General features: G+C 48.1%; 2 protein-coding genes across 2 annotated transcripts; one reads left to right on the forward strand and one right to left on the reverse strand.

Annotated features, from left to right (window-relative positions):
- Positions 1–10,368: 10,368 nt before the first annotated feature.
- Positions 10,369–26,732, forward strand: pcare (photoreceptor cilium actin regulator). The gene is made up of 4 exons (XM_033020477.1): positions 10,369–13,075; positions 13,136–13,784; positions 14,457–15,644; positions 26,609–26,732. Exons 1-4 carry the CDS (start codon positions 10,369–10,371, stop codon positions 26,730–26,732), a joined length of 4,668 nt encoding a protein of 1,555 aa, XP_032876368.1.
- Positions 26,733–36,204: 9,472 nt separating this feature from the next.
- On the reverse strand, positions 36,205–118,087 carry togaram2 (TOG array regulator of axonemal microtubules 2). Its single transcript, XM_033020478.1, has 22 exons — positions 117,958–118,087; positions 106,360–106,483; positions 103,956–104,090; positions 100,237–100,545; positions 95,308–95,549; positions 90,984–91,147; positions 89,497–89,570; positions 86,457–86,657; positions 85,561–85,703; positions 83,040–83,165; positions 73,865–74,039; positions 71,055–71,210; positions 67,725–67,866; positions 59,000–59,105; positions 54,966–55,201; positions 52,369–52,527; positions 51,509–51,626; positions 50,955–51,055; positions 47,945–48,143; positions 43,795–44,011; positions 39,097–39,183; positions 36,205–36,651 (listed from the first exon to the last, which is right to left on the reverse strand). The coding sequence occupies exons 1-22, from the start codon at positions 117,982–117,984 to the stop codon at positions 36,398–36,400; spliced, it is 3,495 nt and encodes a 1,164-aa protein (XP_032876369.1). The 5' UTR covers positions 117,985–118,087; the 3' UTR covers positions 36,205–36,397.
- Between the last annotated feature and the right edge of the window lie 26,092 nt (positions 118,088–144,179).

A 144,179-nucleotide genomic window follows, 5' to 3' on the forward strand; every position in this document is an offset into this window, starting at 1 on the left:
GTGTGTGGGGGTGGGGTGGGGAAACATGTTTTTGGTCTCTTCCTTCGGGGGGATGCAACTTCTCTTGTCGTATCCCCCGTCTCTGTCTCCGTCTCCGCCTGCGCCGAGGCCTAATAGCGGAGCTGGCGGCCTCGGAGCTGGGGCAGCGTTCCAGCGGTCCGAATCCGGAGCTGTGGTGTTCCGACAGCAGCGGCGACCAGACCTCGGAGCTGGGGCAGCGGCGACCTGGCCTCGGAGCTGGGGCAGCGGCAGCGGCGACCTGGCCTCGGAGCTGGGGCAGCGGCGACCTGGCCTCGGAGCTGGGGCAGCGGCAGCGGCGACCTGGCCTCGGAGCTGGAGCTGAGGCAGCGGCGACCTGGCCTCGGAGCTGGGGCAGCGGCGACCTGGCCTCGGAGCTGAGGCAGCGGCGACCTGGCCTCGGAGCTGGAGCTGAGGCAGCGGCGACCTGGCCTCGGAGCTGGGGCAGCGGCGACCTGGCCTCGGAGCTGAGGCAGCGGCGACCTGGCCTCGGAGCTGGGGCAGCGGCGACCTGGCCTCGGAGCTGGGGCAGCGGCGACCTGGCCTCGGAGCTGCGACGACCTGGCCTCGGAGCTGGGGCAGCGGCAGCGGCGACCTGGCCTCGGAGCTGGAGCAGCGGCAGCGGCGACCTGGCCTCGGAGCTGGGGCAGCGGCGACCTGGCCTCGGAGCTGGGGCAGCGGCGACCCGGCCTCGGAGCTGGGGCAGTGTTCCGGCGGCGGCGGCCACTCGACCCGACCGCGGGCCCAGTGGACGACATCGTCGGGAGCTCCTGGGGCACAGGTGACCTGTTTTCCGGAGCTCCCGCGACACCAGCTGCGTCCGCTGGACTAGAGGGCCACAGCTTCGACCACCCTGGGCCGCGGAGTTGAACCGGCCCGTTCGCAGAGCTCAGATTCAGCCGTGGGACTGACATTACTTACCATCGCCCGGCGGGGTCATAACATCTGAAGCCTGGATCGCCTCGGCGCAGAGGGAGAAGGGATGAGACAAAGACTTAAGATTTTTGCCTTCCACCACAGTGAGGAGGTGCCTGGTGAACTCACTGTGGTTGATGTTAATTTGTGTTTATTGTATGTTTTTGTCATTTTTACTATATGTAGGACTGCAAGGCAACAACATTTCGTTCAGGTCTGAATGACAATAAAGGCTACTTGACTTGACTACGTTTGCAGGAAGTGTGTCCAGCTGCAGCTCCTGGCAGACCGCATTGAACGATTGGAGCTGCGGTTGGATTCATACTGGAGCATCTTCACCGCCCGCTGTGATGTTATGCATGACCCGCTCCACAATCTTTGTTCTTGAGCTGGTCCCCTCACTGTTCAGACGGAAAGCGCTGCCAGAGGTGAGCGGGTCGGCAGAAGGCGCTGAGATGGCTGTCGGTTCTGCTGTCCGGTGATGGAGGCCGCTCGTAGGTGAGCTGCTTCCCTCCCCGGCCACAATGCGGTAGCTCTGCGCCAGGAGCACCACGGCTGCGGTGAGTGTTACTGGCATGAACCCGACCCCCTCCTTCTCAACGCTCCTGCCCTCCCCGCAACTTTACCCCTGGCTAGACTCGCTGTGAAAGAAACTCTCCCCCGAATTGTCATATTACTCACGACACGTGACTCATTTATAATTATTTATTTATATTTCTATGAAATATTTTCCCAATTGGGCCCCGCACCTCCTAAGGCTGGCCCTGTTAACATCCTTTCCAACCCAAACCATCCCCTCCCCAGGTACCTTCCCCTGCAACCACAGGAGATGTAACACCTGTCCCTACACCTCCTCCCTCGATGCTGTCTTGGGCCCCAACAGTCCTTTCAGGCTAGGTAGAGGTTCACTTGCACCTCCTCTTGCCGCATTTGCTCTGCCCATTGTTCATCTTTGTACATTGGTGAGACTGGGCGATCATTTCGCTGAACACCTTCGCTCTGTCCGCCTGGACCTACCTGATCTCCCGGTTGCCAAACACTAATTCCCCTCCCATTCCCACACTGACCTTTCTGTCCTAGGCCTCCTTCATTGTCAGTGATGCCAAACGCAAATTGGAGGAACAGCACCTCATATTTCGCTTGGATAGCTCACAACCCAGCAGTATGATGCATGATTTCTCCAACTTCAAGTATCCCTTGCATCCCTTGCCTCTCCATCCCAGTCCCACCCAAGTCACATCAGCTTCAAAGTCGTCTTGTTGATTCTCATTGTCTGCAACCCGTTTTCTCCTCGCACACGTCATTACTTTTTGCATATAACCAGTTTTTTTTCTATATCTTTCTTTCACTGTCTATATCTCTCGTTTCCCTTTCCCCTGTCTGAAGGGTCTCGACCCGAAACCTATTCCTTTTCTCCAGAGATGCTGTCTGACCTACTGTGTTGCTTCAGCATTTTGTGTCTTATCAGTTTAGTTTAAAGATACAGCGTAAATTCAGGGTCTTCAGCCCACTGAGTGCATTGGCTTTTGTAAAGAATTGTAACATTGTCCCATGTGTAGGATATTGCTAGTGTACAGGATGATAGATGACTGGCGTGGAATCTATGGGCCGTGGGGCCTGGTTCCACTTTGTGCCTCCAAAGTCTAAGGCATGGAAACGGGCTCTTTGGCCCAGATTGTCTACGCCGACCAAAGATCACCCGTTCCCACAAATTATTCCACTACCCACTAGGGGCAATTTACATAGGCCAATTAATCTACAAACCCACACATCTTTGGGAGGAAGCCGGAGCACCTGAAGGAAATGCATGTGGTCGCAGGAAGTGCCTGGTGTGACAGCATCTCTATCGCTGCACCACTGTGCCGCCTTATCCAGTTTTAGTAAGGTGAACTGCTCCACAAAGGATCACTAACTTGCTTGCCTCCAGACCAGTCCCTCCACCGACACTCCTCGACTCAACCGCCCGCAGGCCTGGGGCTCCACCGCGGGTCCACACCGCTTGCCCGAACACCACGAGGCCCAGTCCCGCGACGCCATTGCTGCCACGAGGATCGGCACCAACACTCACCACCTTCCTGGCCGATCCCAGACCCGAACCATCGAAGATGCCGCCGTCGTCAACCTTCACGGCCACCCCGGGGCGGCTGACCTTTTCCGCCTCACTGATAACGCCAACCCTCGCTGCCTCCCCGACCATCCCGACAGGGATTACCGATGCTTCGTCCGCTGACCCAGACTCCACTCCTCACGGGCCTCCACCGCCCACCAGCTGGCTGCAGTCGCCGCCTTACCCGAGTCCCAGGCTCAGCACCGGGCCCACAGTCTCCACGATGCAAACATCACGGGGCCTGACTGCACTGGGTCATCGCTCCCCCCCCCCCCCCCCCCCCCCCCCCCCGCAAAGAACCTCAATGAGGGTTCCACCGATTCTTCCCCTCCTCCTTTAGGCCACAATAGTCCTCATGCCCCCCTCCTCTCTGAACACCCACCATCTTCCCCCCCCCCCCCCCTCCCCTCCCACCAGACATCACCTTAGCCTCCATCTACTCACCTGATTCCTCTGACCCCAACCTCCACCCTTGCCGTGTCTTCACCATCACCCTTTCTGATACGGAACGGTCTGTCCTCAAGAGAGGCCTCACCTTTGTTCCCCTCCATCCCACCTCAACGAGTTCCGGGTCCGCCACGACGTAGAGCCCTTCTTCCGTCGCCTCCGGGCCTTTTTCTATGGGAAGGGGTCCTCACCACCCAGTGATGACCCCTTCTCCCATCTCCAACGGACCCCCTCCTCTTGGACTCCCCCAGATGGCCATCTACCTTCTCTAGACCTGTTCAAGTTCCATTTATTGTCACATGCACCAATTGGTACAGTGAGATTTGAGTTGCCATACAGTCATTTCCAACTGTCGGCGGGACATCAACTGCATCAAATTTACCACTCCCCTTACTAACTCTACCCCCCCCCCCCCCCCCCGCTCGCTCTGCAGCAACCCCGACTGGATAATCAAACCTGCCGACAAGGAAGGTGCCGTGGTAGTCTGGTAGACCTCTACCAGACCGGCGACAAGTCTCAAAGACACCTCCTCCTACATATCCTTGAACCATGACCCCACAGACGAGCACCGGACCTTAATCTCAAGCACCATTACTGATTTCATCACTTCTGGCTCTCTGCCCTCTAAAGCCTCCAACCTTATCTACTCCACAAAATCCCCAAACATAACTGTCCTGACAGACCCCGTTTCTGCTTGTTCATGTCCCACCGAATTAATTTCCACATACGTCGACTCCATCCCCTGGTATATCCCTCCCCACCTATGTCCAAGACACCTCACACGCCCTTTGTCTCTTCAATGACTTCCGCTTTCCGAGCCCCCCACTCCCTTATCTTCACTATGGATGTTCAGTCACTCTTCACCTCCATCCCTCACCTGGAGGGTCTTAAATCCCTGCGTTTCTTCCTCGACCAAAGAAGCAGCTGATTTCAGTCTACTAATAATCTTCTCTGCCTAGCAGAGCTGGTCCATACCCTCAACAACCTCCTTTGACTCCTCTCACTTCCTCCAAATCCAAAGCGTAGCTACGGGCACGCGCATGGGCCCCAGCTATGCCTGCCTCTTTGTAGGGCACGTTGAACAATCCCTGTTCAAGATGTACACTGGCCCTATCCCCAAACTTTACCTCCGCTACATTGACGACTGCATTGGTACTACTTCCTGCACCCATGCTAGGACTTTATTCCTTGGGAACTGAGTGCATAAAATCATGTGGAATAGATACGTTGAATATAGTCTTTTTCCCCCAGGATAGGGGAATCCAGAACTAAAGAGCCTGGATGAGAGAATATTTAACAGGAACTGGAATTCATTGCCACAGGCAGCTGTGGAGGTCATGTCAATGGATATTTTTATGGTGGAGATTGACAGAATAGTGATTAGTAAGTGTGGCAGGAGTATGGGAAGTAGGCAGGAGAATGGGGTTGAGTTTAGTTTAGAGATACAGCACGGAAACGGGTCCTTCGGCCCTTCAAGACCGCAACGACCAGCAATCCCCGCACATTAACACATGCCGACACACACGAGGGACAATTTACACTTATACCAAGTGTGCAAACTGAAGCCAATTAACCTACAAACCCGTACGTCTTTAGATTGTGGGAGGAAACCGAAGATTTCGGAGAAAACCTACGCAGTCACGGGGAGAATGTACGAACTCCGTACAGACAGCACCCGTAGTCGGGATCGAACCCGGGTCTCTGGCGCTGCAAGCTCTGTAAGGCAGCAACTCTACTGTTGCGCCCCTGTGCTGCCTGCGAGAGGGAAAGATAGATCAGCTATGATTAAATGGTGGAGTACACTTGATGGGGAAAAGACCTAATTCTGCTCCTAGAACTTATGAACTTAATAGGAACTTTCAAGAAAACCTTTTATGCACAGAGGGTTGAGGTTATAAGGAAAGAGCTGCCAGAAGAGGTAGCTAGTACAATTGCAACATTTAAAAGCCATTTGGACAGATACATGGATAGAAATGGTTTATAGGGATATGGTGATAAGGGCCAATTGGACTAGCTTAGATGGGGCATCTTGGTCAGCATGAACAGGTATAATGCTGTGACTCAATGACCACCTACAATTCTCGCCAAGAATTCTCCTATTCTCCTTGAGCATCCAAAAGCGGAAAATAATGCAGAAAGATGTGACCACTGCCCAGTCCATCATCGGCTCTGACCTTCCCACCATCGAAGGGATCTATCACAGTCGCTGCCTCAAAGGCTGCCAACATCATCCTGCCACACCATTCTGGCCACACTCATCTCTCCGCTGCCATCAGGTAGAAGGTATAGGAGCCTGAAATCTGGTACATACAGGTTCAGGAACAGCTGCTTCCCCACAGCCATCATACTATTAAACTCACCATCAAACAAACTCTGAACTATAACAGCCTATTGAACTTTATCTGTATATACATTTATGTGTATATACATGGTCTTTGCTATATAGACACACTGAACTGTTCTGTATTTATGCTTACAATATTCTGTTGTGCTGCAGCAAAGCAAGAATTTCATTGCCTATCTGGGACACATGACAATAAACTCTCTTGACTTGACTTTGCAATTCTGCAGTTATTATTGTCAACAGTACTTAACACTTGATTAAGAAATCCAAACTAACTACCTGCAACTCGCCAAACATTAGAGATGGGGAATCGTGAACCAGAGGGCATAGGTTTAAGGCGAGGGGAGAGGAAGATTTAACAGGAACCTGAGAGGCAACGTTTTTTTTTACACAAAGGGTGATTGGTGTGTGAAACGAGCTGCTGGAAGAGGTAATTGAAGTAAGTGTTATCACAACGTTTAAGAAATATTTCAACAGGTATTTGTACAGGATAGCTTTAGAGGGATATGGGCCAAAAGTAGGCAGGTGGGACCATAGATGGGGCAAGTTGGGCCTGTTTACATATTGAATAACTATGATTAAGATTTCTATAGCAAGTCTACACAAACCCTGCAATAAGTAGATTAAGAGCTTCTCACGCGAGTGTCCAGCAATGTGTCACATATGATCAGCTCACCAGTTGAAAATCTGACCTACAGCTGGAAAAGTAAAGCATCTTACTCGCTGGGATTAGTAGTGCTGCGCGCAAACATTATATTTCAAGGAAGGGTTTCCCTCTTCATTTCTGGTAGTTCCTCTAAGGAGAAATTTTTTAATCTATGGTTAACCTGTGTATTAACAATAGGGATAGATGAAAGAAAGGTCCAAAACAGATAATTCATGTGGGCATCGCATCTTTTGGTCAACGGAAGAAATGTATTGCTTCGAAGTAGATTACAATCTTCCACAATGATCAATTACAAGTCATTTTGCGTGTAGATTTTTTAACAAATGCTTTACGAGGCACATTTATTAACATTGTCTGGAACAAAAGTGACATCCAACAATCAACGGCAACTTGCGCGCTACATTCCCAGGCGAAGATAGCGATAATTAGCAATCTTCTTCAGTTTTCAAAACATTGCATTGACATAGATGTAGATTTCATGATTGGTGGATGAGACATTAACTTGCATTATTCCGGTCTACAATTTAACCTAGTACTGGTAGTGAGATGTGCCCACCGAAACTGTCTCATCCAAAATCAAGATTTTGTGCATATGTGACTCCCATTAGCGTTACAACCTAGCCTTTACAACTCTTCTTCTAAAATCTCTTTCCACAAAACATCGTAATTGTTTCATTTTCCCCAATTGGCCTGTCTCCACCTTCCAACCTCAGCTGTTTACTCCTTCAACGTTGGTACTCATTTTGCAATCCTCATTTTCTATCTTGGTTACCCTATCTCTTGTGCTGAAAATCACCGCCATCGTGTCCATTTTAGATTTCTTGCTCTCACAACTTCACAAATCATATTCAAGCACAGATTTTTTTTATTTTTCAGTTTTAGAATTTGGGTATCATTGGCATCCACTTTCTATTCATAATTGCCCATGCAAAAGTGATGGGCGAGTTGCCTTCATGAAAACCTGCGGTCCTTCGGGTGAAGGTATTACCAATGTTTTAGAGAAGGGAGACCCAAAATGTAGTTTAGTTTAGAGATATACCGTGGAAACAGGCCCTTCAGCCCGCCGAGTCCGTGCTGACCAACTATCACCTGTACACTAGTTTATCCTTCACTAGGGATAATTTACAGAAGCCAATTAACCTACAAATCTGTACATCTTTGGAATGTGGGAGGAAACCAGAACACCCGGAAAAAACCCACGCGGTCACAGGGAGAACGTATAATCTCAGTACAGTCAGCACCCGTAGTCAGGATCGAACCTAGGACTCTGGCGCTCTAAGGCAGCAACTCTACCGCAGCGCCACTAATTCCAGTGACAATGAAGTACTGGTAATACATTTCCACATCAGACTGATGTGCAACTTGGAAGTGAATCTGCAGGTTACCCGTTTCCTCTTTGCGGCAGAGGTTATGGGTTTAAGGGGTGCCAAAGGAATAGCCTGGGCAGGTACCTGCAGTATGTCTTTATTGGTAGGACACATCACAGTCATTGTATTCCACACGTGGTTGATAGCGCGCTGATCCGTGACCTATTTTACTTTAGATCATTTTGAAATTCTTGAGAGTTGCTGATGTTTCACTCATTTTGGTACATGCTTACGGTTTGCAGATATTGCAAAGAGTTTGAGTTATTCAGCCACAAATTTACACCTACCCAGCTCAGTTTTTAATATCAATCTTCTGGTAGCTAAAATCTTCTAATTCATCCTGGTCAGTGGATCAAACCAGGGGCTTCCGCCATTTATTTGATTCGGTTCCATGCTTAGCTGTGCAGCCAACCTGCCTGGCATCAGGATAATATTTGCAATTTATTTACTTAGATTACAGCCTTCCTAAGATAGTAGTGTTTTCGCCAAGTTAACAGAACAAAAGTTAAAGTTATACTAGACTAAGTAGGACCCGTTGAATGTTTCCCAACGCAATATTCCACCACTCACCCATAGCCCCCAACTGCGCAGGCGCGGCTCATTTCCTCTCATCCCCGAGCACTCCCTCCCCTGCTCTTCATGTGTGGGGGGGGATGGGGGATGTGTGTGGGCTTGGGGTGTAGGAGGGGTGGTGTGGGGGAGGGGGGTGTGGGGGAGGGGGGTGTGGGGGGAGGGGTGTGCGGGCGGCGGAGGGGTGTGTTGGCTAGGGGAGGGGTGTGTGGGCGGGGGCAGGGGTGTGTGGGGTGGGGGAGGGGTGTGTGAGCTGGGAGGGGTGTGGGCTGGGGGAGGGGTGTATGGGCTGGGGGAGGGGTGTGTGGGCTGGGGAGGGGTGTGTGGGCTAGGGGGGGTGTATAGGGGGGGAAGAGAGCTCGGAGAAAAGACGGGGAAGAGCAATGGGGAGAGGGGGGTGCCAAGGGGGAGGGGGAGGGGGAGGGGGGGAGTAGCCAGCGAGGGGGACCAGAGGGTAAGGGGCTGGAGCTGCGGGGCGTTGTGATGGCGCTGCGTTTGGGGCTCACAGCGGGCGCTGGACGCTCTCCTCCGCCGGGATCAGATTCACCGCTTTCCGTTTAGCGATATCGGCGCATCGCTTCCAGTCGCTCTGAAAATTGTGTCAGGTTAGAGACTTCCGCCGGCCATCCACAGCTCCAGTAAAGGCGCCATGGCCGTCCTGCGGAGTGACAGGAGAAGAGACTAATCCGAGCAGCACTGACTGGTCGGAGAGGTGATCGATCTGCGCATGCACATTTTTAAAGATTTTTAAACCTCGCTAACTTTTCCAATTTACCACCGATCGGAACGAAACTTGGTGCACTCGCAGCACAGGAGAATGGTGAATGAGATGGCAAAAATCGTAGCGCTATCTCGTACCGTTTCTGCGCAAATAGAAAAACAGTGCAAACCGGAAGAGCACAAGATCAGAGTGTTAGTTTACTGGGTTTGAGCACATATTCTTTGATACTTCATTGTCATTACTGACAGAATGTTGCCATAATGTCAGAAGAATTATTTTGAACACAGTGATAAACCAAGTCTGTCTGCTATGCTACAAGAGATTCCATGGCACCACCTTAAAATCCGATACATTCTCTCCATAAATGGCTGATCTTCATTTCTCAAACACTGTAAAAATAGATTTCTTTGATTTTTGTGGAACCTATCTCTATGCAAATTGGCCACCATACTGGCTTGCAAAAGAGCAATATTATTTCACGAGTATCCCGTTGTCAGTGAAGTGTTTTGAGATATTTATTTTGAATGCAAAAAGCATTCAATACACACTCGTAAGTTATTTCTAACTGCTGAAACACATTTTCCAATACAGGGCAAATGTAATCACAAGGTTAAGATACTCTAAGGTTGTTGCTGCATCTGTTGTCTTTTCTGCAGCAGTTTAAGTGTACAGGGTTAGATTTGGCAGAAAAAAAGCAAGGCTCTGGAGTTAAATACAATTGAATCAAGGCATCTGCGAATATTTCCCTCTCACTAACCCCTCCTCAACAGTTCCTGACATCTGCTTAATATCACAAGGCATAGACAATTATTCTTTGATTAGCATACTTGGCCAATGTTCAACGCGAGGCAAAGAAGAACTGATTGATGAAACCTGATTAATCTGATAAGCTCAGAATCCTATTCTTAGATGCAGGTCTGATAATGAGCTTAATTTACAGCCTCCAAATCGCGAAAGGTGGAGAGAAAGGCAAAAGGAAAGACCAGCACCTCGATAGGAAACATATATCTGCTCCAAGAATGATCTGCTCCAAGAATGTTTTCATTGCAGTCTGAAGAGGTTTGAAATCCGTCAATCAACAAGGTTTTGCAAAGCAAAGAAACAACCACGATGTGAACAAGTGCACCTGCAGCTGACAGCTGCGCCACAGGGTATGTTAATCCTTCTTTGCGTATATTGATTAGTATTTTTCGCTGCCTAAAGTAAACAGCAATGGGGTGTGCACCATCACAAAGTGAAATAATACAGCACCTTGCAAAAAATACTTTTAAACCTCTAAAGAAAGCCAAGGCCCGGTCATCTGTGGACAGAACGCCTGCTAAAAGCCAACCCACCTCGATCAGTGGAGGTTCGGGAATCTCTGACAGTGAATCGAACCGTTCCGAGGATGTGCCAGAGGATACCAGAGCTTCCAGGAATAAAGTTTCACACCAAGAGGGGAGGGGCCGATGCCAGAAGGTGCCTGCATCGGAGGTGCCCGCAGTCCAGTCTGTAGTTTACAAAGAAACCAATGGAGAAAAACAGGCAACTAGCACCAAGGTGCAAATATTGGAGGTTGTCGGTTCACATGTATGTGCTTCCCAGGACATGCATGTTGAGAAAAACCACAAAGACTGCGATCAGTCCAACGACAGCAACACAGCGCAGCAAACCAAGAGAAACAAGAAAAAGGGTCGTCATGCTGTCAAGCGAACAAAGAGCGGCAAGTTGAGGTCAAGAAGCCAAACTAGAGGCGAAGATGAAAAAGTAAACTTTCCCACATCGATGGTTGAAGCCCATCATGCAGCGTATGCTTATCTCAATCCTACCCTTTCCAAGTACGATGCCATCCTGAGTCTAACTGATCAGGCCACACAAACTCAGCTGACGTTTCAACAGATGATGAGTTTCCTGACCCTGCGCTTTGAGGAAATCAACCAAATGCTAGAAGAAATAGCTGCTGAAGGAGAGAAGCTGGTCAGAGACATTGGCCCTCATCTCACATGGTCTGCTGGGAAAGGAGAACTGAAAGAGCAGCCCGACCTCTTGCAACAGTTGTTGCTTTACACCGTCAACAAGATGCAGACGACCAATGAAATAGTGACCTCCTTGACTACCACGGTCCTGCAGGAAACCAGCGACTACCTGCAAAGTGCTACAAACATTTTTCAAAAGAGGCTGATGGCGAAACAGCATGTGGATGAGAGGCTGCAGCAATTGATTTATCAACTGGGGGCTTGCACGCTGCAAAAGGCCCACACCGAACCCAGAGACACGGCCCTTTATTCTGTGGACAGTGGCATTTGTGTAGATACAGATTCCACAAAGGAATGTTGCACACTGAAGGAACACTGTAAATGTAACAAGAGAACTAGCTGCGATTCCAGCGCTCACCTTTCGTGCAAGGGCTCCATTCCACATTCTTCTTCCACGAACCCAGCACAAACGTCGTCCTGCTCCTCAAATTCTCAACACTGTGCAGTGGATCATCATTGCAAAGGATCATCTTGTTCACCTCCCGAGAAGACAGCTTCCTGCTCCCGTCTCTGTGGATCAACATCCAGTGCTTTATTGAGGCAGAACAGGTCCCTGGAGTCGTTCACCAGCGTTGAATGCGACGCCTTGGCTCACGGGGAATCGCTAGACTTTTGTTCGCTGGGCGAAGATGGGGAAGAAAGCGAATCGGACTCCAGCTCCCCCGGCAGCCCGCAGAGGCCTTGGTCGTCGCCTGCACAAACAACAGTGGCGCGGCCCACCCTGAAAAGGATAGAGAAGCCAGAGAATGAGGAAATGACCATCAAGATCAGAGACGCCATCAGCCACAGAATCCAGTTCGTGCCCACCCCCTCGGCCTCGCAGGTGTGGTCGGACGATGAGGGCAGAGCGTTGCCGGCGAGGCCCAGCAGTGCGGGGTGCCTGAGGAAAGACGGGCCGAGGAAGCGCCGCTCCAGGTCGGCCGAGTCGCTGCGCAGCAAGGCCGAGGATGCCACCCTGCTGGAGCTGCAGAGGACGCAGCAGGTGCTGGGCCGGAGGCTGGACAAGATGCAGCGGCCCGAGGGTGGGCCCGCTCGCCGCGAGGCAGCGGGGAATATAGCTGGCCCCCGCCTTACGGACAGTCCTGACCACACCCAGACCCGCGTTACGGACAGTCCTGACCACACCCAGACCCGCGTTACGGACAGTCCCCGCGTTACGGACAGTCCTGACCACACCCAGACCCGCGTTACGGACAGTCCTGCCCACACCCAGACCCGCGTTACCGGCAGTCCCCGCGTTACGGGCAGTCGGGACCGCGTCAGCCCCCGCCTTACGGACAGTCCTGACCACATCCAGACCTGCGTTACGGACAGTCCCCGCATTACGGACAGTCCTGACCACACCCAGACCCGCGTTACGGGCAGTCCCCGCGTTACGGGCAGTCGGGACCGCGTCAGCCCCCGCCTTACGGACAGTCCTGACCACACCCAGACCCGCGTTACGGGCAGTCCCCGCGTTACGGGCAGTCGGGACCGCGTCAGTCCCCGCGTTACGGACAGTCCTGACCACACCCAGACCCGCGTTACGGGCAGTCCCCGCGTTGCGGGCAGTCGGGACCGCGTCAGTCCCCGCGTTACGGGCAGTCGGGACCGCGTCAGTCCCCGCGTTGCGGACAGTCGGGACCGCGTCAGTCCCCGCGTTACGGGTAGTCCGGCCCCAAGCGTCGCCAACACCAAGCTGAGGGCCTCCCTACACCGGGGCTTCAACGTGCTACCCAGCCCGGAGAGGGGAGCCGGCGGCTCGGTGCAGGGGCTCATCGGCAGCTTCAGCGCCGCCGGATCCCCGCCGCCGCCGCCTCCTCCAACCTCCCGCCGGCCCAGCGCACCCACCTTGCCCTCGGCGCCGCCTGTTGCTCGCAAGAAGCAGCGGGCCAGCAGCGCCCCGGCCGCCGCCGCCGCTGGAGGTAGTGGTGGTGGTGGTGGTGGTGCCAGTGCCGCCGCTGGAGGTAGTGGTGGTGGTGCAGGTGGTGCCAGTGCCGCCGCCCTCCCCGGGGCCGGGCCGTCGCTGCCAACGGCCGCCGACACCTTCCCGCCGCCTCCCACGGCCCTCGAGCTGTCCGGCGCCTTGGCGCCCGCGCCCTGCTGCACATGCGCGGTCACGGCAGCGAGGGTCGGGCGCGCAGGCGCGGTCGCGGACGCCGGCTCCCGCTCCCCGCAGGGCGCATGCGCGTCAACGGACGCCGCCGGCACGTGCGCGGCGACTGACGGCGCAGGCGCGTCGGGCCCCGTTGCCATGGCGACGGTGACGCGCCGACTGATGACGCGCCTGGAGCCGGCGGCCCTGCTGCCCAGCAGACTCGGCCCCAGCCCCAGCCCCGGCCCCCAGTCCCAGGCCCGCTCCCTGTCCCAGACCCAGACCCAGACCCAGACCCGCCCGGCCGGGGCGGCGGAGCCTCAGCACCGCTCCAAGGCCCCGGGCCCGCTCCACCACTGGCAGCCCTACAAAATCATCAACCTGCGCTACGCCGGAGACTGCCCGCCCACTGTGGCCTCCTCCCCTCCTCCTCCTCCTCCTCCTCCTCCCCCAGACCGCAGGGGAGGGGACGCGGGTGGAGCATGGACTGCCTTCACCCCGGCCGGACGCACAGTGCCCTCGCCTCCCCTGAAGAGACCGTGCCAGCGATCACTCAACTCCATCCAACCATCACCCAACTCAACCCAACCATCAACCAACTCCATCCAACCATCACACAACCTAACCCAACCCTCACTCAACTCCACCCAACCATCACCCAACTCAACGCAACCATCACCCAACTCAACGCAACCATCACCCAGCTCAACCCAACCATCAACCAACTCAACCCAATCGTCAGTTGACTCAAGCCAATCGTACCTCAACTCAACCCATTTACCCGTTAACCCCACACATCCACCCGTTAACCCTGCCCATCCACCCTTTAACCCAGCCCATCCACCCGTTAACCCAGCCCATTCACCCGTTAACCCAGCCCATCCACCTCTCAATCCAGCACATCCGCCCGTGAACTCACCCCATTCATCCATCAATCCAGCCCATTTTCCCACCAGACCAACACAACCAGCTGTTAACCCAACACAGCCATCTGTCAACTCATCACAATTAACTGTCAACCCAAGACAACCATTTGTCAAGTCAGCGCAACCAACCGTCAATACACCGGTTAACTCAACACAACCACCCGCTAAATCACCACAGTCACCCGTCAACTCATCCCAGCCTAATGTCAGCCCAACCCACCCACCCATCAATCCGACACGACCGCAATTGTCTGTCAACCCTAGCCAATCTTCTCTCAATTCAAGGCCACTGCCCACCAACTCAACCCAGCCATATGTCCAGTTCACCCATCCATCCATTGGCTTAACCCCACCCTCTGTCAGCTCCGCCCAGCTATCCGACGACTCACCTCATCAATCTGTCGACTCAGCGAGTGCATCCGTGAGCTCAGCCCACCCTGCTGTCAACCCGATCCAAGGATCTGACAACCTCACCCACCAATCTGACAACCTAGCCTGCCAGCCTCTCAACTCGATCCAGCAAGCAGACCGCTCGATTGTCAGCAGCCCTTCGATCGTCAAGGAAATGTCCCCAATAAAGCTTGTATCTCAAGCGCATTCATTGGGTAGGAAGCCCGCCAGTCTGCCTTCTCAACTGAGGTCGTCTTTTCAAGCAATCGGACTCCCGCCTCCCTTACCTACTGGCAGTGAGAAAAGATTTGCAAGCCCACCTTTGCCGCCTAAATCCCTATTCCGACCTATTGGCTATACAACACCATCCCCTTCTGCTGGGAGGAGGTGTCCAGAAGCAGCCCGGGAAGCCAAGCCCTTGCCTCACGTTCACACCAACAGACATCCAAGCCCACCAAGAGTTAGTAAGCAGCAGACTCCGCCGGCCAGCCCGACAAGATCCTGTCCACTCACGGTAAAGAAGCTGCCTAGTCCTCCGGCCCATCGGAAGCTTCCAAGTCCACCGACACAGCAGAAGCAGACCAGCCCGTTCCTGCACCGTAAGCTGCCAACCCCACCAACCAGCTCCAGGCAATCAGGCTCAGCTTCATGTACCAGCAACTCTTCTCCGCCCATCTCACCGGTATTGTTCCGGAAAGGGTCCAATGACCAGTCTGAGGATGACTTAGACTCTCGGAGGTCTGGGAGAAATGGATCCAATGCTTCATCCATATTCTGTCAATTGTCTAACTCAATTTTCGAGGCTAAGCCATCTTCTTTGAACAGTTTCGGCGCAGCAGACACAAGTGGCCAATTGCCAAACGTCCTTCCGGGAGATGGTAGCCCGATGATGTCAAGAGCAGCGTGGAGGAACAATTTTATGCTCAAAAAGCCCGGAGATCGGCAGAGAAGGTTGACCCTGAGTGGTGTCCACCCCCAGCCTTTTGTTAAGAGGAATTATCTATTCGATAGTAAACCTGGGACCCAGAATAGACGGTGTGTATCAACTACTGCTGGAAGTGAACCAGCACTACACAGCATTGGGTAAGTACTGCACTGGCTTCAATCAGTATTCAATGTCTAAAGAAGGGTCTCGACCCGAAACGTCACCCTTTCCTTCTCTCCAGAGATGCTGCCCGTCCCGCTGAGTTACTCCAGCTTTTTGTGTCTATCTTCAGTTTAAACCAGCATCTGCAGTTCTTTCTTACGCAATATTCGAGAAGGAATTTTTTATGCAACTCCTAAGTTTGTAGGCAATCCAGTCACCATTTGGAGGGGTTGACACAACAACCATGTTTAAATATGCAAGGCCATAAAGTGCTGGAATAGCTCAACAGATCAGGCAGCATCTCTGGAAAACATGGATAGATGGCGTTTCAGGTCGGGACCATTTTCTCTATGCCGCATCATGTCTGCTCCATAGCTGATCTATTTTTCCCTCTGTACCCCATTCTCCTGCCTTCTCCCCATACGCTTTGACACCCTTACTAATCAAGAAACCCCTGCAATCATTCTGACTCAAAACGTCACCTATCCACGTTCTCTTGAGATGCTGCCTGATCCGCTCTCTAGAGATGCTGCCTGATCCGCTGAGTTACTCCAGGAGTTGTGTGTCCTCCTTTGTAAACCAGGATCTGCAGTTCCTTGTTTTTTGTTTTTTTTATTTTATTTTTTTATTTGTTTATTTTATTAGAAGTTAATACAGTACAAAACAGTACAGTGGAACCTAATTTTAAGTGCCAACTGTGTCATACCGTAATCCATTCTATGTACAACCTCTAGTTTTATGTTATAAGGAAGTAAGCAAGACAAGAAAAAGAAAACAATAGAAAGGGGAAAAAGTGGCAAAATAGATGGTAGAGAGTAGAAAAACGTGAAGTGTGTATATAAAAAACAAAAAAAAATAAAAAAGAAAAAGTAGAAAGTAGAAATAGAAGAGAAGGCCCCTTAAAAGAGAATTTTTCAAATCTGTATTCGGAGATGTAGATCTATCCACGTCATGAACTGAAATCAGCAATCCTTATGGTACCGCTGCATCACATGATTCCAAAAAGTCGATGAAAGGAGACCAACTCCTTAAGAATTGGTCATATTTATCTATTAGTCGGAGTCTCATTTCTTCAAGGCGTGCTATGTCCATCATATTCCTAATCCACATTTTAACAGTTGGTATGGTTGTATTTTTCCAAAATTTAAGTATCAATTTCTTTCCAATTATTAACCCATAATTAAAAAAAACATTTTGGTCTTTATTTAAATTGGTATCTTCTCCTATTATTCCAAATATAATCCATTCCATTTTGGGTTCTATTCTTGACTTGAAGAGCTTTGTAAATATATCAAATATATCACTCCAAAATTTATTCAACTTTGTACATCCTACAAATGAATGTGTTATATTAGCATTTTGAAACAAACATTTATCGCATCTGGGGGAGACGTTTGGATAAAATTTATTCAACCTCGTTTTTGAATAATATAGTCTATGTAATAATTTGAATTGAATTAAATTATGTCTTGCATTAATAGAACAGTTATGTGTATTCATCAAATACTTTTCCCATCTATCCTTCGAGTTCCTTGTTTTAACAAGATTAACAAGATTAAATAGATTATTTCAATATCTCTGCATTTCCCTAACCATTCAAGAATATAAGAAATTTAAGAAAATCTTTGTCATTAAACTGGCGATGATGAATATAAAAGGATGATGCTGGGACTGGATAAGCCAGGATTTTATTTCTGTGGACTGTAGATGGCTGAGGGGGTGACCTTATAAACTCATGAGGGTGAATAGCCACAGTCTTTTACCCAGAGTAGATGAATATATAAAATTAAAAGCTGGAAAGGGTGTAAAAAGGATTAACAAGGATGTTGCCAGGATATGAGGGCCTGAGCTATTGGGTGAGTTTGAGCAGGTTAGAAAACTTCATTCCTTTGAGCACAAGAGGATGAAGGCTGATCTTATAGTGTACAACATCATGAGAAGAATAGATAGGATAAATGCATAGCCTTTTACCCAGAACAGGGGAATCGAGAACCTGAGGACATAGGTTTAAGATGAGGGAGGAAATATTTAACAGGAACCTGAGGAGAAATTTTTAACACAAAGGTTGCTGGGTATATGGAACAAACTGCCAGAGAAGGTAGTTGAGGCAGTACTATCACAACATTTAAGAAACAGGCCCTTCAGGATATGGCCCAAATGCAGGCAGGTGGGACTAGTATAGATGGGTCATGTTGGTCAGTGAGCAATTTGGGCCGAAGGGCCTGTTTCCACGCTGCATGACTCTAAAGGGCACAGATTTAAGGTGAGAGTGGAAAGATTTAAAAGGGACTCGAGGGACAGCTTTTTTACAAGTGGAACGAGCTGCCAGAGGGTCTGGTAGAGGCGAGTACAATTATAGCATTCAAAGGACCCTTGGGCATTTACACGGTTCGGAAATGTTTGACAGAACGTGGACCCAGCTCAGTTTAGCAACTTGGTCAGCATCAGGGCATCAGGGCGAAAAGCCTGTTTCTGTGCTCCTAGCTCTGACTCTGTGACTCCAGAGCTGTTTGACCTCCACCTCCCACCCTTGGTCATTCCCTGCTGTGTTTAGTTTGATTTAGTGTAGAGATACAGCGTGGAAATAAGACCCTCGGCCCACCGAGACCGTGCTGACCAGTGATCCCCGTACTCCAGTTCCATCCTACACACTTGGGACAGTTTAAAATTTTTACCAATTAACTTGCAAACCTGCATGGCTGCGGTGTGTGGGAGGAAACCGGAGCACCTGGGGGAAACCCACATGGTCACAGAATAGATGTACAGACAGCACCCGTAGTCAGGGTCAGCCCTGGGTTTCTGGCGCTGTAAGGCAGCAACTCTACCGCTGCGCCACCGTGCTGCCCCTGTGGCTGAACCACAACCTCAGTTCCCCTTTTGTTTCTCTATTCCCTATTTTGCCAGCTATAGCTCAGGTGAAAGTAATAATAATAATAATAATAAATTTTATTTATGGGTGCCTTTCAAGAGTCTCAAGGACACCTTACAAAAATTTAGCAAGTAGAGGAAAAACATGTAAGCGGAATGAAATAAATAGTAGAGGACATGACTTCAGAATTAAGGGACAGAAGTTTAGGGGTAACATGAGGGGGAACTTCTTTACTCAGAGAGTGGTAGCGGTGTGGAATGAGCTTCCAGTGGAAGTGGTGGCGGCAGGTTCGTTGGTATCATTTAAAAATAAATTGGATAGGCATATGGATGAGAAGGGAATGGAGGGTTATGGTATGAGTGCAGGCAGGTGGGACTAAGGGAAAAAAGTTGTTCGGCACGGACTTGTAGGGCCGAGATGGCCTGTTTCCGTGCTGTAATTGTTATATGGTTATATGGTTATAGAGACATGACTAGTACACAAATTAAAGACAGAATTAAATGCAAAACACAATATGAGGCAATTCAAGCACAGATGAAAAGGGAGGGGGACGTGGGGCTAAGGATAGGCAGAGGTGAAGAGATGGGTCTTGAGGCGGGACTGGAAGATGGTGAGGGACACGGAATTGCGGATCAGTTGGGGGAGGGAGTTCCAGAGCCTGGGAGCTGCCCTGGAGAAGGCTCTGTCCCCAAAACTGCAGAGGTTGGATTTGTGGATGGATAGGAGACCGGCAGATGTGGATCTGAGGGACCGTGAGGGTTGGTAGGGGGAGAGGAGGTCAGTGAGATATGTGGGGGCCAGATGGTGGTGGGCTTTGTAGGTGAGGACCAGGATTTTGTAGGTGATCCGGTGGGAGATGGGAAGCCAGTGAAGTTGTTTGAGGACTGGAGTGATGTGATGCCAGGATTTGGTGTGGGTGATGAGTCGGGCGGCTGCGTTCTGAACCATTTGGAGTCGGTTGATGTAGGTGGAGCTGATGCCAAGGAGAAGTGAGTTGCAGTAGTCCAGTCGGGAGGAGATGAAGGCATGGATGAGTCTTTCAGCAGCGGGAGGTGTGAGAGAGGGTCTGATTTTGGCGATGTTGCGGAGGTGAAAGAAGGAGGTTTTAATGACATGGCGGATGTGAGGCTCAAGGGAGAGGGTGGAATCAAAGATCACGCCAAGGTTGCCAAGGTAGTCATCACCTGGCCAGGTTCCAGGTTTGGGTGCATTCCAGACCTCAGAGGTCAACATCTTAAGCTGACAAGTCAGTAACATTGGAGGCCCATCCATCAACTGTGGCATCTTCCAGATGAAGCAACTTCCCTCCCAGGCCACACATCTGGGTGACTTGGCAAATACCTGTCTCTGCATTATCATTTTGAAAACAAGTAAATGGAATAGTGTGAGGTGAGGAGACAAAGATACAGTGGAGTCATTTGTATAATGATAAGAAAGTTCACAAGTGATAGGAGAAGAATTAGTCCATTCGGCCCATCGAGTCTACTCCACCATTCAACATAGCTGATCTATCTTTCCCTCTCAACCCCATTCTCCTGCCTTCTCCCCGTAACCCCTGACACCCGTACTACTCAAGAATCTGTCAATCTCCACCTTAAAACTACCGAATGACTAGGCCTCCCCAGCCGTCTGTGTAGACACAAGTATCTGCAGATGCCGGTTTACCAAAAAAGACACAAAATGCTGGAGTAACTCAGAGGGTCAGGCAGCATCTCTGGAGAACATGGATAGGAGGCATGGGGTTCAGTCTGATGGAAGGTCCTGACCTGAAACATTGCTCTCTAGAGATGCTGCCTGGCCTGCAGGGTAGCTCCAGCAATTTGTGTCTTTTTTAGATAGTATTAAGCAGAGAGTGACAGATAATTATATCTTTTGGGTATCCCTTCAGGATCTGGACCATCCATGGTTCTGAGAGGGTTGGCAAAGCCAATGGGGGACCGGCAGATTTACTTTACACTTTTAGACTTTAGAGACGCAGTGCGGAAACAGGCCCTTCACACATCCCTTCCCCCCCCAATAGAGTTTCTGCATTACAGCGAATGCAGCGCCGGAGACCCGGGTTCAATCCCAACTACGGGTGCTGTCTGTACGGAGTCTGTACAGAGTCTGTACGTTCTCCCCGTGACCTGCGTGAGTTTTCTCATAGATCTTCGGTTTCCTCCCACATTCCAAAGACGTACAGGTTTGTAGGTTAATTGGCTTGGTAAATGTAAAAATATTAAAAAATTGTCCTAAGTGGGTGTGGGATAGTGTTAATGTGCGGGTAACACTGGCCGGCGTGGGCTGAAGGGCCTGTTTTCATGCTGTATCTCTAAACTAGACTGGAGGGCATAACTTTCAGGTGAGAGGGACAAAGTTTAAAGGAGATATAATAATAATAATAATAAATTTTATTTATGGGCGCCTTTCAAGAGTCTCAAGGACACCTTACAAAAATTTAGCAAGTAGAGGAAAAACATGTAAGCGGAATGAAATAAATAGTAGAGACATGACTAGTACACAAATTAAAGACAGAATTCAATTCAAAACACAATATGAGGCAATTCAAGCACAGATGAAAAGGGAGGGGGACATGGGGCTAAGGATAGGCAGAGGTGAAGAGATGGGTCTTGAGGCGGGACTGGAAGATGGTGAGGGACACGGAATTGCGGATCAGTTGGGGGAGGGAGTTCCAGAGCCTGGGAGCTGCCCTGGAGAAGGATCTGTCCCCAAAACTGCGGAGGTTGGATTTGTGGATGGAGAGGAGACCGGCTGATGTGGATCTGAGGGACCGTGAGGGTTGGTAGGGGGAGAGGAGGTCAGTGAGATATGGGGGGGGCCAGATTGTGGAGGGCTTTGTAGGTGATATGCAGTAGGGAAGATTTTTTTTACACAGGGGGTGCCTGGAATGTACTGTCAGTGGTGGTAGTGGGGGCAGATACGATAGTGATGTTTAAGAGGCTTTTAGATAGGCACATGCATATGCAGGGAATGGAGGGATATGGATCATGTGCAGGCAGAGAAGATCAACGTCAGCAATGAGTGTAGGAAGGAACTGCAGATGCTGGTTTAAATCGCAGGTAGACAAAAATGCTGGAGTAACTCCGCGGGACAGGCAGCATCTCTAGAGAGAAGGAATGGGTGACGTTTCGGGTCGAGACCCTTCTTCAGACTAGAAACGTCACCCATTCCTTCTCTCCAGAGATGCTGCCTGACCCGCTGAGTTACTCCAGCTTTTTGTGTATATCTTCAGCATTGATATTGTTGACATTGTTATTTGTGCTATAGTTATATAGTTCTCAGCATTGCAGCGCATCAGGTTGGCTTGGACAAGTTGAGCTAAAGAGCCTGTTTCCACGCTGTATAACTCTCTGACTCCATGGTTCTATGCAATAGGTAAAGCAAAGGGGAAGATACAGAGTGCAGAATATAGTTCTCAGCATTGTAGCGCACCAGTTCCACAGACAAAGTCCAATGTCCGCAATGGGGTAGAGGTGAATCGGACAGTACCCTAGCTTATGAAAGGACCGTTCAGAAGCCTGCCCGCCCCTCAGAAACCCTTTAAATCTATCCCCTCCCACTTTAAATCTATGGCCTCCAGTTTTAGACTCCCTGGGGAAAAGGCTGATCTAACTATCTACCCTACCTATGTATATCAGAATTTTTTTCACCTCTATAAGGTCACACCTCAGCCCCCTTGGCACCGAGGGAAAAAGCCCTGGATATTCAATCTCTCCTATTAACTCAAGCCTTCCAGTCCAGTTAACATCCTTGTGATTCATTTCTGCATTCTCTCCAGCTTAATGACATCCACCCGATGGCATGGTGACCAGAACTGCACACAATACCCCAATTCAGCCGAACTAACTTTTTCCCAAATCCCAAATCTTGTACTGAGTGCCACAGCCGACCAATAGGGCATGCCATATGCCATCTTCACCTCTCTGTCTACCTGTGTTGCTGCTATCAGGGAGCTATGTGCACGCACCCCTTGGTCCCTCTGTTGAAACACTCACCAAGGCCCAGCCATTCACTCTGGTTTAACTTCCCAAATATAACACTGCATTTGGCTGAGTTAAACTCCATCTGCTATTCCTTTGCCCGCATTCTCAGTTAGAACAGAGGATAGCCCACAATGTTTGTGCCGAACATGATGCCAACTTAAACTCGTCACATCTGCTTGCACATGATCCATATACCTCTAATTCCTGCGCTTCCATCTGTCTCTGTCTAAGAGCCTCTTCAACACATTTTTCCTAGGAGAGAAGAAGGCTGAGGGGCGACCTTATAGAGGTTTACAAATTTCTGGTGTCTGGAGGCACAGCAGTAGAGTTGCTGCGTTACAGCGCCAGAGACCCGGTTTCCATTCTGACCACGGGTGCTCTTTGTACGGAGCTTGTATGTTCTTCCCGTGACCTCCGTGGGTTTTCTCCGGGAGTTCTGGTTTCCTCCCATGCCAAAGGTTTGTAGGCCAATTGACTTGGTAAAAATTGTACATTGTCCTTAGTGCGTGTAGGATAGTGTCAGTGGACGAGGATCGTTGTTTGGCGTGGACTCAGTGGGAGAAAGGTCTTGTTTCCACACTGTATCTTTAATCTAAACTAAACTAAACCACCCCTGGCAGTGCGCTCCAGGCCCCTACCACTCTGTAAATTAACCTGCCCTGCACGTCTCTATTAAACATTCTCTCTATCGCCTTATAGCTATGCCCTCTAGTGTTGTACGTTTCCACCCTGGGACGAAGGTTCTGACTGTCTACCCTCTCTATGCTTCTCATAATTTTATACACTTCTATCGAGTCTCCCCTCAACCTCCGACATTCTGGAAAAGAATTGATCAACAACCTGTAGTAATCTTAGCCAACCCTATTCAATATAATCAGAAAGGTATGATTCTGTGAGTATTACTAAGTTAGCCTATTCCCTTACTTGTTTGTTGTCCATCTCTCCAGAGTAGGTGTACTTGCAGATGTTTGTAAGAAGGACTTTATACGATTGAAGATAGACACAAAAAGCTGGAATAACTCAGCGGGACAGGCAGCAGCCCTGGAGAGAAGGAATAGGTGACGTTTCGGGTTGAGACCCTTCTTCAGACTGGTTAGGGATAAGGGAAACGAGAGATATAGACGGTGATGTGGAGAGATAAAGAACAACGTATGAAAGATATGCAAAAAAGTAACAATGATAAAGGAAACAGGCCATTGTTAGCTGTTGGGTGAAAACGAGAAGCTGGTGCGACTTGGGTGGCGGAGGGATAGATAGAGAGGGAATGCCGGGGCTACCTGAAGTGAGAGAAATCAATATTCATACCACTGGGCTGTAAGCTGCCCAAGCGAAATAAGAGATGCTGTTCCTCCAATTTGCGTTTAGCCTCACTCTGACAATGGAGGAGACCGAGGACAGAAAGGTCAGTGTGGGAATGGGAAGGAGAATTAAAGTGTTTAGCAACCGGGAGATCAGGTTGGTTCAGGCGGGCTGAGTGAAGGTGTTCCGCGAAACGATCGCCCAGTCTACGTTTGGTCTCGACGATGTATAAGAGTCCACATCTTGAACAATGGATACAGTAGATGAGGTTGGAGGAGGTGCAAGTGAACCTCTGCCTAACCTGAAAGGACTGTCGGAGTCCCTGGACAGAGTTGAGGGAGGAGGTATAGCGACAGGTGTTGCATCTTCTGCGGTAGCAGGGGAAGGTACCTGGGGAGGGGGTGGTTTGGGTGGGAAGGGATGGGTTAACAAGGGAGTTGCGGAGGGAACGGTCTCTGCGGAAGGCAGAAAGAGGTGGCGATGGGAAAATGTGGCTAATGGTGGGATCTCGTTGGAGGTGGCAGAAATTTCGGAGGATTATGTGTTGAATGCGATGGCTGATGTGGTGGAAGGTAAGGACTAGGGGGACTCTGTCTCTGTTGCGACTAGGGGGAGGGGGAGCAAGGGCAGAGCTGCGGGGTACCGAGGAGACACGAGTGAGGGCCTCATCTAGTGAGAACGAGTGAGAACCCCCGTTCCCTAAAGAATGAAGACATCTCGGATGTTGGATTGAATCTTGGATTGACTGGGACTGGTCTGATAATGTATTCAGCTAATCTCTACTAGTCATCTAATCAAGGACCTGGATTGTGTTGGTTGTTTCAAACCAAAACATTCGCCTCTTTAGTTTAATTGAGTTTAGTTTTGAGTTACAGCATGGAAACAGGTCCTTTGGCCCGACAGGTCCGCGCTGACTATCGATCACCTAAACACTAACATTATCCTACACACACTAGGGACAATTTACAATAATTACAGAAGTCAATTAACCTACAAACCTGTTCGTCTTTGGAGTGTGGGAGGGAGATCAGAGCAGCCGAAGATAACCCACGTGGTCACAGGGAGAACGTAGACTCCGTACAGACAGCACCCGCAGTCAGGATGGATCCCGCGTCTCTGACGCTGTGAGGCAGCAACTAACTCTACCTCTGCGCCACCGTGCCACACTAGTGGAGCTATCATTTACCACAGAGAGCTCACCTTCTTTACATTGGAAGCCATATAATACGTTAGACAACTAGAGACGCTTTGCACAGTAACTTAGGAGCGAGGCACCCTCTGAGACAGCGAGCTGTAACCTGGCAGTCTTGACCTGCGGTTAGAGTGAGGAGAGAGATAAGGTTGAGCATGCGGAGAGGGAGTTTTGCTGGATTCCAGTCAATACTCTCCATGAGTTCTATTGTGCAGGGGGCAAAACAGATACAGTCGGTGATCCCAACTTACATAAAATCTGACTTGCGTAAGGGTGTCTGGAGCGTACCTCGTGCGTAAGTCGGGGAGTGTGCCTATATTAGCCAGGAAGCGAGCGGGCAAGATCATCTCTGACCCCTCTCACCATGGCCACAAACTCTTTGAATCACTTCCCTCTGGAAGGCGACTCTGGACTGTCAAAGCCGCCACAGCCAGACATAAAAACAGTTTTTATCCACGAGTAGTTGCTCTACTCAATAGCCAAAAATCTGTAGCCTCCCTTTGATCTGGTATTTTGTTGGTTCACATGCTTGATCAATGGTGTTTTATCATTAATGTCTTATTATTATTAATGTTTAGTGTTTTCTGAGTCATTCGTAACTGTCACTGTATGTCATGTTGTTACTTGTGGGCGGAGCACCAAGGCAAATTCCTTGTATGTGAATACTTGGCCAATAAACGTACTTACTTATTAGCATAAGACAAGCAATTCAGAATGAGGTAGGGAAACATATCTTCATTTCAAGAGTTGTAAATCTTTGGAAGGCTGTGTCTCTATATTAGGTGCTCTGTCATCTACTACATTCTGCACTGATATTGATATTTTTTGAACACTGAGAGAATACGATGATGGGGGTTGAAAGGCAATGTCAGTGGGGCATGGGATCTGGTTTATTTGGGAGGAGGAATAGATGAGGGTGGAACTGCCACGGAGGAATGAAGGGATGAGAGTAATGTTGGGGGAGGAAGAGACGAGAGTAAGGTTTAGTTTAGAGATGCAACGCGGGAAACAGGCCCTTTGGCCCACCAAGTCCACACTGAGCAGCAATCCCCGTACGCTAGCATTATCCTACACACTAGGAACAATGTACAATGTAAATTGCGATTCCCGTTTCAATGACAATCACCATTCCTCCCCACCCCAATGTTTGAGGGTGACTGAGTTGCTGCCTAGCAGCACCAGTGACATGTGTTTGATCGTCTGTATGGAGTTTGTACCTTCTCCCTACAACCAGGGTGGGTTTTCTCCGGGAACTCTGGTTTCATCTCACACTCCAAAGACGTGCAGGTTTGTAGGTTAATTGGCTTCGGTAAACATTGTAAATTGTTCAAGAAGGAACTGCAGATGCCGGAAAATCGAAGGTAGACAAAAATGCTGGAGAAACTCAGCGGGTGAGGCAGCATCTATGGAGCGAAGGAAATAGGCAACGTTTCGGCCCGAGGAATGGTGATTGTCATTGAAATGGGAATCGCAGGGCTGAAGTATAATCTGAACACACTGTTACAACATTTCTTTTACAATACAACTGCCAGCAGTGGTGAATTTGGGCTAATGGGATTGTCATTGTGGTGAGCCTCTTATTCTAATCCCCATGAACTAATTCTCTTCCCCTAACAGTTTAGATGGAAGTCCTGAGAGTGAGGGCGATCCGTGGACGGGATATTACCTTTCCGATCTGAGAAGCCCCAACCGGTCGGTCTCCCACCCAGAACTCTGCGTCGTTGGCCAGAGGCTCCAGTGAGACAAACAGAGTGAAGAATACAGATGCTGCTAAACCGTGTGGGGTTTCCAATGCGCCTCGCCCACAACCAACCCAGGATTATCTGGTCGTCTTGTGGCACAACAAACTAATCCGCTCTGTTCTTCTTCGTTTAATGAGGTTGACCTACTTAAAATCTTGCGCTGAGCTTTTTGGAACAATATTCATTTTATTTATTTTTCTAAGCTGGCGTGATTTCAGGGCATTGTCCTCCACCTCTGGGGAGATTGTATTGGGATAGATGCAAGGCCGAATCTAGTCTAGGGATTGAAATCTCATGAAGCCACTTTTATTAGAATCAAAGCAGACACAAAATGCTGGAGTAACTCAGCGGGTCAGGCAGCAACCATAGTGTAAATAGAGACATAGTGTAATACAGTGTGGAAACAGGCCCTTCGGCCCAACTTGCCAACAATGTCCCAGCTACACTAGTCCCACCTGTCCATATCCCTCCAAACCTGTCCTATCTATGTACCTGTCAAACTGTTTCTTAAATGTTGGGATAGTCCCAGCCTCAACTACCTCCTCTGGCAGCTTGTTCCATACACCCACCACCCTTTGAGTTAAAAACTTACCCTTCAGATTCCTGTTAAATCTTTTCTCCTTCATCTTTAAGCCTCTGTCCTCTGATTCTCGACTCACCTACTTTTGGCAAAAGACTGCATTTACCCGATCTATTCCTCTCATGATTTTATACACCTCTGTTAGATCCCCCCCCCTCATCCTCCCAGCCTCTCCCTATAGCCCACACCCTCTAGTCATGGCAACAACCTCGTAAATCTTCTCTGCACCCTTTCCAGCTTGACAACATCTTTCCTATAACATGATGCCCAGAACTGAACACTATACTCTAAATGCAGCCTCACCATCTTAAACAACTGCAACATGACATCCCAACTTCTATACTCATCTCTGAAACAAAGCAATAGGTGATGTGTCAGGGGTCGAGACCCTTGTTCGAATGAGAGTCACGGGAAAGGGAAACTAGAGATATAGACGGTATCTAGAAATGGAAGATATGGACTCCAATTCTGAAAGATTACGAACATTTGAACTGTTTCAGCTCTGTCACTTGAAGGATAAATAAGCAGATGAAACATTTTAGTAAGTGCAGTAAGTTTAGTCTTCATTTGTGTCAGGGGTTATGGGGCAAAGGCAGGAGAATAGGGTTGAGAGGGAAAGATAGATCAGCCATGATTAAAAGGCAAAGTTGGCTTGATGGGCCGAATGGCCTAATTCTGCTCCTAGAACTTGTGAACCTATTTAAAAGACATTTAAACATTGGTCTCAGATTTAGCCGGACTGGGGTGAGCAAGCTGCAAATGTTCAGCTTGGGGAGGATTAAGCAAATCTTGCTGGAAAGGATGTTGTATAGTCAACTGATGGTAAGGTAGGAGAGGAATACTGATAATGGGATCAGCAGTTCAAATTTATTTTCAGTACATCCAACTCTTTCCATACATTTTGTTTGTTAAGTTAAGTGTTAGTTTGTTAGTTAAGTGTTGAGGGAGATTGACCACAAATAAAAACAGAGAATGCCAGGAATATTCAGCAATCAGGCCACAACAAAGATAACCCTTCAACCAAATTGGAAAAGTAAGAAAACCAGATCGCAGAGTTACCTGGTTGTTTGGAGACTTGGTAGGCTTCAAGTCTCTCTAGTGCAGGAAAGGAAAAGATTCTTCAGTGCTGTCTGATTTCATTTGAAAGGTCAAGGAATTTTTATGTGTGTGTGTGTGTGTGTGAGATAACACTGATTTCCCAGCAACCTCTTTTAATCCAGTCAAAATTACCAGAGTGCATTTGAAATCCCCCTCAGAAAATGTGGCACCAAGTGAGTAGTCTAATTAAACACAAAATGCTGGAGTAACTCAGCGGGACAGGCAGCATCTCTGGATAGAAGGAATGGGTGACGTTTCGGGTCGAGACCCTTCTCATACCGAGTCAGGGGAGAGGGAGACAGAGATATGGAAGGGTCAGATGAGAAAATGAGATATCAAAGGGGACGAAGTTCAAGGAACATGTAGAATAGATCATTGTTAGCTTGGGGAAGGTGACAATAAAGCATACAAAGGTAGAATTTAATCAGGAGGACTGTCAGACTGGTCAGAGCACTAGGATGGGGGAGGGATGGAGAGAGAGGGAAAGCTAGGTTTACTTGAAGTCAATATTCATACCACTGAGGTGTAAGCTGCCCAAGTGAAATATGAGATGCTGTTTCTGCAATTTGACAGTGGAGGAGGCCCAGGACAGAAAGGTTAGTGTGGGAATGGGAGGGGGAGTTAAAGTGTTTAGCAACCAGGAGATCAGGTAGGTTTAGGCGGACTGAGCGGAGGTGTTCAGTGTTCAGCGAAACACAATTAAACTACATTTTACAGACTGAAAGGGGGTGGAATTCAACCAAATGAGAACAAATTTAGTTTAGAGATACAGCCTGGAAACAGCCCCCTCAGCCCACCGAGTCCACGGCGACCATCACACTAGTTCCACGTTATCCCACTCTCACATCCCACACCAGGGGTCATTTACAGAGGGCCAATTAATCTACAAACCCCACATTGGTATGTGTGAGGAAACCGGAGCACCCAGAGGAAACTTAAACAGTCGCATGGAGAACGTGCAAACTCCACACAGACATCACATTAGGTCGGGAGCAAACCTGGGTCTCGGCACTGCGAGGCAGCAGCTCCACCAGCTGCGCCACAGTGCAGCTAAGTATCGCATTGTATTGAATTTGCTCTTAATTGTTAACAAATCATGCAGATATGTGGAGTAGTGGGGTTTAATGTATGAAATGTGCATACGTACTGTTGGGTTAAAAATTGTGGACATGTGTTGTAGGGTTTAAAATGTCAAAATGTATTTTGAGGTTAAACAAATGGAACTGTGGAAATGTAGAAACATAGAAAATAGGTGCAGGAGGAGGCCATTCGGCCCTTTGAGCCAGCACCTCTTAGTGGTTAAAAAAGTGGATATTTGAAAATAAAATCCTGTTTCAATTGATGCTAAAATAACTGGTTAGATATAGAAGTGAAAATGGAACTAGAGTTAAGTATAGAATGTTACACGAACACAAAGAATAAATTATGTTGATTTGCATTTGGTGTATCTTCTATCAATTAAATGCTATTCTGTAATTGTGTGATGGTGTAAAACAGGTGACAATTTTCCAGCTCCCTGAGCCCCTGGAGATGGACTTTAACAACACCCTTCCTCAGTCTCGACCTGAAACGTCGCCCATTCCTTCTATCCAGAGATGCTGCCTGCCCAGCATTTTTGTGGATCTTCGATGTAAACCAGGATCTGCAGTTCCTTCCTACACGACTTTAATTTCCTGTTCCACTCTGTCTCTTGCCCTTTAACAATGAAGCACAACGCATGCTAGAGGAATAATATCTCATCTTTTGTCCCTGGAGGTAGATAAAGGGGATATGTGTGCTTACCAAAAACGCCTATATTACATTTTATTTTTAATAAACAAGGAACTGCAGATGCTGGTTTACTAAAGAGGATAACGACTGCTGGTCCGGTTTTGAAAACCAGCATCTGCACATTTACTTGTGTCTCCATTTCACTGCGAAATCTCCGCAAGATATGCCTACATTGAAGAGGTTCTCCTGCTCTCTCTGATGGAAGTTCTGTGAGACCTTCTCTCACTATGTGATTCCTGCTGCTCTCCTGCCTGTCTGAGATGGGTCACAGAATCATATAGTGTGGAAACAGGCCCTTCGACCCGAGGGAAATAGAACAGACAAACAGCCTGCTCAACCTCTCCCGAAAGCTCAGACCCTTGTATAGGATCCTTGTAAATCTTGGCTGCAGCCTTTCCAATTTAAATCTTCTCTGCACCCTTTCCTAAACTTTCCTAAAGCAGAACTGAAACGTAAGGCCAACCATGTTTAAATAGACAAAAACAGTCACAGTGGCACAGAGGTAGAGTTGTTGCCTTACAGCGCTTGCAGCGCCGGGGACCCGGGTATGATCATGACTACGGTTGCTGTCTGTACAGAGTTTCCACGTTCTCCCCGTGACCTAAGTGGGTTTTCTCCGTGATCTTCGGTTTCCTCCCACACTCCAAAGACCTGCAGGTTTGGAGGTTAATTGGCTTGGTAAATGTAAAAAATCTCCCTATTGGGTGTAGGATAGTGTTAATGTGCGGGGATCACTGCTCGGCGCGGACCCGGTGGGCCGAAGGGCCTGTTTCAGTGCTGTATCTAAACTAAACCTAAACACAAAGTGCTGGAGCAACTCAGCGGGTCAGGCAACATCTGTGCAGGGAAATGTTCTGTTGGCATTTTAGGTATCAATCCAAAACGTTGTCTGTGCCATTTCCCTCTACAGATGCTGCCTGACCCACTGAGTTCCTCCATCACATTGTGCTTTGCATGCTTTGCTTGGGTCTAGAGTCACACATTCAACAGGGCTGGACAAGATAGCTCTATTCAAATGGAGACCAAGCATTGAGGATAGCATGGAGAACCCCAGCTACACGCAACAGGAGCATCAAGCATCTTAGATGGCAGGAGGGAGGCACCACCGCACCAAATATCTACCACAAGGTATCTCCTACTCCAAATGGGGTTGGCACGGTGGCGCAGCGGAAGAGTCGCTGCCTTACAGCACCGGAGACCCAGGTTCGATCCTGACCACGGAGTTTGTACGTTCTCCCCGTGACCGAGTTTCCTCCTACATCCCAAAGATGTGTAGACTTGTAGGCCGATTAGCTTCTGTAAATTTCCCTAGGGTGTAGAATAGAACTAGTGTATGGGGTGATGGATGGTCGGCGTGGACCTGGTGGGCTGAGGGCCTATTTCCACACTGTATATCTGAAACTAAAACTTGGCACAGACATTGGCATAGTGTTTGGCACAGACATTGTGGGCCGACAGACCTGTTCTAGTGCCGTTCTGCTCTACACATAAGTTCCACATCGGTTTCCACTGGCAGCAGAACGGACAAAGCTAGAGTAGATGCAGGTTTATCCTCAATCCTCAAGGCAGATTCAAGGAGGAGTAGACAATAGACAATAGGTGCAGGAGTAGGCCATTTGCCCCATTCAATGTGATCATGGCTAATCATCCACAATCAGTACCCCGTTCCTGCCTTCTCCCCATATCCACTGACTCCGCTATCCTTAAGAGCTCTATCTAACTCTTTCTTGAAAGCATCCAGAGAATTGGCCACTGCCTTCTGAGGCAGAGAATTCCACAGATTCACTACCCTCTTTGTGAAAAAGGTTTTCCTCATCTCCATTCAAAATGGCCTACCCCTTATTCTTACTGTGGCCCCTGGTTCTGGACTACCCCAACATTGGGAGCATGTTTCCTGCCTCTAGCGTGTCCAAACCCTTAATAATCTTACATGTTTCAATAAGATTCCCTCTCATCCTTCTAAATTCCAGAGTATACAAGCCCAGCTGCTCCATTCTATCAATATATGACAGTCCCGACATCCCGTGAACCTAAGCTGCACTCCCTCAATAGCAAGCATGTCCTTCCTCAAATTTGGAGACCAAAACTGCACACAATACTCCAGGTGTGGTCTCACTAGGGCCCTGTACAACTGCAGAAGGACCTCTTTGCTCCTACACTCAACTCCTCTTGTTATGAAGGCCAACATGCCATTCGCTTTCCTCACTGCCTGCTGTACCTGCATGCTTACTTTCATTCACTGATGAACAAGGACCCCCAGATCTCGTTGTACTTCCCCTTTTCCCAACTTGACACCATTCAGATAATACTGGTGTTTGATGGTGGCCCACCTTCTTACCACTGCCACGGTGTACTGACATACCTTGGGCAGCTGAACAGTGCCTATTGTGTCATGAAGCCATCACAGGACACCTGTCCTTAACCTGAATCCAGAAATCAGAGCTTTGTGCCTTTGTCTATTTAAACATGGTATTTCTGATGTTTCAGTTCTGTTATATGAGAGATGTTGTTAAATTGGTAAGGGTGCATAGAAAATGTACAAAGGGACTTGGGAGTGCTGGTGCAGGATTCCAAAATAGTTAATTTGCAAGTCGAATCAGTAGTAAGGAATGTAAACACAATGCTAGCATTTATTTCAAGAGGACCAGAATAAAAAACAGGGATGTAATGCTGAGGCTCTATAAGGCGCTGGTCAGGCCGCATTTAGAGTATTTTGAGCAATTTTGGGCCCCATATCTGAGGAAGGATGTGCTGGCTCTGGAGAGGGTCCAGAGGAGGTTTACAAGAATGATCCCAGGAATGAGTAGGTTAACATATGATGAGCATTTGACGGCACTGGGCCTGTACTCACTGGAGTTTAGAAGAATGAGGGGACACCTCATTGAAACTTATAGAATAATGAAAGGCTTGGATAGAGTGGATGTGGAGAGGATGTTTCCACTAATGGGAAAGTCTAGGACCAGAGGTCATAGCCTGAGAATTAAAGGATGTTCCTTTAGTAAGGAGATGAGGAGGAATTTCTTTAGTCACAGGGTGGTGAATCTGTGGAATTATTTACTACAGAAGGCTCTGGAGGCCAACTCAATGGATATTTTTAAGGCTTACGGCTGAGACAGGTTCTTGATTAGTACGGGTCTCAGAGGTTATGGGGAGAAGGCAGGAGAAAGGGGTTAGAAGGGAGAGATAGATCAGCTATGGTTGAATGGCGGAATACACTTAATGGGCAGAATGGCCTAATTCTGCTCCTATCACTTATGAACTTAACCTTGCGTACCCATGTTACTTCACTGTTGGCGACTTTGTCATCCAAATTAGATCCAATAACACTAATTAAAAAAAGCTTAGTTCATAAGTGATAGGAACAGAATTGGGCCATTCGGCCCATTGAGTCGACTCCACCATTCAATCAGGGCAGATCTATCTCTCCTTCCTAACCCCATTCTCCTGCCTTCTCCCCTTAACCCCTGACACCCGAACTACTCAAGAACATGTCAATCGAATCAATCTTTTAATCACCTTATGTCACGTTGAAAAATTTACGCCTCAAATGTAAAATAACAAACAGTGGTTATTCCAATAAATTATATATTATTCTATAAAGTCTCGCAGACAGAAAAGAGACGTAACATTGGTTAAAAATCGTTCTTTTATATTAACATTAAGTCCCGGATTGACAGTTGGGACATTGGAAAGGAATCCCATTCTGCGGTGAAGATTTCATTTCTGCTGCAGAAACCATACCGACCGCCCAGGGGTCTTAAGAGCCTTGTAAAGGGCCTGTCCCACGAGCATGCGACTCCATACGGCAAGCGCGACCTAACGTGGTCGCTTGAGCCATAAGGCCTCACGGGGCCGGTCCCACTTCGATCGCCGGAGCCGTATGGAGTTGTGCGGAGCAGGTCCCAACATCGCGCGGGGCTCCGAAAAACTGACCGTGTTCAAATATTCCGCGCTGCAACGGCCTGCCGGCCCGCAGCCGCCTCGACGCCGTACGCACCGCCTCGACGGGCATGCGCAGCGTCTCAACACCGTACGCAGCGTCTTGACGCCATGCGTCACGATCGAACTTCCCGCGGACTTCGCTCGAACTTCACGTCACTCACTCGACCTCCGCGCGACCCCCGCTTCCGGTTTGGTCACGCTCGCCGCATGCAGGCGCATGCTGGTGGGACCGGCCCTGTACGGAGACCACTCGACCTCCGCGCAGCCCTCGCTTCCAGTTTGGTCGCGCTCGCCGCATGCAGGCGCATGCTGGTGGGACCGGCCCTGTACGGGGATCACTCCACCTCCGCGCGACCCCCGCTTCCAGTTTGGTCGTGCTCGCTGCATGCAGGCGCATGCTGGTGGGACCAGCCCTTTACTCACGACATGCACAGAGGAAGTTTTCTATTAGCCTGTTTCAGTGGAGTAAATGGGCCGGCATTCCTGCTTTTGTTTTATACAAATTCATAAGACGGCGAAACATCCGAAATGGCCAGAACATCACCGATCCATGTTCTACAGAGATGCTGCCTGACCCGCTGAGTTACTCCAGCACTTTGTGCCCTTTTATGCATTAACTAGCATCTGCAGTTCTCTGTATCTACATTCCATTTGGGTCCTTTTGTTCATAAGATGGATGACCTTGATATAGAAAGTCCTTTTGTTAAGGGCATGTCACTCTAATGTCTTTGTTGAGTCAGAGAGAACATCATAGAGACTTCAGTGTGTAACTTAAACTTACATAAAATGCGACTGATAAAAAAAAAAGAAAATCTTCCTTTTGTTAATTCTTTACTCGATAATCTCTATGTAAGTAACATTTTGTCAGATGCTATTTTAGTTCATCCTGAAATTTTGAAGGCATTCTCCCAATCCTCCGTGAATCCCATGGAGCTATGTCTCGATGGTTGGCTGGCAGGATTACATCACAGTATCACGGCTACAATCCATTGTTCACAATGTTCATAAGACCAGAATGAGGCAATTCAGCCCATCAGGTAAACTCTGCCATTCATCATGGTCGATCTATCTCTCCCTCTCAACCTCATTCACCTGCCTCCTCCCCATAATCCCTGACACCCCATGTTATTTTAGACAAACAAGCAGTCACCTGATTATTAGTCATAGAGTTATACAGCACAGAAAGAGGCCCTTCGGCCCAACTTGCACATGTTGACCAAGAAGACCCATCTACACTAGCCCCATCTGCCTGCATTTGGCCCCTGTCCCTCTAACATTGTCCTATCCATCTAACTGTCCTAATGTCCTTTACATGTTGTTGTAGTTCCTAAACCATTATATGAGATTTTCTTCTCATAAGTGTGTGTGTGTGTATAAGTGTGTGTGTATGTGTAAGTGCAAGTGTGTGTGTAAGTGTCTGTCTGTGTGTGTGTGTGTGTGTGTGTGTGTGTGTGTGTGTGTGTGTGTGTGTGTGTGTGTGTGTGTGTGTGTGTGTGTCTGTGTGTGTGTGTGTGTGTGTGTGTGTGTGTGTGTGTGTGTGTGTGTGTGTGTGTGTGTGTGTGTGTGTGTGTGTGTGTGTGTGATGGGGTAGATATTTAAGAGGTGTATGTGTGTCTGGGTGCGAGTGGGTGAGGTGTGGCGGGGTGCAGAGGGAAGGGGTGCAGTGTGGAGGGGAGGGGTGGGGTGAGGAGGGATGGGACGTGGAGGGGAGGTGGTGTGGGGAGGGGGTGGGATGAGGAGGGGAGGGGAGGTGGTGTGGGGAGGGGGAGGGAGGGGTGCTGTGTGGTGAGATGGGGTGCAGGGGAGGTGGTGGGGGAGGATTGGGATGGGGAGTGGAGTGGAAGAATGGAGGGAGTGTGGTGTGGTGTGGTGGGTGGGTGGGGAGTGGCGGAGAGGTGAGGAGGAGAGGGAAGGTGGTGAGGGGAGGGGAGGGGAAGGGGGGGGAGAGGGGTGGGATGGGATGGGAATTGGAGGGTAGGAGGGGAGGGGAAGGGAGGGATGGGGAGGGGTGTGGTGGGATGGGATTGGATGGGGTGGATGGGAGGTGGTGTGGGGAGGGGGTTAAGGAATGGGTGGGGTGGGGGGAGGGGAGGAGGGGAAGTGGAGAGGGGAAGATGGGAGGGGAGGTGGATAGTGAAGCATTGTTGGGACAGAATATGCTTTTGCAAAAATCAGTGCTCAGGGGAAAGGCAATGTTTCGAATGATGGCTTCACTTTCTCCGACTGCTCCTTGCTGGTGAATCTGTAAACCGGAGACGAGTTGTCCTGTGAGGATTAAAGTTCCTTCTCGGTGAAGTGGCGGAGTGTTTTGGTGACGTGGGCGGGCTGGCTCTGTGCGTACTCCTGGAGTCCCGTGCCCATCTCCTGATGCAGAGCTTTGGCCAGCCTGGCAGTGGCTGCCCGCATGTTGCCGCTGCCGCCTTTGATCACGCCGTTGCCAGTCATGTTGCCCAGCAGGTACCAGAGCACGGGCAGAACGTGCCGCTCCACGGCCTGGGGCTTCCGGCGGTACACAGACAGCACCAGCACTGGGGGCGAGACAGAAGAAAGAGAGCTCAGGGGAGCGCGCAGTAACATGCAAGAACCTACTCAACCCAACAAGATGCCAACGGGCACCATATCCGAGGAAGGATATGCTGGCTCTGGAGAGGGTCCAGAGTCCGTTTACAAGAATGATCCCAGGAATTAGTGGGTTAACCTACGATGAGCGTTTGACGGCACTGGGCCTGTACTCACTGGAGTTTAGAAGGATGAGGGGGTACCTCATTGAAAGGTACAGAATAGTGAAAGGCCTGGATAGAGTGGATGTGGAGAGGATGTTTCCACTAGTGGGAGAGTCTAGGACCAGACAGCACAGCCTCAGAATAAAAGGACGTACATTTAGAAAGATGAGGAGCAATTTCTTTAGGATAGTTCTGAGGCTGTGACCTATAGTCCCTGACTCTCCCACTAGTGGAAACATCCTCTCCACATCCACTCTATCCAAGACTTTCACTATTCTGAATGTTAAATGAGGCCCCCCTCATCCTTCTAAACTCCAGCGAGTACAGGCCCAGTGCCGTCAAACGCTCATCATAGGTTAACCCACTCATTCCTGGGATCATTCATGTAAAACCTTATACCTTATGATCTTATGAATTTTTTTAACAAATGTTTAACTAGATTGGTCAATCTGGCCTGATATTTCTCTGCCTTAATTTACTACTGTTTAGTTTAGTTTAGTTTAGAGATACAGCGCGGAAACAGGCCCTTCGACCCACCGGGTCTGCACCGACCAGCGATCCCCGCACATTAACACTATCCTACACCCACTAGGGACAATTTTTACTTTTACCGAAGCCAATTAACCTACAAACCTGTACGTCTTTGGAGTGTGGGAGGAAAGGGAAGATCTCTGAGAAAACCCACGCAGGTCACGGGGAGAACGTACAAACTCCGTACAGACAGTGCCCATAGTCGGGATGGAAACCGGGTCTCCGGCGCTGCATTCGCTGTAAGGCAGCAACTCTACCGCTGCGCCACCGTGACCCCCGTGACTGATGTCATAGAGTCATAGAGTATGGAAACTGGTGCTTCCCAATTCATCCAGGCCGGCCAAGATGCTCCATCTAAGCTAGGCCCACCTGCCTGTGTTTGGTCCACATCCCTCAAACCGCTCCTAACTATGTACCTACCTGTCCAAGTCTTTTAAATGATGTTATGGTACCTGCCTTAACCACCTCCTCTGGCAGCTCGTTCCATACACCTCCCACCATCATAGTTTCTGTCACCTTTCTTCCTATCTGTGTAGACGCCACCTGATATGACACTAGCCCGCAGCAACATAGAACAGTGTAGCACCCCACCACCCACATGTCATTGAATAGCAAAAGGGAGCTTTACCCAGAGTAAGCCACAAAGTCTACAAATCCTTCTAGGTCTCTCATTAGAGTACTGACCTCCCCGCCATCGAAGGGATCTACAGGAGTCGCTGCCTCAAAAAGGCAGCCAGCATCTTCAGAGACCCACACCACCCTGGCCACACACTCATCTCACCCCTGCCATCGGGAAGAAGGTACAGGAGCCTGAAAACTGTAACGTCCAGGTACAGGAACAGCTGCTTCCCCACAGCCATCAGGCTGTTAAACACTACAACCTCCAAATAAGCTCCAGACTACATAGATCTGGGGCATTGCTGTGTATTTTTGCAGTGTGTGTGTGTGTGCGCGTGCGTGTGTGTGCGTTTAAGTACGTATCTATATATATTTGTGCTTGTGTGTGCGTATATATAAATATATATACGCACTAAACTTCTCGTTCATTATATTGTTTACAGTGTACTATGTTGACCTATTGTGTTGTGCTGCAGCAAGTAAGAATTTCATTGTTCTATCTGGGACACATGACAATAAAACTCTCTTGATTTGGATAACTTCAACTGTTGCACTAATAGTCATGAGTTCAAATCCCACCATTGTAGAATTGAGCCATGGAGCAAGGAGAAAGGCCCTTCGGCCCAACTTGTCCATGCTGATCAAGATGCCCCGTCTAAGCTCGTCCCACTCGCCCATAGCCCAGTAGTTTAGTTTAGTTTATCATTTACACATGTACCAACAAATAATGAAAAGTTTCTCTGCTGCTTGCTATCCAGACGGCATCTGTGAAGGGGAAAGGACAGGCGACGTTTCAGGTCCGGAGGATCCCGGCCCGAAACATCGTCTGTCTTTTCTGACAGTTCACTTATGCTCTTCCCTAACATGGCCCACCAAACCATCCAGGTTTCTGAAAGGTTGCTTGTCCTTAAAGCAGTCCGCCTGTCCATTCCCTCCACAGATGCTGCTGAGTTTGACGAGTTTATTGTCCCGTGTACCGAGGTACAGTGAAAAGCTTTTGTTGCGTGCTATCCAGTCAGCAGAAAGACAATACATGATTACAATCGAGCCGTCCACAGTGTACAGATACATGATAAAGGGAATCCACCCCTCTGCCTTTACCTGCAAGTCGCTCCGTGATGTCCTGCCTCGCCCGGCCACTGATGAACTGCACTCGGCTGGCAAAGGGTTGGAGCAGCAGCAGGTTGTCTTTGCAGAGAGAGAAAAGCAAAGGCAATCAGTGTCACAGGCACGCACACGGCCCATACCACCCATCATCAGCAGGGGGGGGGGAAAGGGGAGGAAACACAGACACAGAGAGGGAGACATGGAGACAATTGGGTGGCAGACAGGAAACAAAGAGTAGGGATTAACGGGTCCCTTTCAGAATGGCAGGGAGTGACTAGTGGGGTACCGCAAGGCTCGGTGCTGGGACCGCAGCTATTTACAATATACATTAATGATTTAGATGAAGGGATAAAAAGTAACATTAGCAAATTTGCTGATGACACAAAGCTGGGTGGCAGTGTGAACTGTGAGGAGATAGTTATATGGACGGGAAAGGGATGGAGGGTTATGGTCTGAGCGCAGGTATATGGGACTAGGGGAGAATACTTGTTCGGCACGGACTAGAAGGGTCGAGATGGCCTGTTTCCGTGCTGTAATTGTTATATGGTTATATGGTTGTATAGGAGGATGCTATGAGGATGCAGGGTTACTTGGACAGGTTGGGTGAGTGGGCGGATGCATGGCAGATGCAGTTTAATGTGGATAAATGTGAAGTTATCTACTTTGGTGGCAAGAACAGGAAGGCAGATTATTATCTGAATGGTGTCAAGTTAGGACAAGGGGCAGTACAACGAGATCTGGGTGTCCTTGTACATCAGTCACTGAAAGTAAACATGCAGGTACAGCAGGCAGTGAAGAAAGCTCATGGCATGTTGGCCTTCATAACAAGAGGAGTTGAGTATAGGAGCAAAGAGGTCCTTCTGCAGTTGTACAAGGCCCTGGTGAGACCACACCTGGAGTATTGTGTGCAGATTTGGTCTTCAAATTAAAGGAAGGACATTCTTACTATTGAGGGAGTGCAGCGTAGGTTCACAAGGTTAATTCCCGGGAAGGCGGGACTGTCATATGTTGATAGAATGGAGCGGCTGGGCTTGTTTACACTAATTTAGAAGGATGAGAGGGAATCTTATTGAAACATATAAGATTATTAATGGATTGGACACGCAAGAGGCAGGAAACATGGTCCCGATATTGGGGGAGTCCAGAACCAAGGGCCACAGTTTAAGAATAAGGGGTAGGCCATTTAGAACGGAGATGAGGAAAAATGTTTCCACCCAGAGAGTTGTGAATCTGTGGAATTCTCTACCTCAGAGGGCGGTGGAGGCCAATTCTGTGGATGCTTTCAAGAGAGAGATAGATAGAGCTCTTAAAGATAGCGGAGTCAGGGGATATGGGGAGAAGGCAGGAATGGGGTACTGATTGTGGATGATCAGCCATGATCCCAGTGAATGGCAGTGCTGGCTCGAAGCACCTATTGTCTATTGTCTATTGAGAGAGGGAGAGAGGGAGAGAGTGAGAGTGAGAGAGCGAAAGTGAGAGTGACAGGCAGTATTTGTGTAGTGAAATATACAGACTGCTTTAGCTAGGAACCCTTCGTTAGTCTGAAGATGGGTTTCGAGCCAAAACACTGTCTGTCAATTTCCCTCCACAGATGCTGCCTGACCCGTTGAACTCGAACACCTATTTGTTCTTTTGCTCAGCATTACAGCATCTGCAGTCTCTTGTCCCTCTGGTATACAGGTGAAGTAATGAGGAGAGCTGACAGCATGTGAGTGTTGAGGAAGGGTCGGCAGATGCTGGTTTACACTGAAGATAGACACAAAAAGCTGGAGTAACTCAGCGGGACAAGCAGCATCTCTGGATAGAAGGAATGGGTGACGTTACCCCAGTCCCACTGAGTTACTCCAGCATTTTGTGTCTATCTAGAATGTTTATTGTTTGTGTAATTGGAAACAAATGTTGAGAGGTTGTGATTCAGCTTTACAGAGGGTTTTATGAGACCCTATCAGGAGTGCAGAGTATTCGGTGTGTTACATTTTATCTTATCATTCAATGGGCAAATATATTCAGTAGGTAAGAAGGCCCCTGGCTATATCATAGAACAGTACAGCACAGGAACAGGCCCTTCAGCCCACAATGTCTGTGCTGTACATGATGCCAAATTAAACTAATCTCCTTTGCCTGTAAATGGAATTAATATCCCTCCATTCCCTGCATATCCATGAAAGACCATAAAAGCCTCTTAAATGCCACCATCATATCTGCCTCCACCACCACCCCTGGCAGCCTGTTCCAGGCACCCACTGTGTAAATAACTTCCCCCATACATCTCCTTTAAACGTTCCCCTTCTGACCTTAAAGCTTCTTGTCTTTGACATTTCCACCCTGGGGAAAAAAAGTTCTGACTTTCTTGCCAATCGATGCCTCAAATAATTTTAGAAACTTCTTTGATTTCCCCTCTGCCTCGGTCTCTCCAGGGATTACAATCCAAGATGGTTCAATTTCAATTTAGTTTATTGTCACATGTACTGAGGTACAGTGAAAATCTTTTTGTTGCGCGCTAACCAGTCAGCAGAAAGACAATACATGATTACAATCGAGCCATTTACAGTGTGTAGATACATGATAAGGGAATAACGTTTAGTGCAAGGTAAAGCCAGCAAAGTCCGATCAAGGATAGTCCGAGAGTCACCAATGAGGTGGATAGTAGTTCAGCGCTGCTCTCTGGTTGTGGTAGGATGATTCAGTTGCCTGATAACAGCTGGGAAGAAACTGTACCTGAATCAGGAGGTGTGCGTTTTCACACTTCTGTACCTTTTGCCCGATGGGAGAGAGGAGAAGAGGGAGTGGCCAGGGTGCGACTCGTCCTTGATTATGCTGCTGGCCTTGCCGAGGCAGCGTGAGGTGTAAATGGAAGGGAGGTCGATGTCAATGGAAGGGAGGTCGGTTTGTGCGATGGTCTGGGCTGCGTCCATAATTCGCTGTAATTTCTTGTGGTCTTGGATGGAGCTGTTCCCAAACCGTGCTGTGATGCATCCTGATTAAATGGTTTATCGGGCCACAGTCTTAGAATAAAGGGGAGGCCATTTAAGACTGAGGTGAGAGAAAACTTTTTCACCCAGAGAGTTGTGAATTTGTGGAATTCCCTGCCACAGAGGGCAGTGGAGGCCAAGTCACTGGATGGATTTAAGAGAGAGTTAGATAGAGCTCTAGGGGCTAGTGGAATCAAGGAATATGGGGAGAAGGCAGGCACGGGTTATTGATTGGGGACGATCAGCCATGATCGCAATGAATGGCAGCTGGCTCGAAGGGCCAAATGGCCTCCTCCTGCACCTATTCTCTATGTTTCTATGTTTTCTGTGGTGCATCTGTAGAAGTTGGTGAGAGTTGTGAGGGACATGCCAAACTTCCTAAGCCTAAGGAATCCCACTTCTCCTTGTAGCTAATACCCTCTATTGCTGGTAAACCTCTTCTGTGCCCACTCCAAATCCTCCACGTTGTTTAAATTATGGATTAAATATTTTTGTTCAATTATAAGGAGATCCCAAGGAAGGCAAGAATAACTTTGATGCTAACTTATGTCAGGAACTTTTATTGTGACTGTGGCAATGGGGAATTTTAATCCCTAAGCATATGATTTTCCATGCTAACCAAATGCCCCATCTACACTAGTCCCACCTGCCCACGTTTGACTCAAACCCTACCTAGCAATGGCATCAACATCAGCGTGAGTCCCGAGTAGGGGTATCAAGAACCCGAGGACATAGGTTTAAGGAGAGGGGGGAAAGGTTTAATAGGAACCTGAGGGGTAACCTTTTCACACAGTGGATGGTGGGTGTATGGAACGAGCTGCCATAGGAGGTGGATGAGGCAGGTAGGGCAGCACAGTTGCTGCCTTACAGCACCAGAGACCAACTACAGATGCTATCTGTACGGAGTTGTGACCTCGAGGGGTTTCTCCGGGTGTTCTGGTTTCCTTCCACATCTAAACGATGTGCAGGTCTGTAGCTGAATTGGCTTCTGTAAATTGTCCCTTGCATGTTGTATATAAAATTAGTATATGGGGTGATCACTGGTCGGTGTGGCACGGTGGGCCGAAGGGCCTGTTTCCAAACTGTGCCTTTGAATCTAAACCAAAAATCGGTATAACGACAGGTAAATGAATAGGACAGGTTTAGAGGGATATTGGTCAAATGCGTGCTGGTGGGATTAGTGTAAATGGGGCATGTCAGTCGGCATGGGCAAGTTGGGCCGAAGGGGCTGTTTCCGTGCTCTAAACAAAACTACAAAATGTACTAATGGCCCTGTCCCACGGTACGAGTTCATTCCAAGAGCTCTCACGAGTTTAAAAAAAATCAAACTCGTGGTAAGCACGGAGAATGAACGTAACGGGTACGTCGGAGCTCGGGGACGTCTCTTAGCGGCTTGTAACGCTAACGGCAGGTACTCGGGAAGACTCGCTAATGGCAGGTACGCTCGGGAAAACTCGTGAAGATTTTTCAACATGTTGAAACAACATGAGTACCGACGAGCGGCCATTACCGTAAATCTCCGAGTTCGAATCAGGGCAAACTCGGGAAAACTCTTGGAATGAACTCGTACAGTGGGACAGGGCTTTAAAAAAGGTACATGGATAGGAAAGACTTAGATGGATGTGGGTTAAACGCAGGCAGGTGGGACTAGTGTAGATAGGGCATGCTGGTCAGTGTGGGCAAGTTGGGCCAAAGGGCCTGTTTCCACGCTGAGCCCTACCTGTACATTCGATCAGGGTATCAAGGACGCGTGTGGCCGTGGTGTAAATGCCCATGTTCTTGGAGTTCAGGTTGTCGGTGACTATAATGACCATCGAGTGCAGCACCCGGTGTAAATCCTCCCTCAGCACCGGGATGATGGCTGCCAAGGACTGCAGGGCAAACTGGTTCACCTTCTTGTTGGAATCCTGGAGTCGCGGCATGAAGGCATCAAAGATCTGAAACATTAAATAGCTGTCATCAGCTCGCACAAGTCTTGTGCCTCAAAACCCAGCCTTTACAAAACCCATCCTTATCTCTAGAGTAGAGATACAGCACGGAAACAGGCCCTTCAGCCCACCTAGTCTGTGCCGACCAGCAATCACACTAGTCCCATGGTACCCCACTTTCTTGTCCACTTCCGATACGTTAGGGGGCAATTTTACAAGAGGGCCAATTAACCTACTAATCTGCCTCCCCCACTACCCTCCCCAACAGCACATTCCAGGCACCCACTACCCTCGGTAAAAAAATTGCCTTGCATATTTCTTTAGAGATACAGTGTGCCCACCAAGTCCATGCCAATCAACGGTCACCCATTCACACTAGTTCGATGTTAGCCCACTTTTGCGTCCACTCCTTACACAGTCTTTTTAGGGCACAGCGGTAGAGTTGCTGCCTTACAGCGAATGCAGCGCCGGAGACCCAGGTTCGATCCCGACTATGGGTGCTGTCTGTACGGAGTTTGTACGTTCTCCCCGTGACCTGCGCGGGTTTTCTCCGAGATCTTCGGTTTCCTCCCACACTCCAAAGACGTGCAGGTTTGTAGGTTAATTGGCTTGGTAAATGTAATAAATGTCTCTAGTGGGTGTAGGGTAGTGTTAGTGTGCGGGGATCGCTGGTCGGTGTGGACCCGGTGGGCTGAAGGGCCTGTTTCAGCGCTGTATCTCTAAACTAAACTAAACTAAACAAGGGTCAATTTACAAAGCCTAATTAACCTACTAACCTGCACGTCTTTGGAGTGTGGGAGGAAACCGAAATCCAGGCGGTCACGGGGAGAACAAGCAAACTCCATACACAACAGCACCATAGATCAAACCGGGTCTCTGGCACTGTGAGGCTGCAACTCTACACCTCTGCGTCACTGTGCCCCCCCCCCCTTCTCTTCATACATCCCCTCACCAAATGTCAGTACCATTAATTATTAATAAAAGACTGTAGCGTCCGGAACGGTTAACTTCCGCACATGCGTGCCAGCATCTTGCGTGTACGACACACTCTGAAAGGCAGCAGCCATCTCTCCCTCCCCTCTCCCCAGACTCTCAGTCTGGAGAAGGGTCTCGACCCGAAACGTCACCCATTCCTTCTCTCAATAGACAATAGGTGCAGGAGTAGGCCATTTGGCCCTTCGAGCCAGCACCGCCATTCAATGTGATCATGGCTGATCATCCACAACCAGTACCCCGTTCCTGCCTTCTCCCCATATCACCTGACTCTGCTATTTTTAAGAGCCCTATCGAGCTCTCTCTTGAAAGCATCCAGAGAACCTGCCTCCACCGCCCTTTGAGGCAGAGAATTCCACAGACTCACCACTCTCTGTGAGAGAAAGTGTTTCCTCATCTCCGTTCTAAATGGCTTACTCCTTATTCTTAAACTGTGGCCCCTGGTTCTGGACTCCCCCAACATCGGGACCATGTTTCCAGCCTCCAGCGTGTCCAAGCCCTTAACAATCTTATATGTTTCAATGAGATACCCTCTCATCCTTCTAAACTCCAGAGTGTACAAGCCCAGCTGCTCCATTCTCTCAGCATACGACAGTCCCGCCATCCCGGGAATTAACCTTGTAAACCTACGCTGCATTCCCTCAATAGCAAGAATGTCCTTCCTCAAATTAGGGGACCAAAACTGCACACAATACTCCAGGTGTGATCTCACTAGGGCTCTGTACGACTGCAGAAGGACCTCTTTGCTCCTATATTCGATTCCTCTTGTTATAAAGGCCAACATGCCATTCGCTTTCTTCACTGCCTGCTGTACCTGCATGCTTACTTTCATAGACTGATGTACAAGGACCCCCAGATCCCATAGTACTTCCCCTTTTCCCAACTTGACGCCATTTAGATGCTGCCTGTCCGGCTGAGTTACTCCAGCATTTTGTGTCTATCTGCCATTTTATGAGGATATTTCAAGAGCAAAGTTAATTTGTGAACTACTGTTAAATTACTTGCTCCATTGTGATTATTGTTCCAATGCTGAGCGAGTGTCCAGTGAGGCAGGATCTAAGGCAGCTATACTTCCCCACACACCCTTTACAGTGGCTGCACGGAGCTTCCCACTCCATCCGTGGGGACTAGTAAAGAAAACCAATGCCTGGGCCCCTAGCAGGTTCACCGCAGGCAAAACTGCCCACGGGAAGGAAAACAATTGCCACCGATAAACCCAGGCCATAAGTGATAGGAGCAGAATTAGGCCATTTGGCCCATCAAGTCTACTCCGCCATTCAATCATGGCTGATCTATCTCTCCCTCCTCTCCCCATAACCCCTGGCACCTGTACTGATCAAGAATCTATCTATTTCTGCCTTACCAATATTCATTGACTTGGCCTCCACAGCCTTCCATGGCACAGATTCACCACCGTCTGACTAAAGAAAATCCTCCGCATCTCCTCCCTAAAGGAAGGTCCTTCAATTCTGAGGCGATGACCTCTGGTCCTAGACTCTCCCACTAGTGGAAACATCCTCTCCACATCCACTCTATCCAGGCCTTTCACTATTCGGTAAGTTTCAATGTCCCCCCCCTCTAATCTGAAACTCCAGTCAGTACAGGCCCAGTGCTCACTCTGCTCCAGTCTCTCTATCTCTGCTGGACAGCTTATTCTTCTTGGAGTACAGTGTGTAGATCGTTCCTCCACAGTTCGACGTGCTTTCTGCTATCTGACCGCAAACATTTGGACAGCTGGAGGTTGTCAGTGGCATATTAAAGTGAGAAGAGGAAAAACATTTTCGCCCAGAGAATTGTGAATCTGTGGAATTCTCTGCCTCATCCAGCCAATTCACTGGATGCTTTCAAGAGAGAGTTAGATTTAGCTCTTAGGGCTAACAGAATCAATGGATATGGGGAAAAAGCAGAAACGGGGTACTGGTTGTGGATGATCAGCCATGATCATATTCAATGACGGTGCTGGCTCAAAGGGCCGAATGGCCTACTCCTGCACCTATTTTTTATGTTTCTTTGTAAACAACTTGTGTTTTAGTTTTAGAGATACAGCGTGGAAACAGGCCCTTCAGCCCACCGGGCCCGCTCCGACCAGCGATACCCGCATATTAACACTATACTAGGGACAATTTTAACATTTACCAAGCCAATTAACCTACAAACCTGCACGTCTTTGGAGTGTGGGAGGAAACCGAAGATCTCGGAGAAAACCCACGCAGGTCACGGTTCAGGTGCAGTTGTACAGGGTCTTGGTGAGACCACACCTGGAGTATTGCGTACAGTTTTGGTCTCCAAATCTGAGGAAGGACATTATTGCCATAGAGGGAGTGCAGAGAAGGTTCACCAGACTGATTCCTGGGATGTCCGGACTGTCTTATGAAGAAAGACTGGATAGACTTGGTTTATACTCTCTAGAATTTAGGAGATTGAGAGGGGATCTTATAGAAATGTACAAAATTCTTAAGGGGTTGGACAGGCTAGATGCAGGAAGATTGCTCCCGATGTTGGGGAAGTCCAGGACAAGGGGTCACAGCTTAAGGATAAGGGGGAAATCTTTTAAAACCGAGATGAGAAGAACTTTTTTCACACAGAGTGGTGAATCTCTGGAACTCTCTGCCACAGAGGGTAGTCGAGGCCAGTTCATTGGCTATATTTAAGAGGGAGTTAGATGTGGCCCTTGTGGCTAAGGGGATCAGAGGGTATGGAGAGAAGGCAGGTACGGGATACTGAGTTGGATGATCAGCCATGATCATATTGAATGGCGGTGCAGGCTCGAAGGGCCGAATGGCCTACTCCTGCACCTAATTTTTATGTTTCTATGTTTCTATGACAGCACCCGTAGTCGGGATGGAACCCGGGTCTCCGGTGCTGCAGTGGCTGTAAGGCAGCAACTATACCACTGCACCACCATGACTGCCCTCCAATGACATGGAACTAGACAGTGTGCAGACTTACGTCCACTATATTGGAGGTGAGCAACCTTGGGTTGCCGTCACACAGCTGCAACAGCACGGTAATGCCACGCATCCTCTCCTGGAACTCCTTGGCTGTCAGCATCTTGTTCAGCTGCTTCACCTGCTCCATCGCCTCTGCGCTCCGTACACTGGGCTGCTGGGGCACCAGCCTCGGCTGCCGTGGGGTGCCCTGCTCTACCCTGCAGACAGAAGCATAACATCACATGTTACAGCTGCAGGATTCTTCTAAACTCCAGCGAGTACAGGCCCAGTGCCGTCAAACGCTCATCATAGGTTAACCCACTCATTCCTGGGATCATTCTTCTAAACCTCCTCTGGACCCTCTCCAGAGCCAGCACATCCTTCCTCCAACATGGGGCCCAAAACTGCTGACAATACTCCAAAACCTGTGGGTTTGTAGGTTAATTGGCCTCCGTAAATTGCCCCTAGTGTGTAAGGAATGGATGCGAAAGTGGGATAATGAAAATAGACCAATGAACAGTACAGTACAAGAACAGGCCCTTCGGCCCACAATGTCTAGGAGCCAAGACCAAGGTTTTTTTGTTTAGTTTCAGTTAGGTTTTTATAGATGCAGCATGGAATTAGTACCTTTGGCCCGCTGAGATCGCGCCGAACAGCGATCACCCCGCACACTCGTTCTACCCTGCACCGGGGACAACTAACAGAAGCCAATTAACCCACAAACCTGTACATCTTTGGAATGTGGGAGGAAACCAGAGCACCCGGAGAAAACCCACGTGGTCACAGTTTAGACGCCACGACATGGAAACAGACCCCTCGGTCCACCGAGTCCACGTCGACCAGCGATCACCCGTTCACACTGGTTCTATGCTATCCCACTTTTGCATTAACTCCCTACGCACTAGGGGGAAATTTACAGAGGCCAATTAACCAACAAACCCGCACGTCTTTAGGATGTTTAGTTTAGTTTAGTTTAGTTTAGTTTAGTTTAGTTTAGTTTAGTTTAGAGATCCAGCACACCCTGTACACTAATACTATCCTACACACAATAGGGGCAATTTATAATTTTAACCAAAGCCAATTAGCCTACAAACCTATACGTCTTTGGAGTGTGGGAGGGATATGGAAGACCCGGAGAAAACCCATGCAGGTCACGGGGAGAACGTACAAACAGGTACAGACAGCACCCGTAGTCAGGATGGAACACAGGTCTCTGGCTCTGTGCTGGAGGAACTCAATGGGTCAGGCAGCATCTACGGAGGGGAATGGACAGCCGGGCATCTCAGGATCCCAGCCTGATAATAGGTCCTGACCCAGAATGTCACCTGCCCATTCCTTACCTGGATTAAAATGGGGTGGTGATTGATCAGCTACATGGAAGATAGACACAAAATGCTGGAGCAACTCAGCGGCTCAGGCAGCATCTCTGGAGAGAAGGAATGGGTGACGTTTCGGGTCGAGACCCTCTTCAGAACGTTACCCATTTCTTCACTGGAGTCTGAAGGTGGGTTTCAACCCAAACATTGTCTGTCAATTTCCCTGCACAGATGCTGCCTGACCCATGAGTAGAGGTAGACACACTAGCCTGGAGGACATGAGCCTGAACAGCACCTTGCGAACCATCACTGGGTGCCTTCAACCTACTCCCAGTCGAGCAGCTCTCTAAACTTGCCGGCATTCCGCCTGCAGGGATCCGAAGGCAAGCAGCAACTCTGGCACTATCTCAACGTGCCATGGACCCAGATCACCTCCTCCATCAGGCTATCAGCAGAGAGCAGAGGCCACCCCGACTGAAGTCCCGTCACCCCTTAGCTCCACATGGAAAACAACTCCTAGCGTCCATCCATCCAGCCAACTGAGACAAAAGCTGTCCAGGGTCTGACCTCCCCAGAGGAGCATGGGTGAAGCTCAATAGACCTGGTACTGGAGTTGGGCGTTTCAATGCCAGCATGTGGAGATGGGGGCTCCATCTGCCAGAGCCCAGCCTGTGAATGTGGAGCAGAACAACAGACAGCCAACCATGTCATCTCTGGGTGCCCGCTCTACCACCCGCCAAATGGAGCTGTGTCAGGGCCTGGCAGACATTGACGCCAACAGAGACAACAATCTGGCTGCTCAACACCCGGCTTGAGATCTAACTATTCCTTTGGTTTATTTATGTTTCATTCGCAAGAAGAAGAAGGACAACAACTTGTTACAAAATTCTTAAGGGGTTGGACAGGCTAGATGCAGGAAGATTGTTCCCGATGTTGGGGATGTCCAGGACAAGGGGTCACAGTTTAAGGATAAGGGGGAAATCCTTTAAGACCGAGATGAGAAAACCATTTTTCACACAGAGAGTGGTGAATCTATGGAACTCTCTGCCACAGAGGGTAGTTGAGGCCAGTTCATTGGCTATATTTAAGAGGGAGTTAGATGTGGCCCTTGTGGCTAAAGGGATCAGGGGGTATGGAGAGAAGGCAGGTACGGGATACTGAGTTGGATGATCAGCCATGATCAGATTGAATGGCGGTGCAGGCTCGAAGGGCTGAATGGCCTACTCCTGCACCTATTTTCTATGTATCTATGTATCTATGCTCAGGATTCCAGCATCTGCAGTCTCTTGTCCCACTGGTATACAGGAGAAGTGATGAGGAGAGTTGACAGAAAGCCAGTGTTTAGGAAGGAACGGCAGATGCTGGTTTACACTGAAGATAGACACAAAACGCTGGAGTAACTCAGCGGGACAAGCAGCGTCTCTGGAGAGAAGGAATGGGTGACGTTTCGGGTCGAGGCCCATCTTCAGAGTCACCCTTTCCTTCTCTCCAGAGATGCTGCCTGCCTGAGTTACTCCAGCTTTTTGTGTATAACTTCGGTGCAAACCAGCATCTGCAGTTCCTTCCAACATATTTTGACTGCCCACGGGAGCCTCTACAAGAAGACATTTTACAACGCAGGCGGTCCCAGGGAGAACGTGTAAACTCCTTACAGACCGCAAGTCACATTGCACCAATACAAGATGCGTGGTCCAGGATAAAATTGTCAGTCACCTTCCTGTGGTAAGCACATCCTCCTGAGCATTTGACGAGCTGTTCACCCTTGACCTTCCATCCTTTGGGGAGAGAAGTTCCAAAGAAGCATCTTGAAGGCCCTGAATGACAACAAAAACGTTCAACATTTTATTATTTTGTGCTTCCCAATCTCAAAAAAATCTGAATGAGTGGTCGATTCCCTCATTGATTAGTTTAGTTTAGTTCAAAGATGCAGCGCGGAAACAGGCCCTTCGGCCAACCGAGTCTGCACCGACCAGCGATCCCCGCACACTAACAATATCCTACACATACCAAGGACAAATTACAATGATATCACGCCAAATAACCTACAAACCTGTACGTCTTTGGAGTATAGGGCCATAGAGCCACAGTCATTCAGCATGGAAACAGGCCCTTCGGCCCAACCTGTCAATGTAGACCAAGATACCCCATCTGGGCTGGTCCCACCAACCTGTATTTGGCACAAGTGCCCTCTTGTATCGAAGTGCCCTCTAGGACTGAATCATGTAGAAACTCAGCGTTAGTTCAGCGATTGAGGGGACAAGACTCACCCTCTGTTTGATGGCTGAGATAATACAGTGGACATCCTGAGACAGGAGAGAGCGGTCTTGATATCTCCCAAACTCCTCGTGGAACACTAACATGTTCAGCACCTTCTTCCCGTAGAATCTAATAAGACAACAAGGCTTATTATTGCCGCATGTACTGAGGAAGGGTGCAAAGCTTTATTTTGCATGCTGTGGTGAAAGGTGATCTCAGGTTGGCGGAATAGGGAGCTGAGATTACAATTCTATTTAACACGGTCTTTTGCAGAGCAGAGCAGAGCGTTTGACTGCAACCAAGCCAAAAGATTGTCGGATATCTGAGAGGAAAGAAGGGTTATGGTGAGAAGACAGGAGCGGGAAGTCAGTTGGATTGCTGTAACAGGGAACCAGACTGGATTCAGTGGGCTGAATGGCCTCTTCACTTCTGCAGTTTAGTTCAGAGAGACAGTGTGAAAAAAACAGGCCCTTCGGCCCACCGAGTCCATGCTGACCAACGATCGCACATACGCTAGTTTTATCCTACAAACTAGTGGGAATTTACAGAAGTCAATTAACCTACAAACCTACAGGTCTTCGGAGTGTGGGAGGAAACCGGAGCACCCAGAGAAAACCCACACGGTCACGGGGAGAACATGCAAACTCCATACGGACAGCACCCGTGGTCAGGATCGAACTGGGGTCTCTGGCGCTGTGAGGCAGCAACTCTACCACTGGGCCACCGTGATCATTGTAGTAATTCTGAGAGTCAGGATTCAGGACTCTGGCGAGCAGACCCATCTACCATTTGCTTCCCCCTGTGTGTGCCCGTGCACCCCAGCCCCCACGCCCGTCAACCTCACTGGGTTGCCCCCGGGATCTGCTGGCACCTTGTCTCCTGGTTCCCGTCCTGGGAGAACTTAACGGCGGACTGCACGACCTGGTCCACGAGGTCCCTCCTCCCGGACAGCAGCCTGTCCACCCCCACGTGGTCTACCGCCAGCACGAGGTTCTCAGCCGCGCACTTCCGAACCGTGGAGTTACGGTGACTGGGCAGAGAGAGAGAGATGGGCAAGATGGTTAACGTAGAATGTAGAACAGTACAGCACAGAATCAGGCCCTTCGGCCCACCATGTCCGTGCCAACACATAGTCAAACAATGTGGAAACGGGCCCTTCGGCCCATTTTGTCCGATTGTTAAGGGCTTGGACACGCTAGAGGCAGGAAACATGTTCCCGATGTTGGGGGAGTCCATAACCAGAGGCCACAGTTTAAGAATAAGGGGGTAACCCATTTAGAACGGAGACGAGGAAACACTTTTTCTCACAGAGAGCGGTGAGTCTGTGGAATTCTCTGCCTCAGAGGGCAGTGGAGGCCGGTTCTCTGGATGCATTCAAGATAGAGCTAGATAGGGCTCTTAAAGATAGCGGAGTCAGGGGATATGGGGAGAAGGCAGGAACGGGGTACTGATTGTGGATGATCAGCCATGATCACATTGAATGGCTATGATGGCTCGAAGGGCCAAATAGCCTCTACTCCTGCACCTATTGTCTATTGTCTAATATAGTCATACAGTCATACAGCACAGTAACAGGTCCTTTGGCCCACAATGTCCGTGCCAACATAGAGTGATAGAGGCATACAGCATGGAAACAGACCCTTGGGCCCAACATGTTGACCAATATGTCCCAGCTACACTGCCCGCCTTTGGCCCATATCCCTCAAAACCTATCCTAGAATAGAATGCTATTTATTGTCATTCAAACCTGGGTTTGAACGAAATTCCATTTCTACAGTTTTTTTACATTACAAACACAATCCAAGACCCACACTTAACATAGTTTACATAAACATCCATCACAGTGAGTCTCCAACATCTCCTCACTGTGATGGAAGGCAAAGTCTTTATCTCTTCCCTTTGTTCCTTCTCCCGTGGTCCAGCAGTCCAACTGCAGTGTCGAGGCGAACTGAGGCTCCGATGTTAAAGCCCCCGGCGGGCGATGGTAAGTCCTGAGGCCGTTTAAGCCACGCCGGGCAATGTTAGGCCCCGGTTCCATGTCCTTTAAGCCCGCGATTCCAGCGGGAGAAGTCGCCGTTGCGGAGCTCAGAAAAGCGGTCTCCCACCAGGGACCTGCGAGCTCCCGATGTTCCCGTCCACCGGGTCTGCGGCCGGTGCCTCCGAACTCCAAAGTCGGGTCGCAGCCGCACGCCACCACAGCTCTTCCCGCTCCGAAGTTGGCCAGCTCCGCGATCTCAGTTCCGCAGGCTCTGCAACTGGAGCCCTCAGGTTAGTCCCGGCCGGAGGTTGCCGAGGGCTCCACGATGTTAGGCCCAACGACATCCGAGACCCGACAGGGAATAGTCGGGTCCCCGCACAGGGAAGAGATTAACGGTTTCCCCCACAGCCCCCCAACCACCGCCCACATATACACAGCTAAAAAATAAAATAAAAACTAACTCAAGACATACATTTAACAAGACAAAAATAATAAAAGACAGACGACTGTAGTCGAGCCGCTGCCGTTAGGCGCCGCCACTCCTACTATGTTGACAGGAAGGAAGGGGCAGTTGGTTTGGTTGTCCAAACGAAACCCAAACAAAACTTAACCGAAATTATAACCAAACCCAACCCCAAACCCAAACCCAAACCCCAAACCCAAACCCCGAGCCCAACCCCAAACACAACCCCAAACCCAACCCCGAGCCCAACCCCAAACACAACCCCAAACCCAACCCCCAGCCCAACCCCAAACACAACCCCAAACCCAAACCCAACCCCGAGCCCAACCCCAAACACAACCCCAAACCCAAACCCAACCCCGAGCCCAACCCCAAACACAACCCCAAACCCAACCCCGAGCCCAACCCCAAACACAACCCCAAACCCAACCCCGAGCCCAACCCCAAACACAACCCCAACCCAACCCCGAACCCAACCCCAAACACAACCCCAAACCCAACCCCGAGCCCAACCCCAAACACAACCCCAAACCCAAACCCAACCCCGAGCCCAACCCCAAACACAACCCCAAACCCAACCCCGAGCCCAACCCCAAACCCAACCCCAAACCCCAAACCCAAACCCAAACCCAACCCCGAGCCCAACCCCAAACACAACCCCAAACCCAACCCCGAGCCCAACCCCAAACCCAACCCCAAACCCCAAACCCAAACCCAAACCCGAGCCCAACCCCAAACCAAAACCCCAAACCCAACCCCGAGCCCAACCCCAAACCAAAACCCCAAACCAAAACCTCAAACCCAATCCCAAACCAAAAACCCAAACCAAAAAACGAACCCAAAAACCCAAACTCAAACCGTCCCCAAACCAAAAACCCAAACCCAACCTCAAACCAAACCCAACGTCAAACCCAAGCCAAACCAAACCCAAGCTAAATTAAACCAGACTGGGCTCGTCTCTCCTCTCTTTGACCCATGGCCTGCGGCTGTGAGCAGGACTCCGAACCCAGCTGACCTACTCCCTTACTTCAAGCCGCCTGCGATGAGAGCACCCAGCACCCGGGACGGGCTGGCGCTCTGCGTCATGGTGGACAGCGCCTTGACTGCCTCCGCTCGGATGAACTCGTTGGAGTCGCTGGTCCTGTGGAGCAAGATCCTGGCCACCTCCTCCACCTCCTGATCCATGCTCCTCCTCAGCTGCGAGAAGAGCTCTCCGAGGGTCAGGATGGCTGAGCGGGCAACCTTGGAGCGCAGGTTGTTAACCTGGGGGGGGGGGAGAATGAAACACGTCAGAGTCGCACTTCAAGAAAGAGAGAAAGGATTTAATGGACCGAAATAGAACTATGTCAGTCTGAAGGGTCTCATACAGAAACGTCACCACTCCCTTCTCTCCAGAGATGCTGCACTTTGTGTCTATCAATGAATTTCTTGCATGCAGCAGCAGCATAATAGATTTTTACACAGTGCTCATAGATAACATAAAACAAACAATATTCACGCAATAAAGAAACAGTATGAAGGCAAAACAAAACAAAGCCCTAAGTCCCAAGTGCAACAAAGGCAACTCGTATTTCGATTGGGTAATGGCATCTCATATTTCACTTGGGCATCTTAAGGGCTTGTCCCACGAGCATGCGACTCCATGCGGCTAGCGCGACCTAACGTGGTCGCTTGAGCCGTACGGCCTCGCGGGGCCGGTCCCACTTCGATCGCCGGAGCCGTATGGAGTTGTGCGGAGCTGGTCCCGACATCGCGCGGGGCTCCGAAAAACTGACACTGTCCAAAAATTGCCGGCACTCAGCCGCATTGAGGCCGTACGCACCGCCTCGATTGGCGTGCGCAGCGTCTCGAAGCCGTACGCAGCATCTTGACGCCGTACGCCTAGCGCGAACTTCCCGCGGACTTCGCTCGAACTTTACGTCAACTTGTACGGGATCACTCGACCTCCGCGCGGCCCCCGCTTCCGGTTTGGTTGCGCTTGCCGCATGCAGTCGCATGCTCATGGGACAGGCCCTTTACACTCCAGCGGCATGAACATTGACTTCACCAACTTCAAGCAACCCTTGCTTTCCCTCTCTCTCTGCATCCCACCCCCTTCCCAGTTCTCCGACCAGTGTGACTGTGCCCGATTAAATGTTATCTCTGTATACTTCGTTGTCACCTTCCCCGAGCTAACAATGATCTACTCTGAACTCTCCTTGATCCACATCCCCATTGATGTCTCGTTTTCACACCTTACCCTTCCATATCTCTGCGTTTCCCTCTCCCCCGACTCTCAGTCAGAAGAAGGGTCTCGACCCAAAAACGTCACATTCCTTCTCTCCAGAGATGCTGCCTGTCCCGCTGAGTTACTCCAGCATTCTGAGTCTAAGACCATTCTTAGTTTTGGAGGTTAGTTGGAAGTTGTAGTGTTAAATATCCAGATGGTTGTAAGGAAAAGGCTGCTCCTGAACCTGATGGCTGTCGGGAAGAAGCTTTTCCTGAACCTGGACGTTACAGTTTTCAGGCTCCTGTACCTTCTTCCCGATGGCAGAGGTGAAATGAAAGCGTGGCCAGGGTGGTGTGGGTCTCTGATGATGCTGGCTGACTTTTGAGGCAGCGACTCCTGTAGATCCCATCGGTGGTGGGGAGATCAGTACCCGCGATGGACCGGGCAGCGTTCACCACTTTTAGTAATCTCCTTTGACCACTGCTGACCGAACTCACAGATACTATCTAAATGGCGTCAAGTTGGGAAAAGGGATCTGGGGGCCCTTGTTCATCAGTCTATGAAAGTAAGCATGCAGGTACAGCAGGCAGTGAAGAAAACGAATGGCATGTTGGCCTTTATAACAAGAGGAATCGAATATAGGAGCAAAGAGGTCCTTCTGCAGTTGTACAGAGCACTAGTGAGACCACACCTGGAGTATTGTGTGCAGTTTTGGTCCCCTAATTTGAGGAAGGACATTCTTGCTATTGAGGGAGTGCAGCGTAGGTTTACAAGGTTAATTCCCGGGATGGCGGGACTGTCATATGCTGAGAGAATGGAGCAGCTGGGCTTGTACACTCTGGAGTTTAGAAGGATGAGAGGATATCTCATTAAAACATATAAGATTGTTAAGGGCTTGGACACGCTAGAGGCAGGAAACCGATGTTGGGGGAGTCCAGAACCAAGGGCCACAGTTTAAGAATAAGGAGTAAGCCATTTAGAACGGAGACGAGGAAACACTTTTTCTCACACAGAGTGGTGAGTCTGTGCCTCAGATAGAGCCTTTAAAAATAGCGGAGTCAGGGGATATGGGGAGAAGGCAGGAACGGGGTACTGATTGTGGATGATCAGCCATGATCACATTGAATGGCGGTGTTGGCTCGGGGCCAAATGGCCTACTCCTGCACCTATTGTCTATTGCTGAATGAGTCTCCTACAGAAACCATTGTCTCTGTGTGTAGTATGTGTGTTGGAGCCATTAAGCTTAAGTAATTTTATTATAGTCATGCGTAGTTACCTTTAGTTATTATCTGTCAGTGTTAATGTGGGTGGGATTTTATACGCAGTCTGGGGCGTGTGTTTGGCTAGATGATTCTGGCACAGACTCTCAGATGATTAGTTTAAGAAGGAACTGCAGATGCTGGAAAAATCGAAGGTAGACAGAAATGCTGGAGAAACTCAGAGGGTGAGGCAGCATCTAAGGAGCGAAGGAATAGGCGACGTTTCGGGTCGAGACCCTTCTTCAGACTGATTTGTTGGGGGCGGGAAGGAGAAAGGAAGGGGCAGAGACAGTGGGCTGTGGGAGAGCTGGGAAGGGGAGGGGAAGGAGGGAGAAAGCAGGGACTACCTGAAATTGGAGAAGTCAGATGATTAGTTTCAGTTTGATGTCGGGCCATGGGATTGAAATAGTTTTCTATCGTGACCACGAGCATGATCGGGACATGTATAGGTTGTCAGACGAAGTACTTCTACAAGAAGACGTTGTTATGATATATATGACGTGAATGGAATGACGATTAAGAAGGGAAAGTTATGAGTTATTACAATACCACAATAAAGAAGTGATTAATCAAGGGACTACTTCTGGCAGCTTCATCTTTGATGTTTCAAATGTGTCGGGGAGTGCGTGAGACTACTTTTCTAATCATCCCAGACAAATTAGTGGCTATCGAAGGTTGAACTTTGACAAGTTGTAAAAACCGCCACCACAATGTGTAAAACTGACGAAGAGTCCTGACCTGAAACGTCACCTATCCATGTTCTCCACAGATGCTGCCTGGCCCACTGAGTTACTCCAGCACTCTGTGAAACATCACCTATCCATGTTCTCCACAGATGCTGCCTGACCCGCTGAGTTACTCCAGCACTTTGTGCCTTCTCTAATTCAATCTTGCTGTCCTTATCTAGTCTGTGATATTAGATGCACTTATTTGCTCCTTGGAAAGGGAGGAGGGGGAGGGGGAGGGAGAGGGAGAGGGAGAGGGAGAGGGAGAGGGAGAGGGAGAGGGAGAGGAGAGGGAGAGGGAGAGGAGAGGGAGAGGGAGAGGGAGAGGGAGAGGGTACGGGGGAGAGGGAGAGGGAGAGGGAGAGGGAGAGGGAGAGGGAGAGGGAGAGGGAGAGGGAGAGGGAGAGGGAGAGGGAGAGGGAGAGGGAGAGGGAGAGGGAGAGGAGAGGGAGAGGGAGAGGGAGAGGGAGAGGGAGAGGGACGAGGGAGAGGGAGAGGGAGAGGGAGAGGGAGAGAGAGAGGGAGAGAGAGGGAGAGAGAGAGAGAGAGAGAGAGAGAGGGGGGGGGAGAGAGAGAGAGAGAGGGAGAGAGAGAGGGAGAGAGAGAGAGAGGGGGTGGGAGAGAGAGGGAGAGAGAGGGGGAGAGAGGGGGGGAGAGAGAGAGAGAGAGATGGAGAGAGAGATGGAGAGAGAGAGGGAGAGGGAGGGGGAGGGGAGAGGGAGGGGGAGGGGAGAGGGAGAGGGAGAGGGAGAATAAATGCTTGAATAAATAGTTATGTGGGCTCTTCACCATGTACTTCCTCCATTGATTGATGTGAATCGTTGAATGCTGCATAGCAGGGTTGGCCGCCTGCCACTGGTGCACTCACCTCCTCCGTCACTGCCAGGGCGACGGTGTGGAGCCTCGTGAGGAGAATCTCCTGGTGGAAACGTGCCAAGCGACGCACGCTCGACAGCCCCTTCCTCTTCATCTCCCTGGAAGGAGGGGAGCAGACGAGATTCAATGACCATTCAATTATATTTTATTGTCACATTTACCTCGGTAAAGTGACATTCCTTGGCTTTGCATAGAACGCACAAAGTGCGCAAATTATCGCCGCGTATCTGGCGCCGACAAAGTTACAAAATGAACTTATATATCATACATCATACACACTATACGTTATATGCTATACGCTATACGTTATACGCTATGTGATTTGCGCTATACGTCATACGCTATATGTTATACGCTATATGTTATACACTAAATGTTATACACTGTATGCTATACGTTATACACTATACGCTATACGTTATACGCTATGTGTTATACGCTATACGTCATACGCTATATGTTATATGCTATATGTTATACACTGCACGTTATACACTATACGCTATACGTTATACGTTATATGTTATACACTATACGCTATACACTATACGCTATATGTTGTACGTTATTCGATGTACGTTATACACGATACGCTATACGTTATACGCTATACACTATTCGTTATACACTATATATTATATAGAAACATAGAAACAGTAGGTGCAGGAGTAGGCCATTCGGCCCTTCGAGTCTGCACCGCCATTCAATATGATCATGGCTGATCATCCAAATCAATATCCTGTACCTGCCTTCTCTCCATACCCCCTGATCCCTTTAGCCACAAGGGCCACATCTAACTCCCTCTTAAATCTAGCCAATGAACTGGCCTCAACTACCTTCTGTGGCAGAGAATTCCACAGATTCACCACTCTCTGTGTAAAAAATGATTTTCTCATCTCAGTCTAAAAAGATTTCCCCCTTATCCTTAAACTGTGACCCCTAGTTCTGGACTTCCCCAACATCGGGAATAATCTTCCTGCATCTATATGAAGCTATACTTCACCCTCGTTAGACCTCATTTGGACTACGAAGTTGCAGCATGGGACCCATACACAAATAAAACCATTTCTTCCATCGAACGTGTCCAAAGACAGGCAGCTCGATTTGTTACTAACACCTATGAGAGAGAAGCGAGTGTCACCAAACTTCTGAATTCTCTGGGGTGGAACCCTCTCCAAGACAGACATGAATCTCACCATTTGACCTGTTTTTACAAAATGTTAAATGGTCAGCTGGACATAGACTACAAGACCTACACCAAACCCAAACCAATTAGGAGCAGACGAGGGCATTCGATCCAATTTGTGATCCCAGCTACAAAGACAGATGTGTACAGCAATTCGTTCTTCCCACGCACAATTAAAGCATGGAATAATCTCCACCCAACTATAGTTACCCAACCAGATGCAACTACATTTAAAGTAGCTCTTTCTTCCCAATAACCAGGGCAGCCAACATCCTGAAGGACCCTTCCCACCCTGGACACAACCTGTTCCACCTGCTGCCCTCTGGCAGACGGTACAGGTCTTTCAAAACTCACACAAACAGACTGAGAGACAGCTTCTACCCCATAGCCATACGTGAACTTAACAATGCAAAATAAGAAATAACACTCACATTCAACTGAATGGTTCTACCTCAGCTGCTATTGTTATTTATCTGTAATTATTTTTTTTTTTAAATATGTATATATTTTTACCTTTTCTTATATATTTAAAATTGCTCTTGTGAATCGCACCGTGGGATTGACTTTTAAATTTTGTTGTACCATGTGCAATGACAATAAAGAGATTCATTCATTCATTCATTCTGGCTTAAGCCCTCCCTTCACCACCTCCAGTTTAAATTCCATTTGGAATATTTTGGAGGACCAAGAAACCAAGAACCAAGAATCTAGCCTGCCCAACCCCTAAAGAATTTTGTACGTTTCTATAAGATCCCCCCTCAATCTTCTAAATTCTAGCGTGTACAAGCCGAGTCTATCCCGTCTTTCTTCATATGAAAGTCCTGCCATCCCAGGAATCAGTCTGGTGAACCTTCTCTGTACTCCCTCTATGGCAAGAATGTCTTTACTCAGATTAGGAGACCAAAACTGTACGCAATAATCCAGGTGTGGTCTCACCAAGACCCTGTACAACTGCAGTAGAACCTCCCTGCTCTTATACTCAAATCCTTTTGCTATGAATGCTAACATACCATTCACTTTCTTCACTGCCTGCTGCACCTGCATGCCTACTTTCAATAACTGGTGTACCATGACACCCAGGTCTCATTGCATCTCCCATTTTCCTAATCGGCCACCATTCAGATAATAGTCTACTTTCCTGTTTTTGCCACCAAAGTGGATAACTTCACATTTATCCACATTATACTGCATCTGCCATGCATTTGCCCACTCACCCAACCTATCCAAGTCACCTTGCAGCCTCCTAGCATCCTCCTCACAGCTAACACTGCCCCCCAGCTTAGTGTCATCCGCAAACTTGGAGATGTTGCATTCAATTCCCTCATCCAGATCATTAATATATATTGTAAATAGCTGGGGTCCCAGCACTGAGCCTTGTGGTACCCCACTAGTCACTGCCTGCCATTCTGAAAAGGACCCATTTACTCCTACTCTTTGCTTCCTGTCTGCCAGTCAGTTCTCTATCCACATCAATACTGAACCCCCAATACCGTGTGCTTTAAGTTTGTATACTAATCTCTTATGTGGGACCTTGTCGAAAGCCTTTTGAAAGTCCAGATACACCACATCCACTGGTTCTCCCTTATCCACTCTACTAGATTAGATTTAGATTAGATCCTTTATTTGTCATTCAGACCTTTCGGTCTGAACGAAATGTCGTTGCCTGCAGCCATACATATAATAATAAACAACAAAACACACAATAAACACAAATTAACATCCACCACAGTGAGTTCACCAGGCACCTCCTCACTGTGATGGAGGCAAAAGTCTTAAAGTTACTGTTTCTTCCCTCCTCATTCTCCCTCTGCGCTGAGACGATATGTTGTTACCCCACCGGGCGATGGTAGTCAGTCCCGCGGCACAACCGAGCTCCGCGAACGGGCCGGTTCAAGCTCCGCGGCCTGGGGTGGTCGAAGCTGCCGCCTTCCAGTCCAGCGGACGCAGCTGTTGCCGCGGGAGCTCCGGAAAACAGGTCACCAGCCTGTGACCTGCGAGCTCCTGATGATGTCATCCACTGGCCCGCGGCCGAGCTCCGGATTCAGGACGCCGCCTCAGCCACCGGAACGCCGCCTCAGCCCCGAGTCGTGCCGCTGCCGCTGGAACGCCGCCGCAGCTCGAAGACGGCCAGCCTCGCGTTGTAAGTCCTGGCTGGCTCTGTTTCCGGAGCCTTGAGGTCGGTCGCAGTTGGAGGCCGCCAGCTCCGCCATTAGGCCTCAGCGCAGACGGAGGGAGAGAAGGGGGGATACGACAAAAAGAGTCGCATTCCCCCGAAGGGAGAGACAGAAAACCATGTTTCAGCCCCCCCCCCCCCACCCACACATAACACAACCTAATAACTAAAATTTGACTAAAACAAGACAAAAAAAACAACAACAAAAATTAAAGACAGACGGACTACAGGCGAGCCGCAGCCGTTCAACAGCGCCGCCACTTCCAGAAGGCGCTAGTTACATCCTCGAAAAATTCTATAAGATTCGTCAAACATGATTTACCTTTCATAAATCCATGCTGACTATCCAATGAATTCACCACTTTCCAAATGCGCTGCTATCCCATCTTTAATAACTGACTCCAGCATTTTCCCCCCTACTGATGTTAGACTAACTGGTCTGTAATTCCCCGTTTTCTCTCTCCCTCCCTTTTTAAAAAGTGGGGTTACATTAGCTACCCTCCAATCCTCAGGAACTACTCCATAATCTAAAGAGTTTTGAAAAATTATCAATAATGCATCCACTATTTCTGCGACTACTTCCTTCAGTACCCTGGGATGCAACTTATCTGGCCCTGGGGATTTATCGGCCTTTAATCCATTCAATTTACCTAACACCACTTCCCAGCTAACCTGGATTTCACTTAGTTCCTCCATCTCATTTAACCCCCGGTCCCTTACTATTTCCGGCAGATTATTTATGTCTTCCTTAGTGAAGACAGAACCAAAGTAGTTATTCAATTGGTCTGCCATGTCCTTGTTCCCCATGTTCAATTTGCCTGTTTCTGACTGCAAGGGACCTACATTTGTTTTAACGAATCTTTTCCTCTTCACATATCTATAAAAACTTTTGCAGTCAGTTTTTATGTTCCCTGTCAGTTTTCTTTCATAATCTATTTTCCCTTTCCTAATTAAGCCCTTTGTCCTCCTCTGCTGGACTGAATTTCTCCCAGTCCCCTGGTAGGCTGTTTTTTCTGGCTAATTTGTATGCTTCATCTTTTGTTTTGATACTATCCCTTATTTCCCTTGTTATCCACAGATGCACTAACTTCCTTGATTTATTCTTTTGCCAAACTGGGATGAACAATTGTTGTAGTTCATCCATGCAGTCCTTAAATTGCATATCCACCATCAACCCTTTAAGAATCAATTGCCAGTCTATCTTGGCCAATTCACGTCTCATACCCTCAAAGTCACCTTTCTTTAAATTCAGGACCCTTGTTTCTGAATTAACAATGTCACTCTCCATCCTAATGAAGAACTCAACCATATTATGGTCACTCTTGCCCAAGGGGCCACGCACAACAAGACTGCTAACTAACCCTTCCTCATTACTCAATACCCAGTCTAGAATAGCCTGCTCTCTCGTTGGTTCCTCTACATGTTGGTTTATAAAAATATCCCGCATACATTCCAAGAAATCCTCTTCTTCAGCACCCCTGCCAATTTGATTCATCCAATCTATATGTGGATTGAAGTCACCCATTATAACTGTTTTACCTTTGTTGCATGCATTTCTAATTTCCTGTTTGATGCCATCCCCAACTTCACTACTACTGTTAGGTGGCCTGTACACAACTCCCACTAGCGTTTTCTGCCCCTTAGTGTTTCGCAGCTCTACCCATATCGATTCCACATCCTCAAAGCTAATGTCCTTCCTTTCTATTGCGTTAATCTCCTCTCTAACCAGCAACGCTACCCCTCCTCCTTTTCCTTTCTATCTATCCCTCCTGAATATTGAATATCCCTGGATGTTCAGCTCCCAGCCTTGGTCACCCTGGAGCCATGTCTCTGTGATCCCAACTATATCATATTCATTAATAACTATCTGCACATTCATCTCATCCACCTTATTACGAATGCTCGGTGACCCGACGAATCCAGGGTGACCAAAGCTGGGAACTGAACATCCAGGGATATTCAATATTCAGGAGGGATAGACAGAAAGGAAAAGGAGGTGGGGTAGCGTTGCTGGTTAGAGAGGAGATTAACGCAATGGAAAGGAAGGACATTAGCTTGGAGGATATGCTATACGCTATACATTATACACTATACGTTATACATTATATGCGAGACGTCATACGCTGTACGTTATATGCTATACGTTATATGTTATACATTATACACTATACGTTATACGCGATACATTATACACTATACATTATACACTATGCACTATACGTTATATAACCATATAACCATATAACAATTACAGCACGGAAACAGGCCATCTCGGCCCTACAAGTCCGTGCCGAACAACTTTTTTCCCTTAGTCCCACCTGCCTGCACTCGTACCATAACCCTCCATTCCCTTCTCATCCATATGCCTATCCAATTTATTTTTAAATGATACCAACAAACCTGCCGCCACCACTTCCACTGGAAGCTCATTCCACACCGTTACCACTCTCTGAGTAAAGAAGTTCCCCCTCATGTTACCCCTAAACTTCTGTCCCTTAATTCTGAAGTCATGTCACGCTATACATTATATGCTGTGTGTTATAAGCTATACATTATACGCTACACATTATACACTATACGCGATACACTATACAATATGCACTATATGTTATACGCTGTACATTATACGTTATACGCTATACGTTATACACTATACGTTATACGCTATACGTTATACACTATACGTTATACGTTATAAGTTATACGCTATAAGTTGTACGCTTTTGTTTGTGCACGTCGGGTTGATTACATTAGTCGAAGCAGGATGGACCACGTGAACATTGCCCTCTCATTCATCCTCAGCAACCGTAGCTTTAGGGTCTCGCTTGGGAACCAGACCAGCTCTGTCAGGACCCTGAATGATGGTCTCCCCCAGGGCTCTGTCCTAGCTCCCCTACTCTTCAACATTGATGTGAGTGACATGCCAACTACCGTGTCCAGGAAGTTTGCATACGCAGATGACCAATGCCAGGGAGCTGCCCTTGTGGATACCAGCAGAGTGCTAACACAAGACTTGAAGTGGATGGAGGGGTACTTCACCTTCTGGCGACTTCGCCCTAACCCATCTAAGACAACTGTCACTGCCTTTCACCTCAGCAATCGGCTCGCCAATGCAAAGCTCCGATAGTGCTTTTGAAGCAGGTGAAGAATGAAGAATTCCTCAACATCTGAAGAGGGTGGCTGATAAACGGAAAGCAAGGGTCAACATCATCAGGAAACTTGCAAGCAACAGCTGGGGACCAATGCACACGCACTCTGTACCACAAGCTTAGCCCTCGTCTACTCAACAGCCGTGTTTTGCTCACCAGCTTGGGCTAACATCTGCCACACCAAACAAGTTGACACTGTCCTTAACTCTGCGATGCGGGTCATCACAGGGACACTTAAGTCAACACCTTTGCAGTGGCTCCCTGTCCTCTCTCATATCGCCCCTCCCAGCATACGCAGAAAGGAGAGGATATTGAAAGATTGGTGCACCATCGAGGCTAACCCTGACCTTCCCATCCATTCTAACTTGAACAATCTGCCCAACATGCGCCTGAAGTCCCGCAAACCCTTCTGGTCTTCCGTTAAATCCCTGGAAGACTTTGACTCTAAGACTGAGTGGCGCAGTGACTGGAAAGATGCCAACACCAACAACGGAGAGGTGATCACAGATCCCACAGTGAAACCACCGGGTTTTGACCTCCATCGCAAGCAATGACTAACCCTGAACCCTGAACAGAATCCGCACCCTCCATGCAAGAACAGCCCATCACCTGCATAAGTGGGGGATGACAGACAGCCCTGCTTGCAACTGCGGACATCCAGACCAGACCAGACCATCCCACACATCGTGAATGACTGCCCACTGAGGCTTTTCCCTGGGGGCATCAAAGCCATCCACACTGTAACTGATGCTGTCCTGGCCTGGATGTCTACCCTTGACCTACAACTTTATGGGTCTGTCCCACTTGGGCATCATTTGCGCATCACGCAGGTAGCGCACGAAGATTTTGTGAATCCCAAAATCCTGGGGCGCCGCGCGTGACCACGCGTCACTCCCTATGTCACCACGTCTCACCACGCGCGACATGCGCATAATGCACCCCATGCGCGCATCACGTGCGCGTCACGATGCACGCGTAAATGATGTTGCATCGTGCGTCGTGACGCGTAAATAAAGTTGCGTAATTGACACGCAAGTAACGCCCAAGTGGTACAGGCCCTTGAGGTTGTGCACGCCAAACACAAGAGGAAGATTATACGCTTTGTGATATATGGTATATGTTATACGCTGTACATTATACCATGTGTGCTATACATTATGAACACTATGAATTATATACGACACATTATACATCATACACACTATACATTATAGTCCCAATGGTCCCTCTTTGCTCTTGGTGGTGCCACCGGGTCTTTCTCTTCCCGACAGCGCCCCTCCTCCTAACCTCCCCCCACCCGGGTTCCATCCTGACCTCGGGCGCTGTCTGTGCGGAGTTTGCACGTTCTCCCCGTGACCGTGTGGGTTTCCCCCGGCTGCTCCGGTTTCCTCCCACATCCCAAAGACGTGCGGGTTTGTAAATTGTCCCCCGTGTGCAGGGAATGGATGAGTAAGTGGGATAGCATGGAACCAGTGTGAACGGGAGTGAACGGCGGTCTGCACAGAAGCAGTGGGCCAAATGGCCTGATTCCATAATTTATCTCCAAACTGAACTAAGCTCTCAGCTGAAAGTTATGGAAACACCAGGGAACTGGGGAAATGGTTCCAAAACATTTGGGAACATTAATACCCAATGATTGTACCAAATATAATATGCACAGGTTAAATTGGGGCTCAAATCAACAAATTTGACTAAATTTGTGCATTTGAGTCCAGATTTACAATTTCATGAATTCATAAATTATCGGTGCTTAATTAGGCCATATGGTCACATCAAGTCATTTGAGTTCAATTGCACATGAGATATACCAAAGGCAACAATTCTCCTTGGTTTTCCAATTCCCTAATCCTTGTCCTTCCCGGCAGCTCTCTCACCCAGAGACGCTAGACTTTAGAGATACAGCATGGAAACAGGCCCTTCGGTCCACCGAGTCTGCACCAACCAGCGATCACCCCGCTCACTAGCCCCATCCTACACACCGAAGCCAATTAACCTGCAAACCTGCACGTCTTTCTGAAGTGGGAGGAAACCAGAGCACCAGGAGAAAACCCACGCAGTTACAGGGAGAACGTACAAACTCCGTACAGACAGCACCTGTAGACACGATCAAACCCGGGTCTCCGGCACTGTAAGGCAGTAACTCTACCGCTGCGACACCTTGCTGCCCAATAAACCCCCGAGTATATTTATATCCAGTGAGATTTCTGACCAGTCGCTGTTTGCCAGGAGTTTGAGGGCCTCGGTCAGTCCTTGCTCCTGACGAGTGAACAAGCCCATCTCCAACGGTTCATCCGAGTCCGAGTCCTTCCCTCCTTCTCGAGAATCCAGGGGGAAGTCAGGTAAAGAGTGAGCTGGGGAACAGCAGACAGGTTAAGGTGGGCAACACCTTCAGGTGTAGGTTTACTATTGTCACTTGTACCCAGGTACTGTGAGCAGCATTGTTCTGCATGCTATCCAAACAGATCTGATATTAGACACATGAATACAATCAAACTCAAGTTCAATGTATGTTTAGTTTAGTAGATACAATACGGAAACAGGCTCTTCCACCCATTGAGTCCAAGCCAACCAACGATCACCCCAACACTAATTCTATGTTATCCTGCAATCCTACGTCTTTGAGATATGGGAGAAAACTGGAGCACCCGGAGAAAACCCACGCAGTCACAGGGAGAACGTACAAACTTGTACAAATGTACAAACAGCACCTGAGGTCAGGATCAAACCTTGATACACTGGCTCTGTAAGGCAGCAACTCTAACGATGCCGCCCTGTGGCATCATTAACATGGCAAAACAAGGAACTACAGATGTTGGTTTACATGAAAGTCTGAAGAAGGGTGAAATAGTGACAGGCTTGGGTAGAGTGGACGTGGAGAGGATGTTTCCACTAGTGGGAGAGTCTAGGACCAGAGGGCACAGAACTCAGAAAAAAAGGATGTCGTTTTTGGAAGGAGATGAGGAGGAATTTCTTTAGTCAGAGGGTGGTGAATCTGTGGAATTCATTGCCACACACAGATGTGGAGGCCGAGTCAGTGGATATTTTTAAAGCAGAGGTTGAAGGGTTCTTGATTAGTACGGGTGTCAGGGGTTTTGGGGAGAAGACAGGAGAATGGGGTTGTGAAGGAAAGATAGATCAGCCATGGTTGAATGGCGGAGTAGACTTGATGGGCTGAATTAATTTATTGAACTTCCTTTTGTTGACATTTATTGATCTTTCTTTAATTCTGGGTATCAACAGAGCACTGTGTTTACATAAGGTACACAAAATTGCTGGGGAAACTCAGCGGGTGCAGCAGCATCTATGGAGCGAAGGAAATAGGCGACGTTTCGGGCCGAAACCCTTCTTCAGACTCACTTCAGATATGTGTTTACATATTCTGTTGTGCTGCTGCAAGTAAGAATGTCATTGTTCCGTTTCAGAGCGGATAAAACAAGTGGTCTAATGCTGCTTCAATGTTTTATCATTTTAACATGAATTTAACAATTGGGACCTACAGTGCCCTGCATAAAGTTTGGGACAAAGACCCATCATTAATTATTTGTCTCTGTACTCCACAATTCTAGATTTGTAATAGAAAAAATCACATGTGACTAAAGTGCACATTGTCAGATTTTATTAAAGGGTATTTTTATACATTTTTGTCCCACCAGGGGCAGCGGTAGAGTCTGCCTTACAGCGAACGCAGCACCAGAGACTCGGGTGCGATCCCGACTACGGGCGCTGTCTGTACGGAGTTTGTACGTTCTCCCCGTGACCTGTGTGGGTTTTCTCTGAGATCTTTGGTTTCCTCCCACACTCAAGGACATACAGGTTTGTAGGTTAATTGGCTTGGTAAATGTAAAAATTGTCCCTAGTGGGTGTAGGATGGTGTTAATGTGTGGGGATCGCTGGTCGGCGCGGACCCGGTGGGGTCCGAAGGGCCTGTTTCCGCGCTGTATCTCTAAACCATGTAGAAATTACAGCTGTGTTTATTTCAGGGCACCATCATGTTTGGGACACATGGCTTCACAGACGTTTGTAATTGCTCAGGTGTGTTTAATTGCCTCCTTAATGCAGGTATAAGAGAGTTCTCAGCACCTAGTCTTTCCTCCAGTCTTTCCATCACCTTTAGAAACTTTTACTGCTGTTTATCAACATGAGGACCAAAGTTGTGCCAATGAAAGTCAAAGAAGCCACTGTGAGACTGAGAAACAAGAATAAAACTGTTAGAGACATCAGCCAAACCTTTGCTTACTAATCGCAAAGGGACTGGCAGGCCAAAGAAGACCTCCACAGGTGATGACAGAAGAATTCTCTCTATAATAAAGAAAAATCCCCAAACACCTGTCCAGCAGATCAGAAACATTCTTCAGGTGTGGATTTGTCAATGACCACTGTCCACAGAAGACTTCATGAACAGAAATACAGAGGCTACACTGCAAGATGCAAACCACTGGTTAGCTGCAAAAATAGGATGGCCAGGTTACAGTTTGCCAAGAAGTACTTAAAAGAGCAACCACTGTTCTGGAAAAAGGTCGTGTGGACAGATGAGACGAAGATTAACATATGAGAGTGATGGCAAGAACAAAGTATGGAGGAGAGAAGGAACTGCCCAAGATCCAAAGCATACCACCTCATCTGTGAAACACAGTGGTGGGGGTGTTATGGCCTGGGCATGTATGGCTGCTGAAGGCACTGGCTCACTTCTCTTCATTGATGATACAACTGCTGATGGTAGTAGCATAATGAATTCTGAAGTGTATAGACACATCCTATCTGCTCAAGTTCAAACAAATGCCTCAAAACTCATTGGCCGGCGGTTCATTCTACAGCAAGACAATGATCCCAAACATACTGCTAAAGCAACAACGGAGTTTTTCAAAGCTAAAAATGGTCAATTCTTGAGTAGCCAATCACCCGATCTGAACCTAATTGAGCATGCCGTTTATATGCTGAAGAGAAAACTGAGGGGACTAGCCCCCAAAACAAGCATAAGCTAAAGATGGCTGCAATACAAGCCTGGCAGAGCATCACCAGAGAAGACACCCAGCAACTGGTGATGTCCATGAATCGCAGACTTCAAGCAGTCATTGCATGCAAAGGATATGCAACAAAATACTAAACATGACTATTTTCATTTACATGACATTGCTGTGTCCCAAACATTATGGTGCCCTGAAATGGGGGAACTATGTATAAACACAGCTGTAATTTCTACATGGTGAAACCAAAATGTATACAAATGGCCTTTATTAAATTCTGACAGTGTGCACTTTAACCACATGTGATTTTTTTTCAATTACAAATCTCAAATTGTGGAATACAGAGGCAAATAAATAAATGATGGGTCTTTGTCCCAAACTTCATGGAGGGCACTGTAGATTTAAACCCCATGTCTTAATGCAGGCTACCAACCCGAAACGTCACCTGTCTATTTCCCTCCACAGAAGGCAGGAGAATGTGGTTAGGAGGGAGAGATAAATCAGCCATGATTGAATGGTGGAGTAGACCCGATGGGCCGAATGGTCTAATTCTGCATCTATGAACTTTTCCTTACCAGAGATATTGCGAGTCAGATTGCAGAACTGGGATATGTTGGGAATACTGGGAAGCGAGGGCCTGTTGATCCGTTTTCGCAGGGAAGTGGCTTGACTGGAAACTGTGGAACTGAGGCCCATCTTCTTCAACTCCCTGGCATTCGGCGATTCCCAAGCTGGACACAAAGCACATGAAACACTGGCCGTCATCTCAACAAGCTTGCGCTTCAATCCCCTCCCCCCGACACCCCCTCTAAACCGCCTGCATCCCCATCGAGCTTTCAATGCAGTGAAACATCTCAAGATGCTTCACGAAGATATATAGCAGCCCCCTATATCACGCGATAAAGAGGAAAACTTTACCGAAGAGCAAAGAATCTGCAGATGCTCAAACGCAAAGCCGAAACTAAATCACGTTCATAGGTGATAGGAGCAGAATTAGGCCATTCGGCCCATCAAGTACACTCCACCATTCAATCATGGCTGATCTACCTCCTAACCCCATTCTCCTGCCTTCTCCCCATAACCCGTAAATGCTGTAAAAACACAGCAGATCGGGCACTGCATGCGGAGAGAGAAAATGTTTTAAGTCCAGAGGACATATGTTTAAGGTGAGAGAGGGGTTAAAGATTTAATAGGAACCTGAGGGGTAACTTTTTTTATACAAAGGGTGGTGGGTGTATAGAATTAACTGAAGAAGGAGGTAGTTGCGGCTGGGACTATCACAACGTTTAAGAAACATTTAGACAGGTACATGGATAGGACAGGTTTGGAGGGATATGGACCAAATGCAGGCAGGTGGGACTAGTGTAGCTGGGACATTGTTGGCCGGCATGGGCAAGTTGGGCCGAAGGGCCTGTTTCCACTCTGTATCACTCTATGGCTCCAGCGTTCTCTCCAGTTTTCCTCTCCAGCGACCTGCACTGTTGATAGTGGTTATTGAGTTGCGGGAAGCACGACACCAAGTGAGAGATTTGAGAACGAGATGGAAGCTTTTAAGCTGAGGGGCAAAATGAACTCAGCGGGTCGGGCAGTAGCTCTGGAGAACGTGGATAAGTGACGTTTCAGGTTGGGACTCTTCTTCAGGCTAAATATGGTGGTGGGAAGGAGAAAGCTTAAGAGAGGTGGGAGCAGGACAAAGCCTGGCGAGTGATGGGTGGATACAGCTGAGGGTTGGACGAAGGCCAGAGAGGAAAATACAGAAGTCTGTGAGATGCCAAACTCGGATGCTGCCTGCATGGAGTTTGCATTTTCTTCCTGCAACCGCATGGGTTTTCTCTGAGTAACCTGGTTTCCTCCCACATCCTAAAGATGTACAGGTTTGTAGGCTAATTGTTCCCTGGTGTGGCAGGGAGGTTGAAATTTATTGCCAATCCCTGATTTTTCCTTTTCTTTTCTCACCTCCAGTTCTTCCGCCCTCCCACCCCCTACTTGCTGTCTGAAGAAGGCAGCACGGTGGCGCAGCAGTAGAGTTACTGCCTCACAGCGCCAGAGATGCAATCCCAACTACGGGTGCTGTCTGTATGGAGTTTGTACGTTCTCCCCGTGACCTGCGTGGGTTTTCTCCGGGATCTTCGGTTTCCTCCCACACTCCAAAGACCTACAGGTTTGTAGGTTACTTGGCTTGGCGTAAATGTAAAAATTGTCCCAAGTGTGTGTGGGATAGTGTTAGTGTGCGGGGATCGCTGGTCGGCGCGGACTCGGAAGACCAAAGGGCCTGGTTCCGTACTATATCTCTAAACTAAACTAAGGGTCTCGACCCGAAACGTCACCCATTCCTTCACTCCAGAGATGCTGCCTGTTCCGCTGAGTTACTCCAGCATTTTGTGTCTATTTAAACCAGCATCTAGGGATTACTATAGTCAGAGGGTGGTGAATCTGTGGAATTCTTTGGAGAAGGCTGTGGAGGCCAAGTCAATGGATATTTCTAAGGCACAGATAGATGGATTCTTGATTAGTACGGGTGTCAGGGGTTATGGGGAGAAGGCAGGAGAATGGGGTTGAGAGGGAGAAATAGATCAGCCATGATTGAATGGCGGAGTAGACTAGATGGGCTGAATGGCCCAATTATACTCCTATCACTCATGTCCTTAAACTAAACTAAACCCTAATTCCCTCCAAGCTGCCCCTTCCTCTTTGTATTTCCTCTTCCTCCTTGTATTTCCTCTTCCTCTTCATCCTGCCACTTCCTCTTTGTGCTTCCCCTTCCTCTTTGTGTTTCCCCTTCCTCTTTGTGTCTCCACTTCCTCTTTGTATTTCCCCTTCCTCTTTGTGTTTCCCCTTCCTCTTTGTGCTTCCCCTTCCTCTTTGTATTTCCCCTTCCTCCTTGTGTTTCCACTTCCTCCTTGTGTTTCCCCTTCCTATTTTTGTTTCCCATTCCTCTTTGAGCTGCCACTTCCTCTTTGTGTTTCCCCTTCCTCTTTGTATTTCCCCTTCATCTTTGTGTTTCCCCTTCCTCTTTGTGTTTCCCCTTCCTCTTAGTGTTTCCCCTTCCTCTTTGTGCTTCCCCTTCCTCTTTGTGCTTCCCCTTCCTCTTTGTATTTCCCCTTCCTCCTTGTGTTTCCACTTCCTCCTTGTGTTTCCCCTTCCTCTTTGTGTTTCCCATTCCTCTTTGAGCTGCCACTTCCTCTTTGTGTTTCCCCTTCCTCTTTGTATTTCCCCTTCCTCTTTGTGTTTCCCCTTCCTCTTTGTGTTTCCCCTTCCTCTTTGTGTTTCCCCTTCCTCTTTGTGTTTCCCCTTCCTCTTTGTATTTCCCCTTCCTCTTTGTGTTTCCCCTTCCTCTTTGTGTTTCCCCTTCCTCCGTTCTGTCCCCTGAGCTTCGCCCAGTTACCGGGGACTGAGGTGTGGTGTGGGTTGACTTCATGCAGTCGCTCCCTCAGTTGCTGCATCAGCTCGCGCTCTTTCTGCAGCTCCCGCTGCTCCATCTCCTCCCTCCGTTTCTGCCGCATCTTCTCCTGCGCCGACTTGGAGATGGCCACGTGGCCAGAGAGCGGCAGCTCCGCCGGCTGCAAGGTCGAGAGCCGGAAACAAAAGACGTCCACATTCTCAATTAGCGGGAGCAGGGTCATAGAGTGTTATGAGATAAATGAAACTTTCACTACTCGTAATTAACTTAACTTTATTTAAGCTTTAAGCAACTTATTTCTGCAATACACAAACTCACAAACGTCTGGCAAACATGGCTGATTACGCAAGCTTTTCCCGCCCGAAATACTTCGCACACGCGCACACTCCGGAAATGTCCTGCGCATGCACACACTCCGGAAATGTCCTGCGCATGCGCACACTCTAGAAGAGCTCAGCACATGCGCACATGCGCCCACTTCATTCTCCCCTCCTATTTATAAGTTGAGACGGTCAGGAGGTTTAATAAGTCTTGATGGCCGTCGCAGCACTGGAGCCTCAGGAGATCCCGGTGTTTCAATAGCTGGGGGTAGATATATTGCTTGGTCATCAACTTCACTCATATTGTTATTTAGATTTTCAATTTTAGAATTTCTTGTAGAAGTTTCCATAGAGGATGCTGGAAGTGTTGGAGGAAGTTCCCGATTAGTGTTATCAGGAAGCGACGGAGCTGACGGAGGAAGTTCCCGATTAGTGTTATCAGGAAGTGACGGAGCTGATGGAGAAGATGGACATGGTGCAAGGTCACGAAGTGAGACAGTTGACTGACGTCCATCCCGATACTTGATAGTTGCATAAGAAGGGTTGACATCAGTCAGTTCAACTTCATCAACAAAAGGTTCATTCTTATTTAATCGGACATAACGACGAAGCAACACAGGCCCAGGGCTCGTCAACCATGATGGCAGAGAAGTACCACTAGAAGAACGCCGTTTGAAGTTAAAGAACCGCTCGTGTGGAGTAGTATTGGTAGCAGTTGACAGTAGAGATCTGATGGAGTGTAATACATCTGGTAGAACACATTCCCACTGCTGATCTGGTATATCATTTGACTAAAGCCAGTTTCACTGCTTTCCAAATGATTCCGTTATACCTCTCAACCTGACCATTTCCAATAGGATGATATGGTGTTGTTTTACTTGTTGCAATTCCTCTCTTAGAAAGGTAGTCCTTTAAATCTTTTGACATGAATGAGGTGCCCCTATCAGTAACTTGGAAATCCACAGAATGAAAACAGTTGATCTAAACATTTAATAACCATAGCAGCTGAAATATTTGGACAAGGAAAGGCAAATGGAAACCTCGAATATTCGTCAACTAAGGTAAGTATATAAAAATTTCGAGAGGAGGATGGTAAAGGCCCTTTGAAGTCAATACTCAAACGTTCCATAGGTTGAGTAGCTTTGATCAATCTTCCTTCTTCAGGACGGAAGAACCTTGGTTTTAATTCAGCACAGATTCTACATGAAGCACACGTCATCTTCACATCTTCTGTAGAGAAAGGTAAGTTTTTGGAACGAACATAGTGTAACAAACGAGTGACTCCAGGATGACACAGCCCGTTGTGACTAATCTTCTTGAATTTTTTGAAGAGGTTACTAGGGAAATTGATGAGGGTAAAGCAGTGGATGTTGTCTATATGGACTTTAGTAAGGCCTTTGACAAGGTTCCTCATGGAAGGTTGGTTAAGAAGGTTCAACTGTTGGGTATAAATGCAGGAATAGCAAGATGGATTCAACAGTGGCTGAATGGGAGAAGCCAGAGGGTAATGGAGGATGGCTGTTTGTCGGGTTGGAGGCAGGTGACTAGTGGGGTGCCTCAGGGATCTGTGTTGGGTCCTTTGTTGTTTGTCATGTACATCAATGATCTGGATGAAGGTGTGGTAAATTGGATTAGTAAGTATGCAGATGATACCAAGATAGGGGGTGTTGTGGATAATGAAGAGGATTTCCAAAGTCTACAGAGTGATTTAGGCCATTTGGAAGAATGGGCTGAAAGATGGCAGATGGAGTTTAATGCTGATAAATGTGAGGTGCTACACCTTGGCAGGACAAATTAAAATAGGACGTACATGGTAAATGGTAGGGAATTGAAGAATACAGTTGAACAGAGGGATCTGGGAATAACCGTGCATAGTTCCTTGAAGGTGGAATCTCATATAGATAGGGTGGTAAAGAAAGCTTTTGGTATGCTAGCCTTTATAAATCAGAGCATTGAGTATAGAAGCTGGGATGTAATGTTAAAATTGTACAAGGCATTGGTGAGACCAAATCTGGAGTATGGTGTACAATTTTGGTCGCCCAATTATAGGAAGGATGTCAACAAAATAGAGAGAGTACAGAGGAGATTTACTAGAATGTTGCCTGGGTTTCAACAACTAAGTTACAGAGAAAGGTTGAATAAGTTAGGTCTTTATTCTCTGGAGCACAGAAGGTTAAGGGGGGACTTGATAGAGGTCTTTAAAATGATGAGTGGGATAGACAGAGTTGATGTGGACAAGCTTTTCCCTTTGAGAATAGGGAAGATTCAAACAAGAGGACATGACTTCAGAATTAAGTGACATAAGTTTAGGGGTAACATGAGGGGGAACTTCTTTACTCAGAGAGTGGTAGCGGTGTGGAATGAGCTTCCAGTGGAAGTGGTGGAGGAAGGTTCGTTGGTATCATTTAAAAATAAATTGGATAGGCATATGGATGAGAATGGAATGGAGGGTTATGGTATGAGTGCAGGCAGGTGGGACTAAGGGAAAAAAGTTGTTCGGCACGGACTTGTAGGGCCGAGATGGCCTGTTTCCGTGCTGTAATTGTTATATGGTTGTTATATGGTTATTGTGAAGATCAGTGAGTGCGGAGGAATGAACAGAGGCACAAAATGCTCGAGTTAATGAGTCCGGAGCAACATTATCCTTACCAGGGCGGTACTCAATTGAATAACTATATGCGGATAATTCAATCCTCCATTCATGAATTTGACTATTTTTAATCTTCGTTGGTTTCCGATTATCCAGCATAAAAGCTACTGAACGCTGATCTGTTATCAAAGTGAAGTGCTGGCGAGCAAGGAAATGACTCCATTTCCTCACTGCTTCAATAATTGCTGTAGCTTCCTTTTCGACGGGTGTGTAGTGCAATTCACTACCTTGGAGAGTACGAGACATGAAAGCCACTGGTCGTCCTCCTTGATTTAATGTTGCTGATACTGCTAAATCAGAGGCATCACATTCAACAACAAAGGGGAGATCCTCATCGATGGCGTGTAATGTCGCAGATTCCAATTGTTTCTTTAAAGAAGTAAAGGCACCAATTGCTGTAGAGTCAAGGGGGGAAGATTTTGCTCTAATCAAAGGTTGAATTTTGTCAGAAAAATTTGGTATCCATTTGGCATAATATGCAAACATCCCAAGAACCCTTCGTAGAGAGTTTAATGTTGCTGGAACAGGTATCTCTTGGAGTGGGTGGAGTCTTTCTGGATCAGGCTTGATTATATCATTTCCAACCCAATAACCAAGAATATTAATTGATGATACTGATGTTATTGACTTAGCCTCATTTAATGTTAGATTTTTAGAATGTACAACATCTAAAAACCGTTATACATTTTCATCATGTTCAGTTTGGTCTTTTCCTGCAATAGTTATATTATCAAGATAAGGGAAAGTATCTTTAATGTTTTCCTGTTCAACAAGTTTGTCCATCTCTCTCTGAAAAACAGCCACGCCATTAGTTACCCCAAAAGGAACTCTGCAGTAGTGATATAATTTCCCATTTGCTTCAAACGCAGTGTATTTCTTCTCTGATTCCTTCAGAGGAATTTGATAGTAAGCACTTTTTAAGTCGAAAGTAGAGAATATCTTATACTTAGCTAATGTATTGATAATCTCTTCTATTCGAGGTAATGGATATGCATCAAGCTCCGTGAACTGGTTTATAGTTTGAGAGTAATCAATGCAGAGTCTCTTTCTATGTCTCTCCAAGGGGTCCTTAACCACGACAACTTGTGCCCTCCAAGGGGAAGAACTGGGTTCTATAATCCCTTCTTGTAAAAGATTAGTTATTTCTGTGTTGATAAAGTTCCTATCATCTTTACTAAAATGTCTTGATTTTGTAGCAATTGGCTTGCACTTGGAGGATAAATGAGTGAATAATGGAGGACATTCAACAGATGCAGCAGAAAGACCCCACAATACTGGCGGCTTTGACAATACAAGATCAGGCATAGTTCCTTCATACATTATTTGAAGTGATCTGTGCAGTTTCTGGATATCCTGACCTAGAATTATATCGCTACACAAATGTTTCAAAATACCAAGACATACAGATTTATAGCTAGTTTTGTTCAGAATAAAGTCTACAATACAAGATCCAATAATTTGAGTATTGAGAGTTAGAGCCATCGAGATTTCTCTATTTGAAGGAATTATAGTTAGATTTAGTCGGGACACAACTTGTTCACTTATAAAACTTTCTGAACTGCCAGAATCAAGTAGTACATTAAGTATATGGCCATTAATGGACACCGTTGTAGCTGCATGAGACAAGCTCTGAGGAAATGCAGCTGTAATTGCACATAAAGAAGGCGTGTATATGGCAGCAGTCACACTTTTAGTAGTTGCTTTGGACTTGAATACTCTAGAATAATGTCCCTTCTTGCCACACCTATTACAAGTTTTACTGTTACTAAGTACGAGGTCTTTAAAACAGACAGAGTTGACGTGATCAAGCTTTTCCCTTTGAGAATAGGGAAGATTCAAACAAGAGGACATGACTTCAGAATTAAGGGACAGAAGTTTAGGGGTAACATGAGGGGGAACTTCTTTACTCAGAGAGTGGTAGCGGTGTGGAATGAGCTTCCAGTGGAAGTGGTGGCGGCAGGTTCGTTGGTATCATTTAAAAATAAATTGGATAGGCATATGGATGAGAAGGGAATGGAGGGTTATGGTATGAGTGCAGGCAGGTGGGACTAAGGGAAAACAGTTGTTCGGCACGGACTTGTAGGGCCGAGATGGCCTGTTTCCGCGCTGTAATTGTTATATGGTTATATGGTTATATAAGTTGCCTCTCGAGCAGGACATGTCTCTCTCTTATGAATATTACCCCCGCAAAAGTAACAGTTCCTTTTTGAATAATTATATGCTGCGGCAAGGGCACCTTTATCAGTAGAAATTGTTTCCGTTTGCTCCATATTAGTACGTGGGTGAAATTCTTTTGTAGTAGTTGCAGCAGAATACACATTAGATGAGCCATAAGCATCTGAATTTTTCTGAGCCAAGTCTAAAGAGTAAGCTTGATTGTAAGCTGACTGTAAATCCAAGGTTTTGTGTTCTAATAGTCTCTGTCGTATTAAAGGCGATGCCAAACCATTGATAAAAGAGTCTCGAATAACTTCCTGTCGATATTGATCAGCCATAACTGCTTTGAAGGCACAGTCTTTACTAAGTCTTTGAAGTTCTTGTAAAAATTCATCAAGTGACTCACCAGGTTTTTGTTTCCGAGTAGCAAGGAGGTGTCGAGCGAATATCACGTTGGGTGTCTTAACAAAGAGTTTGCTTAGTACATCAATAGCAGAATCATAAGTTGTACATTCCTCTATGTAATCATATACATCAGAAGAGACAAAGCTCTTGAGTCTGTCTGGCGCATCATTGCCACACTCATCAAAGAAGTTATTTAGTATACGAAGCCAGTGCTTCCAATTCTTTGCAGCAGCAGGTGAGTTGGGATCCAGATCCAAGCGTTGTGGTTTCAGTAGCTTCTCCATCCCAAGTCGGACTGTTTGACTTCTGAGATAAGTTGCTTAAATTGTTATGAGATAAATGAAACTTTCACTACTCGTAATTAACTTAACTTTATTTAAGCTTTAAGCAACTTATTTCTGCAATACACAAACTCAGAAACGACTGGCAAACATGGCTGATTCCGCAGACTTTTCCCGCCCGAAATACTTCGCACATGCGCACACTCCGGAAATGTCCTGCGCATGCGCACACTCTAGAAGAGTTCCGCACATGCGCACATACGCCCACTTCATAGAGTTACACACATAACATTATTCAGAGATTGGACAGGCTGGATGCGGGGAAAATGTTACCCATGTTGGGGGAGTCCAGAACCAGGGATCACAGTTCAAGAATAAGGGGTAGGCCATTTACAGTAGGACTGAGATCTGGTTTTCGCCCAGAGAGTTCTGAATTCTCTGCCACAGAAGGCAGTGGAGGCCAAATCACTGGATGTTTTCAAGAAAGAGTTAGATTTAGCCGTTAGGGCTAAAGGAATCAAGGGATATGGGGAGAAAGCAGGAACAGGGTACTGATTTTGGATGATCAGCCATGATCATATTGAAGGGATGAATGGCCTACTCCTGTACCTATTTTCTGTTTCGATGCCTATTCTCCTGAGATGCTGCTTGAGTTACTCCAACTTTTTGTGTCTATCTTCATAGATCAACAGTCTGAAAAAGGGTTTATTCCAGAGTATAGATCAGAGATACAGCGTGGAAACAGGCTCTCTTTGGCGCACTAAGTCCACGCCGACCAGCGATCACCCACTATCCTTCCCATCAGGGACAATTTATAGAAGCCAATTAACCATCAAACCTGCACATCTTTGTACTGTGAGAGAAAGCAGGTGCTGTCTGTACGGAGTTCGCACGTTCTCCCAATGACTGTCTGGGTTTTCTCCGGGAGCTCCGGTTTCCTCCCACACTCCAAAGACATACAGGATTGTTGGTTATTTGGCTTTGGTATGTTCTTGAAAAAAAAATAGCTCCTTGTGTGTAGGATAGTGCGAGTGTATGGGTAGATCGCTGGTCAATGCGGATTCGGTAGGCCGAAGGTCCCGTGTGCACGCTGTATCTCTGGAGTCTAAAGTCTAAAGAAACCAGAGCACCCGGAGGAAACCCACGCGGTCACAGGGAGAACGTGCAAACTCCGTACAGACAGCACCGGAGGTCAGGAACGAACCGGGGTCTCTGGCATTGTGAGCCAATGGGATTGGTATAAGACACAAAATGCTGGAGCAACTCAGCGGGACAGGCAGCATCTCTGGAGAGAAGGAATGGGTGACGTTTCGGGTCGAGACCCTTCTTCAGAATGCTGGTTCACACAGCTGCCCAGACCCGAAACATCACCTCCCTACGGTCTCCACAGATGCTGCCCGACCCGCTGAGTTACTCCAGCACTGTGTCTTCTTTTGGGCCAACCAGCTTTCTTTCTTCAACATCCCTAAATCCTTTGGGCCACCACATTCACGCTGACCTTCAGACTCACATCTATACCGATCCCATTCACCAGCACTTGCAACATAGCCTACCATGAGATGTTGATTCTGGCACGCTGTGAGAATCTCTGCCACAATAGAGGATTCCACTGAGTTACAAGTCAAAGTCACAAAATGAGATCTCCACAGCTTCTGAACGATCCTTCCATAAGCTCAGGTACAGTCGCGATTCTCCAGCCAACCTTACTGCAGACATTGGACAACTTAGCCAATATTGCTATGTCTGTTTTATATTGCCCAACTGCTTTGTATTTATGGAGATGTAACAATGACCTCGGCATGTTGATAAGACCTTTCTATTTGCCTTGAGAATGTGGGTGCATTTTGCTGTTTGTTGTATACGTGCCTCCCAGTGGCAACGCGTCATTGGCAGCCGGGACAACAGCGGACTGCGTTCATGAACTACAACTCAACTACCCCGATGCACCGGCAATAGTGCTTTGGGGATTTGAATCAGTATCATTTGGAGACTGTGATACCTGGATTCGAACAGTACATCAAAGACAAAACCAGAAATGACAATATCTTGGACAAATGTTTTGTAAATGTCAAAGGCACTTATGCATCCAAGTGTAAGCCACCCATATTGAATTCTGATCATAATGTTATTGTAATGCTATGTTGAATGTATGTATTTTTGGGTCCTGTCTTGATGTTTTAATGTTTGTCTTCTCTCATCTCTTTTGTCTTTTCTGTACATGGAGCTGCTGCCATGCAAAACAAATTTCAGACTTTATTCTGACAATAAAGTAATATCATATTGTATCATATCTCACTAAATAATTCAATAAACGCAGTGGTGCAGCTGGTAAGAGTTGCTGCCTCACAGCGCCAGAGACCCCAGTCCTATCCTACCTCAGGTGCTGTCTTTACGGAGTTTGCACGTTCTTCCTGTGACCCGCATGCCTTTTCCCCGGGTGCTCTGTTTTCCCCCCATATCTCAAAGACGTGCGGATTTATAGGTTAAAATTCTTAAGGGGTTGGACAGGCTAGATGCAGGAAGATTGTTCCCGATGTTGGGGAAGTCCAGAACAAGCGGTCACAGTTTAAGGATAAAGGGGTATCATCTTTTAGGACCGAGATGAGGAAAACTTTTTTCACACAGAGAGTGGTGAATCTGTGGAATTCTCTCCCGCAGAAGGTAGTTGAGGCCAATTCATTGGCTATATTTAAGAGGGAGTTAGATGTGGCCCTTGTCGCTAAAGGGATCAGGGGGTATGGAGAGAAGGCAGGTACAGGATACTGAGTTGGATGATCAGCCATGATCATATTGAATGGCGGTGCTGGCTCGAAGGGCCGAATGACCTACTCCTGCACCTATTTTCTATGTTTCTATGTTTCTATGTTAATCAGCCCTCTATAAATTGCCCCTGGCGTGTGCAGGAAGTGGATGCAAAAGTGGGATCACATAGAACCGGTGATCAATGGTCGGCATGGACTCGATGGGCCGAACAGCCTGATTCCATTCTGTATCTCTGAACAACACTACTCACTACACAATAAACCAAAGAAAAGTAAAGTAAACAAGAGGAATCGAATATAGGAGCAAAGAAGTCCTTCTGCAGTTGTACAGAGCCCTAGTGAGACCACACCTGGAGTATTGTGTGCAGTTTTGGTCCCCTAATTTGAGGAAGGACATTCTTGCTATTGAGGGAGTACAGCGTAGGTTTACAAGGGAGAAGGTAGGAACTGGGTACTGATTGGGGATGATCAGCCATGATCACAGTGAATGGCGGAGCTGGCTCGAAGGGCCGAATGGCCTACTCTTGCACCTATTGTCGATTATCTATAAACTAAACTAAACAAGCTTTGTTTTCATTCACTAACCTGCGAAGTTGCTATAGATGAATTGTTCACCTCTGTTATTTGATCCGTTTGCTCGACTACCTCTCTCTGGTCCTTGCTTTCCAAAGCATTAACGAGAGCATGTTTCCCTGGTCTACAATGCGCTGCCTAAAGACGGGAACAGGGAAATTCAATGATTACTTTCAAATGAGTACTCATCAATAGGTTTATTATTGTCATGTTGTACTGAGGTACATTGAAGCGCTGTGTTTTGCAAGCTATCCCATCAGATACAATATATGTACCCGATCAAGTCAAATTCAAGTACAGTAGGTAGAGCAAAGGGGAAGATACAGAGTGCAGAATATAGTTCTCAGCATTGTAGCGCACCAGTTCCACAGACAAAGTCCAATGTCCGCAATGGGGTAGAGGTGAATCGGACAGTACCATAACCTATGGAAGGACCGTTCAGAAGCCTGACAACAGTGGGGAAGAAGCTGTTCCTGAGTCTGGTGGTGCGCGCTTTCAAGCTTCTTAACACTTAAGCAGAAACACGTTCCACAGCCATGTCAAAGGGTCAGCAAATTGTAATTAATTTCTAAAGCCTGGCATAATGGGCTAAATATGAACATAGCACAGGAACGGCCCTTCAGCCCACAATGTCCATGCAGAACACAATGCCAAGACCAACCCTTATCTGCCTGTACGTGATCCATATCCCTCCATTCCCTGCACATACAGGTGCCTACTCAAATGTCACTTAAACGCCACTATCGTATCTGCCTCCACCAACACCCCCGGCAGCGCGTTCCAGGCACCCACCACCCTCCATATTAAAAAAAACCTGCCCCGCACATCTCCCTTAAGCTTTGCCCCTCTCACCTCCAGCTCACAGCTCACAGTTCCATCCAAGACCATCACACAAACCAACCTCCCTTCCATTGACTCCAATTACACCTCACGCTGCCTCGGCAAGGCCAGCAGCATAATCAAGGACGAGTCGCACCCTGGTCACCCCCTCTTCTCCCCTCTCCCATCAGGCAAGAGGTACAGAAGTGTGAAAACGCACACCTCCAGATTCAGGGACAGTTTCTTCCCAGCTGTTATCAGGCAACTGAATCATCCAACCACAACCAGAGAGCAGCGCTGAACTACTATCTACCATCGGTGACCCTCGGACTGTCCTTGATCGGACTTTGCTGGCTTTACCTTGCACTAGACGTTATTCCCTTATCATGTATCTATACACTGTAAATGGCTCGATTGTAATCATGTATTGTCTTTCTGCTGACTGGTTAGCATGCAACAAAAAGCTTTTCACTGTACCTCGTTAAACAAAACTAAATTAAATGTTTAATGTTGTTATAGTACCTGCCTTAACCAGTTCCTCTGGCAGCTCATTCCATGTACCCACCAACCGACATGTCAAAAAGTTGCCTATCAATAAACCTACATCCTCAAGTCCTTGATTGCTCAACTTTGAGAGTCTGTTGACTGGATAGGATGCAACAAAAGCTTTTCACTGTATCTTGGTACAGGTGACAATAAACTAAAGACTTACAGCTAAGCCTAGCAGACCATGGTACCTCGCTTGTCCTCCAGCAACAGGCCTGGCTCATCCGCCATGAAACTAGGAAACCCATCCTCAAAGGGCAACCTGCCAAGGCCTGCCCCGCTCATCCCCGAGGACCGGGAGAGGAGGGTGAAGAGATTCAAGATGGCGGCGGACACAAGATGGCGGCGGACACAGTTCTGCAGGAGGGAATGTGCTGCCTCGTAGGTGGAGTGGGCCGCTGGAGGCCTTGCAGCAGCCTGGGGCTCGGCTGGAACGGGCAGCCGCTCCAAGAGGCCGAGTGCGTGGACCGGACGCGGCCTGCAGCGGTGGAGCAGCGGCGGAGGACACCACGGCCACGCTTGGCCAGGCCGACCCTGCAACGTCGCCATGACAACGGGCCTTCATGGTCAGGTCAGGAACCCTACACTTACAACAACTAGGACTCGAAAATGTCCCCAAACTGGTGACTCTTGTATGTTGTCTCGGTGTATTACTTCTATACATTTGTACTAAATCAAAGAAGTGCTTACGTATAGTAATTATTTTACTGAATTGTATATAAAAAAATAATTTCACTGTACTTCAGTACATGTGACAATATAAAAAAGTACCAGTACTCTGGTATTCATATTTCCATCCTGGGGCATAGGTTCTGACTGTCTACCCTATCTGAGTTTAGCTTAGTTTAGTTTAATGATACAGCGTGGAAACAGGCCCATTCGGCCCACCAAGTCTTGCACACTAGGGACAATTTACAGAAGCCAATTAACCATCAAATCCGCACGTCTTTGGTGAGTGAGAGAAAACCGGTGCACCCAGAGAAAGCCCACCCGGTCACGGGGAGAACGTGCAAACTCCGTACAGACAGCACCCGCAGTCAGGATCAAACCCAGGTCTCTGGCGCTGTGAGGCGGCAACTCCACCGCTGCGCCACCGTGCCGCCCCTAAGCGACCTGCTACTGTGTAGAAGGACGTGAATGTGATCGCACGTTCCTTCTGATGACTCACCTTCTCATCGGCCTCCACTCCACCCCCATCGCCAGCCTCCGGCCCCCGCTCCACGCTCAGCCTGAACGAGATGACCATGGTCTGGCTTTTACCTTTGACCTTCTCAGCCAACGATGGTGCAATCTGGGCCAGACTGTGTTCTGCTGGTGTAACACCAGAGATGATCATGTAGAATAAATCATGAGAGTGGTAAAGAAAGCATTAGTCAGCGCATTGAGGATAAGAGTCAGGAAGGTCGTCATGCAGTTTCATAGCACTTTGCTTTGGTGGCTACAATATAAAAACAGGGATGTAACGCTGAGGCTTTATAAGGTGGTCAGGCCACTTTGGAGTAGTGTGAGCAAATTTGGGCCCCATATGTGAGGATGTGCTGGCTCTGGAGAGGGTCCAGAAGAGAATGATCCCAGGATTGAGTAGGTTAATATATGATGAGCGCTTGACAGCACTGGGCCTACACTCGCTGGAGTTTAGAAGGATGAGGGAGGTCCTGAAACTTGCCGAATAGTGAAAGGCCTGGATGGAGTGGATGTGGAGAGGATGTTTCCACTAGTGGGAGAGTCTGGGACCAGAGGGTGAAGTTTACCAGAATGCTGCCAAGAATGGAGGCTATTAGTGCTAAGGAGAGTAAGAAAGAACTGCAGATGCTGGTTTAAAATCGAAGGCAGACACAAAATGCTGGATTAACTCAGCGGGTGAGGCAGCATCTCTCGAGAGAAGGAATGAGCGACGTTTCGGGTTGAGACCCATCAGGTCCTGCACCTATTGTCTATTGTCTATTGTCTATTGTCTCTCCACCCTTCATAGAAGATCTCTCCACCATCAGTGGAAGGTATTTTATTCCCCAGTAGAAGATCTCTCCTACCTCAGTGGAAGGACTGTCCACATCTTTCCCCAGCAGTGCATATTTATCACTAGGAGACCACCTTGTGTTCTGCTCAGACATGAAATACCCTGAAGGTACAGATGGGAGTCTGCCCCAGCTCCACATAGCTCACCTGTGCTCCGATCAGTTGCTGTTGGAGGAGGTATCCTCTCCACGTCCTGTTTCACACCGCTCCTGTTCTTCCTCTTTCCTTTCAGACCGTTGTGGGGGCCATCTTAAATGAGATACTTCTCTCCTCAGGCAGGGTGCAAGCATTCGCACCTTCGTGTAGATGCAACGTTTGACCATTGTACGCGATGATGGAGGGATGGGACGGGGAAGGACCTGGGGAGCCGCGCGTTCTAACGCAGGAAGACCCGGCGGGCCGCAGTGCGTAGAGAGGAACCATGGAGTCTGGCGCGGCTTGACCCCCGAAGATCAGAGACCCGGAGCGGAGGTAGTCGGCACATGGTCGGGAGGAGCAAGGCCGGTAGGAAAGTGAACCGGGGTCTTACCAGGGATCCCACCACTAGCCAAATCTTCCCATCTCCACCCCTTTCACAGAGATCTTTAACTCCCTGGTTAACACATCCCTTCCCACCCAAACCACCCCCTCCCCAGGTACCTTCCCCAGCAACCGCAGGAGATGCAACACCTGTCCCTGCACCTCCTCCCTCGACTCTGTCCAGGGACCCCGACAGTCCTTTCAGGTTAGGCAGAGGTTCACTTGCACCTCCTCCAACCTCATCTACTGTATCCATTGTTCAAGATGTGGACTCTTATACATCGGCGAGACCAAACGTAGACTGGGCGATCGTTTCACGGAACACCTTCGCTCAGCCCGCCTGAACCAACCTGATCTCCCGGTTGCCAAACACTTTAATTCTCCTTCCCATTCCCACACTGACTTTTCTGTCCTCGGTCTCCTCCATTGTCAGAGTGAGGCTAAACGCAAATTGGAGGAACAGCATCTCATATTTCGCTTGGGCAGCTTACAGCCCAGTGGTATGAATATTGATTTCTCTCACTTCAGGTAGCCCCGGCATTCCCTCTCTCTCCATCCCTCCCCCACCCAAGTCGCACCAGCTTCTCGTTTTCACCCAACAAACAGCTAACAATGGCCTGTTTCCTTAATCATCGTTACTGTTTTGCATATCTTTCATTCATTTGTTCTATATCTCTCCACATCACTGTCTATATCTCTCGTTTCCCTTTCCCGTGACTTTCAATCTGAAGAAGGGTCTTGACCCGAAACGTCACCTATTCCTTCTCTCCAGAGATGCTGCCTGTCCCGCTGAGTTGCTCCAGCATTTTGCATCTGTCTTCGGGGTGTCAAGGTCGGCTGTGGGTGGCGCCCCTGGGGCACAAAGACGGACGGGCAAGAAGAGGAACGTTGGTGCGCTGGATACTCCAGAGTTTTACCCGGATCGGGCACCGCTCCATTAGTTGGAGGAGTGGGCACTAATTGATGCAAACAAACTCACAATAACCATAGGTAAACACAAATGCTGGAGAAACTCAACGGATGAGGCAGCATCTATGGAGCGAAGGAAATAGGCAACGTTTCATAGAAACATAGAAACATAGAAAATAGGTGCAGGAGGAGGCCATTCCGAGTTTAGAAGGATGAGAGGTTATCTCATTGAAACATATAAGATTGTTAAGGGTTTGGACACACTAGAGGCAGGAAACATGTTCATGATGTTGGGGGAGTCCAGAACCAGGGGCCACAGTTTAAGAATAAGGAGTAAGCCATTTAGAACGGAGACGAGGAAACACTTTTTCTCACAGAAAGTGGAGAGTGTGGAATTCTCTGCCTCAGAGGGCGGTGGAGGCAGGTTCTCTGGATGCTTTCAAGAGAGAGCTAGATAGGGCTCTTAAAAATAGCGGAGTCAGGGGATATGGGGAGAAGGCAGGAACGGGGTACTGATTGTGGATGATCAGCCATGATCACATTGAATGGTGGTGCTGGCTCGAAGGGCCAAATGGCCTGCTCCTGCACCTATTGTCTATTGTCTATTGGCCCTTCGAGCCAGCACCGCCATTCATTGTGATCGTCCCCTATCAATAACCCGTGCCTGCCTTCACCCCATATCCCTTGATTCCACTAGCCCCTAGAGCTCTATCTAACTCTCTCTTAAATCCATCTTCTTCTCCAGAGAGGCTGCCATTGTTATTGTGCAGAAGTAGAGATACTTTGGAGGTCTGTTGGGTTGGAGATGATGACAGGTGTAGGGAGGGGTGACGGGGATTTGGATGGGAAGTTGAGCACTTCAACAACACTAACCAAGAGACAACATAGGTCAGACAGAGGATGGTGTGTATTTGGAACAAGATGACACAGGAGGTTTAGCTTAGCTTAATTCATCTTTGTCACCTGTACTGAGGTACAGTGAAAAGCTTTTTGGTGCCTGCTATCCAGTCAGCGGAAAGACTATACATGATCGACAATGTACAGATATAGGATAAAGGAAACATGTTTAGTGCAAAATAAAGTTCAGTAAAGTCTGATTAAAGATAGGATGTAGACAAAAATGCTGGAGAAACTCAGCGAGTGCGGCAGCATCTATGGAGCGAAGGAAATAGGCAACGTTTCGGGCCATAAACCCTTCTTCAGACCGATTAAAGATAGTCTGAGGGTCTCCAATGAGATAGATGGGAGGTCAGGTCTGCTCTCGAGATATTGAGAGGATGGTTCAGTTGCCTGATAACAGCTGGGAAGAAACTGTCCCTGAATCTGGAGGTGTGCGTTTTCACACTTCTGTACCTCTTGCCTGATGGGAGAGGGGAGAAGAGGGAGTGACGGGGGTGAGACAGGTCCTTGATTATGCTGCTGGCCTTGCCGAGGCAGCATGAGGTATAAATGGAGTCAATGGAAGGTCTGGGAGTGTTGGTCTGGGCTGCGTCCACAATTCCCTGCAATTTCTTGCCATCACGGATGTTCCCAAACCAATGTTTGATGCATTCTGATAAAATGCTTCCTGCTGCGCATCTGCAGAAGTTGGGGAATGTTGTCGAGGACATGCCGAACCTTGTTAGCCTTCCAAGTAATAAAGTTATAAGCCAAGTCCTACCTGCGTCCTGCGCAGTTTGTTCTTCGGGTCCCGAGATCGGCTCGTGTTCGACTGGGTCTCTCTGAGTGGGGGCTCTAACAATGAAAGAGAGACGTCCATTGAAAATGAGCCTTTCCTAACCTCTGGGCAACTTAAAGCATTTAACAACCGGTTAAGAAGTCTGGGCTTGGTCTTGCCGATGTACAGGCCTGGAGTATTGTGTGTAGTTTTGGTCCCCTAATTTGAGGAAGGACATTCTTGCTATTGAGGGTGTGCAGTGTACGTTTACAAAGTTAATTCCCGGGATGGCGGGACTGTCATATGCTGAGACAATGGAGCAGCTGGGCTTGTACACTCTGGAGTTTAGAAGGATGAGAGGTTATCTCATTGAAACATATAAGATTGTTAAGGGTTTGGTCACGCTAGAGGCAGGAAACATGTTCCCGATGTTGGGGGAAGTCCAGAACCAGGGGCCACAGTTTAAGAATAAGGGGTAAACCATTTAGAACGGAGACGAAGAAACACGTTTTCTCACAGAGAGTGGTGAGTATGTGGAATTATCTGCCTCAGAGGGTGGTGGAGGCAGGTTCTCTGGATGTTTTCAAGAGAGAGCTAGATAGGGCTCTTAAAAATAGTCAGGGGATATGGGGAGAAGGCAGGAACGGGGTACTGATTGGGGATGATCAGCCATGATCACATTGAATGGCGGTGCTGGCTCATAGGGCCGAATGGCCTACTCCTGCACCTATTGTCTATTGTCTATTGCCTCCTCATCGGGAACACTGACGCGATAGACGAGGTTAGAGGAGGTGCACGTTAACCACTGTCTCACCTGGATCGACTGTCGGGGTCCCTGGATGGAGGTGAAGGGGGTGGGGGGAGGTATAGAGACAGACGTTACATCTCTTGCGGTTGCAGAGCAAGATTCCTGGGGAGGGGATGAGGTCGGTTGGGAGGGATGGGTGAAACAACATGTCACGGACAGAGAGTGGTCTCTGCGGAAAGCAGAAAATGACGGGGAGGGGAAGATGTTGCATCTTGAGGGACTGGTGTTGCATCTCCTGTGGTTGTAATCGCATCTACTGCAGCCGGCGTTCCCGATGTGACCTCCTGTACATCAGCGAAACCAAGCGGTGATTTGACGACCACTTTGTTGAACACTTGCGCTCGCTCCGCCAAAGTTTAACCTGGCATCATGTACGGCACAGACATTGCGGGCCGAAGGGCCAGCCCCTGTGCAGTGTTCGATGTTCTATGAATTCATTGAACGTGCAGACTAGTGGTCCTTATGGAATGGAATACCTCATTGCCACATGTGACAAGTCACAGTGACATTCTTTGCTTGTGTACCCAGGGTATGCAATTAGTCACCACATAAAGGGTGCAGACAAAGTTACAGAGTATCCCGAGACAGGCCCACCTTTTGTTCCCCCCTCGTTCCCTCACGCTGGTCCCCCCCACACCGCGTCTCCATTGTCCTTCCCCCCCCCACCCCCTTTGAACCTTACGCAGTCTGTGTCTGGGCTCCTGGCCGCGCAGGTGTGCAAGGCAGGGGCCGGCAGCCGTCCTCCGATGAATCAGGCAACTTGAGTGGCAACTGGCATAAGCTGGCACCCAGTAACTTCCTTTTCTTCTCCGCACTGCTCCGCAGGTGTTGAAGAGAGATCCTCACCTGAACGAGAAACGGGAGGCGGGCTGGGATCAAGTAGCTCAGATGGCTTACAAATGTGAGTTAGGACAGCCAGGAATAACTGGGGTGTAATCCAGGGGTTCATATATAGAATAATGGAGACCTGGGGGTGATTACAGACCGAGGCTTGTGTGCAACCCCAATTTGCAAAGTGGGTGTCCAATCCCAATGTTCTCAGTATGTTGTTTTGCTTTAAGCTTTTATTGGTTAAAATGTTTAAAAAATATCAAGCCCGAATTACCAGTGGCTTTGAGATAACAGACGTGCATGTTTGCAGATTAATTGGCTTTGGCAAAATAGTATATTGTCCCTCCTGTGTGGGATAGAAATACTGTATAGGTGATCGCTGGGCGGTGGGCTGAGGGCCGGTTTCCATGCTATATCTCTACAGTCTAAACACTGATGGAATGTGGAAACAGCCAAATATATATAGGAAAGCTTTAAGGGCCTGTCCCACTAGGCCGTCATTTGCGCGTCATTTTGTACATCATAAAATCCTGGGACGCCGCACGCCACTGCCTATGTCATCGCGCACCAAGCGCGCGTAATGTGCACCATGCGCGCATGTCACGACGCGCACGTCGTGACGCATAAATTATGTCGTGTAAATTACGCGCATATGACGGCCAAGTGGGACAGGCCCCTTAGATACACACCCAGGGAGAGGGTGTGATATGTAGACACAAGGGTCTGCTGATGCTGGAATCTTTCATGGAACACAAAGTGCTGGATTAATACAGAGAGGGATTCACTCACAACAGTCCCAGAGTGAGGCTGGTGCACAAAGCTGGAAATGTGGTTTAACAAACTAGAAACAGTTTTGTGTAAGAAAGAACTGCAGATGCTGGTTTAAATCAAAGGTAAACACAAAATGCTGGAGTAACTCAGCAGGTGAGGCAGCATCTCTGGAGAGTAGGAATGGGTGACGTTTCGGGTCGAGACTCTTCTTCTGACTCAGACACAGTTTTGGTTACACTTGGCTTAAGGGCTTTTGTTTTGCACTAATATTGGGGGTCTTTTTTACTTTCATAGAGAGTCATAGAGTGATACAGTGGAAACAGGCCCTTCGGCCCAACTTGCCCACACCGGTCAACATGTCCCAGCTACACTAGTCCCACCTGCCTGCGTTTGGGCCCTAACCCTCCAAACCTGTCCTATCCATGTACCTTTCTAACTGTTTCTTAAATGATGCCTCAACTACCTCCTCTGGCAGCTTGTTCCATACACCCACCACCCTTTGTGTGAAAAAGTTACCCCTCAGATTCCTATTAAATCTTTTCCCCTTCACCTTGAACCTACGTCCTCTGGTCCTCGATTCACCTACTCTGGACAAGAGACTATGTGTTTCTATTCCTCTCATGATTTTACACACCTCTATAAGATCACCCCTCATCCTCCTGCGCTCCAAGGAATAGAGACCCAGCCTACTCAACCTCCCCTTATGAACCTTGTTTTGATAATTGTGTTATCTACTAGTCCCGTGCCTGCCGTACTGCTGTAAGTAAGGCTTTCAATATTCTGTTTATCGGCACATTGACAATTAAATGGCACAACGGCAGCACCATAGCGCAAGTGCTGTCTGTACGGAGTTTGCACGTTCTTCCCGTGACTGAGTGGGTTTTCTCCGGGTGCTCCAGTTTCCTCCCACATCTCAAAAAAATCCAGGTCTGTAGGTTAATTGGCTTCTGTAAATTGCCCCTAGTGTGTAGGACAAAAATAGTGTGAATATGTGATTGTCGGTCGGCGTGGATTCAGTGGGCCGACAGGTCTGTTTTCCAGTTCACTAAAATAAACCAGCTACATCATTGGACACCTTTGAACTATCTTTAGTCTGACTTTTGACACAAACTGCTAGAGTAAAAGATAAGTAATGTTTCAGATCGGGACCCTTCTTAGAGAATTCTGACCCGAAACGTCACCTATCCTTTTTCTCCAGAGAATCTGCCTGACCTGCTGAGTTACAGCAACATCTTTATGTCAATATTTGTTATAAACCAGCATCTGCAGTTCGGTTTTTCTACATTTAATCAGACTTTTTTGCACTTCAATATTATATCTTGCATTAAAATGGAGTACCCTTCATCCAGAACTGTTTGTAATCGTGTATAATATTTTCTTAACTAGATAGCATGCATTGAGTAGATAGCAAAGTGGTGAATCTCTGGAATTCTCTGCCGCAGAAGGTAGTTGAGGCCAGTTCATTGGCTATATTTAAGAGGGAGTTAGATGTGGCACTTAACCATATAACCATATAACAATTACAGCACGGAAACAGGCCATCTCGACCCTTCTAGTCCGTGCCGAACACATAGTCTCCCCTAGTCCCATATACCTGCGCTCAGACCATAACCCTCCATTCCTTTCCCATCCATATAACTATCCAATTTATTTTTAAATGATAAAAACGAACCTGCCTCCACCACCTTCACCGCAACTTGTGGCTAAAGGGATCAGGGGGTATGGAGAGAAGGCAGGTACAGGATACTGAGTTGGATGATCAGCCATGATCATGTTGAATGGCGGCGCAGGCTCGAAGGGCCGAATGGCCTACTCCTGCACCTATTTTCTATGTTTCTATGTTCCTATGTACAATAGCAGCCACCTACGGCACTGAATTCTATGTTACTATGTTTAACCCAACTGACTTCTTCCCACCCTGCTTCTTGCAAAGACTCTATCCCCTCCGTCTACGCCGCATCTGCGCCCAAGATGAGGTGTTCCATACCAGGACATCCGAGATGTCCTCATTCTTTAGGGAACGGGGGTTCCCCTCTCCCATCATATATGAGGCCCTCACTCGTGTCTCCTCGGTACCCCGCAGCTCTGCCCTTGCTCCCCCTCCCCCTAATCGCAACAGAGACAGAGTCCCCCTAGTCCTTACCTTCCACACCATCAGCCGTCACATACAACACATAATCCTCCGACATTTTCCCCCAACTCCAATGGGTTCCCACCACTAGCCACATTTTCCCATCTCCACCCCTTTCAGCCTTCAAGAAAGACCATTCCCACCGCAACTCGCTGGTTAACTCATCCCTTCCCACCCAAACCACCCCCTCCCCAGGTACCTTCCCCTGCAACCGCAGGAGATGCAACACCTGTCCCTATACCTCTTCCCTCGACTCTGTCGAGGGACCCCAACAGTCCTTTCAGGATGGACAGAAGTTCACCTACACCTCCTCCAACCTCATCTACTGTATCCATTCTTTAAGGTGTGGACTTTTATACATCGGCGAGACCAAACGTAGACGGAGCGATCGTTTCGCTGAACACTTTCGCTTAGTCTGCCTGGACCTACCTGATCTCCCGGTTGCCAAACACTTTAACTCACCTGCCCATCCCCACACTGATCTTTCTGTCCTGGGCCTCCTCCATTGTCAAAATGAGGCCAAATTGGAGGAACAGACCCTCATATTTCAATTGGGCAGCTTACAACCCAGCGGTATGAATCTTGACTTCAAGTAACCCCGGCATTCCCTCTCTCTCCATCCTTCCCCCACCCAAGAGGTGCCAGCTGCAAAGTCATCTTGTTGAGTCTCATTGTCTGTAACTCGTTTTCACCCTAGCACACAGCGAATAATGGCCTGTTTCCTTTATCATTGTTACATGTTTGCATATCTTTCATTCATTTGTTCTACATCTCTCTACATCACCATCTATATCTCATGTTTCCCGTTCCCCTCTCAGTCTGAAGAAGTGTCTCGACCCAAAATGTCACCTATTCCTTTTTCCAGAGATGCTGTCTGTCCCACTGAGTTACTCCATGTCAACCCAACCCAACCCCACCCAACCCAACTTAACCCCACCCAACCAAACCCAGCCCAACCCAACCCAACCCAACCCAGCCCAACAACCTATCCACAACCCAACCCAACCCAAACCAACAACCCACAACCCAACCCAACCCAAACCAACAACCCAACCCAACCCAGCCCAACAACCTATCCACAACCCAACCCAACCCAAACCAACAACCCAACCCAACCCAACCCAATCCAACCCAACCCAAACCAACAACCAAACCCAACCCAGCCCAACCAGACCCAACCCAACCCAAACCAACAACCAACCCCAACCCCAACCCAACCCAACCCAACCCAACCCAACCTTCAGGAGTTTCTCCTGAGTTGCATTTCAATTACCTCCTCTGGGACCAAGACGGGTTTTGCAAGTCCCTTACTACCTTCCAGACCTGGCCTTCCCAGCGATAGGCCATCGGTGGCCTCGGGGTCCTTGTGGACAGAGGACAGGTCCTTGTTGCAGGCCTCCTGGGTGTGCGAAGCACTCCTCTCGATGGGAGGCACCGGCCGGCTGGCGTTCAGCAGCTTCTGCGACGCGGATCGAGCCAGCGCCGGCTTCAGCGGGAGTACGGTCTCGAGAGGACCTGTGGAAGAACATCACATCCTTCATCAGTCAGATTACTGAGCACAGAAGTGGAAGAGGTGCTGGCTCGAAGGGCTGAATGGCCTCCTCCTGCACCTATTTTGTTGTTACAGTCATATAAGACATTAGTGAGGCCACATTTAGAGTATTGTGTTGAGGAAAGGTGTTGACAAGCTGGAACATGTTGCCAGGACTCGAGGGCCTAAGCTACAGGGAGGGGTTGGTTAGGCTTGGACTTTATTCCTTGGAGCGCAGGAGGATGAGGGGTGATCTTAAAGAGGTGTATACAATGATAAGAGGGATATATAGGGTAAATGCACAGTCTTTTACCCAGTGTAGGGGAATCGAGAATTAGAGGACCTACTTTTAAGGTGAGGAGGGAAAGATTTAATAGGAACATGCGGAGTAACTTTCTAATACAGAGTGAGGTAGGTGTATGGAACGAGCTGCCGGAGGAGGTAGTTGAGGCAGGTACTAATGACACATTTAAGAGACATTTAGACAGGTGCATGGATAGGACAGGTTTAGAAGGATATGGGCCAAACGCGGGCAGGTGGGACTAATGTAGCTGGGACACGTTGGCCAGTGTGGTCAAGTTGGGCCGAAGGGCCTGTTTCCACACTGTATCACTCTATGACTTCCTATAACTCTACGAATTGAATGTTGTTCACCAGAGTGCCGCCTGGATTAGATGCATTAGCTCCAGGGAGAGGTTAGACAGACTGGGATTGTTTTCTCTGGAATGCTGGAGATTGAGAGGAGTCCTGATAAGAGTGTGGAAAATTATGAGAGGCATAGACAGGGTTGACAGTCAGAACCTTTTTCCCTAGAGTGGAAATGTAAAGGATCAGAGTTTTAAGTTGAGAGACGCGGAAACAGGCCCTTCGGCCCACCGAGTCCACGCCGCCCAGCGATCCCCGCACACTAACACTATCCTGCACCCACTAGGGACAATCTTTACACTTATGCCAAGCCAATTAACCTACATTAAACTGTACGTCTTTGGAGTGTGGGAGGAAACCGAAGATCTCGGATAAAACCCACGCAGGTCACGGGGAAAGCGTACAAACTCCTTACAGACAGCGCCCGTAGTCGGGATCGAAGCTGGGTCTGCGGCACTGCATTCGCTGTAAGGCAGCAACTCTACCGCTGCGCCACCGTGACGGCTCTGTGGGGCATTTTTATTTTACACACACACACACACACACACACACACACACACACACACACACACACACACACACACACACACACACACACACACACACACACACACACACACACACACACAGGGGTGGGGGCCTGGAGCGCATGCCAGGGGTGGTGGGCAAGGTGGTGGTGGTGGGGACATTGTCCCATCTACACTAATCCCATCACTCCACATTTGGCACTAACACTCTAAACCTTTCCTATCCATGTAGTTAGTACCTGTCCAAGTGTCATTTCAATGCTGCTTCAACTATGATCTATTACCCTTATGATTTTATACACCTTCTATGAGATCATTCTTCTGCACGCCGAGGAACAATGTCTTAAGTCATAGAGACTTACGGCAGGCAAACGGGCCCTTTGGCCCAACTCATCCACATGAAGCCCCCATCCACGCTAGTCCCTTTTGCCCACATTTAGCCCAATTCCTCTAATTCCTCTGCTTACGAATCTCAGGATGATTACTGTGTCCACGTGTGTCATAGTGATAGAGTGATACAGTGTGGAAACAGGGCCCAACCCGCCCAACATGTCCCAGTTTTGTTAGCCTACCTGCCCGCGCTTGGTCCATATCCCTCCAAACCTGTCCTATATACGTACCTGTCTAACTGTTTCATAAACGTTGGGATAGTCCCAGCCTCAACTACCTCCTCTGGCAGCTTGTTCCAAACACCCACCACCTTCTGTGTGAAGAAGTTACCCCTCGGATTCCTATTAAATCTTTTCCCCTTCACCTTAAACCCATGTCCTCTGGACCTCGATTCACCTACTTGGGGCAAGTGTAGGACCAGAGGGCACAGGAATTTCTTTAGCCAAAGGGTGGCGAATCTGTGGAACTCATTGCCTGTGGAGGCCAGGTCTTGGGTATTTTTAAAGGTTCACAATTAGTAATGGCGTGAAAGGTTACAGGGAGTAGGCAGGAGAATTAGGTTGAGAGGGAAAATTAGAGCGAATGGTGGAGCAGACTCAATGGCCTCATGCTACTCCTATGTCTTATGGACCTTACAATATGCTTTATGAACCACTCTCTCAACAGGCCTTGTGAATTATATGCACCCATTGACACTCACAGCCATGCATTAACCCAACAAATACAGGAAACAATAGCAGTGGTACAGCGGTAGAGTTGCTGCCTCACAGCGCCAGAGACCCGGGTTCCATCCTGACCTCGGGTGCTGTCTGTACAGGGTTTGTACGTTCTCCCCGTGACCTGCGTGGGTTTTCTCCGGGTGCTCCGGTTTCCTCCCACACTCCAAAGGTGTGCGGGTTTTCAGGTTAATTGGCTTCTGTAAATTGTCGCTAGTGTGTAGGATTGAACCACACACTGGTCTGCGCGGACTCGGTGGGCCGAAAGACGCATCTCCGCGCTGGACCTCTAACATCACTGCCGCATCACACACCTTCCATCCTGGTTCAGGGCCAGGTATGGTGGTCTCTGGAGCGTTACGCTTTGCCGTCATGCCTCAGTGGGACAACTGTGCTGGTTTTTCCACAAAGGCTATTGTCCAGCGAACAATGAGAATGGGTGCTTGGTGAACCATGGTTTTATGGCCCAATTGTCCCAGAGGCACGCAGCACAGAAACAGGCCCCCCCAGACAAACTCGTCCAGACCCACCTAGATACCCCATTTAAGCTTGTATCACCATATCGCTCTAAACCACTCGTATCCATGTACATGTCCAAAATACAGGAGTCTCTGTTGCCAAAAACATCTGCTGGTGAAGGCTTGAAATCTTCAACCCTTTAGAGAAATGGGTCAACAAGAAACTAAAAATGCAAAACTGCTTAGTTTAGTTTAAAGATACAGCGTGGGAACAAGCCTGTCGGCCCACTGGGTCCACACCGACCACGATCTTCGCATTAACACTATCCTGCACTAGGGACAATTTACATTTACCAAGCCAATTAACCTGCAAACCTGTACGTCTTTGTAATGTGGGAGGAAACCGAGGATCTCGGAGAAAACCCGCGCAGGTCACGGGGAGAACGTACAAACTCCGTACAGGCAGCGCCCGTAGTCGGGTTCGAATCCGGGTCTCCGCACAACTCTACTGCTGCGCTACCGTGACCACCCTAATGAATGAGGGGTGGGGGGGCCGGGGGGCACGGTGGTGATGATGACCAAGGCTGGGAGGAGTCAGGAGGCTAACGATGGTGGGAATCTGATAAGGCAGGAAGGTGAAATGTAGAAACAGATGGAGGGATGGGGGGGGAATGGGATGGTAAAGAAAAACTGGGTGAGGGGGGAGAAGAGGAGGAGGAGAAGAGAAGAGGAGGAGGAGGATAGGAGAGGGGGGGGAGGGGGAAGAGGAGGGAAAATGGGAGCGGGGTACTGCGACTGCAGAACAAGAAGTGACAGCGAAGGGGCTGGGGAAAGGAGAGGGTGAAGAGAGTGCCGGGTCACTGAGGAATGGAGTGAGAGACGGGTAGAGTGAGGGCGTGAATAAGGATGAAATAAAGAGGGATAGTCAGAAGGGAGAGCAGGAGAGAGGACGCTGACACGGAGAAAGGGCCTGGAGTCTCCTGCTCCTGCGAACAGCTGTCTCGGGAAAGCAGCCAACATAATCGACGACTTGTCCCACCCCGGTCATTCCTTCTTCTCCCCGCTTCCATCGGGCAGAAGGTACAGAAGCTTGAAAGCGCACACCATCAGACTCAGGAACAGCTTCTTTCCTCTGTTATCAGGATTCTGAACGGTCCTTCCATCAGCTAGGGCACTGTCCGATTCACCTCTACCCCATTGCGGACATTGGACTTTATCTGTGCAACTGGTGCGCTACAATGCTGAGAACTATATTCTGCACTCTGTATCTTCCCCTTTGCTCTACCTGTTTCATAGGGTCATGGAGCCATAGAGACATATAGTGTGGACACAGGCCCCTCAGCTCAACTGACCCACGCCAACCAACATGCCACACCTGCACTCGTCCCACCTGCCTGCGTTTGGCTCATATCCTTCTAAACCTGTCCTATCCACGTACCTGTCCAAATATGGTATTGTCTGATATGACTGGATAGTTTATGGTCACGTATATCGAGGTACAGTGAAAGCTTTTGTTGCGTGCTAACCAGTCAGCAGAAAGACAATACATGATCACAATCGACCCATTAACAGTGTATAGATACATGATAAGGGAATAACGTCTAGTGCAAGGTAAAGCCAGCAAACTCCAATGAAGGATAGTCCGAGGGTCACCAAAGAGGTAGATAGTAGTTCTGCACTGCTGTCTGGTTGTGGTAGGATGATTCAGTTGCCTGATAACAGCTGGGAAGAAACTGTCCCTGAATCTGGAGGTGTGCGTTTTCACATTTCTTAAGTGACTTCTGTTGCTCTTGCCTGATGGGAGAGGGGAGATGAGGGTGCGACTCGTCCTTGATTATGCTGCTGTGAGGTATATAGGGAGTCAATGGAAGGGGGTTTGGATAGCCAGCAAAACCTCGGCACGGGTGACAATAACGAAGCTCTCCCTGGACTTACTCTTGTGAGGCAAGACCTCGGACATCCTGCGCTCGAGTTTGTTCTTCAGCTGCAGGGTGTCGAGGAAAGGGTGGCCCTCCTCCCCGTCCGTGTCCATTTCCGTGTCCGTGGCCGTCCAGTCCAGCAACTTCAGGCTGTATCCGTGCAGGTGTGTGGCCGCGGGCCAGTGGTGGAGAGGGCGGTCGGCTAGTAGCCAGCCGCCCGGCGAGGGTGCAGCACTAGGCCCACCACTGCTGCTGCTGCTGCTGCTGTCGCGCTGCACGGAGCGGGCTTCGCCCAGCGGCAGCTTCAGGCTGGACCGAAGGAAGGCTGCAGACAGAGGACAAGGTTGTTGTTCGTGCGTTGTCCCCACCCCAGCCACCCTGCCTTTAAAGGGCCAGCGCCTCACCCGCCAACTCTACTCACAGTCCAAACACTTTTGGCAGGTCAGGCAGTCTCTGCAGATACAATAGACAATAGACAATAGGTGCAGGAGTAGGCCATTCGGCCCTTCGAGCCAGCACCGCCATTCTATGTGATCATGGCTGATCATCCACAATCAGTACCCCGTTCCTGCCTTCTCCCCATATCCCCTGACTCCGCTATCTTTAAGAGCCCTATCTAGCTCTCTCTTGAAAGCATCCAGAGAACCTGCCTCCACCTGAGGCAGAGAATTCCACAGACACAACTCTCTGTGAGAAAAAGTGTTTCCTCGTCTCCATTCTAAATGGCTTACCCCTTATTCTTAAACTGTGGCCCCTGGTTCTGGACCCCCCCAACATCGGGAACATGTTTCCTGCCTCTAGCGTGTCCAAACCCTTAACAATGTTATATATTTCAATGAGATACCCTCTCATCCTTCTAAACTCCAGAGTGTACAAGCCCAGCTGCTCCATTCTCTCAGCATATGACAGTCCCGCCATCCCGGGAATTAACCTTGTAAACCTAGGCTGCAGTCCCACAATAGCAAGAATGTCCTTCCTCAAATTAGGGGACCAAAACAGCACACAGTACTCCAGGTGTGGTCTCACCAGGGCCCTGTACAACTGCAGAAGGACCTCTTTGCTCTTATATTCAATTCCTCTTGTTATAAAGGCCAACATACCATTCGTTTTCTTCACTGCCTGCTGTACCTGCATGCTTACTTTCATAGACTGATGTACAAGGACCCCCAGATCCCGTTGTACTTCCCCTTTTCCCAACTTGACACCATACAATGGTGGGAAAAATGGTGTTGACCTGAAACCGTCCCCCCTCCTCAAAAGCCACTGACCTGCTCGAGGCTCAGACCAACCTGAGACCCCAGAGATTACAGACACTTGCATTGTTTTCTCTAGTGGCGCAGCAGTAGAGTTGCTGCCTCACCAGGCCCGGGTTCAATCCTGACTATGGGTGCTGTCTATACGGAGTTTGCACGTTCTCCCTGTGACCCGTGTGTGTTTTCTCCAGGAGCTTCCGTTTCCTCCAACACTCCAAAGGCGTGCAGGTTAGTAGGTTAATTGGCTTGCTGTAAACGTAAAATTGTCCTGAGTGTGTATAGGATAGTGTTAATGCGCGGGGATCGCTGGTCGGCATGGACTTGGTGGGCCGAAGGGCCTGTTTTCGCGCCCTATCTCTAAACTAAATTAAACCAAACAAACATTGTTGAAGAAGGGTTTCGACCCGAAACGTTGCCTATTTCCTTTGCTCCATAGATGTTGCCTCACCCGCTGAGTTTCTCCAGCACTTATGTCTACCTTGTTCCTGTACTATTCTATGTTCTATGTTCTATATACCCACCCCATTCTGTGTGGAAAAAGTTGCCCCTCAGATTCCCATTAAACCTCTCCCCTCTCCAGATTCCTACCACACTCCAAAGACGTGCAGGTTTGTAGGTTAATTGGCTTCTGTAAATTGTCCCTAGTGTGTGTAGGGTAGCGTTAGTGTGGGGGATCGCTGGTCGGTGCGAACCCGGTGGGCTGAAGGGCCTGTTTCCGCGCTGTATCTCTAAAGTTGAAGGCTGAGGGAAGTGTATAATATTATGAGGGGCATAGATAGGGTCGACAGTCAGAACCTTTTTCCCTGGCTGGAAATCTCAAAGACTGGAGGGTAACGCTTTAAGATGAGATGGGCAAAGGTGGAAAGAGAGGTGCCAACCAAGTTTACTCAGAGAGTGGTGGGCGCCTGGAACACTGTGCAATTTCTGATGAGCTGAACATTCTGCTTTAGTTTCGAGATACAGCTTGGAAACAGGCCCTTCGGCCCACCGAGTCCGTGCCGAACATCAATTAGGTTCAGAAGATCTGTAAAACCTTGACAAATGAAATTCCTCATATGTTGCAAAACATACTTGGCTAATAAAATATGATTATGATTAGAGGGTGTCACAGAGTCTTACATCATGGACACTGCGAGCCGAAGGGCCTGTTCCATGCTGTATATCGCAACTAAACATGTGTGTATATATTTATATCATGGTATATGGACACATTTATCTGTTTTGTAGTAAATGCCTACTATTTTCTGTGTGCTTAAGCAAAGCAAGAATTTCATTGTCCTATACAGGGACACATGACAATAAACTCACTTGAACTTGAACTTGAACTAAACGAGCCAAGCTAAAACGTTAGTTTTTAGTTTTAGTTTAGAGATAGTGTGGAAACCGGCACATTGGTCCACTAAATCCGTGCCGACTGGCTAGATAACACTAGTTTTATCCTAAACACACTAGGGACAATTTACAGAAGCCAATTAACCTACATTACCTGTAGGAAGGAACTGAAGATGCTAGTTTACACAAAGGTAGACACAAAATGCTGGAGTAACTCAGCGGGCCAGACAGCATCTCTGGACAGGAGGAATGGGTGACGTTTTGGATCAAGTCCCCTTCTTCAGACTACAAACCTGTACGTCATTGGAATGTGGGAGGAAACCGGAGCACCCGGAGAAAACCCACGCAGTCACGGGGAGAACGTGCAAACTCCGTACGGACAGCACCCGTAGTCAGGATCAAACCCGGGTCTAAGTTACAGAGAAAGGTTGAACAAGTTAGGGCTTTATTCTTTGGAGCGCAGAAGGTTAAGGGGGGACTTGATAGAGGTCTTTAAAATGATGAGAGGGATAGACAGAGTTGACGTGGATAAGCTTTTCCCACTGAGAGTAGGGAAGATTCAAACAAGGGGACATGACTTGAGAATTAAGGGACAGACGTTTTGGGGTAACATGAGGGGGAACTTCTTTACTCAGAGAGTGGTGGCTGTGTGGAATGAGCTTCCAGTGGAGGTGGTGGAGGCAGGTTCGATTTTATCATTTAAAAATAAATTAGATAGTTATATGGACGGGAAAGGAATGGAGGGTTATGGTCTGAGCGCAGGTATATGGGACTAGGGGAGAATACGTGTTCAGCACGGACTAGAAGGGTCGAGATGGCCTGTTTCCGTGCTGTAATTGTTATATCGTTATATGGTTATATGGTCTCTGGCGCTGAAAGGCAGCAACTCTACCGCTGCGCCAACGTGCCGCCCTTCCTTGTCTTGCCTCTTTCCTCTCTTTTCCTGCTCTCTCTTCCCCCCCTCCACACCACAACCAGTCTGAGGAAAGGTCCCGGCCCGAAACGTCACCTATCCATGTTCTCCACAGATGCTGCCTGACCCGCTGAGTTACTCCCAGCACTCTGTGAAACGTCACCTATCCATGTTCTCCACAGATGCTGCCTGACCCGCTGAGTTACTCCAGCACTCTGTGTTTTCTCTTCTCGTTACCTTTCCCTCGGCTGAGCCAGCCTGCGGCCCGCAGGGGGAGGGCTGAGTCCACGCTGTTGCTACGGCTGGGCTGGAAGGTCACCTCGCTGCCCCGTAAGGCCCCGCACACCATCGTCAAAGGGGCCCGATACGTGCCTGAGGAGAAAGCTGCAGTGAATCGCAACCCCCGGAAACTGTTCAAACAATATCTCGCAGAATGCTGATGAAAAGTCATTCACCATGTAGAAGGTCTATGGAGTGACACAGTGTGGAAACAGGCCCTTCGGCCCAACTCGCCCACACCGGCCAACATGTCCCAGCTACACTAGTCCCACCTGCCCGCGTTTGCCCCACATCCCTCCAAACCTGTCCTGACCCTAATGGCCCTGCCCCACGGTACGAGTTCATTCCAAGAGCTCTCCCGAGTTTTAAAAAAAAACTTGTGCAAAGCACGGAGAATGAACGTAGCGGGTACGTCGGAGCTTGGGACGTCTCTTAGCGGCTCGTAACGCTAACAGCAGGTACTCGGGAAACGCGGTAAGCTCGGGAAGACTCGTGAAGATTTTTCAACATGTTGAAAATTGTCCACATGAGCCCCGAGTACCCACGAGCGGCCATTACCGTAAATCTCCGAGTTCGAATCAGGGCAAACTCAGGAGAACTCTTGAATTAACTCGCACAGTGGGACATGGCCATTACTGTTTCTTAAACGTTGGGATAGTCCCAGCCGCAACTACCTCCTCTGGCAGCTTGTTCCGTACACCCACTGTGTGAAAAAATTACCCCTCAGATTCCTATTAAATCTTTTCCCCTTCACCTTGAACCTATGTCCTGCCTTTCTTGAATCCCCCTATTTTGACCCGATCTATTCCTCTTATGATTTTATACATTGACCTTTTGTACTGACTGATCTATACTGACCTTCTATAATGCTCACACTGACCTTTCTGTCCTGGGCCTCCTCCATTGCCAGAGTGAGGCCACACACGAACTGGAGGAACAACACCTCATATTCCACTAGGGCAGCTTACACCCCAACGGTATGAACAGTACATTTTTTATAATCCCCTAACCTTTCCCCTCTCCCTTCTTCCCCCATATCCCCTCCACCTTTTTAGTTTAGTCGTGAGATACAGCGCGGAAACAGACCCTTTCGGCCCACCGGGTCTGCGCCGACCAGCGATCCCCGCACAGTAACACTATCCCACACCCTCTAGGGACAATTTTTACACATACACCAAGCCAATGAACCTACAAACCTGTACGTCTTTGGAATGTTGGAAGAAACCGAAGATCTCGAAGAAAACCTACGCAGGTCACGGGGAGAACGTACAAACTCCGAACAGACAGCACCCGCAGTCGGGATTGAACCTGGGTCTCTGGCACTGCAAGCGCTGTAAGGCAGCAACTCTACCGCTGCACCACCGTGACTGCCCATACTGTACCTGATCCATGAGCCTACACATAAGCCTCTTAAACGCGTATCGTATCTGCCTCCACCACCACCTCCGGCAGTGTGTCCCAGTGTGTAAAATCCTGCCCCGCACATCTCCATGAAACTTACTCCTCTCATTTTGTGGTCTGAAGAAGAGTCTCGACCCGAAACGTTGCCTATTTCCTTCGCTCCATAGATGCTGCCTCACCCGCTGAGTTTCTCCAGCACTTTTGTCTACCTCTCATTTTAAAGCTATGCGCTCTAGTAATGGATATTTCCACCCTGGGAAAAAGGTTCTCAATGTCTACCCTATCTATGCCTCTCATCATTTAAAAACATTTTAATCTTAGATTTTATGTGCACAGTCGATGGCTGTCCTGTGTCTGGTACAGTTGCTGCCTCACAGCGCCAGAGACCTGGGTTCGATCCTAAAGGGCCTGTCCCACTGTACGAGCTAATACGAGTTTCCCCCGATTCGAACTCCCGATTTACGGTAATGGCCGCTTGTAGGTACTCGGGGCTCTCGTGGACATATTTCAACATGTTGAAATATCTTCACGAGTCTTCACGAGCTTACCGCGTTTCCCGAATACCTGCCGTTAGCGTTTCGAGCCGCTAAGAGAAGTCCCGAGCTCCAACGTACCCGCTACGTTCATTCTCCGTGCTTACCACGAGTTTGATTTTTTTTAAACTCAGGAGAGCTCTTGAATTAGCTCGTACAGTGGGACAGCCCCTTAACTATGGGCAGTGTTTGTACGTTCTCCCCGTGACCTGCGTGGGTTTTCTCCGGTTAGAGCAGGTTTGTAGGTTAATTGCAAATTGTCTCCAGTGTGCCGGTTTCCTCCCACATTCCATAGACGTGCGGGCTTGTTGGTTAGTTGTCCCTGATGCGCAGGATAGAACTAGTGGACGGCTGATCGCTGGTCAGCGCGGACTTGGTGGGGTGAAGGGCCTGTTCCCACACTGTATCTCCAAAACGGAAACGCTTACCTTCTGCAACATTTCCGCTCATAACCGGGAGGTTCTCGGTGCCACTTTCCCCGGGGATCCCGTGAGTATTCGTCCCGACTTCCCACTGTTTTGAGCTCAGGCTGTTCTTGAAAGTGCCATCGGGCTGGTGACATGAGAGGAGAGGGATTACAACAAGAAATTCCTCATCCAGCACATCAAGTGGACCAGCCCACCCACCACAAAGCTACGGAGACCCAAGGAACTGGGGTTATAGAGTCACAGAGTGATACAGTGTGGAAACAGGCCCTTCACCCCAACTTGCCCACACCGGCCAACAATGTCCATTCTACACTAGTCCCACCTGCCTGTGTTTGGCCCATATCCCTCCAAACCTGTCCAATCATGTACCAGTCTAACTGTACCTTAAATGTTGCCTCAACTACCTCCTCTGGCAGCTTGTTCCATGCACCCACCACCCTGTGTGTGGAAAAAGTTACCCCTCAGGTTCCTATTAAATCTTTCCACCCTCACCTTAAACCTATGTCCTCTGGTCATCGATTCCCCTACTCTGGGCAAGTGCGTCTTTTTGATCTATTCCTCTCATGATTTTGTACACCTCTGCAAGATCACCCCTCATCCTCCTGTGCTCCAACGAATTGAGTCCCAGCCTACTCAACCTCTCCCTACAGCTCAGACCCACGAGTCCTGGCAACATCCTCATAAAGATAGACACAAAAAACTGGAGTAACTCAGCGGGACTGGCAGCATCTCTGGAGAGAAGGAATGGGTGACGTTTCGGGTCGAGACCCTTCCTCAGTCTCGACCTGAAACGTCACCCATTCCTTCCCTCCAGAGATGCCACCAGTCCCGCTGAGTTACTCCAGCATTTTGTGCCTATCTTCAGTTTAAACCAGCATCTGCAGTTCCTTCCTACACAGTCTAAACAAAGTATCTGTCTCCACCACCTCCTCTGGCAGCAAGTTCCAAATGCCAACCACTCTCTATGCAAAACAACTGACCCCTCAGATCCGCTATAAAACTCCTTCCTCCCACTTCAATCTGAGGCACAAGCAATTGAACATGCTGGAATCTCAAGTAAAGCACATGGGCGACAGGTAGACACAGCGGTAGAGTTGCTGCCTCAGCACCAGAGGCCCGGGTCCCATCCTGACTGCGGCCGCTGTCTGTACTAAGTTTGTGTACATTCTCCCTGTGATCGCGTGGGTTTGCTCCAGGTGCTCCGGTTTCCTCCCACATTCCAAGGGTGTGCAGGTTGGTTGGTTAATCACCTTCTGTAAACTGTTGAGTCGTGTAGGGTAGAGGTGATGTGCGGTGCGATCGCTGGTCGGCACGGACTTGGTGAGCCGAAGGGCCTGTTTCCACGCTGCATCTCTACACTAAACTTAAACTAAATACAAAGCGCTGGAGTAACTCAGGGGTTACATCGTACATCGGTGGGGGCGCTGCAATGGCGGCAGCCCTGTCAGCAGCGCGTTAGTTTTTTCAACTTTTTTTAGTATGTTTTACAGTATGTTTTTAATGTTTCTTCGTGTGTTTTGTGTGGGGGGTGGTGTGGGGGGGGGGGGGGAAACCGTTTTGGCCGCCTCCTCCATGGAGAGGTGACTTTTTCCAGGTCGCCTCCCCCGTGGCCTAACAGCAAGGATCGGCGCGGCCTTTCTCGGAGACGCGCCCGGGGCTTCAGCGGCGGGCGTAGCGTGGACTCTCGGCGTGGAGCGGGTGAGCCCTCGCTGGGGCTCGCTGGAGGGGAGCGCTCCGTTTCGCTGGCCCGGGGCAGCCGGCAGCCTGAAGCCGCGGTCTGTAGAGCTCCAGCTGGCGCGGCGTCTACAGCCCGGGATCCCTCGTGGGGGACCCGGGGGAAGAAGAAGCCATCACTGACGGCCCGCGGCCAACTTCTACCGCGGGCGCGGTGGCGACTTACAGTCACCCGTGGAGGGGAGCTTCGACCGCCGGCCCTGCGGTCTGCGGTGCTTCTGGCTGCGGTGCGGCGGGAACTTTAAACTTTAAATCTTCGACCGCCGGCCTGCGGCCTACACCAACTTAAAGCCGCGGTCTCCGATGGGGAAGAGCCGACTCTGGACTTACCTGGACTTGTACCTTGTCCTTTTACCATCTGGACGCCCGCAGCAACGGCTGCGGAGGGTTGAGGTCCCGACCACGGGGGTAAATGGAGGAGGACTGGCCAAATTGTGTGCCTTCCACCACAGTGATGAATGCTGTGGTGGATGTTTATGTTAAACTTTTATTGTGTTTTTGTGTGTGTTCTTTTTCATTGTACAGCTGCTGACATATTCATTTCACTTACACTTTATGTGTAATGTGACAAATAAACCGTATTGTATTGTATTGTAGTGAAGTGTATGAGGGAATGGGCAGGCAACATTTCAGGTCGGTCTGAAGAAGGGTCTCAACATAAAAACAACATCTGTGCATTCAGACTGGACAAGGGTCCAAACCCTGTCTATACCCTCCACAGATGCTGCCTGACCTGCTGAGTTATTTTAACTTAAACTGTCTGACCTTTGAAGATACAAAGATCCCAGGTATCTCAATCAACAATATTCATGCATCATTCAATATTTAGGCAATATTTATCCTACAGGCATCATTATTGGAGGCAAATTATTAGTCTGCCTTCTTGCGACTGTCTTTAGGATCTCTACAGGAGGTTTGCTGTCCTCCATAGCGCTTCCAAGATAGACCGTTTGAAGACGGAGTGTCTTGTACCCAGGATAGGGGAGTTATGAACCAGCGGTTTACAGTGGGAAGGGTAAGATTTAGTACGAACCTGAGAGACACATTTTGACTCAGAGAGCGGTGGATATGTGGAACTGACTGAGAGTCAGTCTGAAGAAGGGTCTCGACCCGAAACGCCACCCATTCCTTCTCTCCAGAGATGCTGCCTGAGTTAGTCCAGCTTTTTGTGTGTGTATCTTCAAGGTGTCTATCTTCATTATGCCAGAGGAGGGAGGTGAGGCAGGTGTGTAAGGGCATTTAACATAAAGTGGGATGGGAAAGATTCAGAGGCATATGGGCCAACTGCGGACAGACACGTTGGGCCGAACAGCTGTGTGACACAATGGCCAATACCTGCGGTCATTGAGGTGTGGACTCGTGTTGTAATGCACCACGCGGCCAGCAGAGGGAGAAAGGCACCAGTCATTGGGCTCGACAGGGCTCCAATACTTGGTCAGAAACAAAGAACTAATAACCATATAACGATATAACATTTACAGCACGGAAACAGGCCATCTCGACCCTTCTAGTCCGTGCCGAACACATGTTCTCCCCTAGTCCCATATACCTGCGCTCAGACCATAACCCTCCATTCCTTTCCCGTCCATATAACTATCCAATTTATTTTTAAATGATAAAAACGAACCTGCCTCCACCACCTTCACTGGAAGCTCATTCCACACAGCCACCACTCTCTGAGTAAAGAAGTTCCCCCTCATATTACCCCTAAACTTCTGTCCCTTAATTCTCAAGTCATGTCCCCTTGTTTGAATCTTCCCTACTCTCAGTGGGAAAAGCTTATCCACGTCAACTCTGTCTATCCCTCTCATCATTTTAAAGACCTCTATCAAGTCCCCCCTTAACCTTCTGTGCTCCAAAGAATAAAGCCCTAACTTGTTCAACCTTTCTCTGTTGAACACCTCCGCTCAGTCCGCCTAAACCTACCTGATCTCCAGGTTGCTAAACACTCCCATCCCCACACTGACCTTTTTGGCCTGGGCCTCCTCCACTGTCAGTTGTACAGGGCCCTAGTGAGACCACACCTGGAGTATTGTGTGCAGTTTTGGTCCCCTAATTTGAGGAAGGACATTCTTGCTATTGAGGGAGTGCTGCTTAGGTTTACAAGGTTAATTCCTGGGATGGCAGGACTGTCATATGCTGAGAGAATGGAGCAGCTGGGCTTGTACACTCTGGAGTTTAGAAGGATGAGAGGGTATCTCATTGAAACATATAAGATTGTTAAGGACTTGGACACACTTGAGGCAGGAAACATATTCCCGATGTTGGGGGAGTCCAGAACCAGGGGCCACAATTTAAGAATAAGGAGTAAGCCATTTAGAACGGAGACGAGGAAACACTTTTTCTCACAGAGTGGTGAGTCTGTGGAATTTTCTACCTCAGAGGCATGTTCTCTGGATGCTTTCAAGAGAGAGCTAGATAGGGCTCTTAAAAATAGCAGAGTTAGGGGATATGGGGAGAAGGCAGGAACGAGGTACTGATTGGGGATGATCAGCCATGATCACATTGAATGGCGGTGCTGGCTCGAAGGGCCAAATGGCCTACTCCTGCACCTATTGTCTATTGTCAGAGTGAGGCCAAGCGCAAATTAGAGGAACAGCACCTCATAGTTCACTTGGGCAGCTTACACCCCCCAACCGTATGAACATTGACTTCTCTAACATCAAGTAACCCTTGCTTTTCCTCTCTCTCCATCCCTCCCTCTTGCCAGTTTTCCAACCAGTCTGACTGTCCCCTGATTACATTTTATCTCTGTATGCTTCGTTGTCACCTTCCCCAAGTGACCTATACATTATCCTTGAGCTTCATCCCCTTTTCACACCTTACACTTCCTTATCTCTGTGTCTTCCTCTCCCCTGACTCTCAGTCTGAAGAAGGGTCTCGACTCGAAACGTCACCCATTCCTTCTGTCCCGAGATGCTGCCTGTCCGGCTGAGTTACTCCAGCATTTTGTGTCTATATTCGGTGTAAACCAGCATCTACAGTTCCTTCCTACACCTAACCAATGTAGACTGTTCCATTTTATGTTGTCTGGAGGGCAGAACATGTTCAAAACAACAACCAACTTTGGAGTCATCTGGGCAAATAAGTTTGGACAATGCCGTGATACAGCTGCTGCCTTATAGCGCCATATATCTGAGTTTGATTCTGCCCTCCGGTGCTGTCTGTGTGGAGTTTGCACGTTCTCCCAGTGACTGCGTGGGCTCCCTCCAGGCCAGGGGTGGGGAACCTTTTCATATTAAGGCCGCATCCACGAAACTTCAATTAGATATACTTCACGACATTTATCTTGAAGTTTGTTGAAGAAATCTATTCCTTGTGTTCTACCCGTAAGAGTGCCCAAAGCGAGTAACTCTTCGTGGCAATAAAATAACCCTCATGACTTACTAATGTTTGAATTATGGGCGTCAGCCCGGGAGGATTATTTTGTTGAATCTTCTTTTACTCTTTGGTATTTTAAATACGTTCATTTTAAGATTAAAATAAAAATAATAAAAGACGAACAAAAACATATTAATAAAAATAAAAGGATTTGTTCTACAAAATTTGGATTCATTCAAAAGGCCGCACTTCATGGCCTAGAAGGCCGCATGTGGCCTTAAGGTCGCAGGTTCCCCAACCCTGTTCCAGGCTATCCGGTTTTCTCCCACATCCCAAATACATGGAGGTTTGTAGGCTTAATTGACCCTCTGTAAACTGTCCCTCGTGTGTAGGGAATGGATATGAAAGTGGGAGAACGTAGAACCAGTGTGAAGGGTTGATGGATAGTTGGCACGAACCTGGTGGGCTGAAGGGCCTGATACTGTATCGGTGATCACTGGTCAGTACAGACTCAGTGGGCCAAAGGGCCCTGTTTCCATGCTGTGTCTCTAAACTAAAACTAAACCCCTGCCTTCACAGGCCGATTACACTGCTGCAAGTAAGAATGTTATTGTTCCATTGTTAGTACTTATGTCAATTAAACACTCGTTACTCTTGAATGGTGAATGTTGATGAATATCCTCTTGGATTCTACGGGCGTACAGTAAGTAGAGAGCACATTGACTGGTTACATTGCCATCTGGTTCAGTAACTCGAACGCCCAGTTGACCACTGCCCGGTCCATCACCGGCTCTGACCTCCCCATCATCAAAGGGATCTACAGGAGTCGCTGCCTCAGAAAAGCAGCCAGCATCGTCAGAGACCCACACCATTCTGACCACACTCTCATTTCACCACTGCCATCGGGAAGAAGGTACAGGAGCCTGAAAACTGTAACGTCCAGGTTCAGGAACAGCTTCTTCCCTACAGCCATCAGGCTATTAAACACCACAAACACCAACTAAACTGTCTTGGTTGCAACTAGGGATTTCGGGCATCTGTTTTCTTTTTGCACTAATATTGTTTTTTTTTGCAAATGATTGAACTTTTTTTTGTATGTTTTATCACAGCAACGGGGTACTGATAGACACATAGAAAATAGGTGCAGGAGTAGGCCATTCGGCCCTTCGAGCCTGCACCGCCATTTAATATGATCATGGCTGATCATCCAACTCAGTATCCTGTACCTGCCTTCTCTCCATACCCCCTGATCCCTTTAGCCACAAGGGCCACATCTAACTCTTAAATATAGCCAATGAACTGGCCTCAACTACCTTCTGTGGCAGAGAATTCCACAGATTCACCACTCTCTGTGTAAAAAATGATTTTCTCATCTCGGTCCTAAAATACTTCCCCCTTATCCTTAAACTGTGACCCCTTGTTCTGGACTTCCCCAACATCGGGAACAATCTTCCTGCATCTAGCCTGTCCAACCCCTTAAGAATTTTGTACGTTTCTATAAGATCCCCCCTCAATTTTCTAAATTCTAGCGAGTACAAGCCGAGTCTATCGTATGAAAGTCCTGCCATCCCAGGAATCAGTCTGGTGAACCTTCTCTGTGCTCCCTCTATGGCAAGAATGTCTTTCCTCAGATTAGGAGACCAAAACTGTACGCAATACTCTAGGTTGGTCTCACCAAGACCCTGTACAACTGCAGTAGAACCTCCTTGCTCTTATACTCAAATCCTTTTGCTATGAATGCTAACATACCATTCGCTTTCTTCACTGCCTGCTGCACCTGCATGCCTACCTTCAATGACTGGTGTACCATGACACCCAGGTCTCGTTGCATCTCCCCTTTTCCTAATCGGCCACCATTCAGATAATAGTGGATGATTGTGGATGATCAGCCATGATCACATTGAATGGCTCGAAGGGCCGAATGGCCTACTCCTGCACCTATTGTCTAATGTCTATTTTCTGTTGAGTTTGGTGTTTACAGACCAGTTATGCTGCTGCAAGTAAGAATGTAATTGCTGGTACATCTGACAATCAAACACACTTGACTCTTGAATGGTGTTGGTTAACGTCACTAGATGCCTGCGGTTCCATTTGTATTTTAACCCAGGGTAGCTAAAGATTCATTTGACTACACTTTATGTGCAAGTGACGGATAAAACTTGACTTGACTAAAGAAAAAAATTGCCAAAAGGAAATTTTCGTTGACGCACATCTAAATTGTTGACTTGGAAAAAAGATATTTCTCAGGTGGTTTATCCCAATGCAATATAATCTGGTAGAAGCATCACACATACCCAAGTATACATTGATGGTACCAAAGTAGAGATGGTTGCTAGCTTTAAGTTCTTAGGTATAATTATCACCAGCAACATCCTGGACCAGCCACTTCGAAGCAATGATCATGAAAGCACACCGACGCCTCAACTTCCTTAGGCTTAGGAAGTTCGGCATGTCCTCAACAGCTCTCACCAACTTCTACAGAGGCGCCGTAGATTTATCGAGATGCATCACAACTTGTTTTGGGATCAGCTCCATCCAAGACCGCAGGAAATTGCAGAGAATTGTGGACGCAGCCCAGACCATCACACAAACCAACCTCCCTTCTATTGACTCCATCTACACCTCACGCTGCCTCGGCAAGGCCAGCAGCATCATCAAGGCCGAGTCGCACCCTGGCCACTCCCTCTTCTCCCCGCTCCCATTGGGCAAGACGTACAGAAGTGTGAAAACGCACACCTCCAGATTCAGGGACAGTTTCTTCCCAGCTGTTATCAGGCAACTGAACCATCCTACCACAACCAGAGAGTGGTCCTGACCTACCATCTACCTCATTGGAGACCCTTAAACTATCTTTAATCAGACTTTATTGAGCTTTATCTTGCACTAAACGATCAGTATACAATGGACGGCTTGATTGATTAAGGAACTTAAGGGTAAAGGACGACAGATGGCACAATGGGCTAAGTGTTCGGCTGGCAACCGGAAGGTAGCTGGTTCGAATCCCGCTTGGAGTGCATACTGTCGTTGTGTCCTTGGGCAAGACACTTCACCCACCTTTGCCTGTGTGTGTCCTTGGGCAAGACACTTCACCCACCTTTGCCTGTGTGTGTGGATGTAATTATGTGAAGCACTTTGGGGTCAATGCAAGTTGACTAAAAATGTGCTATATAAATAAAGACATTATTATTATTATTGTAATCATGTATTGTCTTTCTGCTGACTGGATAGCAGGCAACAAAAACCTTTTCACTGTACCCCGGGTACACGTGACAATAAACTAGACTGAAATATAATCTGTGTTAATCTGTGCAACTGAGCTGACAGAGGAAGATGTAGACCAGCTAAGAGCTTTGATCAAGTTAAGAGCTTTAAATGCATTCCCCATATCCACTTACAGTGTGGCTCATAAAACTTAAATGTAACCAAGGATGTGTTCTGTAATGGAATGTGGACCTCCTGCAGAATGGATTAGAGTCTGAGCCTGGAATGTGCTCTTCAGCGGTCAACCGGAAACAAGCCATTTGGCCCACCGTGCCGACCAGCGATCACCTCGTACACTGTCCTACACACCAGGGACAATTTACAATTTTACCAAGCCAAAACACCTACAAGCTTGTAGTTCTTTGGAGTGTGGGAGGAAACCGGAGCACCCGGAGAAAATGCCTGTGGTCATGGGGAGAACGTGCAAACTCCACACAGACAGCATCCATAGTCCTGGGTCCTTGGTGCTGGATGGCAGCAACTCTGCTGCTGCTACACCTTCCCGCCCCAAGTGGTTCTTAGTTAAGGAAGGAACTTAAGGGTAAAGGGGAAATCTTTTAGGACTGAGATGAGAAAAACGTTTTTCACACAGAGAGTGGTGAATCTCTGGAACTCTCTGCCACAGAAGGTACTTGAGACCAGTTCATTGGCTATATTTAAGAGGGAGTTAGATGTAGCCCTTGTGGCTAAAGGGATCAGGGGGTATGGAGGTACAGGATACTGAGTTGGATGATCAGCCATGATCATATTGAATGGCGGTGCAGGCTCGAAGGGCCGAATGGCCTACTCCTGCACCTATTTTTTATGTTTCTATGTTTCTATGAACTGCAGATGCTGGTTTATCCTGAAGATAGACACAAAAAGCTGGAGTAACTCAGCGGGACAGGCAGCATCTCTGGAGAGAAGGAATAGGTGACGTTTCGGGTCGAGACCCTTCTTCAGACAGAATCAGGGGAAAGGGAAACGAGAGATATAGACGATGATATCAAGAGATATGGAACAAATTAATGAAAGATATGCAAAAAAGTAAAGGTGATAAAGGAAACATGCTGTGGGCTAGATGAGAATGAGTACAGACAATGTCTCAACAGGACGACGGTGAAGCTGGTGCGACTTGGGTGGGGGAGGGATAGAGAGAGAGGGAATGCCGGGGCTACCTGAAGTGAGAGAAATCAATATTCATACCACTGGGCTGTAAGCTGCCCAAGCGAAATATGAGATGCTGTTCCTCCAATTTGCATTTAGCCTCACTCTGACAATGGAGGAGACCGAGGACAGAAAGGTCAGTGTGGGAATGGGAAGGAGAATTAAAGTGTTTGGCAACCGGGAGATCAGGTAGGTTCACGCGGGCTGAGTGAAGGTGTTCCGCGAAACGATCGCCCAGTCTACGTTTGGTCTCGACGATGTATAAGAGTCCACATCTTGAACAACGGATACAGTAGATGAGGTTGGAGGAGGTGCAAGTGAACCTCTGCCTCACCTGAAAGGACTGTCGTGGTCCCTGGACAGAGTTGAGGGAGGAGGTATAGCGACAGGTGTTGCATCTTCTGCGGTTGCAGGGGAAGGTACCTGGGGAGGGGGTGGTTTGGGTGGGAAGGGATGGGTTAACAAGGGAGTTGCGGAGGGAACGGTCTCTGCGGAAGGTGGAAAGGGGTGGCGATGGTAAAATGTGGCTAGTGGTGGGATCCCGTTGGAGGTGGCGGAAACGTTGGAGGATTATGTGTTGTATACGATGGCTGATGGTGTGGAAGGTAAGGACTAGGGGGACTCTGTCTCTGTTGTGACTAGGGGGAGGGGGAGCAAGGGCGGAGCTGCGGGGGTACCGAGGAGACATGAGTGAGGGCCTCATATATGATGGGAGAGGGGAACCCCCGTTCCCTAAAGAACAAGGATCGCCAGTGTTGGAGCTCCGACCGCGGGGCCTGTGGACTTCAACACCGTGAAGCCCACGGTCTCCGGTAAGAAGCGGCCGACTCGGGAGCTCCATGTCGCGGAGTGTTCCGATCCATCCCAACGCCGGAGTTTCCATCATCCCGACAAGAGGGCTTGGACATCGGACCGTCGGCAACGGCCCCGTTCAAAGGCCCCGACCACGGGTGAACAAAGGAGGAAGATGACTGAACTTTATCGACTTCCATCACAGTGAGGAATGTGGATTCCACTCTGGTGGATGTTTATGTTAAATTTTATTTTATGTGCTGTGTGTATCTTTGTGTTTTACTTCGTATGACTGTATGGTAACTCAAACTTCACTGTGCCTTAATTGGTAAATGCGAACTTGATCTTGAACTTGAACTTGAGGAGGAATTTCTTTAGTCAGAGGGCGGTTAACCTGTGGAATTCATTGCCACAGACGGCTGGGGACGCCAAGTCAATGGATGTTATTAAAGCAGAGATCGACACGGGTGTCGGGGGTTATGGGGAGAAGGCAGGGGAATAGGGTTAGGAGGGAGAGATAGATCAGCCATGATTGAATTGCGGAGTAGACTTGATGGGCCGAATGGCCTAATTCTTCTAGAAGTTATGAACGTACACTAAATCAAGAGATCCAACGACTGAAGTGAGCATAATACAAATAATACATTATACAACTACAAATACATAACACTGGAGGAACTCAGCAGGTCAGCCAGTGTCTGTGGAGAGAATGATCAGGTGGCCTTGCAGGTTGGGGCCCTTCTTCAGACTTCAACCTTAAGGAAGGTCTCAACCCAAAAGACTAGGCTTGTATTCACTGGAGTTTAGAAGGATGAAGGGGCATCTGATAAAAACATATAAAATTATAAAAGGACTGGACAAGCTAGATGCAGGAAAAATGTTCCCAATGTTGGGCGAGTCCAGAACCAGGGGCCACAGTCTTAGAATAAAGGGGAGGTCATTTAAGACTGAGGTGAGAAAAAACTTTTTCGCCCAGAGAGTTGTGAATTTATGGAATTCCCTACCACAGAGGGCAGTGGAGGCCAAGTCACTGGATGGATTTAAGAGAGTTAGATAGAGCTCTAGGGGCTAGTGGAGAGAAGGGATATGGGGAGAAGGCAGGCACGGGTTATTGATTGGGGACAATCAGCCATGATCACTATGAATGGCGGTGCTGGCTCGAAGGGCCGAATGGCCTCCTCCTGCACCTATTTTCTATGTTTCTATGTAACCCAAAACGACACCTGTCTATTCCCCTTCACAGATGCTGCCTGACCCGCTGAGTTCCTCCAGCACTTTTGCGTTTGTCTCTGGGTTGCAGGCAGCATCTGCAGTTCTCCACCATGAAACACCGAGCTCACTGACCTCTGCAGATGGCCGCTCCACCAGCATTTGTCCTGGGGCTTTTTCTCTCCTTTTGCAAACTTCACTCCCTCTCGGCTCCCCTTTCCAATCGAGGCCACGGAGCGGGGGGAGTCCAGCGGCTGAGCGCCACGCTTAGATATCCTGCCACACGAAACTGGCCTGGCGTCTCGGGGCAAGAGCTCGTATAAAATGCAGCCAAGCCATTCAGTCAAGGCAAAGTAAATAGGAGCAGGTGAAGAACAAACAGCGCTGCCTAGCAACCATGAATACTAGTTGGCAGTCAGAATGTGGCAGGGATTATGTCTGAATAGGACCAACACATCACATCATTACTGCAGGCCTGCCGGCAGGCCGGTCGGTCGTTAACAGTGTGTGTACCTGACAACAGACACAGCAGTCTTTGTTCTTCTCTGTTCCGGGGATTTACCATTGCTGAAAGCAGACACAAATAGCCGGAGTAACTCAGCAGGACAGGCAGCGGCTCTGGAGAGAAGGAATGGGTGACGTTTTGGCTCCAGACCCTTCCTCAGCTCGACCCGAAACGTCTCCCATTCCTTCTCTCCAGAGACGCTGCCTGTCTCGCTGAGCTAGGAAAGTTGTCAACAAAATAGGAGGAAATTTACTAGAATGTTGCCTGGTTTTCAGCACCTAAGTTCCAGAGAAAGGTTGAACAAGATAGGTCTTTATTCTTTGGAGAGCAGAAGGTTAAGGTGGGACTTGATAGAGGTCTTTAAAATGATGAGAGGGATAGACAGAGTTGACGTGGATAAGCTTTTTCCATTGAGAGTAGGGAAGATTCAAACAAGAAGACACGATTTGAAAATTAAGGGCCAAAAGTTTAGGGGTAACATAAGGGGGAACTTCTTTACTCAGAGAGTGGTAGCTGTGTGGAATGAGCTTCCAGTGGAAGTGGTGGAGGCAGGTTCGATTTTATCATTTAAAAATAAATTGGATAGGTATATGGACGGGAAAGGAATGGAGGGTTATGGTCTGAGTGCAGGTAGATGGGACTAGGTGAGAGTAAGTGTTTGGCACGGACTAGATGGGCCGAGATGGCCTGTTTCTGTGCTGTAATTGTTATATGGTTATATGGTTATATAGATGCTGCCTGTCTCGCTGAGTTACTCCAGCATTTTCTGTCAACCTTCGGTGTAAACCAGCAGCTGCAGTTCCTTCCTACACGTTTACTATTGCTGCATACACAGATGGTCACTTGCCCGAATAATATTCCAAACAAATCCCACACTCCGACAGTCTACTGCACGGATTCTGGAGAAATCCCAATGGAAAATATCGGACGAGTGAGAGTAAAACTGACTACAACACTATTCCACACTTTATCTCCTCTTCCCGTTTTGCAAGGATGTTGGAACAGTGCAGCAGCACAAGAACAGGCCCTTCGGCCCACAATGTCCATGCCGAACATGATGCCAAGCCCACCTCTTATCTATGAGAACGACAGACACAAAGTGCTGGAGTAACTCAGCGGGCCAGGCAACATCTCTGGAGGATATGGATAGGTGACGTTTCGGGTCTGGACCCTTCATCAGACTAATTGTGCAAACAATACTACAATGCACAACACACACAAAACTGCATTGTAGTTGAAGGGACAGAGCCGGCTGTGATCTTTGAGAAGGCTGGCTCCGTCCTGAGGTTGGAGTTGGATTCACTGGTGTCCGGAAATCCTGGGGGGGTCGGGGACTGTCCGCCGTGTTTTGAGAGGTGGGGGACAATTCCCCCCCCATGTTTTGTGACCTGGGCACTACAGACAGTCCCAGGATGCCTGCCTGCCCCAGGACTGGCTGTAGCGCCCAGGTTGCGAAAACTAATTGAAAAAAAATACGCCTGCGGGCCGGATGATTTTGGGTTACGGGCTGGATCCGGGCCGTGGGCTGTAGGTTGCCGAACCCTGTCCTAGATGTTAGGCCTCATTGTGTCCCCCACATGTTTTAAAAGCGATTTCCGCCCATGACTGGAGATAATCTTGGAGGGGAGGACGCTCCTCAAACTGTGGAGCATCCTGTACAATACAGCTCACCCCCTCCATGACCTCACTGGTCAACCTGAGGAGCACCTTCAGCAACAGGCTGGTTCCACCAAGATGCAGCTTTCCACTATTCACTTTAATTTCATGTTTCATGCATTTTGTTGCGTTTTATGACTATTGGCAGATCATAGAAACATAGAAAATAGGTGCAGGAGGAGGCCATTCGGCCCTTCGAGCCAACACAGCCATTCATTGCGATCACGGCTGATCATCCCCAATCAATAACCCGTGCCTGCCTTCTCCCCATATCCCTTGATTCCACTAGCCCTAGAGCTCTATCTAACTCTCTGTTAAATCCATCCAGTGACTTGGCCTCCACTGCCCTCTGTGGCAGGGAATTCCACAAATTCACAACTCTCTGGGTGAAAAAGTTTTTTCTCACCTCTTAAAGTTTTAAATGGTCTCCCCTTTATTCTAAGACTGTGGCCCCTGGTTCTGGACTCGCCCAACATTGGGAACATTTTTCCTGCATCTAGCTTGTCCAGTCCTTTTATAATTTTATATGTTTCTATCAGAACCCCTTCATCCTTCTAAACTCCAGTGAATACAAGCCTAGTCTTTTCAATCTTTCCTCATATGACAGTCCCGCCATCCCAGGGATCAATCTTGTGAACCTACGCTGCACTGCCTCAATCACAAGGATGTCCTTCCTCAAATTAATCAATTTCCCTCTTGGGATAAATAAAGTTATATCGTATCATATACATCTGACTAATTACGGGAGGGGGAGGGGCAGAAAACAAGTTGGGAGAGAGGAGGGGAAGGACAAAGCCTGGTGGGTGGATACAGGTGGGGGGGGGGGGGGGGGGGGCAGGGAGGTTGATAGGTTGCTGGTTAGACAAAGGCCATAGACGGAAAAACAGAGAAGTTGTGAGACAAACGAGTCATGAATTGTGAAGCTAGAAGAATGAACGTAGGTGGAAGGGGGGGGGGAGGTGGGCTGTAATAGGTGTGAGTTCAGGTGGGGAGAGTAATGGCCCTGTCCCACGATACGAGTTCATTCCAAGAGCTCTCCCGAGTTTAAAATAAAATCAAACTTGTGGCACGGAGAATGAACGCAGCGGGAGCCCGGGACGTCTCTTAGCGGCTCGTTACGCTAGCGGCAGGTACTCGGGAAACATGTTGAAAAATGTCCACGAGAGCCCCGAGTACCGACGAGCGGCCATTACCGTAAATCTCCGAGTTCGATTCAGGGCAAACTCGGGAGAACTCTTGAATTAGCTCGTACAGTGGGACAGGGGTTTTAGGGCTGAGGTTTGGGTGGAGAGAGAGAGAGAGAGAGAGAGGGAGTTTTGTAGTTACCCAAAATTGGAGAATTCGATGTTCACACCATCGTTAGGTTGCAAGCTACCCAAGCGGAATTTGTGGTGATGTTCCTCCAGTCTAGGGCAGCACATAGGCTCAGCGGTAGAGTTGCTGCCTTACAGCGCAAAAGATCCTGGTTTCATCCTGACTACGGGTGCTGTCTGTACGGAGTTTGTACGTTCTCCCCGTGACCTGCGTGGGTTTTCTCCCAGTGCTCCGGTGCTCCCACACTCCAAAGACGTACAGGTTTGTAGATTAATTGGCTTCTGTAAAATTGTCTCCAGAGTCCAGGATAGAACAAATATACTGGTGGTCGATGCAGACTCGGTGGGCCGTAGGACCTGTTTCCACGCTGTATCTCTAAACTAAACTAAACTGAGCGTGTGACCTCACTCTGGCAATGGAGGAGGCCCAGGACAGAAAGGTCAGTGTGGGAATGTGAGTTCAAATGGTTGGCAGCCGGGAGATGCAGTAGACCTTGGCGGAACGAGCTATTCACACAGGCCCTTTGTCTGGTAATAACAACTACCGCTGTTGGCTTAGTCAATGGTTAACCTCCGCAGACTGGGTCACATCCAGCACTTGCATTCAACACAATATCAAAACAAGATACAACCATCCATAGCGCTAAGACAGAGCCCATCACAGTTTTTTCCCGTAGCATTGAACTGTCGTGAAGTCTATTTTTCCCCACTCCTCCCATTCCCACAACGTACAGGGTCACTGATGAGGCCGACATTTGGGGCTTGGGAAAGTAGTATGGGAACAGGCCCCTCGGCCAACGTCACATCTCAAGAGTGTTTCACTATCCCATGTATTGACAACAGAAGAATTCAATTCTTACTGGCAGTAGCTTAACAACCTGCAAGCAAAATATTCTTAGATAACATATTTGAACAAAAACATTCAATAATTTAATAACCCCATTATGTAGGGAGTTTGTGCGTTCCCCTCGTGACCGCATGGGTTTTCTCCGGGTGCTATAGAAGTATTGAGTATAGAAGCTGGGATGTAATGTTAAAATTGTACAAGGCATTGGTGAGACCAAATCTGGAGTATGGTGTACAATTTTGGTCGCCCAATTATAGGAAGGATGTCAACAAAATAGAGAGAGTACAGAGGAGATTTACTAGAATGTTGCCTGGGTTTCAACAACTAAGTTACAGAGAAAGGTTGAATAAGTTAGGTCTTTATTCTCTGGAGCGCAGAAGGTTAAGGGGGGACTTGATAGAGGTCTTTAAAATGATGAGAGGGATAGACAGAGTTGATGTGATCAAGCTTTTCCCTTTGAGAATAGGGAAGATTCAAACAAGAGGACATGACTTCAGAATTAAGGGACAGAAGTTTAGGGGTAACATGAGGGGGAACTTCTTTACTCAGAGAGTGGTAGCGGTGTGGAATGAGCTTCCAGGGGAAGTGGTGGCGGCAGGTTCGTTGGTATCATTTAAGAATAAATTGGATAGGCATATGGATGAGAAGGGAATGGAGGGTTATGGTATGAGTGCAGGCAGGTGGGACTAAGGGAAAAAAATTGTTCGGCGCGGACTTGTAGGGCCGAGATGGCCTGTTTCCGTGCTGTAATTGTTATATGGTTATATTGTTATATGCTCCGGTTTCCTCCCACACTCCAAAGACGTGCAGGTTTGTAGGTTAATTGACTTCGGTAAAAATTGTAAATTGTCCCTAGTGCGTGTAGGATAGTGTTAGTGTGCGGGGACCACTGGTAGGCGTGGTCTTGGTGGGCCGAAGGTAGACACAAAATGCTGGAGTAACTCAGTGGGACAGGCAGCATCTCTGGATAGAAGGAATGGGTAACGTTTCGGGTCGAGACTGAATGGCCAGTTTCCGCACTGTATCTCTAATCTATAAGCTGAACAATACTAATATGAAAATGGACAATGGAAGAGCCGGCGTGGGAGGACCGTCATGTGGGGGGTAGAACAAAGGGGGTAATTTGTACTGTTGTAGCTTTGGGAGCAACAACAGCAGCAGGAGTTTAGCAAGAGATACGACTGATTGGCTCTAGCCCAAGTGGGAGGAGAGAAGTGAAAACAGTTAAAGTACAGGTCATGGACAGGCAGACTTGACTCAGAACTGCTGTAGCTTTGGGAGCAACAACAGCAGCAGGAGTTAAGCAAGAGATACGACTGATTGGCTCTAGCCCAAGTGGGAGGAGAGAAGTGAAAACAGTTTCAGTGCTGGGAAAACAGTTGAAAACTGAGGAATTTAGTTTGTAAATTGGTAAATCAGGCAATTTATCCGTCAATTTAAGCAAGACTGCTCTTAGCGAGCGGCAGTGAGTGAGCGGCCTTGTGAGGGAAGTGCCCTGTGAGTCTTTGGCTCGAGAGTCTTCGGAGAGGAGACGAAAGAAGGAAATGTCAGGCAAGCTGATTCAGTGCGATGCTTGCAGTATGTGGGAGGTCAAGGACACCGCCGGTGCCTCTGGCTGCTACAAATGCGAGAAGTGCATCCAGGTAGAGCTCCTGAAGGGCCGTGTTGGGGAACTGGAGAAGCAAGTGGATGACCTCCGGTTCGTCCGAGAAACGGAGTCGTTCCTCGACAAGTCCTACAGTACGATTGTTACACCTAAGGTACTGGAAGAGAGAAGGTGGGAGACAGTGAGAACGGGAGGGAAGCATGGAATGCCAACGTCCCCGGGTGTTGTACCTCTTGTGAACAGGTTCACCCACTTAGAAGCTGTCGGGACAGAAGAGGTGTTTACACTGGGCGGCGGACTGGCTTGCGATGCGAATAGGGCTGTTGAGCCAAAACCAAAAAACCTAAGGCAGGCAACGCCATTGTAGTGGGAGACTCCATTGTGAGAGGTACGGACAAGGGTTTCTGTGGCAACAGACGGGATGCGAGGATGGTGTGCTGCCTTCCTGGTGCCAGGATCCAGGATGTCACGGACAGAGTGCAGAAAATCCTCAAGGGCGAAGGTGAACATCCGGAAGTGGTAGTGCATGTCGGCACAAACGATGTCGGAAAGAAGGGGATGAATATTCTGCAGCGTGACTTTAGAGAGCTCGGAAAAATGCTGAAAAGCAGGACCTCCAGGGTTGTTATCTCCTGTTTGCTTCCAGTTCCTCGTGCTGGCGCGAGCAGGAACAGGGAGATACGGGACCTGAACGTGTGGCTGAGGAACTGGTGCACGGGGCAGGGATTTAGATTCTTAGATCACTGGGATCTGTTTTGGGGTAAGGGGGAACTGTACAAAAGGGACGGATTGCATCTTAACAGGTGTGGGACCAGCATTCTGGCAGGCAGGTTTGCCACTGCTACACGGGTGGTTTTAAACTGAATAAGGGGGGTGGGGTGTCGAATGGGATAGTGGAGGATGGAGTTAAAGGGAAAGGGTTTCTTAAATGTGTGAGCGTAGAGACAGAGGGGTGTAAAATGAGGGTAAAAGTGGCAGGCCGGAAAATCCAGGGCAAAAATCAAAAAGGGCCACTTTTCAACAAAATTGTATAAGGGGTGTTGTAAAAACAAGCCTGAAGGCTTTGTGTCTCAATGCAAGGAGCATTCGTAATAAGGTGGATGAGTTGAATGTGCAGATAGCTATTAATGACTATGATATAGTTGGGATCACGGAGACATGGCTCCAGGGTGACCAAGGCTGGGAGCTGAACATCCAGGGATATTCAATATTCAGGAGGGATAGAGAGAAAGGAAAAGGAGGTGGGGTAGCGTTGCTGATTAGAGAGGAGATTAACGCAATGGAAAGGAAGGACATTAGTTTGCAGGATGTGGAATCGGTATGGGTAGAGCTGCGAAACACTAAGGGGCAGAAAACGCTGGTGGGTGTTGTGTACAGGCCACCTAACAGTAGTAGTGAAGTTGGAGATGGTATCAAACAGGAAATTAGAAATGCGTGCGACAAAGGCAAAACCGTTATAATGGGTGACTTCAATCTACATATAGATTGGGTGAATCAAATTGGCAGGGGTGCTGAGGAAGAGAATTTTTTGGAATGTATGCGGGATAGTTATCTAAATCAACATGTAGAGGAACCAACAAGAGAGCAGGCTATTTTAGACTGGGTATTGAGTAATGAGGAAGGGTTAGTTAGCAGTCTTGTTGTACGTGCCCCCTTGGGCAAGAGTGACCATAATATGGTTGAGTTCTTCATTAGGATGGAGAGTGACATTGTTAATTCAGAAACAATGGTTCTGAACTTAAAGAAAGGTAACTTTGAGGGTATGAGACGTGAATTGGCCAAGATTGACTGGCAATTAATTCTAAAAGGGTTGACGGTGGATATGCAATGGAAGACATTTAAAGACTGCATGGATGAACTACAAATATTGTTCATCCCAGTTTGGCAAAAGAATAAATCAGGGAAGGTAGTGCATCCGTGGATAACAAGGGAAATCAGGGATAGTATCAAAGCGAAGGATGATGCGTACAAATTAGCCAGAAAAAGCAGCATACCGGAGGACTGGGAGAAATTCAGAGACCAGCAGAGGAGGACAAAGGGCTTAATTAGGAAAGGAAAAATAGATTATGAAAGAAAACTGGCAGGGAACATAAAAACTGACTGCAAAAGTTTTTATAGATATGTGAAAAGAAAGAGATTAGTTAAAACAAATGTAGGTCCCTTGCAGTCAGAAACAGGTGAGTTGATCATGGGGAACAAGGATATGGCGGACCAATTGAATAACTACTTTGGTTCCGTCTTCACTAAGGAAGACATAAATAATCTGCCGGAAATAGCAGGGGACCGCGGTTCAAAGGAGTTGGAGGAATTGAGTGAAATCCAGGTTAGCCGGGAAGTGGTGTTGGGTACATTAAATGGATTAAAGGCCGATAAATCCCCAGGGCCAGATAGGCTGCATCCCAGAGTACTTAAGGAAGTAGCTCCAGAAATAGTGGATGCATTAGTAATAATCTTTCAAAACTCTTTAGATTCTGGAGTAGTTCCTGAGGATTGGCGGGTAGCAAACGTAACCCCACTTTTTAAGAAGGGAGGGAGAGAGAAAACGGGGAATTACAGACCAGTTAGTCTAACATCGGTAGTGGGGAAACTGCTAGAGTCAGTTATTAAAGATGGGATAGCAGCACATTTGGAAAGTGGTGAAATCATTGGACAAAGTCAGCATGGATTTACAAAAGGTAAATCATGTCTGACGAATCTTATAGAATTTTTCGAGGATGTAACTAGTAGCGTGGATAGGGGAGAACCAGTGGATGTGGTGTATCTGGACTTCCAGAAGGCTTTCGACAAGGTCCCACATAAGAGATTAGTTTACAAACTTAAAGCACACAGTATTGATGTGGATAGAGAACTGGCTGGCAAACAGGAAGCAAAGAGTAGGAGTAAACGGGTCCTTTTCACAATGGCAGGCAGTGACTAGTGGGGTACCGCAAGGCTCAGTGCTGGGACCCCAGCTATTTACAATATATATTAATGATCTGGATGAGGGAATTGAAGGCAATATCTCCAAGTTTGCGGATGACACTAAGCTGGGGGGCAGTGTTAGCTGTGAGGAGGATGCTAGGAGACTGCAAGGTGACTTGGATAGGCTGGGTGAGTGGGCAAATGTTTGGCAGATGCAGTATAATGTGGATAAATGTGAGGTTATCCATTTTGGTGGCAAAAATAGGAAAGCAGACTATTATCTAAATGGTGGCCGACTAGGAAAAGGGGAGATGCAGCGAGACCTGGGTGTCATGGTACACCAGTCATTGAAAGTGGGCATGCAGGTGCAGCAGGCAGTGAAGAAAGCGAATGGTATGTTAGCTTTCATAGCAAAAGGATTTGAGTATAGGAGCAGGGAGGTTCTACTGCAGTTGTACAGGGTCTTGGTGAGACCACACCTGGAGTATTGCGTACAGTTTTGGTCTCCAAATCTGAGGAAGGACATTATTGCCATAGAGGGAGTGCAGAGAAGGTTCACCAGACTGATTTCTGGGATGTCAGGACTGTCTTATGAAGAAAGACTGGATAGACTTGGTTTATACTCTCTAGAATTTAGGAGATTGAGAGGGGATCTTATAGAAACTTACAAAATTCTTAAGGGGTTGGACAGGCTAGATGCAGGAAGATTGCTCCCGATGTTGGGGAAGTCCAGGACAAGGGGTCACAGTTTAAGGATAGAAACATAGAAACATAGAAAGTAGGTGCGAGAGTAGACCACCAGGTCCGTCGAGCCCGCACCGCCATTCGCTCATGGCTGAACACTAAACAGACACACTTACCCCAAACAGTAGACACAAGACACAGAACACAAGACACTACCCTCCCCTTTATACCGCTATCACCCCTCTCCACCCCAAAAACCTCGTGATCTCCTGGGGGAGGCAAAAAACCGGATAAAAACCCAGGTCCAATTCGGGAAAAAAATCCGGGAAATTCCTCTCCGACCCCAATCTAGGCGATCGACACTTGTCCAGGAGATCACTCAGGTCTTACTATACTAACCATACCTAGGTCCATATCCCTGCCCTCTCCCCGTAGCCCCTTATCCCCTTGGCAGCTAAAAAACATCTATTTTAGTCTTAAATATATTTAAAGTTTCTGCTTCCACTGCTCCCTGGGGCAGTGAATTCCATAAATTAACCACCCTCTGGGTGAAGAAGTTCTTCCTCATCTCAGTTTTAAAAGAGCCCCCCCTTATTCTGCAACTATGTCCCCTAGTTCTAGTTTCCCCGATCATTGGGAACATCCTCGGTGCATCCACCCGATCAAGGCCCCTCACGATCTTATATGTTTCAATGAGATCGCCTCTCATTCTTCTAAACTCCAAAGAGTAGAGTTCCAGCCTATTAACCTTTCCTCATATGTCAATCCCCTCATTGCAGGAATTAATCTTGTAAACCTTCGCTGCACTGCCTCCAGGGCTAGTACATCCTTTCTTAAGTATGGACCCCAGAACTGTACACAGTATTCCAAATGTGGTCTCACTAATACTGTGTACAGCTGCAGCAAGACCTCCGTGTTTTTATACTCAATCCCCCTAGCAATAAAGGCCAAAACTCCATTGGCCTTCCTGATTGCTTGCTGCACCTGCATACTAACTTTTAGTGATTCATGTACTAATACCCCTAGATCCCTTTGCGTTGCATTACAACGCAGCTCCTCCTCATTTAGAAAATAACTTGCCCTATCATTTTTTTTCCCAAAGTGAATGACTTCACATTTATTAGTATTAAACTTCATCTGCCAAGTTGTTGCCCACTCACCTAGCTTATCTATATCCTTTTGCAGACTCTTCCTATCCTCCTCATCCCCTACTTTTCCTCCCATTTTTGTATCGTCCGCAAATTTTGATATATTACACTTGGTTCCCTCCTCCAAATCATTTATATAAATTGTGAACAACTGGGGTCCCAGCACCGACCCTTGCGGAACCCCGCTAGTTACCGGTTGCCATCCCGAGTATGAACCATTTATCCCCACTCTCTGCTTCCTATTTGTTAGCCAATCCTCTACCCATGCTAATATATTACCCCCAATTCCATAATTTTTTATTTTTAGCAATAGTCTCTTATGTGGCACCTTGTCAAAAGCCTTTTGGAAGTCCAAGTATACCACATCCACCGGTTCCCCTTTATCCACCCGGGTTGTTACTTCCTCAAAGAATTCGAGCAAATTCGTTAAACAGGACTTCCCCTTCACAAAACCATGCTGGTTCTGTCCGATGAAGTCATGTTTATCCAAGTGCCCCGTTAGTGTTTCTTTAATAATTGTCTCTAACATTTTACCCACCACCGATGTTAGACTAACCGGTCTATAGTTACCCGCTTTCTGTTTACTTCCTTTTTTAAATATAGGTGTTACATTGGCCATTTTCCAATCCACTGGGACCGTTCCTGCCTCCAGGGAGTTTTGGAAAATTATCACCAATGCATCCACAATCCCCACCGCTATCTCCCTCAAGACCCTTGGATGTAATCCATCAGGCCCAGGGGATTTATCCTCCTTCAGTCTCATTAATTTCCCTAATACCACCTCCTTGGTGATCTTAATAGTATTTAGCTCCTCCATTCCTACCGCCCCCTGTTTATCCAACATTGGAATATTTTTTGTGTCTTCTATGGTGAAGACTGATACAAAATACTCGTTTAATGCCTTTGCCATTTCCATGTTCCCCACCAACAACTCTCCAGTCTCACCCTCCAATGGACCAACGTTCACCTTAGCCACCCTTTTTCTTTTTATATAGCTATAAAAACTCTTACTATTAGTTTTTATGTTGTTTGCTAAATTCCTTTCATAGTCTATTTTCCCCGTCTTAATTAATCTCTTAGTTATTTTTTGCTGACCTTTAAATGCTTCCCAATCCTCTACCCTCCCACTATCTCTGGCTACCTTATATGCCATTGCCTTCAGCCGAATACTATCCTTTATAGTTTTACTGAGCCATGGCTGACTGTTCTTACCCTTACCCCTTTTTTTCTTCATAGGAATAAATTTTTCTTGAAGGTTATACAGTAGACCCTTAAACGTACACCACTGCTCATGTACCGTCTTATTCTTGAGTCTGCTATCCCAGTCAACTTTGATCAGCTCAGTCCTCATACCTTCATAATCCCCCTTATTTAGACTAAGCACCCTAGCCTGAGTTTCAACCTGCTCCCCTTCTATTTGAATATGGAATTCGACCATATTGTGGTCACTTGTTCCCAACGAGTCCCTAACTATGACATTTTTAATTAATCCTGCTTCATTACACAGGACCAGATCCAAGATTGCCTCCCCCCTTGTCGGTTCTGTGACATACTGTTCTAGGAACCCGTCTCTAATACATTCTATAAATTCTTCCTCTAGTCTACCCTGCCCAGTTTGGTTTGCCCAATTAATATGAAAATTGAAGTCCCCCATGATTACAGCAGTTCCCTTTTTACATGCGTCAACTATTTGCAGATTTATGTTCTGACTAACAGCGTCACAGCTATTTGGAGGTCTATAAATTACACCCACTAGTGTTTTTTTTCCCCTTGTTATTCTCTATCTGTACCCAAGCTGTTTCACTATCCTGATCCTTCAACGCAATATCCTTCCTCTCTATTGCCGTTATTCCCTCCCTTATTAAAAGGGCCACCCCTCCTCCCTTTCTTTCCTGTCTATCTTTCCTAATTGTCGAGTACCCCTCTATATTTAACTCCCAGTCCTGATCCCCTTGCAGCCATGTCTCTGTAATGGCCACGATATCATAACTATATATACTTAATTGCACCGTTAATTCATTTATCTTATTACGAATACTCCGTGCATTTAGATAAAGCACTTTCAGATGATTTTTACTACCCTTCCTTTCCGTTTTTGCCCCTTTTACATCTAGAGCTTTATCTTCACCCATTATGTCTCCTGTCACATTTTGACTTTCCGCTTCCCCACTGATACCCTGCTCTATTTCCTCTACCCCTGCCGTTATTACCCCCCTTGATACCTCCCCCCCGCTACTTAGTTTAAAGACCTCTCTACTGCCCTAGTTATATGATTTGCCAGGACCCCAGTCCCAGCACCGTTCAGGTGAAGTCCGTCCTTACAGAACAGATCCCCCCTGTCCCAGTACTGGTGCCAGTGGCCCAAGAAACCAAACCCATTATTCCCACACCAGTCTTTGAGCCACGCATTCAGCTTTTTAATTTTACGTACCCTCGCCGATTTGGCCCGTGGCTCAGGTAGCAATCCGGAGATCAGTACCCTCGAGGTTCTGCTTTTTAATTTATTCCCTAACTGCTCAAACTCCTTCAGCAGATCCTCCTTCCTCGTCCTTCCTATGTCATTGGTCCCCACATGGACCACGACCACTGGATCCTCCCCCTCCCACTGCAAATTTCTCTCCAGCATTGCAGAGATATCCTTAACCCTAGCACCGGGTAGGCAACACAGCCTTCGGGACATGTTCTGCTGGCCGCAGAGAACCTTATCTACCCCCCGAATAATACTATCCCCTATCACTACGGCATTTCTTCTAACTCCCCCCTCTTGAATGGCCCCCTGATCCACGGTGCTGCAGCCAGGTTGCTCATCCCTCCCACAGCCCCTGATCCCGTCCTTACATTGAGTAAGAGCCTCGGTCATGCTCGTCAGGGACAAGGGCTGTGGCTCCTGCCGCATCTCCTCCTGGTTCCCCCTACCTGCCTCGCTTATGGCCACACCTTCCTTTCCTTGCTCACTGCCTACTGAATTAGTTAAACTGGTCGGTGTGACCATCCCCTGGCACAAAACATCCAGGTAATACTCCCCCTCCCTGATGTACCGCAGCGTATGAAGTTGGGTCTCCAGCTCATCAATGCGGAGCTGGAGTTCCTCTAGCCTCAAACACTTACTGCAGCTGTAGGGATCTTCTACATCAATGGTGTCGACAAATTCCCACATCTCGCAGTATTGGCACATCTCCTGACCGCCCATCTTATATAAATAATTAACTGGTCCTATTTAAGAATCCCCTACTGTATTGATACACCCCTTATTTATATAATCCTACCTCCTATAAATGGGAAAGTACTCACCCCAGCCGTAAATTACCTACTGGTTTGGCTGTCTAGTGGTAATTCCGTCCGCTCTTCCTGTCTGGTCCACTGCTCCCTTGCAGTGCGTGGCAAACCTCTTTGCCTCTGTTTTATATCTACAGTGCGTGGCAAACCTCTTTGCCAACCTCTTTGCCTCTGTTTTATATCTACAGTGCGTGGCAAACCTCTTTGCCAACCTCTTTGCCTCTGTTTTATATCTACAGTGCGTGGCAAACCTCTTTGCCTCTGTTAGTCTCTGTTAGTCTCTCGAGTCTCTCGAGCCGCGGCTCCGTCCGTCCTCCCTCGGCGACAGCACCTCTACTTGTTTTCCTGCAGACAGGCCAGGAGAAGCCAAAGATCAGCAGCACAAACAGCACCTGCCCGAAACCACCTTAAGGGGGAAATCCTTTAAAACCGAGATGAGAAGAACTTTTTTCACACAGAGAGTGGTGAATCTCTGGAACTCTCTGCCACAGAGGGTAGTCGAGGCCAGTTCATTGGCTATATTTAAGAGGGAGTTAGATGTGGCCCTTGTGGCTAAGGGGATCAGAGGGTATGGAGAGAAGGCAGGTACGGGATACTGAGTTGGATGATCAGCCATGATCATATTGAATGGCGGTGCAGGCTCGAAGGGCCGATTGGCCTACTCCTGCACCTAATTTCTATGTTTCTATGTTTCTATGTAAGCACCCTTTATGGGCGACCATTTGCATACCTTGGGTATCACGCTAAGAATTTCACTTTGACTTGTCACATGTGAGAATAAGGTATTCAATTCAAGTCAAGAGAGTTTATTGTCATGTGTCCCAGATAGGACAATGACATTCTTGCTTTGCTTCAGCACAACAGAACATAGTAGGCATGAATACAGAACAGATCAGTGTGTCCATATACCATTATATAAATATATATGTACACATATGTAATGGGCTATTAATGTTCAGAGTTTTGTCCGAGCCGAGTTTAATAGCCTGATGGTTGTGGGGAAGTAGTTATTCCTGAACCTGGACGTTGCAGCCTTCAGGCTCCTGTACCTTCTACCTGAAGGTAGCGGGGAGATGAGTATGTGGGTCCTTAATGATGCTGCCAGCCTTTTTGAGGCAGCAACTGCGATAAATCCCCCTCGATGGAATGGAGGTCAGAGCCGATGATGGACTGGGCAGTGTTTACTACTTTTTTTTACCACTTTCAATTCAAGCTCAAAGTTCTTAGTGCAACAAAATACAGTCCATAGTTTAATCTGTGTATGCTTAGTATGCCTGTGCCAAACATGATGCCAAGATAACTAGTCTCATCTGCCTGCATGTGCACAAGCCTCCATGATTGTATCTGCCTCCATCACCACCCCGAACAGCACGGGATTCCAAGCACCCAACACTCCAAGTGTAAAAGATCTTGCTCGGCACATCCCCTTTAAACTATGCCCCTCCCCCCTCAAAGCTATGCCCTCTCACCTTTGAAGTTTCCACCTTTCTGACTGTCTAACCTTTATAAACCTCATCATTTTATGGGCCATTCTTTTGAAAGTGAACCAAAATGTCACACACGTTACCAAATGGTATCACAAAGTAAATACATTCAAAAATTCTTGTAAGAGATTAATGTTATTCATTAGGTAGACAAAAATGCTGGAGAAACTCAGCGGGTGCAGCAGCATCTATGGAGCGAAGGAAATAGGCAACGTTTCGGGCCGAAACCCTTCTTGTTATTCATTGCTATTTTCCCACCTCCAGTCAAGATAGTTTTATTGCTATTGAGGGAGTGCAGCGTAGGTTTACAAGGTTAATTCCCGGGATGGCGGGACTGTCATATGCTGAGAGAATGGAGCAGCTGGGCTTGTACACTCTGGAGTTTAGAAGGATGAGAGGATATCTTATTGAAACATATAAGATTGTTAAGGGCTTGGACACGTTAGAGGCAGGAAACATGTTCTCGATGTTGGGGGAGTCCAGAACCAGGGGCCACAGTTTAAGAATAAGGGGTAAGCCATTTAGAACGGAGACGAGGAAACACTTTTTCTCACAGAGGGTGGTGAGTCTGTGGGATTCTCTGCCTCAGAGGGCGGTGGAGGCAGGTTCTCTGGATGCTTTCAAGAGAGAGCTATATAGGGCTCTTAAAAATAACGGAGTCAGGGGATATGGGGAGAAGGCAGGAACGGGGTACTGATTGGGGATGATCAGCCATGATCACATTGAATGGCGATGCTGGCTCGAAGGGCCAAATGGCCAACTCCTGCACCTATTGTCTATTGTCATATGTCCCGGATGGGACAATAAAATTCTTACTTGCTGCAGCACAACAGAATATGTGAATATGTAAACATGGTACATGTTTCACAGAGTGCTGAGTAACTCAGAGGGTCAGGCAGCATCTGTGGAGAACATGGAGAGGTGACGTCTAGGGTCGGGGGGTTTCTTTGGCAGATTGTTGGACAAAGGACAGAAATGAAAAGTTGTGAGGAACGAGTGTGTGATATGATCAGCCACATCACCTATCCATGTTCTCCACAGATGCTGCCTGACCCAGTGCTCCAGCGCTCTGTGAAACGTCACCTATCCATGTTCTCCACAGATGCTGCCTGACCCGCTGAGTGACTCCAGCACTGTGTGAAACTTCACCTATCCATGTTCTCCACAGATGCTGCCTGACCCGCTGGGTTACTCCAGCACTCTGTGAAACGTCACCTATCCATGTTCAAAGGTATCAAAGGTATTTTATTGGTCACATTCACATACACCTAGGTGTAGTGAAGTGAAATGCTTCTTGCCATTTTGCAGCACATAAAGAAGGAATACAGACATAACATTAATAAGAGTTTTAAACATAAAGAACATCCCCCCACAATGGTTCCCATTATGAGGGAAGGCACAAAGTCCAGTCCCCAACCCCAGTTCACCCATAGTCGGGCCTATTGAGGCCTCCACAGTTGCCTCTACGGAGGCCCGATGTTCCTGGCCGTTCTCGCCGGGTGATGTTGCTCCGGCGTCGGGAGAGTCCTCTCAGCGGCTTGGGAACCCTGGAACGGCCGCTTCCGTACTGGAGGCCGCGGCTTCCGAAGCCAACAAGGCCGCGCCGGTTGGAGCTCCACAACTGGCGATCTCATCTAGAGATCCCAGGCTCCCGGTGTAAAGTCAGCACCGCCGCCCGCAGCTGGCCGCTCCTCAGACCCGCAGCTCCGCGATGTTGTTCCCGGCGGTCTCAGCTCACCGGAGCTCCAGCGCGGCGACCCGGGCAAGGCATCGCCCGCTCCACGATAGCGCTCCAGCGCTGTGCCGCTGCCGAAGCCGAGATTCTAGGCGGTCCCCGACAGGAAACGCCGCTCCAGGCCCGCTGGTAGGCCGCGAGGACGGGTCGAAGCTGCAGCCCGGAGAAAAGCTGCCTCTCCGACCAGGTAGGGACCCTGAAAGGTAGTTTCCCCCTCCCCCCTCCCCACACAAAAAAGTCTAGACCTCCAAACAAAACACTTAACTAACTAAAATAAAAAATAAAAAGATGAGAAGACAGACAGCTGCTGGCTGGGCAGCCGTGCACAGGACAGCGCCCCCACAGATGCTGCCTGACCCGCTGAGTTACTCCAGCACTCTGTGAAACGTCACCTATCCATGTTCTCCACAGATGCTGCCTGACCCGCTGAGTTACTGTATCACTTTATAGTTTAGTTTAGAGATACAGCGTGGAAACAGGCCCTTCGGCCCACCGAGTCTGCACTGACCAGCGATCCCCGCACATTAACACAAGCCTACACGCACCAGGGACAATTTACACTATACCAAGTATACAAACCAAAGCCAATTAATCTACAAACATGTACGTCTTTGGAGTGTGGGAGGAGACTGAACAGAAAGGTCAGTGTGGGAATGGGAAGGGGAGTTAAAGTGAGATCAGGTAGGTTTTGGCGGACTGAGCGGAGGTGTTCAGCGCAACGAAAGCCTGCACTTGGTTATATTGGTGAGATATTGGAGGAACAGCACCAGGTATTTCACTTGGGCAGCTTACACCCCAGCCGTATGAACATTGACTTTACTAACTTCAAGTAACTCTTGCTTTCCCTCTCTCTCCATCCCTCCCCCTTCCCAGTCTAACTGTCCCAGATTACATTTTATAACTGTTTCCTTTGTTTTTACCTTCTCCTATCTAACAATGATCTATTCTATATTTTCCTTGAACTGCTTCCCCATTGATGTCTTGTTTTCACGCCTTACCCTTCCATATCTCTGCGTCTCCCTCTCCCCTGACTCTCAGTCTGAAGAGGGGTCTCAACCCAAAATGTCACCCATTCCTTCTCTCCAGAGATGCCGCCTTATAAACACTTACGAGAATAATCCCAGGAATGATTGGGTTACCATATGAAGAGCGTTTGACGGCACTGGGCCTGTACTCGCTGGAGTTTAGAAGAATAAGAGGGGGGGGGGGAGTCATTGAAAAGTACAGAATAGTGAAAGGCCTGGATAGAGTGGATGTGGAGAGGATGTTTCCACTAGTGGGAGAGTCGAGGACCATAGACCACAGCCACAGAATAAAAGGACGTACCTTTAGAAAGGAGATGAGGAGGAATGTCTTTAGTCAGAGGGTGGTGAATCTGTGAAATTCATTGCCACAGAAGGCTGTGGAGGCCAAGTCAATGGATATATTTAAGTTGCAGATTGACAGATTCTTAGTTAGTACGGGTGCCAGGGATTATAGGGAGAAGGCAGGAGAATGGGGTTAGGAGGGAGAGATAGATCAGCCATGATTGAATGGCGTAGACTCGATGGGCCGAATGGCCAAATTCTGCTCCTGGAAATTATATAGCTGACTTCAACTTTCCTTTCTCAAAAGACTACCTTAGTGGACTCACAAGAAACTGCAGATGCTGGAATCTTGAGGAAATTACAAAGTGCTGGAGGAACTCAGCGGGTCGGACATCGTCTGTGGAGAATGGACAGATAATGTTACGCTGTCTGTCATTTTTTCCCACAGTTACTATTTGATATAAATCGCTCAAATCATAACGGAATTGAGGACATTCTCATCCAGTCACAACAGCCTCTTCTGGATAAAGTTTGTACATTCTCCCTATGACCATGTGGGTGGTGCAGCGGTATAGTTGTTGCCTCACAGCGTCAGAGACCCTGGTTTCATCCTGACAATGGGAGCTGTCTGTGCGGAGTTTGCACGTTCACCCAGTGACCGCGTGGGTTCATCTCCGGGTGCTGCGGTTTCCTCCCCCATTTCCAAAGCGTGTGGATTTGTAGGTTAATTGCAGTTGTATAGGGCTCTGGTTGCAGTTGTACTGGGCTCTGGTGAGACCACATCTGGAGTATTGCGAACAGTTTTGGTCTCTTAATTTGAGGAAGGACATCCTTGTGATTGAGGCAGTGCAGCGTAGGTTCACGAGATTGATCCCTGGGATGGCGGGACTGTCATATGAGGAAAGATTGGAAAGACTAGGCTTGTATTCATTGGAGTTTAGAAGGATGAGAGGAGGATCTTATAGAAACATATAAAATTATAAAAGGACTGGACAAGCTAGATTCAGGAAAAATGTTCCCAATGTTGGGTGAGTCCAGAACCAGGGGCCACAGTCTTCGAATAAAAGGGAGGCCATTTAAGACTGAGGTGAGAAAAAACTTTTTCACCCAGAGAGTTGTGAATTTGTGGAATTCCCTGCCACAGAGGGCAGTGGAGGCCAAATCACTGGATGGATTTAAGAGAGAGTTAGATAGAGCTCTAGGGACTAGTGGAGTCAAGGGATATGGGGAGAAGGCAGGCACAGGTTTTTGATTGGGGACGATCAGCCATGATCACAATAAATGGCGGTGCTGGCTCGAAAGGCCGAATGGCCTCTTCCTGCACCTATTTTCTGTGTTTCTTATGTTCATTATCTCTAGTGTGCAAGATGCCAAACTTGGATAACATAGAACCAGTGTATGGGTGATCATTAGTTGGCACGGACCTGGTGGGCTGAGGGTCTGTATCCACACCGTTATTCAAGAAACTAATAAAAAGCTTTAAAAAAAATGTAGGTTTCCTCCCAGGCCCCAAATACTGAGAATCACACAGCACGGAAACAGCCCCTTGAGGCCAACTGACCCATGCCGGCCGAGATGCCCCAGCGCTGGGATCATCAAAGCACTGCAGATATGTAGGCTCATCGGCCCTCTGTAAATTGCCCCCAGTGTGCAGGGAGAGGATGAGAAAGTGGGATGATGGAGAAATAGTGCCAATGGGTGATCGATGGTCAGCGTGGACTCTGTGGGCCCATAGATAGGCACAAAATGCTGGAGTAACTCAGCGGGTCAGGCAGCATCGCTGGAGAGATGGAATGGGTGATGTTTCGGGTCGAGACCCTTCTGCAGACTTGTCGGCGTGCTGTGTCTTTCAATAGACCAATGCCACCGCTGTCAATTGCTCAAGTGTTGGCCAACTCCCCCTGCTGGAGAGTTACTTATACAACAGCAAATGACAACACCATTCACTCTCAGGATGTTAGCGGTAGAGTTGCTGCCTCACAGCGCCAGAGACCCGGGTTCAACCCTGACTGCGGGTGATGTCTGTGTGGAGTTTCTACCTTCTCTCTGCGACCGCGTGGGTTTTCTCCAGTTTCTTCCCACATTCCGAAGACCTGCCGGTTTGCAGGTTAATTGGCTTCAGTAAATTGTCCCTAACCATATAACCATATAACCATATAACCATATAACCATATAACAATTACAGCACGGAAACAGGCCATCTCGGCCCTACAAGTCCGCGCCGAACAATTTTTTTCCCTTAGTCCCACCTGCCTGCACTCATACCATAACCCTCCATTCCCTTCTCATCCATATGCCTATCCAATCTATTCTTAAATGATACCAACGAACCTGCCGCCACCACTTCCACTGGAAGCTCATTCCACACCGCTACCACTCTCTGAGTAAAGAAGTTCCCCCTCATGTTACCCCTAAACTTCTGTCCCTTAATTCTGAAGTCATGTCCTCTTGTTTGAATCTTCCCTATTCTCAAAGGGAAAAGCTTGATCACGTCAACTCTGTCTATCCATCTCATCATTTTAAAGACCTCTATCAAGTCCCCCCTTAACCTTCTGCGCTCCAGAGAATAAAGACCTAACTTATTCAACCTATCTCTAACTTAGTTGTTGAAACCCAGGCAACATTCTAGTAAATCTCCTCTGTACTCTCTCTATTTTGTTGACTTAGGGACACTTTTGTCCCTAGTGTGTGTCGGATAGTGCTAGTGTACGGGGTTCGGCCAGGACTCGGTGGGCCAAAGGGCCTGTTTCTGTACTGTACTGTACTGTAGATGCAGGTCGCAAGACAAGGAGTGAGAAGTTAGGGCTGAGCTTATTCCATAATGTGTGGTGTTGAAGGCTAAGCTACTGGGATGGAATTTGAACGGGCAGACCATTCCCAATAATGTACACTTTCCGTTTTCTCACACGTCCAGCAGGCAATTTGGTCCACAAGCAGGAAAAAGCACAAAGCCCACATGATACAAGCTCTATAGGAGTAGAATTAGGCCATTCGGCCCATCGAGTCTACTCCGCCATTCAATCATGCCTGATCTCTGCCTCCTAATCCCAATTTCCTGCCTTCTCCCCATAACCCTTGACACCCGTTCATAGAAACATAGAAAATAGGTGCAGGAGAAGGCCATTCGGACCTTCGAGCCAGCACCGCCATTCATTGTGATCATGGCTGATCAAAAATGTGTCTATGTCTGCCTTAAAAATATCCATTGACTTGGTCTCCACAGCTCTCTGTGGCAATGAGCCCTCTGACTAAATAAGTTCTTCCTCACCTCCTTTCTAAAAGAGCACCCTTTAATTCTGTGGCTACGACCTCTGTTCCAAGACTCTCCCACCAGTGGAAACATCCTCTCCACATCCACTCTATCCAAGCCTTTCACTATTCTGTAAGTTTCAATACAGTAACTGCACCTCCCTAGTGTAGCAGTGAATGGCAGCAAAAGCAGACAAGGCAGATGAGAAAGAACAATAATGAGACAGGGGGATTATTATTGGGCCTAGATTCACAAACTCTGAACGTTACAGTACAGTATAACCAGACGGAATTAAAATTGCTCCAATTGTAGTGTCAAATGGCTTGAGACTATGTCGCTCTCTAGGTAGAAGATGCTATCAGTCCAATTGCAAGCAACCCAAGCTGTTGGATCCTCCCGGGATAGAGAATCACCATGCTAATCACGCAGAGAAAAGGGATTAGCTTCCTCCTAGGCAAATTTCAATTCTCATTTGAAGAATCGGAACACTCCTTCGCTAATTTGATCGCCTGCATTATTCAGGAGGAAAACCTGGCATTGTTTTCTCTGGAACGTCAGAGTTTGAGTTTGACAATAGATAATAGGTGCAGGAGGAGGCCATTCGGCCCTTCGAGCCAGCACCGCCATTCAATGTGATCATGGCTGATCATCCCCAATCAGTACCCCGTTCCTGCCTTCTCCCCATATCCCCTGACTCTGCTATCTTTAAGAGCCCTATCTAGCTCTATCTTGAAAGTAGAGGCAGAGAATTCCACAGACTCACAACTCTCTGTGAGAAAAAGTGTTTCCTCGTCTCCGTTCTAAATAGCTTAGCCCTTATTCTTAAACTGTGGCCCCTGGTTCTGGACTCCCCCAACATCGGGAACATAATTTGAGCTTGAGGTGAGATCTGATGGTCGTGTGTACAATTATGAGAGGCATCGATAAGGTCGACAGTCAGAACCTTTTCCTCAGGTGGAAAGGTCAAAGGCTAGAGGGCACTCGTTTTAAGGTGAGAGGAGCAAAATGTAAAGAAGATGTATGGGGTAAGCTACTCATTTAAATACTGCGGCATTTATTATACACACGCAGGGAGGGTGATGTCTGGAACATGCTGCAGGGGGCATGGTGGAGCCATATGATGAGGACATTTTAGAGACTTTTCGATAGGCACATGGGCATGGATCACTCACAGGCAGACGAGATTCATTCAATTTGGTATCAATTTGACATTCAATTTTGTTCAACACAGACATTGTGGGCTGAAGGATCTTTTTCAGCAAAGTACAGTTCAATGTAAAACTCAAATCCTGCATACACAATTGGCAGAATTATGGGTTATAAAATACCAGTAAGTTTTGAAATTCTTATAGGAGACTCAATCTGGATGTCAAAAATAGGAGGGAAATCCTCTACTTTGGAATTTTAGATTATGTCAATCAAAATTATTCTAATTAGTGTTTATTCACATTGACAACAGAAAATAATGCTTTACTCCAATGCACACATAGATAGTAGCAAATAAGCCATCTATAATAACAGCATTTAAAAGGCATTTGGACAGGTACATGGATAGGACAGGTTTAGAGGGAAATGGGCCAAATGCAAGCAGGTGGGACAGGTGGAGATGGGGCATGTTGGTCAGTGTGGGCATGTTGGGTCGTGGGGCCCGTTTCCATTTTGTGTGATTCTATGACTCTAGGCCAGCGTTTCTCAACCCTTTTAAGGGGCTGTCCCACTGCTGCGACCTAATCTGTGAGTTTAGAAGAGTTTGCCCTCGACTCAAACTCGCAGCATGGTCGACACGTGGTCCTTGGAGGTCCCTGGAACTCTCCTTCATGCTCGGGGGAAGTTGCCGCATACTCGCGGGTAGACAAAAGTGCTGGAGAAACTCAGCGGGTGCGGCAGCATCTATGGAGCGATGGAAATAGGCAACGTTTCAGGCCGAAACCCTTCTTCTGACTCAGTTTGGTCAAGGAACATTTTTCAGCATGCTGAAAATTTTTCCGCAAGTAAAAATTGGTCGGCATGGTTCTTTTGAACTCGTAGTGCAGTGGAGTGGGGTCGCTATGTAGTTACAGGCAGTCGAGGGCAGCCGTATGCAATCTCCTTCGCTGACCGGGCATTTTAATTGGCCCATTGGAGTTTTCAGAACCAAGGAAAACCGACCGGTAATGTTAAATGGGCGCTAAACTTTATTAAAAGTTGTCTGGCTTCTTAAAAGTGTCTCCACTCCTTCTCCCCCTCTTCTCTCCGCAGCAGAACATTACTTACGCTTTTCTCAAGTTTATTGACAAGGCAAAAAAAATAAAATCAAACTGCTTGTTCAAGAGATTTCATAAGGAAGTTTTCATTCACTCGAAAAATCAACCATATCTGTAAACACAAAAAATCACAAAACACAACAAAAAACACAAAATCCGTCAGGTACAGCTCCTGTCCACTGACCACTAAAGGCCGATTCACACTGACGCTGAATAGACGTCGCTAAATATATTCCCTATGATTATTTATACTTTTAAATCTTCTTCTTCTCGAGTCTACACAATTTTAAACTTTAATGTGCACAATATATTGTACGGTTTTATTTCATCTATTACCCATTGGTTCGACAATATGAATTTTTTGGAAAGGCTCCCAAATTCAAATAAAACACTTTTCCAGAAATGTCGAGGACCATATAAAAAGTATGTAACTCCTAAAAAAAAAAAAAGCAAATCCACTCCAAAACAAATCTCCGCGGTAAGATGCTTGCTATGGTTCATCTTCTGAAACAGAGTCGAGAGGGAGGATGTAGCTAGGCCCTTCCATCCACCGTATCAATTGTGTATTGAAGAACTGTAGATGCTGGTTTACACTGAAGATAGACACAAAATACTGGAGTAACTTAATGGGACGGGCAGCATCTCTGGATAGAAGGAGCGGGTAACATTTCAGGTCAAGACCCTTCTTCAGACTCTGAAGAAAGGTCTCGATCTAAAACGTCATCCGTCACTTCTATCCAGAGATGCTGCTCGTCCCGCTGAGTTACTCCAGTATTTTGTGTCTATTACCCTATCCATTAGGTAGCTATATTAAAGGTGGACAAAAATGCTGGAGAAACTCAGCGGGTGATAAATCCACAGGGCCTGATGGTCTGCATCCCAGGGTACTTAAGGAAGTGGCTCTAGGAATCATGGATGCATTGGTGATCATTTTCCAATGTTCTATAGATTCAGGGTCAGTTCCTGTGGATTGGAGGGTAGCTAATGTTATTCCGCATTTTAAGAAAGGCGGGAGAGAGAAAACAGGGAATATAGACCAGTTAGCCTGACATCAGTGGTGGGGATTATAAAAGATGAAATAATGGCACATTTTGATAGCAGTAACAGGATCGGTCCGAGTCGGCATGGATTTACGAAGGGGAAATCATGCTTGACTAATCTTCTGGAATTTTCTGAAGATGTAACTAGGAAAATGGACAAGGGAGAGCCAGTGGATGTAGTGTACCTGGACTTTCAGAAAGCCTTCGATAAGGTCCCACACAGGAGATTAGTGGCAACATTAGGGCACATGGTATTGGGGGTAGAGTGCTGACATGGATAGAGAAGTGGTTGGCAGACAGGAAACAAAGAGTAGGGATTAACGGGTCCCTTTCAGAATGGCAGGCAGTGACTAGTGGGGTACCGCAAGGCTCGGTGCTGGGACCGCAACTATTTACAATATACATCAATGATTTGGATGAAGGGATTCAAAGTAACATTAGCAAATTTGCAGATGACAGAAAGCTGGGTGGCAGTGTGAACTGTGAGGAGGATGCTATGAGAATGCAGGGTGACTTGGACAGGTTGGGTGAGTGGGCAGATGCATGGCAGATGCAGTTTAATGTGGATAAATGGGAGATTATCCACTTTGGTAGCAAAAACAGGAAGGCAGATTACTATCTAAATGGTGTCAAATTGGGAAAAGGGGAAGTACAACGGGATCTGGGGGTCCTTGTTCATCAGTCACTGAAAGTAAGCATGCAGGTACAGCAGGCAGTGAAGAAAGCGAATGGCATGTTGGCCTTCATAACAAGTTGAGTATAGGAGAAAAGAGGTCCTTCTGCAGTTGTACAGGGCCCTAGTGAGACCACACCTGGAGTATTGTGTGCAGTTTTTGTCCCCTAATTTGAGGAAGGACATTGAGGGAGTGCAGCGTAGGTTTACAAGGGCGACAGTCCAGGGATGGTGGGACTGTCATATGCAGAGAGAATGGAGCGGCTGGGCTTGTATACTCTGGTGTTTAGAAGGATGAAAGGATATCTTATTGAAACATATATGATTATTAAGGGTTTGGACACGCTAGAGGCAGGAAACATGTTGGGGGAGTACAGAACCAGGGGCTACAGTTTATGAATAAGGAGTAAGCCATTTAGAACGGAGACGTGGAAAAACCTTTTCTCACAGAGTTGTGAGTCTGTGGAATTCTCTGCCTCAGAGGGCGGTGGAGGCGGGTTCTCTGGATACTTTCAAGAGAGCTAGACGGGGCTCTTAAAGATAGCGGAGTGAGGGGATATGGGGAGAAGGCAGCATCAGCATGATCACATTAAATGGCGGTGCTGAATCGAAGGGCCGAATGGCCTACTCCTGCACCTATTGTCTATTGTGAGGCAGTACCTATGGAGCGATGGAATATTCCCCCTATT

This window comes from Amblyraja radiata, chromosome 5 (assembly GCF_010909765.2).
Source record: "Amblyraja radiata isolate CabotCenter1 chromosome 5, sAmbRad1.1.pri, whole genome shotgun sequence".
In the NCBI taxonomy this organism is placed as follows: domain Eukaryota; kingdom Metazoa; phylum Chordata; class Chondrichthyes; order Rajiformes; family Rajidae; genus Amblyraja; species Amblyraja radiata.

Excerpts from the sequence above, each read along its gene's own strand:
- pcare (XM_033020477.1), top strand. The coding sequence starts at position 10,369 with ATGGGGTGTGCACCATCACAAAGTGAAATAATACAGCACCTTGCAAAA. Across the intron at positions 13,785-14,456 it reads TCGCCTCCCCTGAAGAGACC|GCCACTGCCCACCAACTCAA; the intron begins GTGCCAGCGATC and ends TCTCAATTCAAG. Across the intron at positions 15,645-26,608 it reads CCAGCACTACACAGCATTGG|TTTAGATGGAAGTCCTGAGA; the intron begins GTAAGTACTGCA and ends TTCCCCTAACAG.
- togaram2 (XM_033020478.1), bottom strand. The coding sequence starts at position 117,984 with ATGCTGGTGGAGCGGCCATCTGCAGAG. Across the intron at positions 95,550-100,236 it reads CGAGGTCTTGCCTCACAAGA|GTCCTCTCGAGACCGTACTC; the intron begins GTAAGTCCAGGG and ends GTTCTTCCACAG. Across the intron at positions 85,704-86,456 it reads CCTAGTGATAAATATGCACT|CAGAACACAGTCTGGCCCAG; the intron begins GCTGGGGAAAGA and ends GTGTTACACCAG.